The following is a 144,179-nucleotide window of genomic DNA, read 5'->3' as shown; positions in this document are numbered from 1 at the left end:
AGAACAATAGATACACTCATCACAACTTTGAAATCTCAGTATATTATACTGTAGGTCTCTGGTGATGCTGGAAGTTTTACTACGGGAAATAGTCTACCTGAATTTTGATTACAATGAAATTTCTTAATAACTTAGAGGTTCTCTGGTGTGGGAAATACTACATCAAAACCCTTAAAACCTCTTATTGTTCATTTTGCTGAAAAAGTGTACCAGGATTGCAGCATAATTAAAAAAAACACAAACACATGCACCCGCAGACACCTGAAAATTATAAAAACTTTTGGATCCTTGTCACAAAATTTAGACCTAACATGGCTCATTGTGACCATGTGGAAAAAGTATATTGCCTATCAGTAGCTAAGAAATTGTGGGATTACTTATAACAGGTGTGGGCATCTCAAAACCAAATATGAATAGAATCTGAGGAGGCAAGGCAGGGACAATATCTAAAATTACACCCAAAATGACCCATGCATGTTTTCAGTTTCTCCTCAACTACACAGCTTTTACTATTGTGGTGAATATTGTTTTTTACTTTGGCTGTCTATTTTCTGTGGTGAGGATAAAGTTCCCCTCACTCACATAACTTTAAAGTTTTCTAGAGTGAATTCTCGTTTTGAGATACTGAAATTAAAATACAAAGAACAAAATACATAAACTCAGGAACTCAAGAAGGCAAAAGGGAATACAGATATCTGAAGAATGAGACTCAACAACTGCAGTATGATGGGCAGGAATGACCAGAGAGCAGAAGAAGACCATGTGGCTAAGGGAAATATAAATGCTGTTATTAAGAAAAGTAAACAGACCTTTGCAGAAAACAGAAGCACCTGTATGAATATTAAGAGAACTATCAGAGACAAGCAAACAGGGCAAGTGTGATAGGTGTTAGGAACATACAAAAAAGTTGTACAAAGGAAACAAACAACAAAACAATGTCCAGGACAGGGAAGATGAGGGGACAAGATCTGGTATACTGTAGGAATAATTTGAAATAGGACTGAAAAGCCTAAGTTGAATCAAGGTACATAGAGTAGGTGGTGTCCTGAAGAAATTGAGATGCTTGGGGAACAGGCCATAACAAAATGAGTACATGAGACATGCAAAGTATTGGGTTTAAAAACATAACAAAACCATTCACCTGATATACAATACATGAGATACCCAGAATAGCCTCTGACTTCAAGAAGAAAGTAATAAGTTGTTCAAATAATTTATGGGACTACAGAAGAGTGATCTCAATAGCCGCCAATATTTCAACATGAGCGCACACTATCATTCACCAGGCTCAACTGCAGCAAGTAAACACTGTGTTAGGGAATTTAAAACCTATATTTGTGGGCAAATTCTGGAAAGATAACAAAAGCAACACATTATACACACTAGTGCAACACACAATCAAATATAACGACCAAACAATCAATTATTGACAATGTAATGTAAATGGATAGGCAAAAAAAATTCACATGCACTTGCAGAGGCTTAACTTTCGGAGCCAGTGGCTCCTTCTCCTGGCAGAAGGGTTGAAGGGGAAGGAAGAGTGGTGAAGGAAAAAAGACTTGAGAGGTTTAGGAAAAGGGGTACTTGTTCAGAAAAGTCTCCCAGAACCCCAGGTCAGAGGAGACTTACAGGATGGGATGTGAAGGGAAGATTGACTGTTGGGGACTGCAGTGGATAAGATTTGAAAGCCTGAGAGCTTAAAGGTGGAAGACAGGGTAATATGCAAGACAGAGATTACTACTGAAACACTGTGTATGAGTTAATAAGAGTAAAAACTGTCATTGTATGTAACAGGGGTAGGATGGGGATGGGAAAAATAGACATGGCTGAAAATGAGAGTTGTACAAAACTAAAATGGAGTGAAAGGAGGAGTAGGTACTGTGAAGAAATGCTGAGATGGAAGCAGTTAACATAAATTAAGACCAGGTAGTTGGCGAGAACAAGGGACATGTTGTTGCACCATTTCTCACCTGTGGAGTTCTGAGAAACTGGAGTCTGGGATAAAAATCAGATGACACCTGTGGTGAAACAGTCACCGAGGTAATGACTGTCTTGTAGAGCATTCTCTGCTACAGGACATTGCATGTTGCTGGTATACTGTCTATTTATGTCCTTTCACACTGATTAACGGTTGGGTGGTGCTGACATAAAAGGCCAAACAGTGTTTACATAACAGATGGTATATGACATGTGTCATTTCATAGGTGGCTCACCCTTTGATGGTACATGTTTTGCCAGTTACAGGGCTGGAATAGCTGGTTGTAGGAGGGTGTATAGGGCAAGTCTTGCAGTGGTGACAGTCACATGGATAGGAGCCGTAGGGTAGGGAGAAGAGTGCGGAAGGAGCATAGCGTCTGACGGGAATGTTGCGGAGATAGGGAGGGCAACAAAAAGCTATTCTATGTGTGGTGGGCAAATTCCCAGACAGAATGGATCTCATTTCAGGGTCTGATTATGGGAAATCATGGGTTCTGGGTGGGTGGGGGGCGTGGCTTTCCTGGAATCCATAAGCCTTCAGCCCCTGGTTTGCTTTTGATACATTGATGATGTCATTGGCATATGGACTCAGAGTGAAGCTGACCTGTTTAAATTTTTGGACTCTCTAAATACCTTCTCCCAATTAAATTTCACATAGTCCTACCCTGAGTCCTATTTCACTTTTCTTGATGTTGATCTAATCCTCACTTAAGACAATTTACACACTTCTGTCCACATTAAACGTAGTAACAAACTACATTACTTACATTTTGATGGTTGGCATCCTTTCAGTGTCAAATGTTTGCTCCCATACGGGCTTGGAATTTGAGACAATTGTATTTGTGTGGATGCAGACTCTTTATGGCAATACAACATTCTCATCACAGCCTTCACGGGACTTAATTATCCCAACAGCCTGGTTCAAAAACAGTTTTTCTGGACCATCACATCCAATCCTGGTACTACTGGTCCTGTCCACCTCCGTATTGTAGCGGTAGCATCACCGCCTACCACGCAGGGAGACTGGATTCGATTCCCAGCAGGGAATTTGGTGATGTGTGTCCATCAACATTTTCATCATCATTGACTCACAAGTTGCCAAAGTGGTGTCGACTAAGAAGGACTTGCAATATGGCAGCCGAACTCACCGAATGGGGCCTCCCGGCCAACAATGCCGTATGATCATTTCCATTTTCCACTACTGGTCCCTCCAAAACTCAACTTTGGAGCACACCACTTGTCACCCAGTATTATCCTGTTCTTGAATGTATTATTTTAAGCTACTTCAAAATTTTTAAGAGGGTAAAAACCTTTTCTTCTGACTATTTTTGGATATCATTTTTAAAGAAGATGCAGCATGTGCCTGCACAGGTAACATGTTAAAAAGCTTTATTCCCCATGTGTTTGTGCCCGCCACTTGTGTTTTTGTAAGTAAAGTAGCAGGCATGTCAATCTTTAATGTTCAGTGAGCATTATGGTTATAAATGGATTCCTTAAGGCTGTAACTTAAAATTTTTTACATAAAAGATGCAACTGTATATGCTGAGGTGATAAAGTCATGGGGTAGCTATACACAAATATACAGATGGTGGTAGTATCATGTACACAAGGTAGTACATTAGCAGGGCCATCATTTGTACTCATGTGAAAAGGTTTATACAATGGGAATTAACAGAGTTTGAATGTGGAATAGTAGTTGGAGCTTGATGCATGGACACTCCATTTAGGAAATAGTATGGGAATTGAACATTCTGAGACACACAGTGTCAAGAGTTTTCAGAGAATATCAAATTTCAGGCATTACATCTCACTAAAGAAAATGCAGTGGCTGATGCCCTTCACTTAATGACAGACCAGCAGTATTTGTATAGAGTTCTCAGTGCAAACAGACAAGCAAACTGGATGAAATAACCCCAGAAATCAATCCTGGATGTATGATGAATATACTCATTACAATATTGCAGCAGAATCTGGTATTTATTAGCTATGGTAGCAGACAACTGATGTGAGTGCCTCCGTTAACAGCACCACAGTGCCTGCAAAGTCTCTGCTGGGCTCGCGAGCCTATCAGTTAAAACCTAGGCAACAGGAGAACTGTGGTCTGGTCAGATGAGTCCTGGTTTGGGATCTCTGTTTGCCAGCAACAACAGCACAGAAATGAACATCAAGGAAAGATTTGCAGTGGGAATGTAATGCATGTATTCCCTCAGAGAGGCATTCAGCTCAAAATCAGTATAAACATATGCTAAGATGAGAATATGTAAAAGTGATATGCCCAGCAGTTGTGTACGGTTCAGAAACCTGTAGCACGACTAAATGGGCAAAGGAAAAACTACTAATATTTGAAATAAGAGTAATGAGGAAGACATGGATGTTAGATAAAGGAGATTGGAGAATAATGATGAATGACAAATCTTCAAGCAACAACCAACGATCCTACAGAAGGTTAAGAGCAGAAGAATCCAGTGGGCAGGCAATGTAGGGTAGTTGAAGGGAAACAAACACCAGACACACTGTGAGACAACCAAGGCTGTGCTGGATGGACAGCCTGGTGAATAACCCAGTAGTCCTAGGGACTGAAGACACCTGGAGGAACTGAGCACAGAACAAAGGAATGGAGGCAGTTTGTGGGAGCAACACATGGTCTGCAGGGTCTGTGACTGCTGGATATGTACGTATGTATATTAAGAGAGATGGGGCTATCAGTGTACATAATTATTTAAAATAAGAGATGCAAGATATTTTGGTTATAGATACTCCAGACATATCCCACTCTGATGACAGTGGGGAAAAAAGTGTAACAGGAACTCGGCAAGCTTTCCAAAAAGATACACAGTTTACTCAACAGTTAATTAATACATGAAAACTTGTCATATGTGTGTTCTGTATGACTGTTCCACATTATTTCTGAATCCAGATATACAACAATGACATTAAGAGATATACACTCATTGTCAACATTCAATATTTGTCTGGAGTATAGCCTCATACGGAAGTGAAACACAAATGACTGGCAGGGCAGACAATAGGAGAATAGGCTATTTAAATGTCATTTAGAAAAGAATTATGAAGGCTTGATAAATAGGCTGAGTAACTAATGAAGGAGTACTGTGTTGAATTGGGGACAAAAGCTTTGTGGCACAACTTGACTAGAAGACACGTCAGATTGTCAAGGACATGCCCTGAGGTGTCAAGCAATATTAAGTTTGGTACTGAAAGGAAGTGTAGAGGTTAAACAGTTGTACAAGGAGACCAATTCTTAGCAACACTAAGCAGACTCAAATGGATACAGCAGCAGTAGTAATGCAGAGATTAAGACTTGCAAAGGATAAGCTGAATAGTGCCAGTCTGGACAACAACCACCACAAACAAACAACATCCTACAGTCTGTTTTATGCCGTTACATGACTGGAATGGATGGCAATTCAAATAAATAAATGTAGAGTATGAAAAAGTGTCATATTAGGAACTCTACTATCATATAGAGGAATTTAGTAAGACACAGACAACTGATTTAACATTTTGACGAAGACATTTGCTCAGAGTGTGATACTGGACTGCCCCTGAAATCTTGCTTGGGGTGACAGACAGATACACAATGTAACGCAAAGTCTAGATTAGGTTGAATGGTGATAATTTTGTTGCTAGTTGATGAGGTCAATGAACATGAATTTCTAAGATTCTGGTAAAGGCCAACCTGGCGTGTAGGCTAATGTTTATGTTCACACAGTATATTAATGCTCTCTGATTCTAAAGAGTGTAAAGTCATCAAAAATGCCTCCTCTCCCCCACCCATCTGCTTAAGTGGAACCCTTGGTCTCCAAGATATGTATTCTCCTGCACTCTGGAGGAGGAGGAGATTAGTGTTTAACGTCCCGTCGACAACGAGGTCATTAGAGACGCAGCGCAAGCTCGGGTGAGGGAAGGATGGGGAAGGAAATCGGCCGTGCCCTTTCAAAGGAACCATCCCGGCATTTGCCTGAAGCGATCTAGGGAAATCACGGAAAACCTAAATCAGGATGGCCGGAGACGTGATTGAACCGTCGTCCTCCCGAATTCGAGTCCAGTGTGCACTCTGGAGGAATCAATGTTGATAGTAACTTGTGCTTCTACCACCATTTAAAGGAGTGCACACGTTGCCCACTTTCACCATTACATTTTTTGTCAACAAAGATTTTGCAGATGTCCAAAAGACATTTTGATCCTGCAGCCACTATGAATCAAGACACAAAGGAATTAAAGACGTTAGTTGTCAATGGACATTGATTTATATCAATGGAGCAAATTGAAAACTTGTGCCAGACAGATTCGAACCCAGCCCTCCAGCTTACTAGGCAGATATGCTGACCACTATGTCACCTGGACACAGTGGCCATCACACCCACATGGACTAACCTGGATCATTTATTGTTAGGCACAAATTCTCAACTTATACAACACACAGATGCACTGTCCTAGCTCATTAGTTCTCGAGGCCGACGTAGTGGTCAGCGCATCTGCCTAGTATGCTGGAGACCACGAGTTCGAATGCAGGGGACTTTGAATGCTGGTCCAGCTCAAATGATGTTCTTGCCTCATTTATATAAATTAATTCCTGCTGGCAATTAATGTATGTAATTACTATGTGAAAAGATTTTGCATTGCATTACATGTTTCATTATTTTGCGAAGATATTGGCAGATAAACCCTTCAACTTATTTTTTTGTTCTTACATAGTAAGATTCAGGTTTAATGTTTATGATCAAGCCCTTTAGATGTTTGGTTAATTAATTTGGTTAACAAAACATAGGTTGTAGTTGTGTAAACTGGACTCCTTTCAGTTGCCTGAAGCAGATCTGTTACTTTTTCCGTTTAAAGTCTCCCTATATTAGCACACACAGTTATTCTAAGATAAAAGTGGGGAAGGAAGATCAAATAAAGTGTCCCTTCTAAAATGATAAGCTATAGTACACAAAAAGATGGGTTGGAAAATGTTCGGTACACAGTTGTCCAATATGAAAAACAGTACAACAGAGGAAGCAGCAAAAACATGTAGACTTACAATTTTGGGTAAAAATTGGATGAGCTAATTTAGTATTGCCTTGCTATGGAAGTTTCCGAAATACGGAAGCGTCCGATCACGGCCGTCTGCTTTCACCCATGACGTCACAAATATGGCGGAAACTACCATAAACCACGATTCCAAAATGGCGCATATAAAGTCGTTAGGTACACATTATGAAGACGCAAATACATCGAAACACACACACACACACACACACACACACACACACGTTCCACAAGAAGCCTGAGGACACTAACGGGACAAGAGCGGAAATGGGGGTTTTTGGGTGGGGACAAACTAAATATAAACAAATTTAGACACCAGTCCCCATACAAAAACGCGAAACGACGAAAAAAACCGACATCACAAACCCCCCCAAATTCCACTAAACAAAATAATATCTGGAATCGGACACTTCCCTTGACCTATATAGCGTAACAGCAGTTCCCGATCCCATACATTTGGATCAAACACTTCCCTTGACCTATGTAGCTCAAGAACATCTCCCGATACGAATACCAACATTCACTTCCACACATTGCAATAAAACACTTCCCTCGACCCAACACACAACACAAACACTAAAAACAAAAAAATAAAAGGTTACCTCAAAAAAGTCCCGTCGCTACAAACTAGGTTGGCCACCACAATCACACACACCTGTACTTACCCCTATACTTTATGAACTCTGAACACACTAGTACAATCTCGCGCATGCCCAACCTAGACTTCTCGAATCAGGAACCGCGCCGTGTGGGGCGCCAAATGTCTTTTCGACAGCGCCACATATAACAGTCCCTGGTCCGAGACGCCGGAACTTTAGCGTAATTCATTTCTTCGCCACAAACGGAGCATTTCACAACCTCGACAATTAAACCGAAAGGCTTGAAAAACTTGATCAGTTGCAAAGGAGTGTTCCCCATCATTTCCCTCAGACGCGCACTGTTAATTTTATCCATCATATACATTCCTGAACAAGAACAACAACCGATTAATTTTACTAAAATTACCACACAACGTACAGCAAACAACACTAAATTAACCTTCACAGAAAACCGCAAAATCGTTAACCTGAACATACCACGAGAGGGCACAACAAACCACACCACGACGACATCTAGAAACACGCTACACGCACAAACCAAACTCCGCGCCGTCGTGACGTCACACACCGCAACACCCTTACGTCACGGGTCAAAGCCGACGCGCGGGATCGGACGCTTCTGTCGACCCGCAGGTCAAGAGAACTGTTTGATCCTAATTTATTCAGAAAGAAAGCCTGTAGGAATGTCTACCACAGGGCTCTTGTTTTCAGCAAAGGAGACAGAAATTCTATAATCTTCTGATTGGTGCTATACTACACTTAACCTGAAACTAGATTGTGTACTCTTATTTGATAGCAATTTCACATTTTATTTGGTACTACTATGATTATTTTTTGGAGGCTCCAATTTTAGCATTTATTTTCAGAACTCACGTTTTTTAAAAATAATTTTGATTATTTTTTTTAAGCGTAAAATTCAAAATGGTGATATAAAGTAAGTATCCTGTGCCTTTAAAAGTTGATTTTTACTACTTTATTTTTTTAAATAAAAAGAAATTGCGGGTCTGGTTTTCGGCACTTTCCCCTCTGTACCGTATATATATAGCACACCCACAAGAAAGTGACACAGGTCGAAAAACGCCATTTTTTAGTTTGTCACCGAAAAATACGTGTGGAGTGCCCAACATACACGAAAAATAATGGAATTTACTGCCAAGAAAGTTTACTTTAAACTTAAAGAAAACTTATATAATTTCAATATAAGTTTTATAATGTGCAAGACGACTTTCTCAAATATTGGATTTCTTGAGTTCTGTTCCTGGACTTGGCGGCATGCAATATATAGTAAAGTTGATGGGGGAGGGGAGTCCTCCAGAACTACTAACTTTACTGGTCATTCATTCAGTTAAGCATTCACGAATATCTTGTTTCCACAAATTCCACCTGAAGGAATGTGGAAAGACTTAAGTTAACTTTACAAAAGCTGGAAGTACGAACCAATGAAGGCTGCTTCTATAAAATATGAACCACAGCCAGAACTAATATTACTTAAAAACTTGAAAGAGGTTACTTACCTAAATGCCCATACAGTTTTCACCGGCAAATTTAACTCATTGAGTGCACTTGGTTTTAAAATTAAATCTTGCAGGACGACGTCTCCTAATAAAATATTGAACAACATGTAGGGGATTACAACACATAAAAAGAAAATACATACCGTACCTTATGGGAATTGTATAGCGGTAGGCAACAGAACTACGATTCACCCAATATTGCTATGCTCACCTCCAAATATTCCAATTTGCAACTGAGATTGGTCTAAATTTTCGACATAGTCTCCGAGAAAACGATTCAAAAGATCTGCTACGATGTTTTCTAAAACCATTCTCACATATCAACCACACAGCACTTTCAAAACTGACTTGCTAAATATGGGTTGGAGCAAGTTTACAGTTCGTAACAACGCGCGCATGAATGCCCGGGCGACACTGCCTGCTACAGAACCTGTTATCCGGGCACGCGAACCCGTCAGCACAGGACATGCGACAAAGTTTGTGGTTGGTTGGGACTAAGCGAAACTTCGACATTAGGATTTGTAAACACCGCCATGTCACCCAACCGACCTGCAGTCCTCTGCCGAAACCTACGACAGGCTGCGGCGCACACATCAGCAGGCAAAATGCGGTTCTGCACCTGTTAACTCGTAGCTGGGCACTCGCGTACTAACGAGAACTGGGAGCCGCTTTTATGGTGTCTTACTGGTTTCTTGTACCACAACGAAATACGCAACTTTGCAGTATGCTGTTGTTGATTTTAACATATAACCAAAAGATTTTCTTGACAGATCATCCGTAAAAGTGAGAAGATACCGTGATCCTACCCACGAAGCCATGCTCATTGGTCCACAAACAGCAGAATGCACAATGTCAAGTAGATCTTTTGTTCTTCTACCTGATGTTTTAGGAAAAGGTTGTCGAAACTGTTTACCTTTTATGCAGGGAATACACGGATCTAAATTGACGTTCGACCAGTTCAGTCCATCAGCCATTCTTGTAATAAATGTATGCTTACACGATTCAAATGTCCCAAACTTCGATGCCACAATTCATAACTGTCAATTTCTACAACATTTCCGTAATGATGCACTTCACCTAATCGATACATACCATTCATTTGAGTTGCAGCTGCTACTGGTGTTCCAGAAACAATTACATCACTTTTATTGTATACACCGCACTGGACATTGTCAAACAATACACACAATCCACGTCTTGTCACCTGACTAACTGATAGTAGGTTGTAAGCAAGGCTTGGAACACACGCAACATCGCCCTCTCCAATAGCCTGAAGATTGCTGTTACCTGGTACTGTGACTTTAGCAGCTGTGGGCGATTGGAAAGTGTTGAACGAGGCTCTCTGATCCGTCATGTGTCGTGAACACCCGGAATCCACAAACCAGCCGTCACTATGACGCGAAGATGCAGTTAAAGCCATTCACACAGTTTCGTTTTCAGTACTCACTGCATTCGCAGAATTTGAAAATTTATTTGGTTTCTTCTTTGGTCTACACTCATTCCCCTTATAACCAGGTTTCTGGCATTTATAACACTTAAAAGGCTTGATATTTCGCACGTCATGATGGATATTTCTCTTCTGGTGTTTACTGTCCTGCTTACTAGCTACCAGCGCCGAATCCGTGGTCTCATTTGTGGATGCAAACTGACGTTTCGTCGATTCTTGAATCAATCGCTGACTTACTAAATCACTAGCAATCTTGACACCCGAATTCTCAATTGCCATAATAAATAAATCGTGAAAGTTTCTCTGCAAAAAGAAAATACGACAACAACGCGTTGAACACACGCGAAAATTAGGTAACCTTGATTTATCAGTTTATTTCTTTGGTATGCAAAGTTCACTAATCCCTCCTGGGCCCATAACCTATTAGATACTGACTCTAATTAGTCCTCTGTGAGGTTATAAAGTTGACCTTTTAATCAAATACACAATACACCATATTGCCAGGAACACACATTTTTAGAGACTATTTATTCAGCAATGTTACATAGCAAAGATCAAAGAGAAAACATAAACTACCATACATATAACACATGAAAGAGTAAAATATGATTGTTCCCCCCTCCCACCCTAGCAGGGTGGCACACATTGCCACCCGCGCCGCCCCCGCCTCTCACAAGCACGCCACTAGTTCGTTTCTTTCGCCAGTCGACTCGACTGAAGCGAGTAGCTGTACTTTCCTACGTAGTACGCGCTTTCGCGACAACGTATTTTATACATTTCTGTCTGGCAGAGCTAACACATACCTACGAGAAAAGTCGCGGCCATTAAAGCGACCTCCATACGTTGTTCTCTGTTTTCTGCTACAGAGAACTTTTCGATACGTAGCGTTGTAAATACGGACTATTCGCCGAATAGGAAGGTAGTTTACATTCAGCAGGAGAAATATTAAGACAAGAATGAATAAGTAAAAAGTCCTAGTTGTAGCAAGTGCAAGTGTGAAGATTACTCAAGAGTGAGAGTTACCAGTTGATTTCTAAGTATTAGTAATAGTAATTCATAGAGACTCGTTAACAATATTTTCACTAATAATGTAACAATAGTTTCCCATACCTAACTCGTAATACGAGTCATAATTGGAAACTCGCCCTTATATTATGCGTTGTGTCGTAATGTACATATTGGCTTGTCGGTTTCACAGTAGGTATTTCTTTTCACACTACATAAAAGTCTGGAAGCAGACATTCTGGCAGCGAATGTTCTCCAAACAATCAGAGCCACATGTAGTGTCGCTGCCAGGTAGTCAGTTTGAAAGCTACAGTCGTTGCGATAACTTGGAAGTGATAAAAGTGAACAACTGCGATTACTGGCTATTACCATGGACTTCAATCAGTGTTCTGCTTAGTGATATTCTAAATACGCGGGGTGTGATCGTGTGTTTTAGTGCTAAGTCTACTAGCGTTGGATTTTTAGCGCGAATAGACTGTTTATTCGAGAATTAAACTTAGCATGCGACTTGATTATTTTTTATTACGGTAAAAGTAAAGGTAGCTGAAGATATCTTTAGCGCCCCCTTCTTGAGGTTTTTCTGTATCCGCCACTGGCCACGTCACGTCATTCAGATGCCGCAATAGGCCAACGAGAGAGGTTAGTTGACCCCCCCTGGATGCGGTATGGAGGAACATGGGTTCATTACACGGCTCTCATGGCTGTTGTAGACTACTTTTTTTAGACATGGGAGCCGCTACTACTCACGCAAGTAGTTCCTCAGTTGGTATCAAGTGGTGGGTGCAACTCGTTCCAGTCCTCTCACCCAGTAAAAATTTCGCGGAAGCAGAGCACTGAGAATTGAACACAGATCCTCCGCAAGAGAGTCCGATGCAATGACCCGTTTTTCTTTCTTTTTTTCATGTTTTTCATATTCTTACTTTCGATCCGTCTCTTTTTCGTTATGTCTTCAGCGGTTCTTTGAGATTGTCGAATGACACATTTCCAATTTCTCTCTATGAGAACCTCACTCAATGAATACCATAGCAGAATACTGAAATGACATTTCACAAAATCCAAAGTAGTTCTGGTCATATCTAAAGGCTGTTAGTGGCACCAAAGTTAGTGTCCAGTCCCTAGCCAATGACACAGGAACTGATATTGAGGGTAACAAAGCAAAAGCTGAAATGCTTAACTCCGATTTAAAATGTTCCTTTACAGAGGAAAACCCGCAATAATTCCTCCAATTTAATCCTCATACCACTGAAACGATGAATGAAATAAGCATTAGTCTCAGTGATGTTGAGAAACAGTTGAAATCGTTGAAATTGAACAAATCTCCGAGCACCAATGAAAACCCTGTCAGACTCCACGCTAACTATAATATGTTATAGATCACCTGAACAAAAAACCGTGCCCAGTTCTTGGAAAAAGGCACGGGTCAAACCCATCTACAAGAAGGGTAGTTGAAGCGATCCACAAAACTACCGTATATCCTTGACATCGATTTGTTGTAGAATCTTAAAACATATTCTGAGCTCAAACATAATGAGGTATCTCTAACAGAATGATGTCCTCAATGCCAACCAGCATGGGTTTCGAAGACATCGATCATGTGAAATAACTCGCACTTTTCTCACATGACATACTGAAATCTTTGGATCAAGGCGACCTGGTAGATGCAGTATTTCTTGGTTTCCGAAAAGCATTTGGCTCAGTACCACACAGGGGCGGTGGCAGCGGGGGAGGGGGTGGGCTATGAAGGCTATAGTCCCCCTCCCCATGGTGTATGATATCACGCTGGATAAAATGACTTCAGAAATCAGCGAATATATTACTCCAACAGATTCAATCATTTTCTTTAATAATTATGTAGCTATATAGGTTGCAATGTATTTCAAACACATTTTAACAAAAGAATAAGTGTGAAAAATAGCTTACTATCAAAACCAATAAATATCATTTAACTTAAAATAGGCGTCTTATTATTTACTAAAACACATTTTTTTACCCTGAACTCTAAAACAGTTACCAAAAACTACTTTAAGCAACACTAAATTTTACCAGTTTGCCAGTTGAGAACCCAAACTCTCCTTTTGTGAAGCGATATTCCAGTCTCCATCACCACCATCACAACCATTAGCCCCTCCCTTGACCGACTTCTAGAATCGCTCCTGGTACCGCATCTATGCTTCTTGTCAAAAGTACGATCATATGGGGTATCAAGAGACGCAGCATGCTATCTTGGATGGAGAGTCAAATGTCAAGTTCTCTTAAGATGTTTTTCTGTAGTACTGTGTAAAAGCTTGTCCTTAAAGCCTCTCTTTTATTATGTATAGAAAAATTTTTTATTGGGAATTCCAAAGAATTAACTTGAATTATCCTTAATATGTCATTTAGCCGGGATTTGTTAATGCTTAGCCTTTCAAGAATTTCCTTAGCTGATCTGAAATATTATCTTAGCCTATAGCCGAACAGATATTGTAATTTTGCTTAAGTAAGGCCTTCAACCATTACTTTAAATCCTGGTGTTTTAAAAGCAATCGTTTAAGCTTATTCTGGAAAGGTTACTTGGGCCCTCAGCTGAGAATTAATCTTTGTTGTTTTAAAGAGAAAACTGTGTATAGGTTTGAGGAATGAAGTTACGTGTGTTCTTGTATAACTAACAGTAATGGAACTTAGCCACTTTCCACAACCTGATTTGAGGGACAAATGAAAATTACCACCTTGTAATGCGAACACCCTGCTGTGACAAATCAAAGATTTACTACACTTTGGGAATAAAATTCTACGTTCTTATATGAACTTGTACGAACAATCTTTAAAACACTATAAAGTCTGAGTACATACCAATAGAAAAACAACTTGTCCTCTCCTGCTCGCCCCCCCATCCCACCCCCCTCTCGTGGACAACATGCTGCTGGTGGTGTGTCATTACCACCAAAAGCCCACTTGATGGACAAATAAAAATTGGAGCCTTGTAGTGCGATCACCCTGCTGTGAGAAAACAAAGATTTACTACACTTTGGAAATAAAATGCTTCATTCTTATATGAACTTGAAAGAACATTCTTTCAAACACTATAAATCCTGAGTACATACCAATAGAAGAACAACTTGTCCTCTCCTGCTCGCCCCCCCATCCCACCCCCCTCTCGTGGACAACATGCTGCTGGTGGTGTGTCATTTCCACCAAAAGCCCACTTGATGGGCAAATAAAAATTGCAGCCTTGTAGTGCGATCACCCTGCTGTGAGAAAACAAAGATTTACTACACTTTGGAAATGAAATGCTACATTCTTATATGAACTTGAAAGAACATTCTTTCAAACACTATAAAGCCTGAGTACATACCAATAGAAGAACAACTTGTCCTCTTACGCTGCCCCCCCCCCTCCCCCCCCCCCTCCACCACCCTACACCCTCTCGTGGACAACATGCTGCTGGTGGTGTGTCATTTCCACCAAAAGCCCACTTGATGGGCAAATAAAAATTGCAGCCTTGTAGTGCGATCACCCTGCTGTGAGAAAACAAAGATTTAATACACTTTGGAAATAAAATGCTACATTCTTATATGAACTTGAACGAACATTCTTTAAAACACTATAAAGCCTGAGTACATACCAATAGAACAACAACTTGTCCTCTTACGCTCGCCCCCTTCCATTCCCCCCCCCCCCCCCTCTTGTGGACAACATGCTGCTGGTGGTGTGTCATTTCCACCAAAAGACCACTTGATGGGCAAATAAAAATTGCAGCCTTGTAGTGCGATCACCCTGCTGTGAGAAAACAAAGATTTACTACACTTTGGAAATAAAATGCTACATTCTTATATGAACTTGAAAGAACATTCTTTCAAACACTATAAAGCCTGAGTACATACCAATAGAAAAACAACTTGTCCTCTCCTGCTCGCCCCCCCATCCCACCCCCCTCTCGTGAACAACATGATGCTGGTGGTGTGTCATTTCCACCAAAAGCCCACTTGATGGACAAATAAAAATCGCAGCCTTGTAGTGCGATCACCCTGCTGTGAGAAAACAAAGATTTACTACACTATGGAAATAAAATGCTACATTCTTATATGAACTTGAAAGAACATTCTTTCAAACACTATAAAGCCTGAGTACATACCAATAGAAAAACAACTTGTCCTCTCCTGCTCGCCCCCCCATCCCACCCCCCTCTCGTGGACAACATGCTGCTGGTGGTGTGTCGTTTCCACCAAAAGCCCACTTGGTGGACAAATAAAAATTGCAGACTTGTAGTGCGATCACCCTGCTGTGAGAAAACGAAGATTTACTACACTTTGGAAATAAAATGCTACATTCTTATATGAACTTGAAAGAACATTCTTTCAAACTCTATAAAGCCTGAGTACATACCTATAGAGAAACAACTCGTCCTCTCCTGCTTGGCCCCCCCATCCCAGCCCCCTCTCATGGGCAACATGCTGCTGGTGGTGTGTCATTTCCACCAAAAGCCCACTTGATGGACAAATAAAAATTCCAGCCTTGTAGTGCGATCACCCTGCTGTGAAAAAATAAAGATTTACTACACTTTGGAAATAAAATGCTACATTCTTATATGAACTTGAGAGAACATTCTATAAAACACTATAAAGCCTGAGTACATACCAACAGAAAAACAACTTGTCCTCTCATGCTCGCCCCCCCATCCCACCCCCCTCTCGTGGACAACATGATGCTGGTGGTGTGTCATTTCCACCAAAAACCCACTTCATGGACAAATAAAAATTGCAGCCTTGTAGTGCAATCACCCTGCTGTGAGAAAACAAAGATTTACTACACTTTGGAAATAAAATGCTACATTCTTATATGAATTTGAAAGAACATTCTTTCAAACACTATAAAGCCTGAGTACATACCAATAGAAAACAACTTGTCCTCTCCTACTCGCCCCCACATCCCACACCCCTCTCGTGGACAACATGCTGCTGGTTGTGTGTCATTTCCACCAAAAGCCCACTTGAAGGACAAATAAAATCTGCAGGCTTGTGGTGCGATCACCCTGCTGTGAGAAAACAAACATTTACTACACTTTGGAAATAAAATGCTACTTTCTTATATGAACTTGAAAGAACATTCTTTCAAACACTATAAAGCCTGAGTACATACCAATAGAAAAACAACTTGTCCTCTCCTGCTCACTCCCCCACCCCACCCCCCTCTCGTGGACAACATGATGCTGGTGGTGTGTCATTTCCACCAAAAGCCCACTTGATGGGCAAATAAAAATTGCAGGCTTGTAGTGCGATCACCCTGCTGCGAGAAAACAAAGATTTACTACACTTTGGAAATAAAATGCTTCATTCTTAAATGAACTTGAAAGAACATTCTTTCAAACACTATAAAGCCTGAGTACATTCCAATAGAAGAACAACTTGTCCTCTCCTGCTCGCCCACCCATCCCACCCCCCTCTCATGGACAACATGATGCTGGTGGTGTGTCATTTCCACCAAAAGCCCACTTGATCGACAAATAAAAATTGCAGCCTTGTAGTGCGATCACCCTGCTGTGAGAAAACAAAGATTTACTACACTTTGGAAATTAAATGCTACATTCTTCTATGAACTAGAAAGAACATTCCTTCAAACACTATAAAGCCTGAGTACATACCAATAGAAAAACAACTTGTCCTCTCTTGCTCGCCCCGCCATCCCACCCCCCTCTCGTCGGGAACATGATGCTGGTGGTGTGTCATTTCCACCAAAAGACCTCTTGATGGACAAATAAAAAGTGCTGCTTTGTAATGCGATCAGACTGCTGTGAGAAAACAAAGATTTACTACACTTTGGAAATAAAATGCTACATTCTTATATGAACTTGAAAGAACATTCTTTCAAACACTATAAAGCCTGAGTACATACCAATAGAAAAACAACTTGTCCTCTCCTGCTCGCCCCCCCATCCCACCCCCCTCTCGTGGACAACATGATGCTGGTGGTGTGTCATTTCCACCAAAACCCACTTGATGGACAAATAAAAATTGCAGCCTTGTGGTGCGATCACCCTGCTGTGGGAAAACAAAGATTTACTACACTTTGGAAACAAAATGCTACATTCTTATATGAACTTGAAAGAACATTCCTTCAAACACTATAAAGCCTGAGTACATGCCAACAGAAAAACAACTTGTCCTCTCATGCTCGCCCCCCCATCCCACCACCCTCTCGTGGACAACATGGTGCTGGTGGTGTGTCATTTCCACCAAAAACCCACTTGATGGACAAATAAAAATTGCAGCCTTGTAGTGCAATCACCCTGCTGTGAGAAAACAAAGATTTACTACACTTTGGAAATAAAATGCTACATTCTTATATAAACTTGAAAGAACATTCTTTCAAACACTACAAAGCCTGAGTACATACCAATAGAAAAACAACTTGTCATCTCCTGCTCGCCCCCCCATCCCACCCCCCTCTTGTGGACAACATGATGCTGGTGGTGTGTCATGTCCACCAAAAGCCCACTAATGGACAAATAAAAATTGCAGCCTTGTAGTGCGATCACCCTGCTGTGAGAAAACAAAGATTTACTACACTTTGGAAATAAAATACTACATTCTTATATGAATTAGAAAGAACATTCTTTCAAACACTATAAAGCCTGAGTACATACCAATAGAAAAACAACTTGTCCTCTCCTGCTAGCCCCCCCATCCCACCCCCCTCTCGTGGAGAACATGCTGCTGGTGGTGTGTCATTTCCATCAAAAGCCCACTTGATGGACAAATAAAAATTGCACCCTTGTAGTGCGATCACCCTGCTGTGAGAAAACAAAGATTTACTACACTTTGGAAATAAAATGCTACATTCTTATATGAACTTGAACGAACATTCATTAAAACACTATAAAGCCTGAGTACATACCAATAGAAGAACAACTTGTCATCTTACGCTCGCCCCCTTCCATTCCCCCCGCCCCCCCCCCTTCTTTTTGACAACATGCTGCTGGTGGAGTGTCATTTCCACCAAAAGACCACTTGATGGGCAAATAAAACTTGCAGCCTTGTAGTGCGATCACCCTGCTGTGAGAAAACAAAGATTTACTACACTTTGGAAATAAAATGCTACATTCTTATACGAACTTGAAAGAACATTCTTTCAAATACTATAAAGCCTGAGTACATACCAATAGAAAAACAACTTGTCCTCTCCTGCCTGCCCCCCATCCCACCCCCTTCTTGTGGACGACATGATGCTGGTGGTGTGTCATTTCCACCAAAAGCCCACTTGTTGGACAGATAAAAATTGAAGCCTTGTAGTGCGATCACCCTGCTGTGAGAAAACAAAGATTTACTACACTTTGGAAATAAAATGCTACATTCTTATATGAACTTGAAAGAACATTCTTTCAAACACTATAAAGCCTGAGTACATACCAATAGAAAAACAACTTGTCCTCTCCTGCTAGCCCCCCCATCCCACCCCCCTCTCGTGGAGAACATGCTGCTGGTGGTGTGTCATTTCCATCAAAAGCCCACTTGATGGACAAATAAAAATTGCACCCTTGTAGTGCGATCACCCTGCTGTGAGAAAACAAAGATTTACTACACTTTGGAAATAAATGCTACATTCTTATATGAACTTGAACGAACATTCATTAAAACACTATAAAGCCTGAGTACATACCAATAGAAGAACAACTTGTCATCTTACGCTCGCCCCCTTCCATTCCCCCGCCCCCCCCCCTTCTTTTTGACAACATGCTGCTGGTGGAGTGTCATTTCCACCAAAAGACCACTTGATGGGCAAATAAAACTTGCAGCCTTGTAGTGCGATCACCCTGCTGTGAGAAAACAAAGATTTACTACACTATGGAAATAAAATGCTACATTCTTATATGAACTTGAAAGAACATTCTTTGAAACACTATAAAGCCTGAGTACATACCAATAGAAAAACAACTTGTCCGCTCCTGCTCGCCCCCCCCATCCCACCCCCCTCTCGTGGACAACATGCTGCTGGTGGTGTGTCGTTTCCACCAAAAGCCCACTTGGTGGACAAATAAAAATTGCAGCCTTGTAGTGCGATCACCCTGCTGTGAGAAAACGAAGATTTACTACACTTAGAAAAAAAATGCTACATTCTTATATGAACTTGAAAGAACATTCTTTCAAACACTATAAAGCCTGAGTACATACCTATAGAGAAACAACTCGTCCTCTCCTGCTCGCCCCCCCATCCCAGCCCCCTCTCGTGGAACACATGCTGCTGGTGGTGTGTCATTTCCACCAAAAGCCCACTTGATGGACAAATAAAAATTGCAGCCTTGTAGTGCGATCACCCTGCTGTGAGAAAATAAAGATTTACTACACTTTGGAAATAAAATGCTACATTCTTATATGAACTTGAGAGAACATTCTTTCAAACACTATAAAGCTGGAGTATATGCCAACAGAAAAACAACTTGTCCTCTCATGCTCGCCCCCCCATCCCACCCCCCTCTCGTGGACAACATGATGCTGGTGGTGTGTCATTTCCACCAAAAACCCACTTGATGGACAAATAAAAATTGCAGCCTTGTAGTGCAATCACCCTGCTGTGAGAACACAAAGATTTACTACACTTTGGATATAAAATGCTACATTCTTATATAAACTTGAAAGAACATTCTTTCAAACACTATAAAGCCTGAGTACATACCAATAGAAAAACAACTTGTCCTCTCCTGCTCGCCCCCCCATCCCACCCCCCTCTTGTGGACAACATGATGCTGGTGGTGTGTCATTTCCACCAAAAGCCCACTTGATGGGCAAATAAAAATTGCAGCCTCTAGTGCGATCACACTGCTGCGAGAAAACAAAGATTTACTACACTTTGGAAATAAAATGCTACATTCTTAAATGAACTTGAAAGAATATTCTTTCAAACACTATAAAGCCTGAGTACATACCAATAGAAAAACAACTTGTCCTCTCCTGCTCGCCCACCCATCCCACCCCCCTCTCGTGGACAACATGCTGCTGGTGGTGTGTCATTTCCACCAAAAGCCCACTTGATGGACAAATAAAAATTGCAGCCTTGTAGTGCGATCACCCTGCTGTGAGAAAATAAAGATTTACTACACTTTGGAAATAAAATGTTACATTCTTATATGAACTTGAAAGAACATTCTTTCAAACACTATAAAGCCTGAGTACATACCAATAGAAAAACAACTTGTCCTCTCCTGCTCGCCCCCCCATCCCACCCCCCTCTCGTGATCAACATGATGCTGGTGGTGTCTCATTTCCACCAAAAGCCCACTTGATGGACAAATAAAATTTGCAGCTTTGTAGTGCGATAACCCTGCTGTGAGAAAACAAAGATTTACTACACTATGGAAATAAAATGCTACATTCTTATATGAACTTGAAAGAACATTCTTTCAAACACTATAAAGCCTGAGTACATACCAATAGAAAAACAACTTGACCTCTCCTGCTCGCCCCCCCATCCCACCCCCCTCTCGTGGACAACATGCTGCTGGTGCTGTGTCTTTTCCACCAAAAGCCCACTTGGTGGACAAATAAAAATTGCAGCCTTGTAGTGCTATCACCCTGCTGTGAGAAAACAAAGATTTACTACACTTTGGAAATAAAATGCTACATTCTTATATGAACTTGAAAGAACATTCTTTCAAACACTATAAATCCTGAGTACATACCTATTGAGAAACAACTCGTCCTCTCCTGCTCGCCCCCCCATCCCAGCCCCCTCTCGTGGACAACATGCTGCTGCTGGTGTGTCATTTCCACCAAAAGCCCACTTGATGGACAAATAAAAATTGCAGCCTTGTAGTGCGATCACCCTGCTGTGAGAAAATAAAGATTTACTACACTTTGGAAATAAAATCCTACATTCTTATATGAACTAGAGAGAACATTCTTTAAAACACTATAAAGCCTGAGTACATACCAATAGAAAAACAACTTGTCCTCTCCTGCTTGCCCCCCCATCCCACCCCCCTCTCGTGGACAACATGATGCTGGTGGTGTGTCATTTCCACCAAAACCCACTTGATGGACAAATAAAAATTGCAGCCTTGTAGTGCGATCACCCTGCTGTGAGAAAACAAACATTTACTACACTTTGGAAATAAAATGCTACTTTCTTATATGAACTTGAAAGAACATTCTTTCAAACACTATAAAGCCTGAGTACATACCAATAGAAAAACAACTTGCCCTCTCCTGCTCGCCCCCCCATCCCACCCCCCTCTTGTGGACAACATGATGCTGGTGGTGTGTCATTTCCACCAAAAGCCCACTAATGGACAAATAAAAATTGCAGCCTTGTAGTGCGATCACCCTGCTGTGAGAAAACAAACATTTACTACACTTTGGAAATAAAATGCTACTTTCTTATATGAACTTGAAAGAACATTCTTCAAACACTATAAAGCCTGAGTACATACCAATAGAAAAACAACTTGTCCTCTCCTGCTCGCTCCCCCACCCCTCCCCCCTCTCGTGGACAACATGTTGCTGGTGTGTGTCATTTCCACCAAAAGCCCACTTGATGGGCAAATAAAAATTGCAGCCTTGTAGTGCGATCACCCTGCTGCGAGAAAACAAAGATTTACTACACTTTGGAAATAAAATGCTACATTCTTAAATGAACTTGAAAGAACATTCTTTCAAACACTACAAAGCCTGAGTACATACCAATAGAAAAACAACTTGTCCTCTCTTGCTCGCCCCCCCATCCCCCCCCCTCTCGTCGGGAACATGATGCTGGTGATGTGTCATTTCCACCAAAAGCCCACTTGATGGACAAATAAAAATTGCAGCTTTGTAGTGGGATCAGACTGCTGTGAGAAAACAAAGATTTACTACACTTTGGAAATAAAATGCTACATTCTTATATGAACTTGAAAGAACATTCTTTGAAACACTATAAATCCTGAGTACATACCAATAGAAAAACAACTTCTCCTCTCCTGGTCGCCCCCCCATCCCACCCCCTCTCATGGACAACATGCTGCTGGTGGTGTGTCATTTCCACCAAAAGCCCACTTGATGGACAAATAAAAATTGCAGCCTTGTAGTGCCATCACCCTGCTGTGAGAAAACAAAGATTTACTTCACTTTGGATATAAAATGCTACATTCTTATATGAACTTGAAAGAACATTCTTTCAAACACTGTAAAGCCTGAGTACCTACCAATAGAAAAACAACTTGTCTTCTCCTGCTCGCCCCCCCATCCCACCCCCCTCTCGTGGACAACATGATGCTGGTGGTGTGTCATTTCCATCAAAACCCACTTGGTGGACAAATAAAAATTGCAGCCTTGTAGTGCGATCACCCTGCTGTGGGAAAACAAAGATTTACTACAGTTAGGAAATAAAATGCTACATTCTTATATAAACTTGAAAGAACATTCTTTCAAACACTATAAAGCCTGAGTACATACCAATGGAAAACCAACTTGTCCTCTCCTGCTCGCCCCCCCATCCCTCCCCACTCTTGTGGACAACATGATGCTGGTGGTGTGTCATTTCCACCAAAAGCCCACTAATGGACAAATAAAAATTGCAGCCTTGTAGTGCGATCACCCTGCTGTGAGAAAACAAAAATTTACTACACTTTGGAAATAAAAGACTACATTCTTATATGAATTAGAAAGAACATTCTTTCAAACACTATAAAGCCTGAGTACATACCAATAGAAAAACAACTTGTCCTCTCCTGCTCGCCCCCCCATCCCACCCCCCTCTCGTGGAGAACTTGCTGCTGGTGGTGTGTCATTTCCATCAAAAGCCCACTTGATGGACAAATAAAAATTGCAGCCTTGTAGTGCGATCACCCTGCTGTGAGAAAACAAAGATTTACTACACTTTGGAAATATAATGCTACATTCTTATATGAACTTGAAAGAACATTCTTTCAAACACTATAAAGCCTGAGTACATACCAATAGAAAACAACTTGTCCTCTCCTACTCGCCCCCCCCATCCCACACCCCTCTCGTGGACAACATGCTGCTGGTGGTGTGTCATTTCCACCAAAAGCCCACTTGATGGACAAATAAAAATTGCAGGCTTGTAGTGCGATCACCCTGCTGTGAGAAAACAAACATTTACTACACTTTGGAAACAAAATGCTACATTCTTATATGAACTTGAAAGAACATTCTTTCAAACACTATAAAGCCTGAGTACATACCAATAGAAAAACAACTTGTCCTCTCCTGCTCGCCCCCCCATCCCACCCCCCTCTCGTGATCAACATGATGCTGGTGGTGTCTCATTTCCACCAAAAGCCCACTTGATGGACAAATAAAATTTGCAGCTTTGTAGTGCGATCACCCTGCTGTGAGAAAACAAAGATTTACTACACTATGGAAATAAAATGCTACATTCTTATATGAACTTGAAAGAACATTCTTTCAAACACTATAAAGCCTGAGTACATACCTATAGAGAAACAACTCGTCCTCTCCTGCTCGCCCCCCCATCCCAGCCCCCTCTCGTGGACAACATGCTGCTGGTGGTGTGTCATTTCCACCAAAAGCCCACTTGATGGACAAATAAAAATTGCAGGCTTGTAGTGCGATCACCCTGCTGTGAGAAAACAAACATTTACTACACTTTGGAAACAAAATCCTACATTCTTATATGAACTAGAGAGAACATTCTTTAAAACACTATAAAGCCTGAGTACATACCAATAGAAAAACAACTTGTCCTCTCCTGCTCGCCCCCCCATCCCACCCCCCTCTCGTGGACAACATGATGCTGGTGGTGTGTCATTTCCACCAAAACCCACTTGATGGACAAATAAAAATTGCAGCCTTGTAGTGCGATCACCCTGCTGTGAGAAAACAAACATTTACTACACTTTGGAAATAAAATGCTACTTTCTTATATGAACTTGAAAGAACATTCTTTCAAACACTATAAAGCCTGAATACATACCAATAGAAAAACAACTTGCCCTCTCCTGCTCGCCCCCCCATCCCACCCCCCTCTTGTGGACAACATGATGCTGGTGATGTGTCATTTCCACCAAAAGCCCACTAATGGACAAATAAAAATTGCAGCCTTGTAGTGCGATCACCCTGCTGTGAGAAAACAAACATTTACTACACTTTGGAAATAGAATGCTACTTTCTTATATGAACTTGAAAGAACATTCTTTCAAACACTATAAAGCCTGAGTACATACCAATAGAAAAACAACTTGTCCTCTCCTGCTCGCTCCCCCACCCCACCCCCCTCTCGTGGACAACATGATGCTGGTGGTGTGTCATTTCCACCAAAAGCCCACTTGATGGGCAAATAAAAATTGCAGCCTTGTAGTGCGATCACCCTGCTGCGAGAAAACAAAGATTTACTACACTTTGGAAATAAAATGCTACATTCTTAAATGAACTTGAAAGAACATTCTTTCAAACACTATAAAGCCTGAGTACATACCAATAGAAAAACAACTTGTCCTCTCTTGCCTCGCCCCCCCATCCCACCCCCCTCTCGTCGGGAACATGATGCTGGTGATGTGTCATTTCCACCAAAAGCCCACTTGATGGACAAATAAAAATTGCAGCTTTGTAGTGGGATCAGACTGCTGTGAGAAAACAAAGATTTACTACACTTTGGAAATAAAATGCTACATTCTTATATGAACTTGAAAGAACATTCTTTCAAACACTATAAAGCCTGAGTACATACCAATAGAAAAACAACTTCTCCTCTCCTGGTCGCCCCCCCATCCCACCCCCTCTCATGGACAACATGCTGCTGGTGGTGTGTCATTTCCACCAAAAGCCCACTTGATGGACAAATAAAAATTGCAGCCTTGTAGTGCCATCACCCTGCTGTGAGAAAACAAAGATTTACTTCACTTTGGATATAAAATGCTACATTCTTATATGAACTTGAAAGAACATTCTTTCAAACACTATAAAGCCTGAGTACCTACCAATAGAAAAACAACTTGTCTTCTCCTGCTCGCCCCCCCATCCCACCCCCCTCTCGTGGACAACATGATGCTGGTGGTGTGTCATTTCCACCAAAACCCACTTGGTGGACAAATAAAAATTGCAGCCTTGTAGTGCGATCACCCTGCTGTGGGAAAACAAAGATTTACTACACTTTGGAAATAAAATGCTACATTCTTATATGAACTTGAAAGAACATTCTTTCAAACGCTATAAAGCCAGAGTACATGCCAACAGAAAAACAACTTGTCCTCTCATGCTCGCCCCCCCATCCCACCCCCCTCTCGTGGACAACATGATGCTGGTGGTGTGTCATTTCCACCAAAAACCCACTTGATGGACAAATAAAAATTGCAGCCTTGTAGTGCAATCACCCTGCTGTGAGAAAACAAAGATTTACTACACTTAGTAAATAAAATGCTACATTCTTATATAAACTTGAAAGAACATTCTTTCAAACACTACAAAGCCTGAGTACATACCAATGGAAAAACAACTTGTCCTCTCCTGCTCGCCCCCTCATCCCACCCCCCTCTTGTGGACAACATGATGCTGGTGGTGTGTCATTTCAAACAAAAGCCCACTAATGGACAAATAAAAATTGCAGCCTTGTAGTGCGATCACCCTGCTGTGAGAAAACAAAAATTTACTACACTTTGGAAATAAAAGACTACATTCTTATATGAATTAGAAAGAACATTCTTTCAAACACTATAAAGCCTGAGTACATACCAATAGAAAACAACTTGTCCTCTCCTACTCGCCCCCCCCCATCCCACACCCCTCTCGTGGACAACATGCTGCTGGTGGTGTGTCATTTCCACCAAAAGCCCACTTGATGGACAAATAAAAATTGCAGGCTTGTAGTGCGATCACCCTGCTGTGAGAAAACAAACATTTACTACACTTTGGAAACAAAATGCTACATTCTTATATGAACTTGAAAGAACATTCTTTCAAACACTATAAAGCCTGAGTACATACCAATAGAAAAACAACTTGTCCTCTTCTGCTCGCTCCCCCACCCCACCCCCCTCTCGTGGACAACATGATGCTGGTGGTGTGTCATTTCCACCAAAAGCCCACTTGATGGGGAAATAAAAATTGCAGCCTTGTAGTGCGATCACCCTGCTGCGAGAAAACAAAAATTTACTACACTTTGGAAATAAAATGCTACATTCTTAAATGAACTTGAAAGAACATTCTTTCAAACACTAAAAAGCCTGAGTACATACCAATAGAAGAACAACTTGTCCTCTCCTGCTCGCCCACCCATCCCACCCCCCTCTCGTGGACAACATGATGCTGGTGGTGTGTCATTTCCACCAAAAGCCCACTTGATCGACAAATAAAAATTGCAGCCTTGTAGTGCGATCACCCAGCTGTGAGAAAACAAAGATTTACTACACTTTGGAAATTAAATGCTACATTCTTCTATGAACTTGAAAGAACATTCTTTCAAACACTATAAAGCCTGAGTACATACCAATAGAAAAACAACTTGTCCTCTCTTGCTCCCACCCCATCCCACCCCCCTCTCGTGGGCAACATGATGCTGGTGGTGTGTCATTTACACCAAAAGCCCACTTGATGGACAAATAAAAATTGCAGCTTTGTAGTGTGATCAGACTGCTGTGAGAAAACAAAGATTTACTACACTAAGGAAATAAAATGCTACATTCTTAAATGAACTTGAAAGAACATTCTTTCAAACACTATAAAGCCTGAGTACATACCAATAGAAGAACAACTTGTCCTCTCCTGCTCGCCCACCCATCCCATCCCCCTCTCGTGGACAACATGATGCTGGTGGTGTGTCATTTCCACCAAAAGCCCACTTGATCGACAAATAAAAATTGCAGCCTTGTAGTGCGATCACCCTGCTGTGAGAAAACGAAGATTTACTACACTTTGGAAATTAAATGCTACATTCTTCTATGAACTTGAAAGAACATTCTTTCAAACACTATAAAGCCTGAGTACATACCAATAGAAAAACAACTTGTCCTCTCTTGCTCGCCCCCCCATCCCACCCCCCTCTCGTGGGCAACATGATGCAGGTGGTGTGTCATTTCCACCAAAAGCCCACTAGATGGACAAATAAAAATTGTAGCTTTGTAGTGCGATCAGACTGCTGTGAGAAAACAAAGATTTACTACACTTTGGAAATAAAATGCTACATTCTTAAATGAACTTGAAAGAACATTCTTTCAAACACTATAAAGCCGGAATACATACCAATAGAAAAACAACTTGTCATCTCCTACTCGCCCCCCCATCCCAACCCCCTCTCGTGGACAACATGCTGCTAGTGGTGTGTCGTTTCCGCCAAAAGCCCACTTGATGGACAAATAAAAATTGCAGTCTTGTGGTGCGATCACCCCACTGTGAGAAAACAAACATTTACTACACATTGGAAATAAAATGCTACATTCTTATATGAACTTGAAAGAACATTCTTTCAAACACTATAAAGCTTGAGGACATACCAATAGAAAAACAACTTGTCCTCTACCGCTAGCACCCCCCAACCCACCCCACTCTCATCGACAACATGATGCTGGTGGTGTGTCATTTCCACCAAAAGCCCACTTGATGGACAAATAAAATTTGCAGACTTGTAGTGCGATCACCCTGCTGTGAGAGAACAAAGATTTACTACACTTTAGAAATAAAATGCTACATTCTTATATGAACTTGAAAGAACATTCTTTAAAACACTATAAAGCCTGAGTACATACCAATAGATAAACATTTTGTCCTCTCCTGCTCGCCCCCCCATCCCACCCCCCTCTCGTGGACAACATGATGCTGGTGGTGTGTCATTTCCACCAAAAGCCCACCTGATCGACAAATAAAAATTGCAGCCTTGTAGTGCGATCACCCTGCTGTGAGAAAACAAACATTTACTACACTTTGGAAATAGAATGCTACTTTCTTATATGAACTTGAAAGAACATTCTTTCAAACACTATAAAGCCTGAGTACATACCAATAGAAAAACAACTTGTCCTCTCCTGCTCGCTCCCCCACCCCACCCCCCTCTCGTGGACAACATGATGCTGGTGGTGTGTCATTTCCACCAAAAGCCCACTTGATGGGCAAATAAAAATTGCAGCCTTGTAGTGCGATCACCCTGCTGCGAGAAAACAAAGATTTACTACACTTTGGAAATAAAATGCTACATTCTTAAATGAACTTGAAAGAACATTCTTTCAAACACTATAAAGCCTGAGTACATACCAATAGAAAAACAACTTGTCCTCTCTTGCCTCGCCCCCCCATCCCACCCCCCTCTCGTCGGGAACATGATGCTGGTGATGTGTCATTTCCACCAAAAGCCCACTTGATGGACAAATAAAAATTGCAGCTTTGTAGTGGGATCAGACTGCTGTGAGAAAACAAAGATTTACTACACTTTGGAAATAAAATGCTACATTCTTATATGAACTTGAAAGAACATTCTTTCAAACACTATAAAGCCTGAGTACATACCAATAGAAAAACAACTTCTCCTCTCCTGGTCGCCCCCCCATCCCACCCCCTCTCATGGACAACATGCTGCTGGTGGTGTGTCATTTCCACCAAAAGCCCACTTGATGGACAAATAAAAATTGCAGCCTTGTAGTGCCATCACCCTGCTGTGAGAAAACAAAGATTTACTTCACTTTGGATATAAAATGCTACATTCTTATATGAACTTGAAAGAACATTCTTTCAAACACTATAAAGCCTGAGTACCTACCAATAGAAAAACAACTTGTCTTCTCCTGCTCGCCCCCCCATCCCACCCCCCTCTCGTGGACAACATGATGCTGGTGGTGTGTCATTTCCACCAAAACCCACTTGGTGGACAAATAAAAATTGCAGCCTTGTAGTGCGATCACCCTGCTGTGGGAAAACAAAGATTTACTACACTTTGGAAATAAAATGCTACATTCTTATATGAACTTGAAAGAACATTCTTTCAAACGCTATAAAGCCAGAGTACATGCCAACAGAAAAACAACTTGTCCTCTCATGCTCGCCCCCCCATCCCACCCCCCTCTCGTGGACAACATGATGCTGGTGGTGTGTCATTTCCACCAAAAACCCACTTGATGGACAAATAAAAATTGCAGCCTTGTAGTGCAATCACCCTGCTGTGAGAAAACAAAGATTTACTACACTTAGGAAATAAAATGCTACATTCTTATATAAACTTGAAAGAACATTCTTTCAAACACTACAAAGCCTGAGTACATACCAATGGAAAAACAACTTGTCCTCTCCTGCTCGCCCCCTCATCCCACCCCCCTCTTGTGGACAACATGATGCTGGTGGTGTGTCATTTCCACAAAAAGCCCACTAATGGACAAATAAAAATTGCAGCCTTGTAGTGCGATCACCCTGCTGTGAGAAAACAAAAATTTACTACACTTTGGAAATAAAAGACTACATTCTTATATGAATTAGAAAGAACATTCTTTCAAACACTATAAAGCCTGAGTACATACCAATAGAAAACAACTTGTCCTCTCCTACTCGCCCCCCCCATCCCACACCCCTCTCGTGGACAACATGCTGCTGGTGGTGTGTCATTTCCACCAAAAGCCCACTTGATGGACAAATAAAAATTGCAGGCTTGTAGTGCGATCACCCTGCTGTGAGAAAACAAACATTTACTACACTTTGGAAACAAAATGCTACATTCTTATATGAACTTGAAAGAACATTCTTTCAAACACTATAAAGCCTGAGTACATACCAATAGAAAAACAACTTGTCCTCTTCTGCTCGCTCCCCCACCCCACCCCCCTCTCGTGGACAACATGATGCTGGTGGTGTGTCATTTCCACCAAAAGCCCACTTGATGGGGAAATAAAAATTGCAGCCTTGTAGTGCGATCACCCTGCTGCGAGAAAACAAAAATTTACTACACTTTGGAAATAAAATGCTACATTCTTAAATGAACTTGAAAGAACATTCTTTCAAACACTAAAAAGCCTGAGTACATACCAATAGAAGAACAACTTGTCCTCTCCTGCTCGCCCACCCATCCCACCCCCCTCTCGTGGACAACATGATGCTGGTGGTGTGTCATTTCCACCAAAAGCCCACTTGATCGACAAATAAAAATTGCAGCCTTGTAGTGCGATCACCCAGCTGTGAGAAAACAAAGATTTACTACACTTTGGAAATTAAATGCTACATTCTTATATGAACTTGAAAGAACATTCTTTCAAACACTATAAAGCCTGAGTACATACCAATAGAAAAACAACTTGTCCTCTCTTGCTCCCACCCCATCCCACCCCCCTCTCGTGGGCAACATGATGCTGGTGGTGTGTCATTTACACCAAAAGCCCACTTGATGGACAAATAAAAATTGCAGCTTTGTAGTGTGATCAGACTGCTGTGAGAAAACAAAGATTTACTACACTAAGGAAATAAAATGCTACATTCTTAAATGAACTTGAAAGAACATTCTTTCAAACACTATAAAGCCTGAGTACATACCAATAGAAGAACAACTTGTCCTCTCCTGCTCGCCCACCCATCCCATCCCCCTCTCGTGGACAACATGATGCTGGTGGTGTGTCATTTCCACCAAAAGCCCACTTGATCGACAAATAAAAATTGCAGCCTTGTAGTGCGATCACCCTGCTGTGAGAAAACAAAGATTTACTACACTTTGGAAATTAAATGCTACATTCTTCTATGAACTTGAAAGAACATTCTTTCAAACACTATAAAGCCTGAGTACATACCAATAGAAAAACAACTTGTCCTCTCTTGCTCGCCCCCCCATCCCACCCCCCTCTCGTGGGCAACATGATGCAGGTGGTGTGTCATTTCGACCAAAAGCCCACTAGATGGACAAATAAAAATTGTAGCTTTGTAGTGCGATCAGACTGCTGTGAGAAAACAAAGATTTACTACACTTTGGAAATAAAATGCTACATTCTTAAATGAACTTGAAAGAACATTCTTTCAAACACTATAAAGCCGGAATACATACCAATAGAAAAACAACTTGTCATCTCCTACTCGCCCCCCCATCCCAACCCCCTCTCGTGGACAACATGCTGCTAGTGGTGTGTCGTTTCTACCAAAAGCCCACTTGGTGGACAAATAAAAATTGCAGTCTTGTAGCGCGATCACCCTGCTGTGAGAAAACGAAGATTTACTACACTTTGGAAATAAAATACTACATTCTTATATGAACTTGAAGGAACATTCTTTCAAACACTATAAAGCCTGAGTACATACTTATAGAAAAACAACTTCTCCTCTCCTGCTCGCCCCCCCATCCCACCCTCCTCTCGTGGACAACATGCTGCTGGTGGTGTGTCATTTCCACCAAAAGCCCACTTGATGGACAAATAAAAATTGCAGTCTTGTGGTGCGATCACCCCACTGTGAGAAAACAAACATTTACTACACTTTGGAAATAAAATGCTACATTCTTATATGAACTTGAAAGAACATTCTTTCAAACACTATAAAGCTTGAGGACATACCAATAGAAAAACAACTTGTCCTCTACCGCTAGCACCCCCCATCCCACCCCACTCTCATCGACAACATGATGCTGGTGGTGTGTCATTTCCACCAAAAGCCCACTTGATGGACAAATAAAATTTGCAGACTTGTAGTGCGATCACCCTGCTGTGAGAGAACAAAGATTTACTACACTTTAGAAATAAAATGCTACATTCTTATATGAACTTGAAAGAACATTCTTTAAAACACTATAAAGCCTGAGTACATACCAATAGATAAACATTTTGTCCTCTCCTGCTCGCCCCCCCATCCCACCCCCCTCTCGTGGACAACATGATGCTGGTGGTGTGTCATTTCCACCAAAAGCCCACCTGATCGACAAATAAAAATTGCAGCCTTGTAGTGCGATCACCCTGCTGTGAGAAAACAAAGATTTACTACACTTTGGAAATTAAATGCTACATTCTTCTATGAACTTGAAAAAACATTCTTTCAAACACTATAAAGCATGAGTACATACCAATAGAAAAACAACTTGTCCTCTCTTGCTCGCCCCCCCATCCCACCCCCCTCTCGTGGGCAATATGATGCTGGTGGTGTGTCATTTCCACCAAAAGCCCACTTGATGGACAAATAAAAATTGCAGCTTTGTAGTGCGATCAGACTGCTGTGAGAAAACAATGATTTACTACACTTTGGAAATAAAATGCTACATTCTTAAATGAACTTGAAAGAACAATCTTTCAAACACTATAAAGCCTGAGTACATACCAATAGAAGAACAACTTGTCGTCTCCTGCTCACCCACCCATCCCACCCCCCTCTCGTGGACAACATGATGCTGGTGGTGTGTCATTTCCACCAAAAGCCCACTTGATCGACAAATACAAATTGCAGCCTTGTAGTGCGATCACCCTGCTGTGAGAAAACAAAGATTTACTACACTTTGGAAATTAAATGCTACATTCTTCTAAGAACTTGAAAGAACATTCTTTCAAACACTATAAAGCCTGAGTACATACCAATAGAAAAACAACTTGTCCTCTCTTGCTCGCCCCCCCATCCCACCCCCCTCTCGTGGGCAACATGATGCAGGTGGTGTGTCATTTCCACCAAAAGGCCACTTGATGGACAAATAAAAATTGCAGCTTTGTAGTGCGATCAGACTGCTGTGAGAAAACAAAGATTTACTACACTTTGGAAATAAAATGCTACATTCTTCTATGAACTTGAAAGAACATTCTTTCAAACACTATAAAGCCAGAGTACATACCAATAGAAAAACAACTTGTCCTCTCTTGCTCCCCCCCATCCCACCCCCCTCTCGTGGGCAACATGATGCTGGTGGTGTGTCATTTCCACCAAAAGCCCACTTGATGGACAAATAAAAATTGCAGCTTTGTATTGCGATCAGACTGTTGTGAGAAAACAAAGGTTTACAACACTTTGGAAATAAAATGCTACATTCTTAAATGAACTTGAAAGAACGTTCTTTCAAACACTATAAAGCCTGAGTACATACCAATAGAAGAACAACTTGTCCTCTCCTGCTCGCCCACCCATCCCACCCCCCTCTCGTGGACAACATGATGCTGGTGGTGTGTCATTTCCACCAAAAGCCCACTTGATCGACAAATAAAGATTGCAGCCTTGTAGTGCGATCACCCTGCTGTGAGAAAACAAAGATTTACTACACTTTGGAAATTAAATGCTACATTCTTCTAAGAACTTGAAAGAACATTCTTTCAAACACTATAAAGCCTGAGTACATACCAATAGAAAAACAACTTGTCCTCTCTTGCTCGCCCCCCCATCCCACCCCCCTCTCGCGGGCAACATGATGCAGGTGGTGTGTCATTTCCACCAAAAGCCCACTTGATGGACAAATAAAGATTGCAGCTTTGTAGTGCGATCCGACTGCTGTGAGAGAACAAAGATTTACTACACTTTGGAAATAAAATGCTACATTCTTATATGAACTTGAAAGAACATTCTTTCAAACACTATAAAGCCTGAGTACATACCAATAGAAAAACAACTTGTCCTCTCCTGCTCGCCCCCCCCCTCCCACCCGCCTCTCGTGGACAACATGCTGCTGGTGGTGTGTCATTTCCACCAAAAGCCCACTTGATGGACAAATAAAAATTGCAGCCTTGTAGTGCCATCACACTGCTGTGAGAAAACAAAGATTTACTTCACTTTGGAAATAAAATGCAACATTCTTATATGAACTTGAAAGAACATTCTTTCAAACACTATAAACCCGGAATACATACCAATAGAAAAACAACTTGTCATCTCCTGCTCGCCCCCCCATGCCAACCCCCTCTCGTGGACAACATGCTGCTGGTGGAGTGTTGTTTCCACCAAAAGCCCACTTGGTGGACAAATAAAAATTGCAGCCTTGTAGCGCGATCACCCTGCTGTGAGAAAACGAAGATTTACTACACTTTGGAAATAAAATACTACATTCTTATATGAACTTGAAAGAACATTCTTTCAAACACTATAAAGCCTGAGTACATACCTATAGAAAAACAACTTCTCCTCTCCTGCTCGCCCCCCCATCCCACCCTCCTCTCGTGGACAACATGCTGCTGGTGGTGTGTCATTTCCACCAAAAGCCCACTTGATGGACAAATAAAAATTGCAGCCTTGTAGTGCGATCACCCCGCTGTGAGAAAACAAACATTTACTACACTTTGGAAATAAAATGCTACATTCTTATATGAACTTGAAAGAACATTCTTTCAAACACTATAAAGCTTGAGGACATACCAATAGAAAAACAACTTGTCCTCTCCTGCTAGCACCCCCCATCCCACCCCACTCTCATCGACAACATGATGCTGGTGGTGTGTCATTTCCACCAAAAGCCCACTTGATGGACAAATAAAAATTGCAGCCTTGTAGTGCGATCACCCTGCTGTGAGAAAACAAAGATTTACTACACTTTAGAAATAAAATGCTACATTCTTATATGAACTTGAAAGAACATTCTTTAAAACACTATAAAGCCTGAGTACATACCAATAGATAAACAACTTGTCCTCTCCTGCTCGCCCCCCCATCCCACCCCCCTCTCGTGGACAACATGATGCTGGTGGTGTGTCATTTCCACCATAAGCCCACTTGATGGACAAACAAAAATTGCAGCGTTGTAGTGCGATCACCCTGCTGTGGGAAAACAAGGATTTACTACACTTTGGAAATAAAATGCTACATTCTTATATGAACTTGAGAGAACATTCTTTCAAACATTATAATGCCTGAGTACATACCAACAAAAAAACAACTTGTCCTCTCATGCTCGCCCCCCCATCCCACCCCCCTCTCGTGGACAACATGATGCTGGTGGTGTGTCATTTCCACCAAAAGCCCACTTGATGGACAAATAAAAATTGCAGCCTTGTAGTGCGATCACCCTGCTGTAAGAAAACAAAGATTTACTACACTTTGGAAATAAGATGCTACATTCTTATATGAACTTGAAAGAACATTCTTTCAAACACTATAAAGCCTGAGTCCATACCAATAGAAAAACAACTTGTCCTCTCCTGCTTGCCCCCCCATCCCACCCCCCTCTCGTGGACAACATGCTGCTGGTGGTGGGTCATTTCCACCAAAAGCCCACTTGATGGACAAGTAAACATTGCAGCCTTATAGTGCGATCACCCTGCTGTGAGAAAACAAAGATTTACTACACTTTGGAAATAAAATGCTACATTCTTATATGAACTTGAAAGAACAATCTTTCAAACACTATAAAGCCTGAGTACATACCAATAGAAAAACAACTTGTCCTCTCCTGCTCGCCCCCCCATCCCACCCCCCTCTCGTGGACAACATGATGCTGGTTGTGTGTCATTTCCACCAAAAGCCCACTTGAAGGACAAATAACAACTGCAGCCTTGTAGTGCGATCACCCTGCTGTGAGAAAACAAAGATTTACTACACTTTGGAAATAAAATGCTACATTCTTATATGAAATTGAAAGAACATTCTTTCAAACACTATAAAGCCTGAGTACATACCAATAGAAATCAACTTGTCCTCTCCTGCTCGCCCCCCCCATCCAACCCCCCTCTCGTGGACAACATGATGCTGGTGGTGTGTCATTTCCACCAAAAGCCCACTTGATGGACAAATAAAAGTTGCAGCCTTGTAGTGCGATCACCCTGCTGTGAGAAAGCAAAGATTTACTACACTTTGGAAATAAAATGTTACATTCTCATATGAACTTGAAAGAACATTCTTTCAAACACTATAAAGCCTGAGTACATACCAATAGAAAAACAACTTGTCCTCTCCTGCTCGCCCCCCCATCCCACCCCCCCTCTCGTGGACAACATGATGCTGGTTGTGTGTCATTTCCACCAAAAGCCCACTTGAAGGACAAATAAGAATTGCAGCCTTGTAGTGCGATCACACTGCTGTGAGAAAACAAAGATTTACTACACTTTGGAAATAAAATGCAAATTTCTTATATGAACTTGGAAGAACATTCTTTCAAACACTATAAAGCCTGAGTACATACCAATAGGAAAACATCTTGTCCTCTCCTGCTCGCCCCCCCATCCCACCCCCCTCTCGTGGACAACATGCTGCTGGTGGGGTGTCATTTCCACCAAAAGCCGACTTGATGGACAAATAAAAATTGCAGCCTTGTAGTACGATCACCCTGCTGTGAGAAAGCAAAGATTTACTACACTTTGGAAATAAAATGCTACATTCTTATATGAACTTGAAAGAGCATTCTTTCAAACACTATAAAGCCTGAGTACATACCAATGGAAGGACAACTTGTTCTCTCCTGCCCGCCCCCCCATACCACCCCCCACTCGTGGACAACATGCTGCTGGTGGTGTGTCATTTCCACAAAAAGCCCACTTGATGGGCAAATAAAAATTGCAGCCTTGTAGTGTGATCACCCTGCTGTGAGAAAGCAAAGATTTCCTACACTTTGGAAATAAAATGCTACATTCTTATATGAACTTGAAAGAACATTCTTTCAAACACAATAAAGCCTGAGTACATACCAATAGAAGAACAACTTGTCCTCTCCTGCTCACCCCCCCATCCCACCCCCCTCTCATGGACAACATGCTGCTGGTGGTAAGTCATTTCCACCAAGAGCCCACTTGATGGGCAAATAAAAATTGCAGCCTTGTAGTGCGATCACCCTGCTGTGAGAAAACAAAGATTTACTACACTTTGGAAATAAAATGCTACATTCTTATATGAACTTGAAAGAACGTTCTTTCAAACACTATATAGCTTGAGTACATACCAATAGAACAACAACTTGTCCTCTCCTGCTGGCCCCCCCATCCCACCCCCCCTCTCGTGGACAACATGATGCTGGTTGTGTGTCATTTCCACCAAAAGCCCACTTGAAGGACAAATAACAACTGAAGCCTTGTAGTGCGATTACCCTGCTGTGAGAAAACAAAGTTTACTACACTTTGGAAATAAAATGCTACATTCTTATATGAACTTGAAAGAACATTCTTTCAAACACTATAAAGCCTGGGTACATACCAATAGAAAACTACTTGTCCTCTCCAGCTCGCCCTCCCTTCCCACCCCCGCTCTCGTGGACAACATGCGGCTGGTTGTGTGTCATTTCCACCCAAAGCCCACTTGATGGACAAATAAAACTTGCAGCCTTGTAGTGCGATCACCCTGCTGTGAGAAAACAAACATTTACTACACTTTGGAAATAAAATGCTACATTCTTATATGAACTTGAAAGAACATTCTTTCAAACACTATAAAGCCCGAATACATACCAATAGAAAAACAACTTGTCCTCTCCTGCTCGCCCCCCCATCCCACCCCCCTCTCGTGAACAACATGATGCTGGTTGTGTGTCATTTTTATTAAAAGCCCACTTGAAGGACAAATAAGAATTGCAGCCTTGTAGTGCGATCACCCTGCTGTGAGAAAACAAACATTTACTACACTTTGGAAATAAAATGCTACATTCTTATATGAACTTGAAAGAACATTCTTTCAAACACTATAAAGCCTAAGTACATACCAATAGAAAAGCAACTTGTCGTCTCCTGCTCGCCCCCCCATCCCACCCCCCTCTCGTGGACAACATGATGCTGGTGGTGTGTCATTTCCACCAAAAGCCCACTTGATGGACAAATAAAAATTGCAGCTTTGTAGTGCGATCAGACTGCTGTGAGAAAACAAAGATTTACTACACTTTGGAAATAAAATGCTACATTCTTATATGAACTTGAAAGAAGATTCTTTCAAACACTATAAAGCCGGAATACATACCAATAGAAAAACAACTTGTCATCTCCTGCTCGCCCCCCCATCCCAACCCCCTCTCATGGACAACATGCTGCTGGTGGTGTGTCGTTTCCACCAAAAGCCCACTTGGTGGACAAATAAAAATTGCAGCCTTGTAGCGCGATCACCCTGCTGTGAGAAAACGAAGATTTACTACACTTTGGAAATCAAATACTACATTCTTCTAAGAACTTGAAAGAACATTCTTTCAAACACTATAAAGCCTGAGTACATACCAATAGAAAAACAACTTGTCCTCTCTTGCTCGCCCCCCCATCCCACCCCCCTCTCGCGGGCAACATGATGCAGGTGGTGTGTCATTTCCACCAAAAGCCCACTTGATGGACAAATAAAGATTGCAGCTGTGTAGTGCGATCAGACTGCTGTGAGAGAACAAAGATTTACTACACTTTGGAAATAAAATGCTACATTCTTATATGAACTTGAAAGAACATTCTTTCAAACACTATAAAGCCTGAGTACATACCAATAGAGAAACAACTTGTCATCTCCTGCTCGCCCCCCCATGCCAACCCCCTCTCGTGGACAACATGCTGCTGGTGGTGTGTCGTTTCCACCAAAAGCCCACTTGGTGGACAAATAAAAATTGCAGCCTTGTAGCGCGATCACCCTGCTGTGAGAAAACGAAGATTTACTACACTTTGGAAATAAAATACTACATTCTTATATGAACTTGAAAGAACATTCTTTCAAACACTATAAAGCCTGAGTACATACCTATAGAAAAACAACTTCTCCTCTCCTGCTCGCCCCCCCATCCCACCCTCCTCTCGTGGACAACATGCTGCTGGTGGTGTGTCATTTCCACCAAAAGCCCACTTGATGGACAAATAAAAATTGCAGCCTTGTAGTGCGATCACCCCGCTGTGAGAAAACAAACATTTACTACACTTTGGAAATAAAATGCTACATTCTTATATGAACTTGAAAGAACATTCTTTCAAACACTATAAAGCTTGAGGACATACCAATAGAAAAACAACTTGTCCTCTCCTGCTAGCACCCCCCATCCCACCCCACTCTCATCGACAACATGATGCTGGTGGTGTGTCATTTCCACCAAAAGCCCACTTGATGGACAAATAAAAATTGCAGCCTTGTAGTGCGATCACCCTGCTGTGAGAAAACAAAGATTTACTACACTTTAGAAATAAAATGCTACATTCTTATATGAACTTGAAAGAACATTCTTTAAAACACTATAAAGCCTGAGTACATACCAATAGATAAACAACTTGTCCTCTCCTGCTCGCCCCCCCATCCCACCCCCCTCTCGTGGACAACATGATGCTGGTGGTGTGTCATTTCCACCATAAGCCCACTTGATGGACAAACAAAAATTGCAGCCTTGTAGTGCGATCACCCTGCTGTGGGAAAACAAGGATTTACTACACTTTGGAAATAAAATGCTACATTCTTATATGAAATTGAAAGAACATTCTTTCAAACACTATAAAGCCTGAGTACATACCAATAGAAATCAACTTGTCCTCTCCTGCTCGCCCCCCCCATCCAACCCCCTTCTCGTGGACAACATGATGCTGGTGGTGTGTCATTTCCACCAAAAGCCCACTTGATGGACAAATAAAAGTTGCAGCCTTGTAGTGCGATCACCCTGCTGTGAGAAAGCAAAGATTTACTACACTTTGGAAATAAAATGCTACATTCTCATATGAACTTGAAAGAACATTCTTTCAAACACTATAAAGCCTGAGTACATACCAATAGAAGAACAACTTGTCCTCTCCTTCTCGCCCCCCCATCCCACCCCCCTCTCGTGGACAACATGCTGCTGGTGGTGTGTCATCTCCACCAAAAGCCCACTTGATGGGCAAATAATAATTGCAGCCTTGTAGTGCGATCACCTTGCTGTGAGAAATCAATGATTTACTACACTTTGGAAATAAAATGCTACATTCTTATATGAACTTGAAAGAACATTCTTTCAAACACTATAAAGCCTGAGTACATACCAATAGAAAAACAACTTGTCCTCTCCTGCTCGCGCCCCCATCCCACCCCCCCTCTCGTGGACAACATGATGCTGGTTGTGTGTCATTTCCACCAAAAGCCCACTTGAAGGACAAATAAGAATTGCAGCCTTGTAGTGCGATCACCCTGCTGTGAGAAAACAAAGATTTACTACACTTTGGAAATAAAATGCAAATTTCTTATATGAACTTGGAAGAACATTCTTTCAAACACTATAAAGCCTGAGTACATACCAATAGGAAAACATCTTGTCCTCTCCTGCTCGCCCCCCCATCCCACCCCCCTCTCGTGGACAACATGCTGCTGGTGGTGTGTCATTTCCACCAAAAGCCCACTTGATGGACAGATAAAAATTGCAGCCTTGTAGTGCGATCACCCTGCTGTGAGAAAACGAAGATTTACTACACTTTGGAAATCAAATACTACATTCTTATATGAACTTGAAAGAACATTCTTTCAAACACTATAAAGCCTGAGTACATACCTATAGAAAAACAACTTCTCCTCTCCTGCTCGCCCCCCCATCCCACCCTCCTCTCGTGGACAACATGCTGCTGGTGGTGTGTCATTTCCACCAAAAGCCCACTTGATGGACAGATAAAAATTGCAGCCTTGTAGTGCGATCACCCCGCAGTGAGAAAACAAACATTTACTACACTTTGGAAATAAAAAGCTACATTCTTATATGAACTTGAAAGAACATTCTTTCAAACACTATAAAGCTTGAGGACATACCAATTGAAAAACAACTTGTCCTCTCCTGCTAGCACCCCCCATCCCACCCCACTCTGATCGACAACATGATGCTGGTGGTGTGCCATTTCCACCAAAAGCCCACTTGATGGACAAATAAAAATTGCAGCCTTGTAGTGCGATCACCCTGCTGTGAGAAAACAAAGATTTACTACACTTTAGAAATAAAATGCTACATTCTTATATGAACTTGAAAGAACATTCTTTAAAACACTATAAAGCCTGAGTACATACCAATAGATAAACAACTTGTCCTCTCCTGCTCGCCCCCCCATCCCACCCCCCTCTCGTGGACAACATGATGCTGGTGGTGTGTCATTTCCACCAAAAGCCCACTTGATGGACAAATAAAAATTGCAGCCTTGTAGTGCGATCACCCTGCCGTGGGAAAACAAAGATTTACTACACTTTTGAAATAAAATGCTACATTCTTATATGAACTTGAAAGAACATTCTTTCAAACACTATAATGCCCGAGTACATACCAACAGAAAAACAACTTGTCCTCTCATGCTCGCCCCCCCATCCCACCCCCCTCTCGTGGACAACATGATGCTGTTGGTGTGTCATTTCCACCAAAAACCCACTTGATGGACAAATAAAAATTGCAGCCTTGTAGTGCGATCACCCTGCTGTGAGAAAACAAAGATTTACTACACTTTGGAAATAAAATGCTACATTCTTATATAAACTTGAAAGAACATTCTTTCAAACACTATAAAGCATGAGTACATACCAATAGAAAAACAACTTGTCCTCTCCTGCTCGCCCCCCCATCCCACCCCCCTCTCGTGGACAACATGATGCTGGTGGTGTGTCATTTCCACCAAAAGCCCAATTGATGGACAAATAAAAATTGCAGCCTTGTAGTGCGATCACCCTGCTGTGAGGAATCAAAGATTTACTACACTTTGGTAATAAGATGCTACATTCTTATATGAACTTGAAAGAACATTCTTTCAAACACTATAAAGCCTTAGTACATACCAATAGAAAAACAACTTGTCCTCTCCTGCTCGCCCCCCCATCCCACCCCCCTCTCGTGGACAACATGCTGCTGGTGGTGGGTCATTTCCACCAAAAGCCCACTTGATGGACAAGTAAACATTGCAGCCTTGTAGTGCGATCACCCTGCTGTGAGAAAACAAAGATTTACTACACTTTGGAAATAAAATGCTACATTCTTATATGAACTTGAAAGAACAATCTTTCAAACACTATAAAGCCTGAGTACATACCAATAGAAAAACAACTTGTCCTCTCCTGCTCGCCCCCCCATCCCACCCCCCTCTCGTGGACAACATGATGCTGGTTGTGTGTCATTTCCACCAAAAGCCCACTTGAAGGACAAATAACAACTGCAGCCTTGTAGTGCGATCACCCTGCTGTGAGAAAACAAAGATTTACTACACTTTGGAAATAAAATGCTACATTCTTATATGAACTTGAAAGAACATTCTTTCAAACACTATAAAGCCTGAGTACATACCAATAGATAAACAACTTGTCCCCTCCTGCTCGCCCCCCCATCCCACCCCCCTCTCGTGGACAACATGATGCTGGTGGTGTGTCATTTCCACCAAAAGCCCACTTGATGGACAAATAAAAATTGCAGCCTTGTAGTGCGATCACCCTGCTGTGGGAAACAAAGATTTACTACACTTTGGAAATAAAATGCTACATTCTTATATGAACTTGAAAGAACATTCTTTCAAACACTATAATGCCTGAGTACATACCAACAGAAAAACAACTTGTCCTCTCATGCTCGCCCCCCCATCCCACCCCCCTCTCGTGGACAACATGATGCTGGTGGTGTGTCATTTCCACCAAAAACCCACTTGATGGACAAATAAAAATTGCAGCCTTGTAGTGCGATCACCCTGCTGTGAGAAAACAAATATTTACTACACTTTGGAAATTAAATGCTACATTCTTATATAAACTTGAAAGAACATTCTTTCAAACACTATAAAGCCTGAGTACATACCAATAGAAAAACAACTTGTCCTCTCCTGCTCGCTCCCCCATCCCACCCCGCTCTCGTGGACAACATGATGCCGGTGGTGTGTCATTTCCACCAAAAGCCCACTTGATGGACAAATAAAAATTGCAGCCTTGTAGTGCGATTACCCTGCTGCGAGAAAACAAAGATTTACTACACTTTGGAAATAAGATGCTAAATTCTTATATGAACTTGAAAGAACATTCTTTCAAACACTATAAAGCCTGAGTACATACCAATAGAAAAACAACTTGTCCTCTCCTGCTCGCCCCCCCCATCCCACCCCCCTCTCGTGGACAACATGCTGCTGGTGGTGGGTCATTTCCACCAAAAGCCCACTTGATGGACAAGTAAACATTGCAGCCTTGTAGTGCGATCACCCTGCTGTGAGAAAACAAAGATTTACTACTCTTTGGAAATAAAATGCTACATTCTTATATGAACTTGAAAGAACTATCTTTCAAACACTATAAAACCTGAGTACATACCAATAGAAAAACAACTTGTCCTCTCCTGCTCGCCCCACCATCCCACCCCCCTCTCGTGGACAACATGATGCTGGTTGTGTGTCATTTCCACCAAAAGCCCACTTGAAGGACAAATAACAACTGCAGCCTTGTAGTGCGATCACCCTGCTGTGAGAAAACAAAGATTTTCTACACTTTGGAAATAAAATGCTACATTCTTATATGAACTTGAAAGAACATTCTTTCAAACACTATAAAGCCTGAGTACATACCAATAGAAAAACAACTTGTCCTCTCCTGCTCGCCCCCCCATCCCACCCCCCTCTCGTGGACAACATGATGCTGGTGGTGTGTCATTTCCACCAAAAGCCCACTTGATGGACAAATAAAAGTTGCAGCCTTGTAGTGCGATCACCCTGCTGTGAGAAAACAAAGTTTACTACACTTTGGTAATAAAATGCCACATTCTTATATGAACTTGAAAGAACATTCTTTAAAACACTATAAAGCCTGAGTACATACCAATAGATAAACAACTTGTCCTCTCCTGCTCGCCCCCCCATCCCACCCCCCTCTCGTGGACAACATGATGCTGGTGGTGTGTCATTTCCACCAAAAGCCCACTTGATGGACAAATAAAAATTGCAGCCTTGTAGTGCGATCACCCTGCTGTGGGAAACAAAGGTTTACTACACTTTGGAAATAAAATGCTACATTCTTATATGAACTTGAAAGAACATTCTTTCAAACACTATAAAGCCTGAGTACATACCAACAGAAAAACAACTTGTCCTCTCATGCTCGCCCCCCCATCCCACCCCCCTCTCGTGGAAAACATGATGCTGGTGGTGTGTCATTTCCACCAAAAACCCATTTGATGGACAAATAAAAATTGCAGCCTTGTAGTGCGATCACCCTGCTGTGAGAAAAAGAAGATTTACTACACTTTGGAAATAAAATGCTACATTCTTATATAAACTTGAAAGAACATTCTTTCAAACACTATAAAGCCTTAGTACATACCAGTAGAAAAACAACTTGTCCTCTCCTGCTCGCCCCCCCATCCCACCCCCCTCTCGTGGACAACATGATGCTGGTGGTGTGTCATTTCCACCAAAAGCCCACTTGATGGACAAATAAAAATTGCAGCCTTGTAGTGCGATCACCCTGCTGTGAGAAAACAAAGATTTACTACACTTTGGAAATAAGATGCTACATTCTTATATGAACTTGAAAGAACATTCTTTCAAACACTATAAAGCCTGAGTACATACCAATAGAAAAACAACTTGTCCTCTCCTGCTCGCCCCCCCATCCCACCCCCCTCTCGTGGACAACATGCTGCTGGTGGTGGGTCATTTCCACCAAAAGCCTACTTGATGGACAAGTAAAAATTGCAGCCTTGTAGTGCGATCACCCTGCTGTGAGAAAACAAAGATCTACTACACTTTGGAAATAAAATGCTACATTCTTATATGAACTTGAAAGAACAATCTTTCAAACACTATAAAGCCTGAGTACATACCAATAGAAAAACAACTTGTCCTCTCCTGCTCGCCCCCCCATCCCACCCCCCTCTCGTGGACAACATGATGCTGGTTGTGTGTCATTTCCACCAAAAGCCCACTTGAAGGACAAATAACAACTGCAGCCTTGTAGTGCGATCACCCTGCTGTGAGAAAACAAAGATTTACTACACTTTGGAAATAAAATGCTACATTCTTATATGAACTTGAAAGAACATTCTTTCAAACACTATAAAGCCTGAGTACATACCAATAGAAAAACAACTTGTCCTCTCCTGCTCGCCCCCCCCATCCCACCCCCCTCTCGTGGACAACATGATGCTGGTGGTGTGTCATTTCCACCAAAAGCCCACTTGATGGACAAATAAAAATTGCAGCCTTGTAGTGCGATCACCCTGCTGAGTGAAAACAAAGATTTACAACACGTTGGAAATAAAATGCTAATTTCTTATATGAACTTGTAAGAACATTCTTTCAAACAATATAAAGCCTGAGTACATACCAATAGAAAAAGAACTTGTAAACTCCTGCTCGCCCCCCCATCCCACCTCCCTCTCGTGGACAACATGATGCTGGTGGTGTGTCATTTCCACCAAAAGCCCACTTGATGGACAAATAAAAATTGCAGCCTTGTAGTGCGATCACCCTGCTGTGAGAAAACAAAGATTTACTACACTTTGGAAATAAAATGCTACATTCTTATACGAACTTGAAAGAACATTCTTTCAAACACTGCAAAGCCTGAGTACATACCAATAGGAGAACAACTTGTCCTCTCCTGCTCGCCCCCCCATCCCACCCCCCCTCTCGTGGACAACATGCTGCTGGTGGTGTGTCATTTCCACCCAAACCCCACTTCATGGGCAAATAAAAATTGCAGCCTTGTAGTGCGATCACCCTGGTGTGAGAAAACAAACATTTACTACACTTTGGAAATAAAATGCTACATTCTTATATGAACTTGAACGAACTTTCTTAAAACACTATACAGACTGAGGACATACCAATAGAAGAACAACTTGTCCTCTCCTGCCCGCCCCCCATACCACCCCCCTCATGTGGACAACATGCTGCTGGTGGTGTGTCATTTCCACCAAAAGCCCACTTGATGGGCAAATAAAAATTGCAGCCTTGTAGTGCGATCACCCTGCTGCGAGAAAACAAAGATTTACTACACTTTGGAAATAAAATGCTACATTCTTATATGAACTTGAAAGAACATTCTTTCAAACACTATAAAGCCTGAGTACATACCAATAGAAAAACAACTTGTCCTCTCCTGCTCGCCCCCCCATCCCAGCCCCCTGTCGTGGACAACATGATGCTGGTTGTGTGTCATTTCCACCAAAAGCCCACTTGAAGGACAAATAAGAATTGCAGCCTTGTAGTGCGATCACCCTGCTGTGAGAAAACAAAGATTTACTACACTTTGGAAATAAAATGCTAATTTCTTATATGAACTTGGAAGAACATTCTTTCAAACACTATAAAGCCTGAGTACATACCAATAGAAAAACAACTTGTCCTCTCCTGCTCGCCCCCCAATCCCACCCCCCTCTCGTGGACAACATGCTGCTGGTGGGGTGTCATTTCCACCAAAAGCCGACTTGATGGACAAATAAAAATTGCAGCCTTGTAGTGCGATCACCCTGCAGTGAGAACGCAAAGATTTACTACACTTTGGAAATAAAATGCTACATTCTTATATGAACTTGAAAGAACATTCTTTCAAACACTATAAAGCCTGAGTACATACCAATAGAAGAACAACTTGTACTCACCTGCTAGCCCCCCCATCCCAGCCCCCTCTCGTGGACAACTTGCTGCTGGTGGTGTGTCATTTCCACCAAAAGCCCACTTGATGGGCAAATAAAAATATCAGCCTTGTAGTGCGATCACCCTGCTGTGAGAAAGCAAAGATTTACCACACTTTGGAAATAAAATGCTACATTCTTAAATGAACTTGAAAGAACATTCTTTCAAACACTATAAAGCCTGAATACATACCAATAGAAGAACAACTTGTCCTCTCCTGCTCGCCCCTGCATCCCACCCCCCTCTCGTGTACAACATGCTGCTGGTGGTGTGTCATTTCCACCAAAAGCCCACTTGATGGGCAAATAAAAATCGCAGCCTTGTAGTGCGATCACCCTGCTGTGAGAAAACAATGATTTACTACACTTTGGAAATAAAATGCTACATTCTTATATGAACTTGAAAGAACATTCTTTCAAACACTATAAAGCCTGAGTACATACCAATAGAAGGACAACTTGTTCTCTCCTGCCCGCCCCCCCATACAACCCCCCACTCGTGGACAACATGCTGCTGGTGGTGTGTCATTTCCACAAAAAGCCCACTTGATGGCCAAATAAAAATTGCAGCCTTGTAGTGTGATCACCCTGCTGTGAGAAAGCAAAGATTTCCTACACTTTGGAAATAAAATGCTACATTCTTATACACTCCTGGAAATTGAAATAAGAACACCGTGAATTCATTGTCCCAGGAAGGGGAAATTTTATTGACACATTCCTGGGGTCAGATACATCACATGATCACACTGACAGAACCACGGGCACATAGACACAGGCAACAGAGCATGCACAATGTCGGCACTAGTACAGTGTATATCCACCTTTCGCAGCAATGCAGCCTGCTATTCTCCCATGGAGACGATCGTAGAGATGCTGGATGTAGTCCTGTGGAACGGCTTGCCATGCCATTTCCACTTGGTGCCTCAGTTGGACCAGCGTTCGTGCTGGACGTGCAGACCGCGTGAGACGACGCTTCATCCAATCCCAAACATGCTCAATGGGGGACAGATCCGGAGATCTTGCTGGCCAGGGTAGTTGACTTACACCTTCTAGAGCACGTTGGTTGGCACGGGATACATGCGGACGTGCATTGTCCTGTTGGAACAGCAAGTTCCCTTGCCGGTCTAGGAATGGTAGAACGATGGGTTCGATGACGGTTTGGATGTACCGTGCACTATTCAGTGTCCCCTCGACGATCACCAGTGGTGTACGGCCAGTGTAGGAGATCGCTCCCCACACCATGATGCCGGGTGTTGGCCCTGTGTGCCTCGGTCGTATGCAGTCCTGATTGTGGCGCTCACCTGCACGGCGCCAAACACGCATACGACCATCATTGGCACCAAGGCAGAAGCGACTCTCATCGCTGTAGACGACACGTCTCCATTCGTCCCTCCATTCACGCCTGTCGCGACACCACTGGAGGCGGGCTGCACGATGTTGGGGCGTGAGCGGAAGACGGCCTAACGGTGTGCGGGACCGTAGCCCAGCTTCATGGAGACGGTTGCAAATGGTCCTCGCCGATACCCCAGGAGCAACAGTGTCCCTAATTTGCTGGGAAGTGGCGGTGCGGTCCCCTACGGCACTGCGTAGGATCCTACGGTCTTGGCGTGCATCCGTGCGTCGCAGCGGTCCGGTCCCAGGTCGACGGGCACGTGCACCTTCCGCCGACCACTGGCGACAACATCGATGTACTGTGGAGACCTCACGCACCACGTGTTGAGCAATTCGGCGGTACGTCCACCCGGCCTCCCGCATGCCCACTATACGCCCTCGCTCAAAGTCCGTCAATTGCACATAGGGTTCACGTCCACGCTGTCGCGGCATGCTACCAGTGTTAAAGACTGCGATGGAGCTCCGTATGCCACGGCAAACTGGCTGACACTGACGGCGGCGGTGCACAAATGCTGCGCAGCTAGCGCCATTCGACGGCCAACACCGCGGTTCCTGGTGTGTCCGCTGTGCCGTGCGTGTGATCATTGCTTGTACAGCCCTCTCGCAGTGTCCGGAGTAAGTATGGTGGGTCTGACACACCGGTGTCAATGTGTTCTTTTTTCCATTTCCAGGAGTGTATGAACTTGAAAGAACATTCTTTCAAACACTATAAAGCCTGAGTACATACCAATAGAAGAACAACTTGTCCTCTCCTGCTCACCCCCCCATCCCACCCCCCTCTCATGGACAACATGCTGCTGGTGGTAAGTCATTTCCACCAAGAGCCCACTTGATGGGCAAATAAAAATTGCAGCCTTGAAGTGCGATCACCCTGCTGTGAGAAAACAAAGATTTACTACACTTTGGAAACAAAATGCTACATTCTTATATGAACTTGAAAGAACGTTCTTTCAAACACTATATAGCTTGAGTACATACCAATAGAACAACAACTTGTCCTCTCCTGCTCGCCCCCCCATCCCACCCCCCCTCTCGTGGACAACATGATGCTGGTTGTGTGTCATTTCCACCAAAAGCCCACTTGAAGGACAAATAACAACTGCAGCCTTGTAGTGCGATTACCCTGCTGTGAGAAAACAAAGATTTACTACACTTTGGAAATAAAATGCTACATTCTTATATGAACTTGAAAGAACACTCTTTCAAACATTATAACGCCTGAGTACTTACCAATAGAAAAACAACTTGTCCTCTCCTGCTCGCCCCCCCCATCCCACCCCCCTCTCGTGGACAACATGATGCTGGTGGTGTGTCATTTCCACCAAAAGCCCACTAGAAGGACAAATAAGAATTGCAGCATTGTAGTGCGATCACCCTGCTGTGAGAAAACAAAGATTTACTACACTTTGGAAATAAAATGCTACATTCTTATATGAACTTGAAAGAACATTCTTTCAAACACTATAAAGCCGAAGTACATACCAATAGAAAAGCAACTTGTCGTCTCCTGCTCGCCCCCCCATCCCACCCCCCTCTCGTGGACAACATGATGCTGGTGGTGTGTCATTTCCACCAAAAGCCCACTTGATGGACAAATAAAAATTGCAGCCTTGTAGTGCGATCACCCTGTTGAGAGAAAACAAAGATTTACAACACGTTGGAAATAAAATGCTAATTTCTTATATGAACTTGGAAGAACATTCTTTCAAACACTATAAAGCCTGAGTACATACCAATAGAAAAACAACTTCTCCTCTCCTGCTCGCCCCCCCATCCCACCCCCCTCTCGTGGACAACATGATGCTGGTGGTGTGTCATTTCCACCAAAAGCCCACTTGATGGACAAATAAAAATTGCAGCCTTGTAGTGCGATCACCCTGCTGTGAGAAAACAAAGATTTACTACACTTTGGAAATAAAATGCTACATTCTTATATGAACTTGAAAGAACATTCTTTCAAACACTATAAAGCCGAAGTACATACCAATAGAAAAGCAACTTGTCGTCTCCTGCTCGCCCCCCCATCCCACCCCCCTCTCGTGGACAACATGATGCTGGTGGTGTGTCATTTCCACCAAAAGCCCACTTGATGGACAAATAAAAATTGCAGCCTTGTAGTGCGATCACCCTGTTGAGAGAAAACAAAGATTTACAACACGTTGGAAATAAAATGCTAATTTCTTATATGAACTTGGAAGAACATTCTTTCAAACACTATAAAGCCTGAGTACATACCAATAGAAAAACAACTTGTCCTCTCCTGCTCACCCCCCCATCCCACCCCCCTCTCGTGGACAACATGATGCTGGTGGTGTGTCATTTCCACCAAAAGCCCACTTGATGGACAAATAAAAATTGCAGCCTTGTAGTGCGATCACCCTGCTGTGAGAAAACAAAGATTTACTACACCTTGGAAATAAAATGCTACATTCTTATACGAACTTGAAAGAACATTCTTTCAAATACAGCAAAGCCTGAGTACATACCAATAGAAGAACAACTTGTCCTCTCCTGCTCGCCCCCCCATCCCACCCCCCCTCTCGTGGACAACACGCTGCTGGTGGTGTGTCATTTCCACAGAAACCCCACTTCATGGGCAAATAAAAATTGCAGCCTTGTAGTGCGATCACCCTGGTGTGAGAAAACAAACATTTACTGCACTTTGGAAATAAAATGCTACATTCTTATATGAACTTGAACGAACTTTCTTTAAAACACTATAAAGCCTGAGGACATACGAATAGAAGAACAACTTGTCCTCTCCTGCCCGCCCCCCATCCCACCCCCCTTGTGGACAACATGCTGCTGGTGGTGTGTCATTTCCACCAAAAGCCCACTTGTTGGGCAAATAAAAATTGCAGCCTTGTAGTGCGATCACCCTGCTGTGAGAAACCAAAGATTTCCTACACTTTGGAAATAAAATGCTACATTCTTATATGAACTTGAAAGAACATACTTTCAAAAACTATAAAGCCTGAGTACATACCAATAGAAGAACAACTTGTACTCACCTGCTCGCCCCCATATCACACCCCCCTCCCGTGGACAACATTCTGCTGGTGGTGTGTCATTTCCACCAAAAGCCCACTTGATGGGCAAATAAAAATTGCAGCCTTGTAGTGCGATCACCCTGCTGTGAGAAAGCAAAGATTTACTACACTTTGGAAATAAAATGCTACATTCTCATATGAACTTGAAAGAACATTCTTTCAAACACTATAAAGCCTGAGTACATACCAATAGAAGAACAACTTGTCGTCTCCTGCTAGCCCCCCCATGCCACCCCCCTCTCTTGGACAACATGCTGCTGGTGGTGCGTCATTTCCACCAAAAGCCCACTTGATGGGCAAATAAAAATTGCAGCCTTGTAGTGCGATCACACTGCTGTGAGAAAACAAAGATTTACTACACTTTGGAAATAAAATGCTAATTTCTTATATGAACTTGGAAGAACATTCTTTCAAACACTATAAAGCCTGAGTACATACCAATAGAAAAACAACTTGTCCTCTCTTGCTCGCCCCCCCATCCCACCCCCCTCTCGTGGACAACATGATGCTGGTGGTGTGTCATTTCCACCAAAAGCCGACTTGATTGACAAATAAAAATTGCAGCCTTGTAGTGCGATCACCCTGCTGTGAGAAAACAAAGATTTACTACACTTTGGAAATAAAATGCTAATTTCTTATATGAACTTGGAAGAACATTCTTTCAAACACTATAAAGCCTGAGTACATACCAATAGAAAAACAACTTGTCCCCTCTTGCTCGCCCCCCCATCCCACCCCCCTCTCGTGGACAACATTCTGCTGGTGGTGTGTCATTTCCACCAAAAGCCCACTTGATGGGCAAATAAAAATTGCAGCCTTGTAGTGCGATCACCCTGCTGTGAGAAAGCAAAGATTTACTACACTTTGGAAATAAAATGCTACATTCTTAAATGAACTTGAAAGAACATTCTTTCAAACTCTATAAAGCCTGAATACATACCAATTGAAGAACAACTTGTCCTCTCCTGCTCGCCCCCCCCATCCCACCCCCCTCTCGTGTACAACATGCTGCTGGTGGTGTGTCATTTCCACCAAAAGCCCACTTGATGGGCAAATAAAAATCGCAGCCTTGTACTGCGATCACCCTGCTGTGAGAAAACAATGATTTACTACTCTTTGGAAATAAAATGCTACATTCTTATATGAACTTGAAAGAACATTCTTTCAAACACTATAAAGCCTGAGTACATACCAATAGAAGGACAACTTGTTCTCTCCTGCCCGCCCCCCATACCACCCCCCACTCGTGGACAACATGCTGCTGGTGGTGTGTCATTTCCACAAAAAGCCCACTTGATGGGCAAATAAAAATTGCAGCCTTGTAGTGTGATCACCCTGCTGTGAGAAAGCAAAGATTTCCTACACTTTGGAAATAAAATGCAACATTCTTATATGAACTTGAAAGAACGTTCTTTCAAACACAATATAGCTTGAGTACATACCAATAGAACAACAACTTGTCCTCTCCTGCTCGCCCCCCCATCCCACCCCCCCCTCTCGTGGACATCATGCTGCTGGTGGTGTGTCATTTCCAACCAAAAGCCCACTTGATGGATGAAAAAATATTGCAGCCTTGTAGTGCGATCACCCTGCTGTGAGAAAACAAAGATTTACTACACTTTGGAAATAAAATGCTACATTCTTATTTGAACTTGAAAGAACATTCTTTCAAACACTATAAAGACTGAGTACATACCAATAGAAGAACAACTTGTCCTCTCCTGCCCGCCCCCCCATCCCACCCCACTCTCGTGGACAGCATGCTGCTGGTGGTGTGTCATTTCCACCAAAAGCCCACTTGATGGGCAAATAAAAATTGCAGCCTTGTAGTACGATCACGCTTCTGTGAGAATACAAAGATTTACTACACTTTGGAAATAAAATGCTACATTGTTATATGAACTAGAAAGAACATTCTTTCAAACACTATAAAGCCTGAGTACATACCAATAGAAAAACAAATTGTCCTCTCCTGCTCGCCCCCCCCATCCCACCCTCTTCTGGTGGACAACATGCTGCCGGTGGTAAGTCATTTCCACCAAAAGCCCACTTGAGGGGCAAATAAAAATTGCAGCTTTGTAGTGCGATCACCCTGCTGTGAGAAAACAAAGATTTACTACACTTTGGAAATAAAATGCTACATTCTTATATGAACTTGAAGGAACATTACTTTAAACACTATAAAGCCTGAGTACATACCAATAGAAGAACAACTTTTTCCCTCCTGCCCGCCCCCCCCATTCCCACCCCCCTCTCGTGGACAATATGCTGCTGGTGGTGTGTCATTTCCACCAAAAGCCCACTTGATGGGCAAATAAAAATTGCAGCTTTGTAGTGCGATCACCCTGCTGTGAGAAAGCAAAAATTTACTACACTTTGGATATAAAATGCTACATTCTTATATGAACTTGAAAAAACATTCTTTCAAACACTATAAAGCCGGAGTACATACCAATTGAAGAACAACTTGTCCTCTCCTGCCCGCCCCCCCATCCCACCCCCCTCTCGTGAACAGCATGCTGCTGGTGGTGTGTCATATCCACCAAAACCCCACCTGATGGGCAAATAAAAATTGCAGGCTTGTAGTAGGATCACCCTTCTGTGAGAATACAAAGACTTACTACACTTCGGAAATAAAATGCTACATTCTTATATGAACTTGAAAGAACATTCTTTCAAACACTATAAAGCCTGAGTACATACCAATAGAAGAACAACTTGTCCTCTTACGCTGCCCCCCCCCCCCCCACCCTTCCCCACACCGCCCTCTCGTGGACAACATGCTGCTGGTGGTGTGTCACTTCCAGCAAAAGCCGACTTGATGGGCAAATAAAAATTGCAGACTTGCAGTGCGATCACCCTGCTGTGAGAAAACAAAGATTTACTACACTTTGGAAATATAATGCTACATTCTTATATGAATTTGAAAGAACATTCTTTCAAACATTATAAAGCCTGAGTACATAGCAATAGAAGAACAAATTGTCCTCTCCTTCCCGCCCCCCCATCCCACCCCCCTCTCGTGGACAGCATGCTGCTGGTGGTGTGTCATTTCCACCAAAATCCCACAAATGGGCAAATAAAAATTGCAGCCTTGTAGTGCGATCGTCCTGCTGTGAAAAAACAAAGATTTTTTACACCTTGGAAATAAAATGCTACATTCTTATATGAACTTGAAAGAACATTCTTTCAAACACTATAAACATGAGTACATACCAATAGAAGAACATCTTGTCCTCTCCTGCCCGCCCCCCCATCCCACCCCCCTCTCGTGGACAACATGCTGCTGGTGGTGTGTCATTTCCGCCAAAAGCCCACTTGATGGGCAAATAAAAATTGCAGCCTTGTAGTGCGATCACCCTGCTGTGAGAAAACAAAGATTTACTACACTTTGGAAATAAAATGCTACATTCTTATATGAACTTGAAAGAACATTCTTTCAGACACTATAAAGCCTGAGTACATACCATTAGAAGAACAACTTGTCCTCTCATGCCCGCCCCCCCATCCCACCCCCCTCTCGTGGACAACATGCTGTGGTGGTGTGTCATTTCCACCAAAAGCCCACTAATGGGCAAATGAAAATTGCAGCCTTGTAGTGCGTTCGTCCTGCTGTGAAAAAAAAAGATTTACTACACTTACGAAATGAAAAGCTACATTCTTATATGAACTTGAAAGAACATTCTTTCAAACACTATAAACATGAGTACATACCAATAGAAGAACAACTTGTCCTCTCCTGCCCGCCCCCCCTCCCACCCCCCTCTCGTGGACAACATTCTGCTGGCGGTGTGTCATTTCCACCAAAAGCCCACTTGACTGGCAAATAAAAATTGCAGCCTTGTAGTGCGATCCCGCGCTGTGAGAAAACAAAGATTTACTACACTTTGGAAATAAAATACTACATTCTTATATGAACTTGAAAGAACATTCCTTCAAACACTATAAAGCCTGAGTACATACCAATAGAAGAACAACTTGTCCTCTCCTGCCCGCCCCCCCATCCCTTACCCCCCTCGTGGACAACATGCTGTGGTGGTGTGTCATTTCCACCAAAAGCCCACTTGATGGGCAAATAAAAATTGCAGCCTAGTAGGGCGATCACCCTTCTGTGAGAATACAAATATTTACTACACTTTGGAAATAAAATGCGACATTCTTATATGAACTTTAAAGAACATTCTTTCAAACACTATAAAGCCTGAGTACATACCAATAGATGAACAACTTGTCCTCTCCTGCCCGCCCCCCCATCCCACCCCCCTCTCGTGGACAGCATGCTGCTGGTGGTGTATCGTTTCCACCAAAAGACCGCTTGATGGGCAAATAAAAATTGCAGCCTTGTAGTGCGATCACACTTCTGTGAGAATACAAAGATTTACTACACTTTGGAAATAAAATGCTACATTCTTATATGAACTTGAAAGAACATTCTTTCAAACACTATAAATCCTGAGTACATACCAAAAGAAGAACAACTTGTCCTCTCCTGCCCGCCCCCCCATCCCACCCCCCTCTCGTGGACAGCAAGCTCTGGTGGTGTGTCATTTCCACCAAAAGCCCACTTGATGTGCAAATAAAAATTGAAGCCTTGTAGTGCAATCACCCTGCTGTGAGACAACAAAGATTTACTACACTTTGGAAATAAAATGCTACATTCTTATATGAACTTGAAAGAACATTCCTTCAAACACTATAAAGCCTGAGTACATACCAATAGAAGAACAACTTGTCCTCTCCTGCCCGCCGCCCCATGCCATACCACCCTCGTGGACAACATGCTGCTGGTGGTGTGTCATTTCCACCAAAAGCCCACTTGATGGGCAAATAAAAATTGCAGCCTTGTAGTGCGATCACCCTGCTGTGAGAAAACAAAGATTTACTACACTTTGGAAATAAAATGCGACATTCTTATATGAACTTGAAAGAACATTCTTTCAAACACTATAAACATGAGTACATACCAATAGAAGAACAAATTGTCCTCTCCTGCCCGCCCCCCCATCCCACCCCCCTCTCGTGGACAGCATGCTGCTGGTGGTGTGTTATTTCCACCAAAAGCCCACTTGATGAGCAAAGAAAAATTGCAGCCTTGTAGTGCGATCACCCTGCTGTCAGAGAGCAAAGATTTACTACACTTTGGAAATAAAATGTTACATTCATATATGAACTTGAAAGAACATTCTTTCGAACACTATAAAGCCTGAGTACATACCAATAACAGAACAACTTGTCCTCTCCTGCCCGCCCCCCCCATCCCACCTCCCTCTCGTGGACAACATGCTGCTGGTGGTGTGTCATTTCCGCCAAAAACCCACTTGATGGGCGAATAAAAATTGCAGCCTTGTAGTGCGATCACCCTGCTGTGAGAAAACAAAGATTTACTACACTTTGGAAATAAAATGCTACATTATAATATGAACTTGAAGGAACATTACTTTAAACACTATAAAGCCTGAGTACATACCAATAGAAGAACAATTTTTTCCCTCCTGCCCGCCCCCCCATTCCCACCCCCCTCTCGTGGACAATATGCTGCTGGTGGTGTATCATTTCCACCAAAAGCCCACTTGATGGGCAAATAAAAATTGCAGCCTTGTAGTGCGATCACCCTGCTGTGAGAAAGCAAAAATTTACTACACTTTGGATATAAAATGCTACATTCTTATATGAACTCGAAAAAACATTCTTTCAAACACTATAAAGCCTGAGTACGTACCAATAGAAGGACAACTTGTCCTCTCCTGCCCGCCCCCCCCATCCCACCCCCCTCTCGTGAACAGCATGCTGCTGGTGGTGTGTCATATCCACCATAAGCCCACCTGATGGGCAAATAAAAATTGCAGCCTTGCAGTGCGATCACCCTGCTGTGAGAAAACAAAGATTTACTACACTTTGGAAATATAATGCTACATTCTTATATGAACTTGAAAGAACATTCTTTCAAACACTATAAAGCCTGAGTACATAGCAATAGAAGAACAACTTGTCCTCTCCTGCCCGCCCCCCCATCCCACCCCGCTCTCGTGGACAGCATTCTGCTGGTGGTGTGTCATTTCCACCAAAAGCCCACTTGATGGGCAAATAAAAATTGCAGCCTTGTAGTGCGAACACCCTTCTGTGAGAATACAAAGATTTACTACATTTTGGAAATAAAATGCTACATTCTTATATGAACTGGAAAGAACATTCTTTCAAACACTATAAAGCCTGAGTACATACCAATAGAAGAACATCTTGTCCTCTCCTGCTCGCCCCCCCCATCCACCCCTCTCTCGTGTACAACATGCTGCCGGTGGTGCGTCATTTCCTTAAAAAACCCCACTTGATGGGCAAATAAAAATTGCAGCCTTGTAGTGCAATCACCCTGGTGTGAGAAAGCAATGATTTACTACAGTTTGGAAATAAAATGCTACATTCTTATATGAACTTGAAAGAACATTCTTTCAAATACTATAAAGCCTGAGTACATACCAATAGAAGAACAACTTGTCCTCTCCTGCTCGCCCCCCCATCCCACCCCCCTCTCGTGGACAACATGCTGCTGGTGGTGTGACATTTCCACCAAAAGCCCACTTGATGGGCAAATAAAAATTGCAGCCTTGTAGTGCGATCACCCTGCTGTGAGAAAACAAAGATTTTCTACACTTTGGAAATAAAATGCTACATTCTTATATGAACTTGAAAGAACATTCTTTCAAACACTATAAACATGAGTACATACCTACAGAAGAACATCTTGTCCTCTCCTGCCCGCCCCCCCATCCCACCCCCCTCTCGTGGACAACATGCTGCTGGTGGTGTGACATTTCCACCAAAAGCCCACTTGATGGGCAAATAAAAATTGCAGCCTTGTAGTGCGATCACCCTGCTGTGAGAAAACAAAGATTTACTACACTTTGGAAATAAAATGCTACATTCTTATATGAACTTGAAAGAACATTCTTTCAAACACAATAAAGCCTGAGTACATACCAATAGAAGAACAACTTGTCCTCTCCTGCCCGCCCCCCCATCCCACCCCCCTCTCGTGGACGGCATGCTGCTGGTGGTGTGTTATTTCCACCAAAAGCACACTTGATGGGCAAATAAAAATTGCAGCCTTGTAGTGCGATCACCCTCCTGTGAGAAAACAAAGATTTACTACACTTTGGAAATAAAATGCTACATTCTTATATGAACTTGGAAGAACATTCTTTCAAACACTATAAACATGAGTACATACCAATAGAAGACCAAATTGTCCTCTCCTTCCCGCCCCCCCATCCCACCCCCCTGTCGTGGACAGCATCCTGCTGGTGGTGTGTCATTTCCACCAAAAGCCCACTTGATGAGCAAATAAAAATTGCACCCTTGTAGTGCGATCACCCTGCTGTCAGAAAGCAAAGTTTTACTACACTTTGGAAATAAAATGTTACATTCATATATGAACTTGAAAGAACATTCTTTCAAACACTATAAAGCCTGAGTACATACCAATAGAAGAACATCTTGTCTTCTCCTGGTCACCCCCCCACCCCACCCCTCTCTCGTGGACAACATGCTGCTGGTGGTGTGTCATTTCCACTAAAAGCCCACTTGATGGGCAAATAAAAATTGCAGCCTTGTAGTGCGATCACCCTGCTGTGAGAATACAAACATTTACTACACTTTGGAAATAAAATGCTACACTCATATATGAACTTGAAAGAACATTCTTTCAAACACTATAAAGCCTGAGTACATACCAGTAGAAGAACAACTTGTCCTCTCCTGCCCGCCCCCCCATCCCACCCCTCTCTCGTGGACAACATGCTGCTGGTGGTGTGTCATTTCCACCAAAAACCCACTTGATGGGCAAATAAAAATTGCAGCCTTGTAGTGCGATCACCCTGCTGTGAGAAAACAAAGATTTACCACACTTTGGAAATAAAATGCTACATTCTTATATGAACTTGAAATTACATTACTTTAAACTCTATAAAGCCTGAGTACATACCAGTAGAAGAACAACTTTTTCCCTCCTGCACGCCCCCCCCATCCCACCCCCCTCTCGTGGACAACATGCTGCTGGTGGTGTGTCATATCCACCAAAAGCCCACTTGATGGGCAAATAAAAATTGCAGCCTAGTAGGGCGATCACCCTGCTGTGAGAAAACAAAGATTTACTACACTTTGGAAATAAAATGCTACATTCTTATATGAACTTGAAAGAACATTCTTTCAAACACTATAAAGCCTGTGTACATACCGATAGAAGAACAACTTGTCCTCTCATGCCCGCCCCCCCATCCCACCCCCCTCTCGTGGACAGCATGCTGCTGGTGGTGTGTCATTTCCACCAAAAGCCCACTTGATGGGGAAATAAAAATTGCAGCCTTGTAGTGCAATCACCCTGCTGTGAGAAAACAAAGATTTACTACACTTTGGAAATAAAATGCTACATTCTTATATGAACTTGAAAGAACATTCCTTCAAACACTATAAAGCCTGAGTACATACCAATAGAAGAACAACTTGTCCTCTCCTGCCCGCCCCCCCATCCCTTACCCCCCTCGTGGACAACATGCTGTGGTGGTGTGTCATTTCCACCAAAAGCCCACTTGATGGGCAAATAAAAATTGCAGCCTAGTAGGGCGATCACCCGTCTGTGAGAATACAAATATTTACTACACTTTGGAAATAAAATGCGACATTCTTATATGAACTTTAAAGAACATTCTTTCAAACACTATAAAGGCTGAGTACATACCAATAGATGAACAACTTGTCCTCTCCTGCCCGCCCCCCCATCCCACCCCCCTCTCGTGGACAGCATGCTGCTGGTGGTGTATCATTTCCACCAAAAGCCCACTTGATGGGCAAATAAAAATTGCAGCCTTGTAGTGCGATCACACTTCTGTGAGAGTACAAAGATTTACTACACTTTGGAAATAAAATGCTACATTCTTATATGAACTTGAAAGAACATTCTTTCAAACACTATAAATCCTGAGTACATACCAAAAGAAGAACAACTTGTCCTCTCCTGCCCGCCCCCCCATCCCACCCCCCTCTCGTGGACAGCAAGCTCTGGTGGTGTGTCATTTCCACCAAAAGCCCACTTGATGTGCAAATAAAAATTGAAGCCTTGTAGTGCAATCACCCTGCTGTGAGACAACAAAGATTTACTACACTTTGGAAATAAAATGCTACATTCTTATATGAACTTGAAAGAACATTCCTTCAAACACTATAAAGCCTGAGTACATACCAATAGAAGAACAACTTGTCCTCTCCTGCCCGCCCCCCCATCCCATACCCCCCTCGTGGACAACATGCTGCTGGTGGTGTGTCATTTCCACCAAAAGCCCACTTGATGGGCAAATAAAAATTGCAGCCTTGTAGTGCGATCACCCTTCTGTGAGAATACAAAGATTTACTACACTTTGGAAATAAAATGCGACATTCTTATATGAACTTTAAAGAACATTCTTTCAAACACTATAAAGCCTGAGTACATACCAATAGATGAACAACTTTTCCTCTCCTGCCCGCCCCCCCATCCCACCCCCCTCTTGTGGACAGCATGCTGCTGGTGGTGTGTCATTTCCACCAAAAGCTTACTTGATGGGCAAATAAAAATTGCAGCCTTGTAGTGTGATCACCCTTCTGTGAGAATACAAAGATTTACTACACTTTGGAAATAAAATGCTACATTCTTATATGAACTTGAAAGAACATTCTTTCAAACACTATAAAGCCTGAGTACATACCAATAGAAGAACAGCTTGTCCTCTCCTGCCCGCCCCCCCATCCCACCCCCCTCTCGTGGACAGCATGCTGCTGGTGGTGTGTCATTTCCACCAAAAGCCCACTAATGGGCAAATAAAAATTGCAGCCTTGTAGTGCGTACGTCCTGCTGTGAAAAAACAAAGATTTACTACACTTTGCAAATAAAATGCTACATTCTTATATGAACTTGAAAGAACATTCTTTCAAACACTATAAACATGAGCACATACCAATAGAAGAACAACTTGTCCTCTCCTGCCCGCCCCCCATTACACCCCCCTCTCGTGGACAACATGCTGCTGGCGGTGTGTCATTTCCACCAAAAGCCCACTTGATTTGCAAATAAAAATTGCAGCCTTGTAGTGCCATCGCCCTGCTGTGAGAAAACAAAGATTTACTACATTTTGGAAATAAAATGCTACATTCTCATATGAACTTGAAAGAACATTCCTTCAAACACTATAAAGCCTGAGTACATATCAATAGAAGAACAACTTGTCCTCTCCTGCCCGCCCCCCCATCCCATACCACCCTCGTGGACAACATGCTGTGGTGGTGTGTCATTTCCACCAAAAGCCCACTTGATGGGCAAATAAAAATTGCAGCCTTGTAGTGCGATCACCCTTCTGTGAGAATACAAAGATTTACTACACATTGGAAATAAAATGCTACATTCTTATATGAACTTGAAAGAACATTCTTTCAAACACTATAAAGCCTGAGTACATACCAATAGAAGAACAACTTGTCCTCTCCTGCCCGCCCCCCCATCCCAACCCACTCTCGTGGACAGCATGCTGCTGGTGGTGTGTCATTTCCACCAAAAGCCCACTAATGGGCAAATAAAAATTGCAGCCTTGTAGTGCGTTCGTCCTGCTGTGAAAAAACAAAGATTTACTACAGTTTGGAAGTAAAATGCTACATTCTTATATGAACTTGAAAGAACATTCTTTCAAACACAATAAGCATGAGTACATACCAATAGAGGAACAACTTGTCTTCTCCTGCCCGCCCCCCATCCGACCCCCCTCTCGTGGACAACATGCTGCTGGCGGTGTGTCATTTCCACCAAAAGCCCACATGATGAGCAAATAAAAATTGCAGCCTTGTAGTGCGATCACCCTGCTGTGAGAAAACAAAGATTTACTACACTTTGGAAATAAAATGCTATATTCTTATATGAACTTGAAAGAACATTCCTTCAAACACTATAAAGCCTGAGTACATACCAATAGAAGAACAACTTGTCCTCTCCTGCTCGCCTCCCCATCCCATACCCATCTCGTGGACAACATGATGTGGTGGTGTGTCATTTCCACCAAAAGCCCACTTGATGGGCAAATAAAAATTGCAGCCTTGTAGTGCGATCACCCTTCTGTGAGAATACAAAGATTTACTACACTTTGGAAATAAAATGCGACATTCTTATATGAACTTTAAAGAACATTCTTTCAAACACTATAAAGTCTGAGTACATACCAATAGATGAGCAACTTGTCCTCTCCTGCCCGCCCCCCCATTCCCACCCCCCTCTCGTGGACAACATGCTGCTGGTGGTGTGTCATTTCCAACAAAAGCCCACTTGATGGGCAAATAAAAATTGCAGGCTTGTAGTGCGATCACCGTGCTGTGAGAAAAAAAAGATTTACTACACTTTGGAAATAAAATGCTATATTCTTATATGAACTTGAAAGAACATTCCTTCAAACACTATAAAGCCTGAGTACATACCAATAGAAGAACAACTTGTCCTCTCCTGCTCGCCCCCCCATCCCATACCCATCTCGTGGACAACATGCTGTGGTGGTGTGTCATTTCCACCAAAAGCCCACTTGATGGGCAAATAAAAATTGCAGCCTTGCAGTGCGATTACCCTGCTGTGAGAAAACAAAGATTTACTACACTTTGGAAATAAAATGCTATATTCTTATATGAACTTGAAAGAACATTCCTTCAAACACTATAAAGCCTGAGTACATACCAATAGAAGAACAACTTGTCCTCTCCTGCCCGCCCCCCCAATCCCATACCCCCCTCGTGGACAACATGCTGCTGCTGGTGTGTCATTTCCACCAAAAGCCCACTTGATGGGCAAATAAAAATTGCAGCCTTGTAGTGCTATCACCCTGCTGTGGGATAGCAAAGATTTACTAAACTTTGGAAATAAAATGCTACATTCTTATATGAACTTGAAAGAACATTCTTTCAAACACTATAAAGCCTGAGTACATACCAAAAAAAGAACAACTTGTCCTCTCCTGCCCGCCCCCCCATCCCACCCCTCTCTCGTGGACAGCATGCTGCTGGTGGTGTGTCATTTCCACCAAAAGCCCACTTGATGGGCAAATAAAAATTGCAGCCTTGTAGTGCGATCACCCTGCTGTAAGAAAACAAAGATTTACTACACTTTGGAAATAAAATGCTACATTCTTATATGAACTAGAAAGAACATTCTTTCAAACACTATAAAGCCTGAGTACATACCAATAGAAGAACAACTTGTCCTCTCCTGCCCGCCCCCCCCCCCCCCCATACCATACCCCCCTCGTGGACAACATGCTGCTGGTGGTGTGTCATTTCCACCAAAAGCCCACTCGATGGGCAAATAAAAATTGCAGCCTTGTAGTGCAATCACCCTGCTGTGAGAAAACAAAGATTTACTACACTTTGGAAATAAAATGCTATATTCTTATATGAACTTGAAAGAACATTCCTTCAAACACTATAAAGCCTGAGTACATACCAATAGAAGAACAACTTGTCCTCCCCTGCTCGCCCCCCCATCCCACCCCCTTCTCGTGGACAACATGCTGCTGGTGGTGTGTCATTTCCACTTAAAGCCCACAGGATGGGCAAATAAAAATTCCAGCCTTGTAGGGCGATCACCCTGCTGTGAGAAAACAAAGATTTACTACACTTTGGAAATATAATGCTACAATCTTAAATGATCTTTAAAGAGCATTCTTTCAAACACTATAAAGCCTGAGTACATACCAATAGGAGGACAACTTGTCCTCTCCTGCTCGCCCCCCTATCAAACCCCCCTCTCGTGGACAACATGCTGCTGGTGGTGTGTCATATCCACCAAAAGCCCACTTGATGGGCAAATAAAAATTACAGCCTTGTTGTGCGATCACCCTGCTGTGAGAAAACAAAGATTTACTACACTTTGGAAATAAAATGCTACATTCTAGTATGAACTTGAAAGAACATTCTTTCAAACACTATAAATCCTGAGTATATACCAATAGAAGAACAACTTGTCTTCTCCTGCTCGCCCCCCCATCCCACCCCCCTCTCGTGGACAACATGCTGCTGGTGGTGTGTCATTTCCACCAAAAGCCCACTTGATGGGCAAATAAAAATTGCGGCCTTGTAGTGCGATCACCCTGCTCTGAGAAAACAAAGATTTACTACACTTTGGAAATAAAATGCTACAGTCTTATATGAACTTGAAGGAACATTCTCTCAAACACTATAAAACCTGAGTACATACCAATAGAAGAACAACTTGTCCGCTTACGCTGGCCCCCCCTTCCCACCCGCCACTCGTGGACAACATGCTGCTGGTGGTGTGTCATTTCCACCAAAACCCCACTTGATGGGCAAATTAAAATTGCAGCCTTGTTGTGCGATCACCCTCCTGTGAGGAAACAAAGATTTACTTCACTTTGGAAATAAAATGCTACATTTTTATATGAACTTGAAAGAACTTTCTTTCAAACACTATAAAGCCTGAGTACATACCAATAGAAGAACAACTTGTCCTCTCCTGCTCGCCCCCCCATATCGACCACCTCTCGTGGACAACATGCTGGTGGTGGTGTGTCATTTCCACCAAAAGCCCACTTGAGGGGCAAATAAAAATTGCAGCCTTGTAGTGCGATCACCCTGCTGTGAGAAAACAAAGATTTACTACACTTTGGAAATAAAATGCTACATTCTTATATGAACTTGAAAGAACATTCTTTCAAACACTATAAACCTGAGTACATACCAATAGAAGAACAACTTGTCCTCTTACGCTCGCCCCCGCATCCCACCCCCCTCTAAGGGACAACATGCTGCTGGTGGTGTGTCATTTCTACCAAAAGCCCACTTGATGGGCAAATAAAAATTGCAGCCTTGTAGTGCGATCACCCTGCTGTGAGAAAACAAAGATTTACTACACTTTGGAAATAAAATGCTACATTCTTATATGAACTTGAAAGAACATTCTTTCAAACACTATAAAGCCTGAGTACATACCTATAGAAGAACAACTTGTCCTCTCCTGCTTGCCCCCCCATCCCACCCCCTCTCGTGGACAAGATGCTGCTGGTGGTGTGTCATTTCCACCAAAAGCCCACTTGATGGGCAAATAAAAATTGCAGCCTTGTAGTGTGATCACCCTGCTGTGAGAAAACAAAGATTTACTACACTTTGGAAATAAAATGCTACATTCTTATATGAACTTGAAAGAACATTCTTTCAAACACTATAAAGCCTGAGTACATACCAATGGAAGAACAACTTGTCCTCTCCTGCTCGCCCCCCCAACCCACCCCCCTCTCGTGGACAACATGCTGCTGGTGGTGTGTCATTTCCACCAAAAGCCCACTTGATGGGAAAAAAAAAATATGCAGCCTTGTAGTGCGACCACCCTGCTGTGAGAAAACAAAGATTTACTACACTTTGGAAATATAATGCTACAATCTTAAATGATCTTGAAAGAACATTCTTTCAAACACTATAAAGCCTGAGTACATACCAATAGGAGAACAACTTGTCCTCTCCTGCTCGCCCCCCTATCAAACCCCCCTCTCGTGGACAACATGCTGCTGGTGGTGTGTCATATCCACCAAAAGCCCACTTGATGGGCAAATAAAAATTACAGCCTTGTTGTGTGATCACCCTGCTGTGAGAAAACAAAGTTTTACTACACTTTGGAAATAAAATGCTACATTCTAATATTGACTTGAAAGAACATTCTTTCAAACACTATAAATCCTGAGTATATACCAATAGAAGAACAACTTGTACTCTCCTGCTCGCCCCCCCATCCCACCCCCCTCTCGTGGAAAACATACTGCTGGCGGTGTGTCATTTCCACCAAAAGCCCACTTGATGGGCAAATAAAAATTGCAGCCTTGTAGTGCGATCACCCTGCTCTGAGAAAACAAAGATTTACTACACTTTGGAAATAAAATGCTACAGTCTTATATGAACTTGAAAGAACATTCTTAAAAACACTATAAAGCCTGAGTACATATCAATAGAAAAACAACTTGTCCTCTTACGCTCGCCCCCCCATCCCACCCCCCTCTAGTGGACAACATGCTGCTGGTGGGTTGTCATTTCTACCAAAACCCACTTGATGGGCAAATAAAAATTGCAGGCTTGTTGTGCGATCACCCTGCTGTGAGAAAACAAAGATTTATTACACTTTGGAAATAAAATGCTACATTCTTATATGAACTTGAAAGAACATTCTTTCAAACACTATAAAGCCTGAGTACATACCAATAGAAGAACAACTTGTCCTCTCCTGCTCGCCCACCCATCCCACCCCCCTCTCGTGGACAACATGCTACTGGTGGTGTGTCATTTCCACCAAAAGCCCACTTGATGGGCAAATAAAAATTGCAGCCTTGTAGTGTGATCACCCTGCTGTGAGAACACAAAGATTTACTACACTTTGGAAACAAAATGCTACATTCTTATATGAACTTGAAAGAACATTCTTTCAAACACTATAAAGCCTGAGTACATGGAAAAAGTTCAAGGCAATCGTAAAATGCGTTTTAGACAGGTACGTGCCGAGTAAAACTGTGAGGGACGGGAAAAACCCACCGTGGTACAACAACAAAGTTAGGAAACTACTGCGAAAGCAAAGAGAGCTCCACTCCAAGTTTAAACGCAGCCAAAACCTCTCAGACAAACAGAAGCTAAACGATGTCAAAGTTAGTGTAAGGAGGGCTATGCGTGAAGCGTTCATTGAATTCGAAAGTAAAATTCTATGTACCGACTTGACAGAAAATCCTAGGAAGTTCTGGTCTTACGTTAAATCAGTAAGTGGCTCGAAACAGCATATCCAGACACTACGGGATGATGATGGCATTGAAACAGAGGATGACTCGCGTAAAGCTGAAATACTAAACACCTTTTTCCAAAGCTGTTTCACAGAGGAAGACCGCACTGCAGTTCCTTCTCTAAATCCTCGCACAAACGAAAAAATGGCTGACATCGAAATAAGTGTCCAAGGAATAGAAAAAAAAAAAAAAGATCCAAAGAAGAGCGGCGCGTTTCGTCACTGGGTTATTTGGTAACCGTGATAGCGTTACGGAGATGTTTAATAAACTCAAGTGGCAGACTCTGCAAGAGAGGCGCTCTGCATCGCGGTGTAGCTTGCTCGCCAGGTTTCGAGAGGGTGCGTTTCTGGATGAGGTATCGAATATATTGCTTCCCCCTACTTATACTTCCCGAGGAGATCACGAATGTAAAATTAGAGAGATTAGAGCGCGCACGGAGGCTTTCAGACAGTCGTTCTTCCCGCGAACCATACGCGACTGGAACAGGAAAGGGAGGTAATGACAGTGGCACGTAAAGTGCCCTCCGCCACACACCGTTGGGTGGCTTGCGGAGTATCAATGTAGATGTAGATGTAGATACCAACAGAAGAACAACTTGTCCTCTCCTGCTTGCCCCCCCATCCCACCCCCCTCTCGTGGGCAACATGCTGCTTGTGGTGTGTCATTTCCACCAGAAGCCCACTTGATGGGAAATAAAAATTGCAGCCTTGTAGTGCGATCACCCTGCTGTGAGAAAACAAAGATTTACTACGCTTTCGAAATAAAATGTTACATTCTTATATGAACTTGAAAGAACATTCTTTCAAACACTATAAAGCCTGAGTACATACCAATAGAAGAACAACTTGTCCTCTCCTGCTCGCCCCACCATCCCACCCCCCTCTCTTGGACAACATGCTGCTGGTGGTGTGGCATTTCCACCAAAAGCCCACTTGTTGGGCAAATAAAATTTGCAGCCTTGTAGTGCGATCACCCTGCTGTGAGAAAACAAAGATGTATTACACTTTGGAAATAAAATGCTACATTCTTATATGAACTTGAAAGAACATTCTTTCAAACACTATAAATCCTGAGTACATACCAATAGAAGAACAACTTGTCCCCTCCAGCTCGCCCCCCCATCCCATCCCCCTCTCATGGACAACATGCTGCTGGTGGTGTGTCATTTCCACCAAAAGCCCACTTGATGGGCAAATAAATATTGCAGCCTTGTAGTGTGATCACCCTGCTGTGAGAAAACAAAGATTTACTACGCTTTGGAAATAAAATGCAACATTCTTATATGAACTTGAAAGAACATTCTTTCAAACACTATAAAGCCTGAGTACATACCAATAGAAGAACAACTTGTCCTCTCCTGCTCGCCCCCCCAACCCACCCCCCTCTCGTGGACAACATGCTGCTGGTGGTGTGTCATTTCCACCAAAAGCCCACTTGATGGGCAAAAAAAAAATATGCAGCCTTGTAGTGCGATCACCCTGCTGTGAGAAAACAAAGATTTACTACACTTTGGAAATAAAATGCTACATTCTTATATGAACTTGAAAGAACATTCTTTCAAACACTATAAAGCCTGAGTACATACCTATAGAAGAACAACTTGTCCTCTCCTGCTTGCCCCCCCATCCCACCCCCTCTCGTGGACAAGATGCTGCTGGTGGTGTGTCATTTCCACCAAAAGCCCACTTGATGGGCAAATAAAAATTGCAGCCTTGTAGTGTGATCACCCTGCTGTGAGAAAAGAAAGATTTACTACACTTTGGAAATAAAATGCTACATTCTTATATGAACTTGAAAGAACATTCTTTCAAACACTATAAAGCCTGAGTACATACCAATGGAAGAACAACTTGTCCTCTCCTGCTCGCCCCCCCAACCCACCCCCCTCTCGTGGACAACATGCTGCTGGTGGTGTGTCATTTCCACCAAAAGCCCACTTGATGGGAAAAAAAAAAAATATGCAGCCTTGTAGTGCGACCACCCTGCTGTGAGAAAACAAAGATTTACTACACTTTGGAAATATAATGCTACAATCTTAAATGATCTTGAAAGAACATTCTTTCAAACACTATAAAGCCTGAGTACATACCAATAGGAGAACAACTTGTCCTCTCCTGCTCGCCCCCCTATCAAACCCCCCTCTCGTGGACAACATGCTGCTGGTGGTGTGTCATATCCACCAAAAGCCCACTTGATGGGCAAATAAAAATTACAGCCTTGTTGTGTGATCACCCTGCTGTGAGAAAACAAAGTTTTACTACACTTTGGAAATAAAATGCTACATTCTAATATTGACTTGAAAGAACATTCTTTCAAACACTATAAATCCTGAGTATATACCAATAGAAGAACAACTTGTACTCTCCTGCTCGCCCCCCCATCCCACCCCCCTCTCGTGGAAAACATACTGCTGGCGGTGTGTCATTTCCACCAAAAGCCCACTTGATGGGCAAATAAAAATTGCAGCCTTGTAGTGCGATCACCCTGCTCTGAGAAAACAAAGATTTACTACACTTTGGAAATAAAATGCTACAGTCTTATATGAACTTGAAAGAACATTCTTTCAAACACTATAAAGCCTGAGTACATACCAATAGGAGAACAACTTGTCCTCTCCTGCTCGCCCCCCTATCAAACCCCCCTCTCGTGGACAACATGCTGCTGGTGGTGTGTCATATCCACCAAAAGCCCACTTGATGGGCAAATAAAAATTACAGCCTTGTTGTGTGATCACCCTGCTGTGAGAAAACAAAGATATACTACACTTTGGAAATAAAATGCTACATTCTAATATTAACTTGAAAGAACATTCTTTCAAACACTATAAATCCTGAGTATATACCAATAGAAGAACAACTTGTACTCTCCTGCTCGCCCCCCCATCCCACCCCCCTCTCGTGGAAAACATACTGCTGGCGGTGTGTCATTTCCACCAAAAGCCCACTTGATGGGCAAATAAAAATTGCAGCCTTGTAGTGCGATCACCCTGCTCTGAGAAAACAAAGATTTACTACACTTTGGAAATAAAATGCTACAGTCTTATATGAACTTGAAAGAACATTCTTAAAAACACTATAAAGTCTGAGTACATATCAATAGAAAAACAACTTGTCCTCTTACGCTCGCCCCCCCATCCCACCCCCCTCTAGTGGACAACATGCTGCTGGTGGGTTGTCATTTCTACCAAAACCCACTTGATGGGCAAATAAAAATTGCAGCCTTGTTGTGCGATCACCCTGCTGTGAGAAAACAAAGATTTATTACACTTTGGAAATAAAATGCTACATTCTTATATGAACTTGAAAGAACATTCTTTCAAACACTATAAAGCCTGAGTACATACCAATAGAAGAACAACTTGTCCTCTCCTGCTCGCCCACCCATCCCACCCCCCTCTCGTGGACAACATGCTACTGGTGGTGTGTCATTTCCACCAAAAGCCCACTTGATGGGCAAATAAAAATTGCAGCCTTGTAGTGTGATCACCCTGCTGTGAGAACACAAAGATTTACTACACTTTGGAAACAAAATGCTACATTCTTATATGAACTTGAAAGAACATTCTTTCAAACACTATAAAGCCTGAGTACATACCAACAGAAGAACAACTTGTCCTCTCCTGCTTGCCCCCCCATCCCAACCCCCCTCTCGTGGGCAACATGCTGCTTGTGGTGTGTCATTTCCACCAGAAGCCCACTTGATGGGAAATAAAAATTGCAGCCTTGTAGTGCGATCACCCTGCTGTGAGAAAACAAAGATTTACTACGCTTTCGAAATAAAATGTTACATTCTTATATGAACTTGAAAGAACATTCTTTCAAACACTATAAAGCCTGAGTACATACCAATAGAAGAACAACTTGTCCTCTCCTGCTCGCCCCACCATCCCACCCCCCTCTCGTGGACAACATGCTGCTGGTGGTGTGGCATTTCCACCAAAAGCCCACTTGTTGGGCAAATAAAATTTGCAGCCTTGTAGTGCGATCACCCTGCTGTGAGAAAACAAAGATGTATTACACTTTGGAAATAAAATGCTACATTCTTATATGAACTTGAAAGAACATTCTTTCAAACACTATAAATCCTGAGTACATACCAATAGAAGAACAACTTGTCCCCTCCTGCTCGCCCCCCCATCCCATCCCCCTCTCATGGACAACATGCTGCTGGTGGTGTGTCATTTCCACCAAAAGCCCACTTGATGGGCAAATAAATATTGCAGCCTTGTAGTGTGATCACCCTGCTGTGAGAAAACAAAGATTTACTACGCTTTGGAAATAAAATGCAACATTCTTATATGAACTTGAAAGAACATTCTTTCAAACACTATAAAGCCTGAGTACATACCAATAGAAGAACAACTTGTCCTCTCCTGCTCGCCCCCCCAACCCACCCCCCTCTCGTGGACAACATGCTGCTGGTGGTGTGTCATTTCCACCAAAAGCCCACTTGATGGGCAAAAAAAAATATGCAGCCTTGTAGTGCGATCACCCTGCTGTGAGAAAACAAAGATTTACTACACTTTGGAAATAAAATGCTACATTCTTATATGAACTTGAAAGAACATTCTTTAAAACAGGATAAAGCCTGAGTACATACCAATAGAAGAACAACTTCTCCTCTCCTGCTCGCATCCCCATCCCACCCCCCTCTCGTGGACAACATGCTGCTGGTAGTGTGTCATTTCCACCAAAGGCCCACTTGATGGGCAAATAAAAATTGCAGGCATGTAGTGCGATCACCCTGCAGTGAGAAAACAAAGATATACTACACTTTGGAAATAAAATGCTACATTCTTATATGAACTTGAAAGAACATTCATTCAAACACTATAAAGCCTGAGTACATACCAATAGAAGAACAACTTGTCCTCTCCTGCTCGCTCCCCCATCCCACCCCCCTCTCGTGGACAACATGCTGCTGGTGGTGTGTCATTTCCACCAAAAGCCCACTTGATGGGCAAATAAAAATTGCAGCCTAGTAGTGCCATCACCCTGCTGTGAGAAAACAAAGAGTTACTACACTTTGGAAATAAAATGGTACATACTTATATGAACTTGAAAGAACATTCTTTCAAACACTATAAAGCCTGAGTACATACCAATAAGAGAACAACTTGTCCTCTCCTGCTCGCCCCCCTATCAAACCCCCCTCTCGTGGACAACATGCTGCTGGTGGTGTGTCATATCCACCAAAACCCCACTTGATGGGCAAATAAAAATTACAGCCTTGTTGTGCGATCACCCTGCTGTGAGAAAACAAAGATTTACTACACTTTGGAAATAAAATGCTACATTCTAATGTGAACTTGGAGGAACATTCTTTCAAACACTATAAATCCTGAGTATATACCAATAGAAGAACAACTTGGCCTCTCCTGCTCGCCCCCCCCATCCCACCCCCCTCTCGTGGACAACATGCTGCTGGTGGTGTGTCATTTCCACCAAAAGCCCACTTGATGGGCAAATAAAGATTGCAGCCTTGTAGTGCGATCACCCTGCTCTGAGAGAACAAAGATTTACTACACTTTGGAAATAAAATGCTACAGTCTTATATGAACTTGAAAGAACGTTCTTTCAAACACTATAAAGCCTGAGTACATACCAATAGAAGAACAACTTGTCCTCTTACGCTCGCCCCCCCATCCCACCCCCCACTCGTGGACTACATGCTGCTGGTGGTGTGTCATTTCCACCAAAACGGCACTTGATGGGCAAATAAAAATTGCAGCCTTGTTGTGCGATCACCCTCCTGTGAGGAAACAAAGATTTACTTCACTTTGGAAATAAAATGCAACATTCTTATATGAACTTGATAGAACTATCTTTCAAACACTATAAAGCCTGAGTGCATACCAATAGAAGAACAACTTGTCCCCTCCTGCACGCCCCCCCCATCCCACCCCCCTCTGGTGGGCAACATGCTGCTGGTGGTGTGGCTTTTCCACCAAAAGCCCACTTGATGGGCAAATAAAATTTGCGGCCTTGTAGTGCGATCACCCTGCTGTAAGAAAACAAAGATTTACTACACCTTGGAAATAAAATGCTACATTCTTATATGAACTTGAAAGAACATTCTTTCAAACACTATAAAGCCTGAGTGCATACCAATAGAAGAAGAACTTGTCCTCTCCTGCTCGCCCCCATCCCACCCCCCTCTCGTTGAAAACATGCTGCTGGTGGTGTGACATTTCCACCAAAAGCCCACTTGATGGGCAAAAAAAAAATTGCAGCCTTAAAGTGCGATCACCCTGCTGTGAGAAAACAAAGGTTTACTACACTTTGGAAATAAAATGCTACATTCTTTTATAAACTTGAAAGAACATTCTTTCAAACACTATAAAGCCTGAGTACATACCAATAGAAGAACAACTTGTCCTCTCCTGCTCGCCCCCCAATCCCACCCCCCTCTCATGGACAACATGCTGCTTGTTGTGTGTCATTTCCACCAAAAGCCCACTTGATGGGCAAATAAAAATTGCAGCCTTGTAGTGTGATCACCCTGCTGTGAGAAAACAAAGATTTACTACACTTTGTAATTAAAATGCTACATTCTTATATGAACTTGAAAGAACATCGTTTCAAACACTATAAAGCCTGAGTACGTACCAATAGAAGAACAACTTGTCCTCTCCTGCTCGCCCTCCGATCCCACCCCCCTCTCGTGGACAACATGCTGCTGGTGGCGTGTCATTTCCACCAAAAGCCCACTTGATGGGCAAATAAAAATTGCAGCCTTGTAGTGCGATCACCCTGCTGTGAGAAAACAAAGATTTACTACACTTTGGATATAAAATGCTACATTCTTATATGAACTTGAAAGAACATGCTTTCAAACACTATAAAGCCGGAGTACATACCAACAGAAGAACAACTTGTCCTCTCCTGCTCACCCCCCCATCCCACCCCCTCTCGTGGACAACATTCTGCTGGTGGTGTGTCATTTCCACCAAAAGCCCACTTGATGGGCAAATAAAATTTGCAGCCTTGTAGTGTGATCACCCTGCTGTGAGAAAACAAAGATTTACTACACTTTGTAATTGAAATGCTACATTCTTATATGAACTTGAAAGAACATCGTTTCAAACACTATAAAGCCTGAGTACCTACCAATAGAAGAACAACTTGTCCTCTCCTGCTCGCCCTCCCATCCCAGCCCCCTCTCGTGGACAACATGCTGCTGGTGGTGTGTCATTTCCACCAAAAGCCCACTTGATGGGCAAAAAAAAATATGCAGCCTTGTAGTGCGATCACCCTGCTGTGAGAAAACAAAGATTTACTACACTTTGGAAATAAAATGCTACATTCTTATATGAACTTGAAAGAACATTCTTTAAAACAGGATAAAGCCTGAGTACATACCAATAGAAGAACAACTTCTCCTCTCCTGCTCGCATCCCCATCCCACCCCCCTCTCGTGGACAACATGCTGCTGGTAGTGTGTCATTTCCACCAAAGGCCCACTTGATGGGCAAATAAAAATTGCAGGCATGTAGTGCGATCACCCTGCAGTGAGAAAACAAAGATATACTACACTTTGGAAATAAAATGCTACATTCTTATATGAACTTGAAAGAACATTCATTCAAACACTATAAAGCCTGAGTACATACCAATAGAAGAACAACTTGTCCTCTCCTGCTCGCTCCCCCATCCCACCCCCCTCTCGTGGACAACATGCTGCTGGTGGTGTGTCATTTCCACCAAAAGCCCACTTGATGGGCAAATAAAAATTGCAGCCTAGTAGTGCCATCACCCTGCTGTGAGAAAACAAAGAGTTACTACACTTTGGAAATAAAATGGTACATACTTATATGAACTTGAAAGAACATTCTTTCAAACACTATAAAGCCTGAGTACATACCAATAAGAGAACAACTTGTCCTCTCCTGCTCGCCCCCCTATCAAACCCCCCTCTCGTGGACAACATGCTGCTGGTGGTGTGTCATATCCACCAAAACCCCACTTGATGGGCAAATAAAAATTACAGCCTTGTTGTGCGATCACCCTGCTGTGAGAAAACAAAGATTTACTACACTTTGGAAATAAAATGCTACATTCTAATGTGAACTTGGAGGAACATTCTTTCAAACACTATAAATCCTGAGTATATACCAATAGAAGAACAACTTGGCCTCTCCTGCTCGCCCCCCCCATCCCACCCCGCTCTCGTGGACAACATGCTGCTGGTGGTGTGTCATTTCCACCAAAAGCCCACTTGATGGGCAAATAAAGATTGCAGCCTTGTAGTGCGATCACCCTGCTCTGAGAGAACAAAGATTTACTACACTTTGGAAATAAAATGCTACAGTCTTATATGAACTTGAAAGAACGTTCTTTCAAACACTATAAAGCCTGAGTACATACCAATAGAAGAACAACTTGTCCTCTTACGCTCGCCCCCCCATCCCACCCCCCACTCGTGGACTACATGCTGCTGGTGGTGTGTCATTTCCACCAAAACGGCACTTGATGGGCAAATAAAAATTGCAGCCTTGTTGTGCGATCACCCTCCTGTGAGGAAACATAGATTTACTTCACTTTGGAAATAAAATGCAACATTCTTATATGAACTTGATAGAACTATCTTTCAAACACTATAAAGCCTGAGTGCATACCAATAGAAGAACAACTTGTCCCCTCCTGCACGCCCCCCCCATCCCACCCCCCTCTGGTGGGCAACATGCTGCTGGTGGTGTGGCTTTTCCACCAAAAGCCCACTTGATGGGCAAATAAAATTTGCGGCCTTGTAGTGCGATCACCCTGCTGTGAGAAAACAAAGATTTACTACACCTTGGAAATAAAATGCTACATTCTTATATGAACTTGAAAGAACATTCTTTCAAACACTATAAAGCCTGAGTGCATACCAATAGAAGAAGAACTTGTCCTCTCCTGCTCGCCCCCATCCCACCCCCCTCTCGTTGAAAACATGCTGCTGGTGGTGTGACATTTCCACCAAAAGCCCACTTGATGGGCAAAAAAAAAATTGCAGCCTTAAAGTGCGATCACCCTGCTGTGAGAAAACAAAGGTTTACTACACTTTGGAAATAAAATGCTACATTCTTATATAAACTTGAAAGAACATTCTTTCAAACACTATAAAGCCTGAGTACATACCAATAGAAGAACAACTTGTCCTCTCCTGCTCGCCCCCCAATCCCACCCCCCTCTCATGGACAACATGCTGCTGGTTGTGTGTCATTTCCACCAAAAGCCCACTTGATGGGCAAATAAAAATTGCAGCCTTGTAGTGTGATCACCCTGCTGTGAGAAAACAAAGATTTACTACACTTTGTAATTAAAATGCTACATTCTTATATGAACTTGAAAGAACATCGTTTCAAACACTATAAAGCCTGAGTACGTACCAATAGAAGAACAACTTGTCCTCTCCTGCTCGCCCTCCGATCCCACCCCCCTCTCGTGGACAACATGCTGCTGGTGGCGTGTCATTTCCACCAAAAGCCCACTTGATGGGCAAATAAAAATTGCAGCTTTGTAGTGCGATCACCCTGCTGTGAGAAAACAAAGATTTACTACACTTTGGATATAAAATGCTACATTCTTATATGAACTTGAAAGAACATGCTTTCAAACACTATAAAGCCGGAGTACATACCAACAGAAGAACAACTTGTCCTCTCCTGCTCACCCCCCCCATCCCACCCCCTCTCGTGGACAACATTCTGCTGGTGGTGTGTCATTTCCACCAAAAGCCCACTTGATGGGCAAATAAAATTTGCAGCCTTGTAGTGTGATCACCCTGCTGTGAGAAAACAAAGATTTACTACACTTTGTAATTGAAATGCTACATTCTTATATGAACTTGAAAGAACATCGTTTCAAACACTATAAAGCCTGAGTACGTACCAATAGAAGAACAACTTGTCCTCTCCTGCTCGCCCTCCCATCCCACCCCCCTCTCGTGGACAACATGCTGCTGGTGGTGTGTCATTTCCACCAAAAGCCCACTTGATGGGCAAATAAAAATTGCAGCCTTGTAGTGCGATCACCCTGCTGTAAGAAAACAAAGATTTACTACACTTTGGAAATAAAATGCTAGATTCTTATATGAACTTGAAAGAACATCCTTTCAAACACTATAAGGCCTGAGTACATACCAATAGAAGAACAACTTTTCCTCTCTTGCTCGCCCCCCCATCCCACCCCCCTCTCGTGGGCAACATTCTGCTGGTGGTGTGTCATTTCCACCAAAAGCCCACTTGATGGGCAAATAAAAATTGCAGCCTTGTAGTGCGATCACCCTGCTGTGAGAAAACAAAGATTTACTACTCTTTGGAAATAAAATGCTACATTCTTATATGAACTTGAAAGAACATGCTTTCAAACACTATAAAGCCTGAGTACATACCAACAGAAGAACAACTTGTCCTCTCCTGCTCACCCCCCCATCCCACCCCCTCTCGTGGACAACATTCCGCTGGTGGTGTGTCACTTCCACCAAAAGCCCACTTGATGGGCAAATAAAATTTGCAGCCTTGTAGTGTGATCACCCTGCTGGGAGAAAATAAAGATTTACTACACTTTGTAATTGAAATGCTACATTCTTATATGAACTTGAAAGAACATCGTTTCAAACACTATAAAGCCTGAGTACGTACCAATAGAAGAACAACTTGTCCTCTCCTGCTCGCCCTCCCATCCCACCCCCCTCTCGTGGACAACATGCTGCTGGTGGTGTGTCATTTCCACCAAAAGCCCACTTGATGGGCAAATAAAAATTGCAGCCTTGTAGTGCGATCACCCTGCTGTGAGAAAACAAAGATTTACTACACTTTGGAAATAAAATGCTACATTCTTATATGAACTTGAAAGAACATCCTTTCAAACACTATAAGGCCTGAGTACATACCAATAGATGAACAATTTGTCCTCTCCTGCTCGCCCCCCCATCCCACCCCCCTCTCGTGGGCAACATGCTGCTGGTGGCGTGTCATTTCCACCAAAAGCCCACTTGATGGGCAAAAAAAAATTGCAGCCTTGTAGTGCGATCACCCTGCTGTGAGAAAACAAAGATTTACTACACTTTGGAAATAAAATGCTACATTCTTATATGAACTTGAAAGAACATTCTTTCAAACACTATAAAGCCTGAGTACATACCAATAGTAGAACAACTTGTTCTCTTACGCTCGCCCCCACTATCCCACCCCCCTCTCGTGGGCAACATGCTGCTGGTGGTGTGTCATTTCCACCAAAAGCCCACTTGATGGGCAAATAAAAATTGCAGCCTTGTAGCGCGATCACCCTGCTGTGAGAAAACAAAAATTTACTACACTTTGGATATAAAATGCTACATTCTTATATAAACTTGAAAGAACATTCTTTCAAACACTATAAAGCCTGAGTACATACCAATAGAAGAACAACTTGTCCTCTCCTGCTCGCCCCCCAATCCCACCCCCCTCTCATGGACAACATGCTGCTGGTTGTGTGTCATTTCCACCAAAAGCCCACTTGATGGGCAAATAAAAATTGCAGCCTTGTAGTGTGATCACCCTGCTGTGAGAAAACAAAGATTTACTACACTTTGTAATTAAAATGCTACATTCTTATATGAACTTGAAAGAACATCGTTTCAAACACTATAAAGCCTGAGTACGTACCAATAGAAGAACAACTTGTCCTCTCCTGCTCGCCCTCCCATCCCACCCCCCTCTCGTGGACAACATGCTGCTGGTGGTGTGTCATTTCCACGAAAAGCCCACTTGATGGGCAAATAAAAATTGCAGCCTTGTAGTGCGATCACCCTGCTGTGAGAAAACAAAGATTTACCACACTTTGGAAATAAAATGCTACATTCTTATATGAACTTGAAAGAACATGCTTTCAAACACTATAAAGCCTGAGTACATACCAACAGAAGAACAACTTGTCCTCTCCTGCTCACACCCCCATCCCACCCCCTCTCGTGGACAACATTCTGCTGGTGGTGTGTCATTTCCACCAAAAGCCCACTTCATGGGCAAATAAAATTTGCAGCCTTGTAGTGTGATCACCCTGCTGTGAGAAAACAAAGATTTACTACACATTGTAATTGAAATGCTACATTCTTATATGAACTTGAAAGAACATCGTTTCAAACACTATAAAGCCCGAGTACGTACCAATAGAAGAACAACTTGTCCTCTCCTGCTCGCCCTCCCATCCCACCCCCCTCTCGTGGACAACATGCTGCTGGTGGTGTGTCATTTCCACCAAAAGCCCACTTGATGGGCAAATAAAAATTGCAGCCTTGTAGTGCGATCACCCTGCTGTGAGAAAACAAAGATTTACTACACTTTGGAAATAAAATGCTAGATTCTTATATGAACTTGAAAGAACATCCTTTCAAACACTATAAGGCCTGAGTACATACCAATAGAAGAACAACTTTTCCTCTCTTGCTCGCCCCCCCATCCCACCCCCCTCTCGTGGGCAACATTCTGCTGGTGGTGTGTCATTTCCACCAAAAGCCCACTTGATGGGCAAATAAAAATTGCAGCCTTGTAGTGCGATCACCCTGCTGTGAGAAAACAAAGATTTACTACACTTTGGAAATAAAATGCTACATTCTTATATGAACTTGAAAGAACATGCTTTCAAACACTATAAAGCCTGAGTACATACCAACAGAAGAACAACTTGTCCTCTCCTGCTCACCCCACCATCCCACCCCCTCTCGTGGACAACATTCTGCTGGTGGTGTGTCATTTCCACCAAAAGCCCACTTGATGGGCAAATAAAATTTGCAGCCTTGTAGTGTGATCACCCTGCTGTGAGAAAACAAAGATTTACTACACTTTGTAATTGAAATGCTACATTCTTATATGAACTTGAAAGAACATCGTTTCAAACACTATAAAGCCTGAGTACGTACCAATAGAGGAACAACTTGTCCTCTCCTGCTCGCCCTCCCATCCCACCCCCCTCTCGTGGACAACATGCTGCTGGTGGTGTGTCATTTCCACCAAAAGCCCACTTGATGGGCAAATAAAAATTGCAGCCTTGTAGTGCAATCACCCTGCTGTGAGAAAACAAAGATTTACTACACTTTGGAAATAAAATGCTACATTCTTATATGAACTTGAAAGAACATCCTTTCAAACACTATAAGGCCTGAGTACATACCAATAGATGAACAATTTGTCCTCTCCTGCTCGCCCCCCCATCCCACCCCCCTCTCGTGGGCAACATGCTGCTGGTGGCGTGTCATTTCCACCAAAAGCCCACTTGATGGGCAAAAAAAAATTGCAGCCTTGTAGTGCGATCACCCTGCTGTGAGAAAACAAAGATTTACTACACTTTGGAAATAAAATGCTACATTCTTATATGAACTTTAAAGAACATTCTTTCAAACACTATAAAGCCTGAGTACATACCAATAGAAGAACAACTTGTTCTCTTACGCTCGCACCCACTATCCCACCCCCCTCTCGTGGGCAACATGCTGCTGGTGGTGTGTCATTTCCACCAAAAGCCCACTTGATGGGCAAATAAAAATTGCAGCCTTGTAGTGCGATCACCCTGCTGTGAGAAAACAAAGATTTACTACACTTTGGAAATAAAATGCTACATTCTTATATAAACTTGAAAGAACATTCTTTCAAACACTATAAAGCCTGAGTACATACCAATAGAAGAACAACTTGTCCTCTCCTGCTCGCCCCCCAATCCCACCCCCCTCTCATGGACAACATGCTGCTGGTTGTGTGTCATTTCCACCAAAAGCCCACATGATGGGCAAATAAAAATTGCAGCCTTGTAGTGTGATCACCCTGCTGTGAGAAAACAAAGATTTACTACACTTTGTAATTAAAATGCTACATTCTTATATGAACTTGAAAGAACATCGTTTCAAACACTATAAAGCCTGAGTACGTACCAATAGAAGAACAACTTGTCCTCTCCTGCTCGCCCTCCCATCCCACCCCCCTCTCGTGGACAACATGCTGCTGGTGGTGTGTCATTTCCACGAAAAGCCCACTTGATGGGCAAATAAAAATTGCAGCCTTGTAGTGCGATCACCCTGCTGTGAGAAAACAAAGATTTACTACACTTTGGAAATAAAATGCTACATTCTTATATGAACTTGAAAGAACATGCTTTCAAACACTATAAAGCCTGAGTACATACCAACAGAAGAACAACTTGTCCTCTCCTGCTCACCCCCCCATCCCACACCCTCTCGTGGACAACATTCTGCTGGTGGTGTGTCATTTCCACCAAAAGCCCACTTGATGGGCAAATAAAATTTGCAGCCTTGTAGTGTGATCACCCTGCTGTGAGAAAACAAAGATTTACTACACTTTGTAATTGAAATGCTACATTCTTATATGAACTTGAAAGAACATCGTTTCAATCACTATAAAGCCCGAGTACGTACCAATAGAAGAACAACTTGTCCTCTCCTGCTCGCCCTCCCATCCCACCCCCCTCTCGTGGACAACATGCTGGTGGTGGTGTGTCATTTCCACCAAAAGCCCACTTGATGGGCAAATAAAAATTGCAGCCTTGTAGTGCGATCACCCTGCTGTGAGAAAACAAAGATTTACTACACTTTGGAAATAAAATGCTAGATTCTTATATGAACTTGAAAGAACATCCTTTCAACCACTATAAGGCCTGAGTACATACCAATAGAAGAACAACTTGTCCTCTACTGCTCGCCCCCCCATCCCACCCCCCTCTCGTGGGCAACATTCTGCTGGTGGTGTGTCATTTCCACCAAAAGCCCACTTGATGGGCAAATAAAAATTGCAGCCTTGTAGTGCGATCACCCTGCTGTGAGAAAACAAAGATTTACTACACTTTGGAAATAAAATGCTACATTCTTATATGAACTTGAAAGAACATGCTTTCAAACACTATAAAGCCGGAATACATACCAATAGAAAAACAACTTGTCATCTCCTACTCGCCCCCCCATCCCAACCCCCTCTCGTGGACAACATTCTGCTGGTGGTGTGTCATTTCCACCAAAAGCCCACTTGATGAGCAAATAAAATTTGCAGCCTTGTAGTGTGATCACCCTGCTGTGAGAAAACAAAGATTTACTACACTTTGTAATTGAAATGCTACATTCTTATATGAACTTGAAAGAACATCGTTTCAAACACTATAAAGCCTGAGTACGTACCAATAGAAGAACAACTTGTCCTCTCCTGCTCGCCCTCCCATCCCACCCCCCTCTCGTGGACAACATGCTGCTGGTGGTGTGTCATTTCCCCAAAAGCCCACTTGATGGGCAAATAAAAATTGCAGCCTTGTAGTGCGATCACCCTGCTGTGAGAAAACAAAGATTTACTACACTTTGGAAATAAAATGCTACATTCTTATATGAACTTGAAAGAACATCCTTTCAAACACTATAAGGCCTGAGTACATACCAATAGAAGAACAACTTGTCCTCTCCTGCTCGCCCCCCCATCCCACCCCCCTCTCGTGGGCAACATGCTGCTGGTGGTGTGTCATTTCCACCAAAAGCCCACTTGATGGGCAAAAAAAAATTGCAGCCTTGTAGTGCGATCACCCTGCTGTGAGAAAACAAAGATTTACTACACCTTGGAAATAAAATGCTACATTCTTATATGAACTTGAAAGAACATTCTTTCAAACACTATAAAGCATGAGTGCATACCAATAGAAGAACAACTTGTCCTCTCCTGCTCGCCCCCATCCCACCCCCCTCTCGTTGAAAACATGCTGCTGGTGGTGTGACATTTCCACCAAAAGCCCACTTGATGGGCAAAAAAAAAATTGCAGCCTTAAAGTGCGATCACCCTGCTGTGAGAAAACAAAGGTTTACTACACTTTGGAAATAAAATGCTACATTCTTATATTAACTTGAAAGAACATTCTTTCAAACACTATAAAGCCTGAGTACATACCAATAGAAGAACAACTTGTCCTCTCCTGCTCGCCCCCCAATCCCACCCCCCTCTCATGGACAACATGCTGCTGGTTGTGTGTCATTTCCACCAAAAGCCCACTTGATGGGCAAATAAAAATTGCAGCCTTGTAGTGTGATCATCCTGCTGTGAGAAAACAAAGATTTACTACACTTTGTAATTAAAATGCTACATTCTTATATGAACTTGAAAGAACATCGTTTCAAACACTATAAAGCCTGAGTACGTACCAATAGAAGAACAACTTGTCCTCTCCTGCTCGCCCTCCCATCCCACCCCCCTCTCGTGGACAACATGCTGCTGGTGGTGTGTCATTTCCACCAAAAGCCCACTTGATGGGCAAATAAAAATTGCAGCCTTGTAGTGCGATCACCCTGCTGTGAGAAAAAAAGATTTACTACACTTTGGAAATAAAATGCTACATTCTTATATGAACTTGAAAGAACATGCTTTCAAACACTATAAAGCCTGAGTACATACCAACAGAAGAACAACTTGTCCTCTCCTGCTCACCCCCCCATCCCACCCCCTCTCGTGGACAACATTCTGCTATTGGTGTGTCATTTCCACCAAAAGCCCACTTGATGGGCAAATAAAATTTGCAGCCTTGTAGTGTGATCACCCTGCTGTGAGAAAACAAAGATTTACTACACTTTGTAATTGAAATGCTACATTCTTATATGAACTTGAAAGAACATCGTTTCAAACACTATAAAGCCTGAGTACGTACCAATAGAAGAACAACTTGTCCTCTCCTGCTCGCCCTCCCATCCCACCCCACTCTCGTGGACAACATGCTGCTGGTGGTGTGTCATTTCCACCAAAAGCCCACTTGATGGGCAAATAAAAATTGCAGCCTTGTAGTGCGATCACCCTGTTGTGAGAAAACAAAGATTTACTACACTTTGGAAATAAAATGCTAGATTCTTATATGAACTTGAAAGAACATCCTTTCAAACACTATAAGGCCTGAGTACATACCAATAGAAGAACAACTTTTCCTCTCTTGCTCGCCCCCCCATCCCTCCCCCCTCTCGTGGGCAACATTCTGCTGGTGGTGTGTCATTTCCACCAAAAGCCCACTTGATGGGCAAATAAAAATTGCAGCCTTGTAGTGTGATCACCCTGCTGTGAGAAAACAAAGATTTACTACACTTTGGAAATAAAATGCTACATTCTTATATGAACTTGAAAGAACATGCTTTCAAACACTATAAAGCCTGAGTACATACCAACAGAAGAACAACTTGTCCTCTCCTGCTCACCCCCCCATCCCACCCCCTCTCGTGGACAACATTCTGCTGGTGGTGTGTCATTTCCACCAAAAGCCCACTTGATGGGCAAATAAAATTTGCAGCCTTGTATTGTGATCACCCTGCTGAGAGAAAACAAAGATTTACTACACTTTGTAATTGAAATGCTACATTCTTATATGAACTTGAAAGAACATCGTTTCAAACACTATTAAGCCTGAGTACGTACCAATAGAAGAACAACTTGTCCTCTCCTGCTCGCCCTCCCATCCCACCCCCCTCTCGTGGACAACATGCTGCTGGTGGTGTGTCATTTCCACCAAAAGCCCACTTGATGGGCAAATAAAAATTGCAGCCTTGTAGTGCGATCACCCTGCTGTGAGAAAACAAAGATTTACTACACTTTGGAAATAAAATGCTACATTCTTATATGAACTTGAAAGAACATCCTTTCAAACACTATAAGGCCTGAGTACATACCAATAGATGAACAATTTGTCCTCTCCTGCTCGCCCCCCCATCCCACCCCCCTCTCGTGGGCAACATGCTGCTGGTGGTGTGTCATTTCCACCAAAAGCCCACTTGATGGGCAAATAAAAATTGCAGCCTTGTAGTGCGATCACCCTGCTGTGAGAAAACAAAGATTTACTACACTTTGTAATTGAAATGCTACATTCTTATATGAACTTGAAAGAACATCGTTTCAAACACTATAAAGCCCGAGTACGTACCAATAGAAGAACAACTTGTCCTCTCCTGCTCGCCCTCCCATCCCACCCCCCTCTCGTGGACAACATGCTGGTGGTGGTGTGTCATTTCCACCAAAAGCCCACTTGATGGGCAAATAAAAATTGCAGCCTTGTAGTGCGATCACCCTGCTGTGAGAAAACAAAGATTTACAACACTTTGGAAATAAAATGCTAGATTCTTATATGAACTTGAAAGAACATTCTTTCAAACACTATAAAGCCTGAGTACATAACAGTAGAAGAACAACTTGTCCTCTCCTGCTCGCCCCCCCATCCCACCCCCCTCTCGTGGGCATCATGCTGCTGGTGGTGTGTCATTTCCACCAAAAGCCCACTTGATGGGCAAATAAAAATTGCAGCCTTGTAGTGCGATCACCCTGCTGTCAGAAAACAAAGATTTACTACACTTTGGAAATAAAATGCTACATTCTTATATGAACTTGAAAGAACATTCTTTCAAACACTATAAAGCCTGAGTACATACCAATAGAAGAACAACTTGTTCTCTTACGCTCGCCCCCACTATCCCACCCCCCTCTCGTGGGCAACATGCTGCTGGTGGTGTGTCATTTCCACCAAAAGCCCACTTGATGGGCAAATAAAAATTGCAGCCTTGTAGTGCGATCACCCTGCTGTGAGAAAACAAAGATTTACTACACTTTGAACATAAAATGCTACATTCTTTTATAAACTTGAAAGAACATTCTTTCAAACACTATAAAGCCTGAGTACATACCAATAGAAGAACAACTTGTCCTCTCCTGCTCGCCCCCCTCCATCCCACCCTCCTCTCGTGGGCATCATGCTGGTGGTGGTGTGTCATTTCCACCAAAAGCCAACTTGATGGGCAAATAAAAATTGCAGCCTTGTAGTGCGATCACCCTGCTGTGAGAAAACAAAGTTTTGCTACACTTTGGAAATAAAATGCTACATTCTTATATGAACTTGAAAGAACATTCTTTCAAACACTATAATGCCTGAGTACATAAGAGTAGAAGAACAACTTGTCCTCTCCTGCTCGCCCCCCCATCCCACCCCCCTCTCGTGGGCATCATGCTGCTGGTGGTGTGTCATTTCCACCAAAAGCCCACTTGATGGGCAAATAAAAATTGCAGCCTTGTAGTGCGATCACCCTGCTGTGAGAAAACAAAGATTTACTACACTTTGGAAATAAAATGCTACATTCTTATATGAACTTGAAAGAACATTCTTTCAAACACTATAAAGCCTGAGTACATACCAATAGAAGAACAACTTGTTCTCTTACGCTCGCCCCCACTATCCCACCCCCCTCTCGTGGGCAACATGCTGCTGGTGGTGTGTCATTTCCACCAAAAGCCCACTTGATGGGCAAATAAAAATTGCAGCCTTGTAGTGCGATCACCCTGCTGTGAGAAAGCAAAGATTTACTACACTTTGGACATAAAATGCTACATTCTTTTATAAACTTGAAAGAACATTCTTTCAAACACTATAAAGCCTGAGTACATACCAATAGAAGAACAACTTGTCCTCTCCTGCTCGCCCCCCCCATCCCACCCTCCTCTCGTGGACAACATGCTGCTGGTGGTTTGTCATTTCCACCAAAAGCCAACTTGATGGGCAAATAAAAATTGCAGCCTTGTAGTGCGATCACCCTGCTGTGAGAAAACAAAGTTTTGCTACACTTTGGAAATAAAATGCTACATTCTTATATGAACTTGAAAGAACATTCTTTCAAACACTATAATGCCTGAGTACATACCAATAGTAGAACAACTTGTCTTCTCCTGCTCGCCCCCCCATCCCACCCCCCTCTGGTGGGCAACATGCTCCTGGTCGTGTGTCATTTCCACCAAAAGCCCACTTGATGGGCAAATAAAAATTGCGGCCTTGTAGTGCAATCACCCTGCTGTGAGAAAACAAAGATTTACTACACTTTGGAAATAAAATGCTACATTCTTATATGAACTTGAAAGAACATTCTTTCAAACACTATAAAGCCTGAGTGCATACCAATAGAAGAACAACTTGTGTTCTCTTGCTCGCCCCCCATCTCCCCCCCTCTCGTGGACAACATGCTGCTGGTGGTGTGTCATTTCCACCAAAAGCCCACTTGATGGGCAAAAAAAAAATTCCAGCCTTGTAGTGCGATCACCCTGCTGTGACAGAACAAAGATTTACTACACTTTGGAAATAAAATGCTACATTATTATATGAACTTGTAAGAACATTCTTTCAAATACTATAAAGCCTGAGTACATACCAATAGAAGAACATCTTGTCCACTTACACTCGCCCCCCCCGTCCCACCCCCCTCTCGTGGACAACATGCTGCTGGTGGTGTGTCATTTCCACCAAAAGGCCACTTGATGGGCAAATAAAAATTGCAGCCTTGTAGTGCGATCACCCTGCTGTGAGAAAACAAAGATTTACTACACTTTGGAAATAAAATGCTACATTCTTGTATGAACTTGAAAGAACATTCTTTCAAACACAATAAAGCCTGAGTACATACCAATAGAAGAACAACTTGTCCTCTCCTGCTCGCCCCCCCATCCCAACCCACTCTCGTGGGCATCATGCTGCTGGTGGTGTGTCATTTCCACCAAAAGCCCACTTGATGGGCAAATAAAAATTGCAGCCTTGTAGTGCGATCACCCTGCTGTGAGAAAACAAAGATTTACCACACTTTGGAAATAAAATGCTACATTCTTATATGAACTTGAAAGAACATGCTTTCAAACACTATAAAGCCTGAGTACATACCAACAGAAGAAGAACTTGTCCTCTCCTGCTCACCCCCCCCATCCCACCCCCTCTCGTGGACAACATTCTGCTGGTGGTGTGTCATTTCCACCAAAAGCCCACTTGATGGGCAAATAAAATTTGCAGCCTTGTAGTGTGATCACCCTGCTGTGAGAAAACAAAGATCTACTACACTTTGTAATTGAAATGCTACATTCTTATATGAACTTGAAAGAACATCCTTTCAAACACTATAAGGCCTGAGTACATACCAATAGAAGAACAACTTGTCCTCTGCTGCTCGCCCCCCCATCCCACCCCCCTTCTCGTGGGCAACATGCTGCTGGTGGTGTGTCATTTCCACCAAAAGCCCACTTGATGGGCAAAAAAAAATTGCAGCCTTGTAGTGCGATCACCCTGCTGTGAGAAAACAAAGATTTACTATACTTTGGAAATAAAATGCTACATACTTATATGAACTCGAAAGAACATTCTTTCAAATACTATAAAGCCTGAGTACATACCAATAGAAGAACAACTTGTCCTCTCCTGCTCGCCCCCCCCATCCCACCCTCCTCTCGTGGACAACATGCTGCTGGTGGTTTGTCATTTCCACCAAAAGCCAACTTGATTGGCAAATAAAAATTGCAGCCTTGTAGTGCGATCACCCTGCTGTGAGAAAACAAAGTTTTGCTACACTTTGGAAATAAAATGCTACATTCTTATATGAACTTGAAAGAACATTCTTTCAAACACTATAATGCCTGAGTACATACCAATAGAAGAACAACTTGTCCTCTCCTGCTCGCCCCCGCATCCCACCCCCCTCTGGTGGGCAACATGCTGCTGGTCGTGTGTCATTTCCACCAAAAGCCCACTTGATGGGCAAATAAAAATTGCGGCGTTGTAGTGCAATCACCCTGCTGTGAGAAAACAATGATTTACTACACTTTGGAAATAAAATGCTACATTCTTATATGAACTTGAAAGAACATTCTTTCAAACACTATAAAGCCTGAGTGCATACCAATAGAAGAACAACTTGTCCTCTCTTGCTCGCCCCCCATCTCACCCCCCTCTCGTGGACAACATGCTGCTGGTGGTGTGTCATTTCCACCAAAAGCCCACTTGATGGGCAAAAAAAAAATTCCAGCCTTGTAGTGCGAACACCCTGCTGTGACAGAACAAAGATTTACTACACTTTGGAAATAAAATGCTACATTCTTATATGAACTTGAAAGAACATTCTTTCAAACACTATAAAGCCTGAGTACATACCAATAGAAGAACAACTTGTCCTCTCCTGCTCGCCCCCCCATCCCACCCCCCTCTGGTGGGCAACATGCTGCTGGTCGTGTGTTATTTCCACCAAAAGCCCACTTGATGGGCAAATAAAAATTGCGGCCTTGTAGTGCAATCACCCTGCTGTGAGAAAACAAAGATTTACTACACTTTGGAAATAAAATGCTACATTCTTATATGAACTTGAAAGAACATTCTTTCAAACACTATAAAGCCTGAGTACATACCAATAGAAGAACAACTTGTCCACTTACACTCGCCCCCCCCATCTCACCCCCCTCTCGTGGACAACATGCTGCTGGTGGTGTGTCATTTCCACCAAAAGCCCACTTGATGGGCAAAAAAAAAATTCCAGCCTTGTAGTGCGAACACCCTGCTGTGACAGAACAAAGATTTACTACACTTTGGAAATAAAATGCTACATTCTTATATGAACTTGAAAGAACATTCTTTCAAACACTATAAAGCCTGAGTACATACCAATAGAAGAACAACTTGTCCTCTCCTGCTCGCCCCCCCATCCCACCCCCCTCTGGTGGGCAACATGCTGCTGGTCGTGTGTCATTTCCACCAAAAGCCCACTTGATGGGCAAATAAAAATTGCAGCCTTGTAGTGCGATCACCCTGCTGTGAGAAAACAAAGATTTACTACACTTTGGAAATAAAATGCTACATTCTTATATGAACTTGAGAGAACATTCTTTCAAACACTATAAAGCCTGAGTACATACCAATAGAAGAACAACTTGTTCTCTTACGCTCGCCCCTCCCGTCCCACCCCCCTCTCGTGGACAACATGCTGCTGGTGGTGTGTCATTTCCACCAAAAGCCCACTTGATGGGCAAATAAAAATTGCAGCCTTGTAGTGCGATCACCCTGCTGTGAGAAAACAAAGATTTACTACACTTTGGAAATAAAATGCTACATTCTTATATGAACTTGAGAGAACATTCTTTCAAACACTATAAAGCCTGAGTACATACCAATAGAAGAACAACTTGTTCTCTTACGCTCGCCCCCACTATCCCACCCCCCTCTCGTGGGCAACATGCTGCTGGTGGTGTGTCATTTCCACCAAAAGCCCACTTGATGGGCAAATAAAAATTGCAGCCTTGTAGTGCGATCACTCTGCTGTGAGAAAACAAAGATTTACTACACTTTGGAAATAAAATGCTGCTTTCTTATATGAACTTGAAAGAACATTGTTTCAAACACTATAAAGCCTGAGTACATACCAATAGAAGAACAACTTGTTCTCTTACGCTCGCCCCCACCATCCCACCCCCCTCTCGTGGACAACATGCTGCTGGTGGTGTGTCATTTCCACCAAAAGCCCACTTGATGGGCAAATAAAAATTGCAGCCTTGTAGTGTGATCACCCTCTTGTGAGAAAACAAAGATTTACTGTACTTTGTAATTAAAATGCTACATTCTTATATGTACTTGAAAGAACATTCTTTCAAACACTATAAAGCCTGAGTACATACCAATAGAAGAACAACTTGTCCTCTCCTGTTCGCCCCCCCATCCCACCCCCCTCTCGTGGACAACATGCTGCTGGTGGTGTGTCATTTCCACCAAAAGCCCACTTGATGGGCAAATAAAAATTGCAGGCATGTAGTGCGATCACCCTGCAGTGAGAAAACAAAGATATACTACACTTTGGAAATAAAATGCTACATTCTTATATGTACTTGAAAGAACATCCTTTCAAACACTATAAGGCCTGAGTACATACCAATAGAAGAACAACTTGTCCTCTCCTGCTCGCCCCCCCATCCCACCCCCCTCTCGTGGACAACATGCTGCTGGTGGTGTGTCATTTCCACCAAAAGCCCACTTGATGGGCAAATAAAATTTGCTGCCTTGTAGTGTGATCACCCTGCTGTGAGAAAACAAAGATTTACTACACTTTGTAATTGAAATGCTACATTCTTATATGAACTTGAAAGAACATCGTTTCAAACACTATAAAGCCTGAGTACGTACCAATAGAAGAACAACTTGTCCTCTCCTGCTCGCCCTCCCATCCCTCCCCCCTCTCGTGGACAACATGCTGCTGGTGGTGTGTCATTTCCACCAAAAGCCCACTTGATGGGCAAATAAAAATTGCAGCCTTGTAGTGCGATCACCCTGCTGTGAGAAAACAAAGATTTACTACACTTTGGAAATAAAATGCTAGATTCTCATATGAACTTGAAAGAACATCCTTTCAAACACTATAAGGCCTGAGTACATACCAATAGAAGAACAACTTGTCCTCTCCTGCTCGCCCCCCCATCCCACCCCCCTCTCGTGGGCAACATTCTGCTGGTGGTGTGTCATTTCCACCAAAAGCCCACTCGATGGGCAAATAAAAATTGCAGCCTTGTAGTGCGATCACCCTGCTGTGAGAAAACAAAGATTTACTACACTTTGGAAATAAAATGCTACATTCTTATATGAACTTGAAAGAACATGCTTTCAAACACTATAAAGCCTGAGTACATACCAACAGAAGAACACCTTGTCCTCTCCTGCTCACCCCCCCATCCCACCCCCTCTCGTGGACAACATTCTGCTTGTGGTGTGTCATTTCCACCAAAAGCCCAATTGATGAGCAAATAAAATTTGCAGCCTTGTAGTGTGATCACCCTGCTGTGAGAAAACAAAGATTTACTACACTTTGTAATTGAAATGCTACATTCTTATATGAACTTGAAAGAACATCGTTTCAAACACTATAAAGCCTGAGTACGTACCAGTAGAAGAACAACTTGTCCTCTCCTGCTCGCCCTCCCATCCTACCCCCCTCTCGTGGACAACATGCTGCTGGTGGTGTGTCATTTCCACCAAAAGCCCACTTGATGGGCAAATAAAAATTGCAGCCTTGTAGTGCGATCACCCTGCTGTGAGAAAACAAAGATTTACTACACTTTGGAAATAAAATGCTACATTCTTATATGAACTTGAAAGAACATCCTTTCAAACACTATAAGGCCTGAGTACATACCAATAGAAGAACAACTTGTCCTCTCCTGCTCGCCCCCCCATCCCACCCCCCTCTCGTGGGCAACATGCTGCTGGTGGTGTGTCATTTCCACCAAAAGCCCACTTGATGGGCAAAAAAAAATTGCAGCCTTGTAGTGCGATCACCCTGCTGTGAGAAAACAAAGATTTACTACACTTTGGAAATAAAATGCTACATACTTATATGAACTCGAAAGAACATTCTTTCAAACACTATAAAGCCTGAGTACATACCAATAGAAGAACAACTTGTCCTCTCCTGCTCCCCCCCCCATCCCACCCCCCTCTCGTGGACAACATGCTGCTGGTGGTGTGTCATTTCCACCAAAAGCCCACTTGATGGGCAAAAAAAAAATTGCAGCCTTGTAGTGTGATCACCCTTCTGTGACAGAACAAAGATTTACTACACTTTGGAAATAAAATGCTACATTCTAATATGAACTTGGAGGAACATTCTTTCAAACACTATAAATCCTGAGTATATACCAATAGAAGAACAACTTGGCCTCTCCTGCTCCCCCCCCCCCCCATCCCACCCCCCTCTCGTGGACAACATGCTGCTGGTGGTGTGTCATTTCCACCAAAACGGCACTTGATGGGCAAATAAAAATTGCAGCCTTGTTGTGCGATCACCCTCCTGTGAGGAAACAAAGATTTACTTCACTTTGGAAATAAAATGCAACATTCTTATATGAACTTGATAGAACTATCTTTCAAACACTATAAAGCCTGAGTGCATCCCAATAGAAGAACAACTTGTCCTCTCCTGCACGCCCCCCCCATCCCACCCCCCTCTGGTGGGAAACATGCTGCTGGTGGTGTGGCATTTCCACCAAAAGCCCACTTGATGGGCAAATAAAATTTGCGGCCTTGTAGTGCGATCACCCTGCTGTGAGAAAACAAAGATTTACTACACCTTGGAAATAAAATGCTACTTTCTTATATGAACTTGAAAGAACATTCTTTCAAACACTATAAAGCCTGAGTGCATACCAATAGAAGAACAACTTGTCCTCTCCTGCTCGCCACCCCATCCCACCCCCCTCTCGTGGACAACATGCTGCTGGTGGTGTGTCATTTCCACCAAAAGCCCACTTGATGGGCAAATAAAAATTGCAGCCTTGTAGTGCGATCACCCTGCTGTGAGAAAACAAAGATTTACTACACTTTGGAAATAAAATGCTACATTCTTATATGAACTTGAAAGAACATTCTTTCAAACACTATAAAGCCTGAGCACATACCAGTAGAGGAACAACTTGTCCTCTCCTGCTCGCCCCCCAATCCCACCCCCCTCTCGTGGACAACATGCTGCTGGTGGTGTGTCATTTCCACCAAAAGCCCACTTGATGGGCAAAAAAAAATTGCAGGCTTGTAGTGCGATCACCCTGCTGTGAGAAAACAAAGACTTACTACACTTTGGAAATAAAATGCTACATTCTTATATGAACTTGAAAGAACATTCTTTCAAACACTATAAAGCCTGAGTACATACCAATAGAAGAACAACTTGTTCTCTTACGCTCGCCCCCACTATCCCACCCCCCTCTCGTGGGCAACATGCTGCTGGTGGTGTGTCATTTCCACCAAAAGCCCACTTGATGGGCAAATAAAATTTGCTGCCTTGTAGTGTGATCACCCTGCTGTGAGAAAACAAAGATTTACTACACTTTGTAATTGAAATGCTACATTCTTATATGAACTTGAAAGAACATCGTTTCAAACACTATAAAGCCTGAGTACGTACCAATAGAAGAACAACTTGTCCTCTCCTGCTCGCCCTCCCATCCCTCCCCCCTCTCGTGGACAACATGCTGCTGGTGGTGTGTCATTTCCACCAAAAGCCCACTTGATGGGCAAATAAAAATTGCAGCCTTGTAGTGCGATCACCCTGCTGTGAGAAAACAAAGATTTACTACACTTTGGAAATAAAATGCTAGATTCTCATATGAACTTGAAAGAACATCCTTTCAAACACTATAAGGCCTGAGTACAAACCAATAGAAGAACAACTTGTCCTCTCCTGCTCGCCCCCCCATCCCACCCCCCTCTCGTGGGCAACATTCTGCTGGTGGTGTGTCATTTCCACCAAAAGCCCACTCGATGGGCAAATAAAAATTGCAGCCTTGTAGTGCGATCACCCTGCTGTGAGAAAACAAAGATTTACTACACTTTGGAAATAAAATGCTACATTCTTATATGAACTTGAAAGAACATGCTTTCAAACACTATAAAGCCTGAGTACATACCAACAGAAGAACACCTTGTCCTCTCCTGCTCACCCCCCCATCCCACCCCCTCTCGTGGACAACATTCTGCTTGTGGTGTGTCATTTCCACCAAAAGCCCAATTGATGAGCAAATAAAATTTGCAGCCTTGTAGTGTGATCACCCTGCTGTGAGAAAACAAAGATTTACTACACTTTGTAATTGAAATGCTACATTCTTATATGAACTTGAAAGAACATCGTTTCAAACACTATAAAGCCTGAGTACGTACCAGTAGAAGAACAACTTGTCCTCTCCTGCTCGCCCTCCCATCCTACCCCCCTCTCGTGGACAACATGCTGCTGGTGGTGTGTCGTTTCCACCAAAAGCCCACTTGATGGGCAAATAAAAATTGCAGCCTTGTAGTGCGATCACCCTGCTGTGAGAAAACAAAGATTTACTACACTTTGGAAATAAAATGCTACATTCTTATATGAACTTGAAAGAACATCCTTTCAAACACTATAAGGCCTGAGTACATACCAATAGAAGAACAACTCGTCCTCTCCTGCTCGCCCCCCCATCCCACCCCCCTCTCGTGGGCAACATGCTGCTGGTGGTGTGTCATTTCCACCAAAAGCCCACTTGATGGGCAAAAAAAAATTGCAGCCTTGTAGTGCGATCACCCTGCTGTGAGAAAACAAAGATTTACTACACTTTGGAAATAAAATGCTACATACTTATATGAACTCGAAAGAACATTCTTTCAAACACTATAAAGCCTGAGTACATACCAATAGAAGAACAACTTGTCCTCTCCTGCTCCCCCCCCCATCCCACCCCCCTCTCGTGGACAACATGCTGCTGGTGGTGTGTCATTTCCACCAAAAGCCCACTTGATGGGCAAAAAAAAAAATTGCAGCCTTGTAGTGTGATCACCCTTCTGTGACAGAACAAAGATTTACTACACTTTGGAAATAAAATGCTACATTCTAATATGAACTTGGAGGAACATTCTTTCAAACACTATAAATCCTGAGTATATACCAATAGAAGAACAACTTGGCCTCTCCTGCTCCCCCCCCCCCCCCATCCCACCCCCCTCTCGTGGACAACATGCTGCTGGTGGTGTGTCATTTCCACCAAAACGGCACTTGATGGGCAAATAAAAATTGCAGCCTTGTTGTGCGATCACCCTCCTGTGAGGAAACAAAGATTTACTTCACTTTGGAAATAAAATGCAACATTCTTATATGAACTTGATAGAACTATCTTTCAAACACTATAAAGCCTGAGTGCATCCCAATAGAAGAACAACTTGTCCTCTCCTGCACGCCCCCCCCATCCCACCCCCCTCTGGTGGGAAACATGCTGCTGGTGGTGTGGCATTTCCACCAAAAGCCCACTTGATGGGCAAATAAAATTTGCGGCCTTGTAGTGCGATCACCCTGCTGTGAGAAAACAAAGATTTACTACACCTTGGAAATAAAATGCTACTTTCTTATATGAACTTGAAAGAACATTCTTTCAAACACTATAAAGCCTGAGTGCATACCAATAGAAGAACAACTTGTCCTCTCCTGCTTGCCCCCATCCCACCACCCTCTCGTTGAAAACATGCTGCTGGTGGTGTGACATTTCCACCGAAAGCCCACTTGATGGGCAAAAAAAAAATTGCAGCCTTAAAGTGCGATCACCCTGCTGTGAGAAAACAAAGGTTTACTACACTTTGGATATAAAATGCAACATTCTTATATGAACTTGAAAGAACATTCTTTCAAACACTATAAAGCCTGAGTGCATACCAATAGAAGAACAACTTGTCCTCTCCAGCTCGCCACCCCATCCCACCCCCCTCTCGTGGACAACATGCTGCTGGTGGTGTGTCATTTCCACCAAAAGCCCACTTGATGGGCAAATAAAAATTGCAGCCTTGTAGTGCGATCACCCTGCTGTGAGAAAACAAAGATTTACTACACTTTGGAAATAAAATGCTACATTCTTATATGAACTTGAAAGAACATTCTTTCAAACACTATAAAGCCTGAGCACATACCAGTAGAGGAACAACTTGTCCTCTCCTGCTCGCCCCCCAATCCCACCCCCCTCTCGTGGACAACATGCTGCTGGTGGTGTGTCATTTCCACCAAAAGCCCACTTGATGGGCAAAAAAAAATTGCAGCCTTGTAGTGCGATCACCCTGCTGTGAGAAAACAAAGACTTACTACACTTTGGAAATAAAATGCTACATTCTTATATGAACTTGAAAGAACATTCTTTCAAACACTATAAAGCCTGAGCACATACCAATAGAAGAACAACTTGTTCTCTTACGCTCGCCCCCACTATCCCACCCCCCTCTCGTGGGCAACATGCTGCTGGTGGTGTGTCATTTCCACCAAAAGCCCACTTGATGGGCAAATAAAAATTGCAGCCTTGTAGTGCGATCACCCTGCTGTGAGAATACAGAGATTTACTACACTTTGGAAATAAAATGCTACATTCTTATATAAACTTGAAAGAACATTCTTTCAAACACTATAAAGCCTGAGTACATACCAATAGAAGAACAATTTGTCCTCTCCTGCTCGCCCCCCCATCCCACCCCCCTCTCGTGGGCAACATGCTGCTGGTGGTGTGTCATTTCCACCAAAAGCCCACTTGATGGGCAAAAAAAAATTGCAGCCTTGTAGTGCGATCACCCTGCTGTGAGAAAACAAAGATTTACTACACTTTGGAAATAAAATGCTACATTCTTATATGAACTTGAAAGAACATTCTTTCAAACACTATAAAGCCAGAGTACATACCAATAGAAGAACAACTTGTCCTCTCCTGCTCGCCCCCCAATCCCACCCCCCTCTCATGGACAACATGCTGCTGGTTGTGTGTCATTTCCACCAAAAGCCCACTTGATGGGCAATAAAAAATTGCAGCCTTGTAGTGTGATCACCCTGCTGTGAGAAAACAAAGATTTACTACACTTTGTAATTAAAATGCTACATTCTTATATGAACTTGAAAGAACATCGTTTCAAACACTATAAAGCCTGAGTACGTACCAATAGAAGAACAACTTGTCCTCTCTTGCTCGCCCCCCCATCCCACCCCCCTCCGGTCGGCAACATGCTGCTGGTGGTGTGTCGTTTCCACCAAAAGCCCACTTGATGGGCAAATAAAAATTGCGGCCTTGTAGTGCGATCACTCTGCTGTGAGAAAACAAAGATTTACTACACTTTGGAAATAAAATGCTACATTCTTATATGAACTTGAAAGAACATTCTTTCAAACACTATAAAGCCTGAGTGCATACCAATAGAAGAACAACTTGTGCCCTCCTGCTCGCCCCCACCCCACCCCCCTCTCGTGGACAACATGCTGCTGGTGGTGTGTCATTTCCACCAAAAGCCCACTTGATGGGCAAAAAAAAAATTGCAGCCTTGTAGTGTGATCACCCTTCTGTGACAGAACAAAGATTTACTACACTTTGGAAATAAAATGCTACATTCTTATATGAACTTGAAAGAACATTCTTTCAAACACTATAAAGCCTGAGTACTTACCAATAGAAGAACAACTTGTCCTCTCCTGCTCGCCCCCCCATCCCACCCCCTCTCGTGGACAACATTCTGCTGGTGGTGTGTCATTTCCACCAAAAGCCCACTTGATGGGCAAGTAAAATTTGCAGCCTTGTAGTGTGATCACCCTGCTGTGAGAAAACAAAGATTTACTACACTTTGTAATTGAAATGCTACATTCTTATATGAACATGAAAGAACATCCTTTCAAACACTATAAAGCCTAGGTACATACCAATAGAAGAACAACTTGTCCTCTCCTGCTCGCCCCCCCCATCCCACCCTCCTCTCGTGGACAACATTCTGCTGGTTGTGTGTCATTTCCACCAAAAGCCCACTTGATGGGCAAATAAAATTTGCAGCCTTGTAGTGTGATCACCCTGCTGTGAGAAAACAAAGATTTACTACACTTTGTAATTGAAATGCTACATTCTTATATGAACTTGAAAGAACATCGTTTCAAACTCTATAAAGCCTGAGTACGTACCAATAGAAGAACAACTTGTCCTCTCCTGCTCGCCCTCCCATGCCACCCCCCTCTCGTGGACAACATGCTGCTGGTGGTGTGTCATTTCCACCAAAAGCCCACTTGATGGGCAAATAAAAATTGCAGCCTTGTAGTACGATCACCCTGCTGTGAGAAAACAAAGATTTACTACACTTTGGAAATAAAATGCTAGATTCTTATACGAACTTGAAAGAACATCCTTTCAAACACTATAAGGCCTGAGTACATACCAATAGAAGAACAACTTTTCCTCTCTTGCTCGCACCCCCATCCCACCCCCCTCTCGTGGGCAACATTCTGCTGGTGGTGTGTCATTTCCACCAAAAGCCCACTTGATGGGCAAATAAAAATTGCAGCCTTGTAGTGCGATCACCCTGCTGTGAGAAAACAAAGATTTACTACACTTTGGAAATAAAATGCTACATTCTTATATGAACTTGAAAGAACATGCTTTCAAACACTATAAAGCCTGAGTACATACCAACAGAAGAACAACTTGTCCTCTCCTGCTCACCCCCCCATCCCACCCCCTCTCGTGGACAACATTCTGCTGGTGGTGTGTCATTTCCACCAAAAGCCCACTTGATGGGCAAATAAAATTTGCAGCCTTGTAGTGTGATCACCCTGCTGTGAGAAAACAAAGATTTACTACACTTTGTAATTGAAATGCTACATTCTTATATGAACTTGAAAGAACATCGTTTCAAACACTATAAAGCCTGAGTACGTACCAATAGAAGAACAACTTGTCCTCTCCTGCTCGCCCTCCCATCCCACCCCCCTCTCGTGGACAACATGCTGCTGGTGGTGTGTCATTTCCACCAAAAGCCCACTTGATGGGCAAATAAAAATTGCAGCCTTGTAGTGCGATCACCCTGCTGTGAGAAAACAAAGATTTACTACACTTTGGAAATAAAATGCTACATTCTTATATGAACTTGAAAGAACATCCTTTCAAACACTATAAGGCCTGAGTACATACCAATAGAAGAACAATTTGTCCTCTCCTGCTCGCCCCCCCATCCCACCCCCCTCTCGTGGGCAACACGCTGCTGGTGGTGTGTCATTTCCACCAAAAGCCCACTTGATGGGCAAAAAAAAATTGCAGCCTTGTAGTGCGATCACCCTGCTGTGAGAAAACAAAGATTTACTACACTTTGGAAATAAAATGCTACATTCTTATATGAACTTGAAAGAACATTCTTTCAAACACTATAAAGCCTGAGTACATACCAATAGAAGAACAACTTGTCCTCTCCTGCTCGCCCCCCAATCCCACCCCCCTCTCATGGACAACATGCTGCTGGTTGTGTGTCATTTCCACCAAAAGCCAACTTGATGGGCAAATAAAAATTGCAGCCTTGTAGTGTGATCACCCTGCTGTGAGAAAACAAAGATTTACTTCACTTTGTAATTAAAATGCTACATTCTTATATGAACTTGAAAGAACATCGTTTCAAACACTATAAAGCCTGAGTACGTACCAATAGAAGAACAACTTGTCCTCTCCTGCTCGCCCTCCCATCCCACCCCCCTCTCGTGGACAACATGCTGCTGGTGGTGTGTCATTTCCACGAAAAGCCCACTTGATGGGCAAATAAAAATTGCAGCCTTGTAGTGCGATCACCCTGCTGTGAGAAAACAAAGATTTACTACACTTTGGAAATAAAATGCTACATTCTTATATGAACTTGAAAGAACATGCTTTCAAACACTATAAAGCCTGAGTACATACCAACAGAAGAACAACTTGTCCTCTCCTGCTCACCCCCCCATCCCACCCCCTCTCGTGGACAACATTCTGCTGGTGGTGTGTCATTTCCACCAAAAGCCCACTTGATGGGCAAATAAAATTTGCAGCCTTGTAGTGTGATCACCCTGCTGTGAGAAAACAAAGATTTACTACACTTTGTAATTGAAATGCTACATTCTTATATGAACTTGAAAGAACATCGTTTCAAACACTATAAAGCCCGAGTACGTACCAATAGAAGAACAACTTGTCCTCTCCTGCTCGCCCTCACATCCCACCCCCCTCTGGTGGACAACATGCTGGTGGTGGTGTGTCATTTCCACCAAAAGCCCACTTGATGGGCAAATAAAAATTGCAGCCTTGTAGTGCGATCACCCTGCTGTGAGAAAACAAAGATTTACTACACTTTGGAAATAAAATGCTAAATTCTTATATGAACTTGAAAAAACATCCTTTCAAACATTATAAGGCCTGAGTACATACCAATAGAAGAACAACTTGTCCTCTCCTGCTCGCCCCCCCATCCCACCCCCCTCTCGTGGGCAACATTCTGCTGGTGGTGTGTCATTTCCACCAAAAGCCCACTTGATGGGCAAATAAAAATTGCAGCCTTGTAGTGCGATCACCCTGCTGTGAGAAAACAAAGATTTACAACACTTTGGAAATAAGATGCTACATTCTTATATGAACTTGAAAGAACATCCTTTCAAACACTATAAGGCCTGAGTACATACCAATAGAAGAACAACTTGTCCTCTCCTGCTCGCCCCCCCATCCCACCCCCCTCTCGTGGGCAACATGCTGCTGGTGGTGTGTCATTTCCACCAAAAGCCCACTTGATGGGCAAAAAAAAATTGCAGCCTTGTAGTGCGATCACCCTGCTGTGAGAAAACAAAGATTTACTACACTTTGGAAATAAAATGCTACATACTTATATGAACTCGAAAGAACATTCTTTCAAACACTATAAAGCCTGAGTACATACCAATAGAAGAACAACTTGTCCTCTCCTGCTCCCCCCCCAATCCCACCCCCCTCTCGTGGACAACATGCTGCTGGTGGTGTGTCATTTCCACCAAAAGCCCACTTGATGGGCAAATAAAAATTGCAGCCTTGTAGTGCGATCACCCTGCTGTGAGAAAACAAAGTCTTGCTACACTTCGGAAATAAAATGCTACATTCTTATATGAACTTGAAAGAACATTCTTTCAAACACTATAAAGCCTGAGTACATACCAATAGAAGAACAACTTGTCCTCTCCTGCTCGCCCCCCCATCCCACCCCCCTCCGGTCGGCAACATGCTGCTGGTGGTGTGTCATTTCCACCAAAAGCCCACTTGATGGGCAAATAAAAATTGCGGCCTTGTAGTGCGATCACTCTGCTGTGAGAAAGCAAAGATTTACTACACTTTGGAAATAAAATGCTACATTCTTATATGAACTTGAAAGAACATTCTTTCAAACACTATAAAGACTGAGTGCATACCAATAGAAGAACAACTTGTGCTCTCCTGCTCGCCCCCCACCCCACCCCCCTCTCGTGGACAACATGCTGCTGGTGGTGTGTCATTTCCACCAAAAACCCACTTGATGGGCAAAAAAAAAATTGCAGCCTTGTAGTGTGATCACCCTTCTGTGACAGAACAAAGATTTACTACACTTTGGAAATAAAATGCTACATTCTTATATGAACTTGAAAGAACATTCTTTCAAACACTATAAAGCCTGAGTACATACCAATAGAAGAACAACTTGTCCTCTCCTGCTCGCCCCCCCATCCCACCCCCTCTCGTGGACAACATTCTGCTGGTGGTGTGTCATTTCCACCAAAAGCCCACTTGATGGGCAAATAACAATTGCGGCCTTGTAGTGCAATCACCCTGCTGTGAGAAAACAAAGATTTACTACACTTTGGAAATAAAATGCTACATTCTTATATGAACTTGAAAGAACATTCTTTCAAACACTATAAAGCCTGAGTGCATACCAATAGAAGAACAACTCGTCCTCTCTTGCTCGCCCCCCATCTCACCCCCCTCTTGTGGACAACATGCTGCTGGTGGTGTGTCATTTCCACCAAAAGCCCACTTGATGACCAAAAAAAAAATTCCAGCCTTGTAGTGCGATCACCCTGCTGTGACAGAACAAAGATTTACTACACTTTGGAAATAAAATGCTACATTCTTATATGAACTTGAAAGAACATTCTTTCAAACACTATAAAGCCTGAGTACATACCAATAGAAGAACAACTTGTCCACTTACACTCGCCCCCCCCCCCCCCCCCGTCCAACCACCCTCTCGTGGACAACATGCTGCTGGTGGTGTGTCATTTCCACCAAAAGCCCACTTGATGGGCAAATAAAAATTGCAGCCTTGTAGTGCGATCACCCTGCTGTGAGAAAACACAGATTTACTACACTTTGGAAATAAAATGCTACATTCTTATATGAACTTGAAAGAACATTCTTTCAAACACAATAAAGCCTGAGTACATACCAATAGAAGAACAACTTGTCCTCTCCTGCTCGCCCCCCCCCCCCCATCCCACCCTCCTCTCGTGGGCATCATGCTGCTGGTGGTGTGTCATTTCCACCAAAAGCCCACTTGATGGGCAAATAAGAATTGCAGCCTTGTAGTGCGATCACCCTGCTGTGAGAAAACAAAGATTTACTACACTTTGGAAATAAAATGCTACATTCTTATATGAACTTGAAAGAACATTCTTTCAAACACTATAAAGCCTGAGTACATACCAATAGAAGAACAACTTGTTCTCTTACGCTTGCCCCCACTATCCCACCCCCCTCTCGTGGGCAACATGCTGCTGGTGGTGTGTCATTTCCACCAAAAGCCCACTTGATGGGCAAATAAAAATTGCAGCCTTGTAGTGCGATCACCCTGCTGTGAGAAAACAAAGATTTACTACACTTTGGACATAAAATGCTACATTCTTTTATAAACTTGAAAGAACATTCTTTCAAACACTATAAAGCCTGAGTACATACCAATAGAAGAACAACTTGTCCTCTCCTACTCGCCCCCCCCATCCCACCCTCCTCTCGTGGACAACATGCTGCTGGTGGTTTGTCATTTCCACCAAAAGCCAACTTGATGGGCAAATAAAAATTGCAGCCTTGTAGTGCGATCACCCTGCTGTGAGAAAACAAAGTTTTGCTACACTTTGGAAATAAAATGCTACATTCTTATATGAACTTGAAAGAACATTCTTTCAAACACTATAATGCCTGAGTACATACCAATAGAAGAACAACTTGTCCTCTCCTGCTCGCCCCCCCATCCCACCCTCCTCTGGTGGGCAACATGCTCCTGGTCGAGTGTCATTTCCACCAAAAGCCCACTTGATGGGCAAATAAAAATTGCGGCCTTGTAGTGCAATCACCCTGCTGTGAGAAAACAAAGATTTACTACACTTTGGAAATAAATGCTACATTCTTATATGAACTTGAAAGAACATTCTTTCAAACACTATAAAGCCTGAGTGCATACCAATAGAAGAACAACTTGTGTTCTCTTGCTCGCCCCCCATCTCACCCCCCTCTCGTGGACAACATGCTGCTGGTGGTGTGTCATTTCCACCAAAAGCCCACTTGATGGGCAAAAAAAAAATTCCAGCCTTGTAGTGCGATCACCCTGCTGTGACAGAACAAAGATTTACTACACTTTGGAAATAAAATGCTACATTCTTATATGAACTTGAAAGAACATTCTTTCAAACACTATAAAGCCTGAGTACATACCAATAGAAGAACAACTTGTTCACTTACACTCGCCCCCCCCCGTCCCACCCCCCTCTCGTGGACAACATGCTGCTGGTGGTGTGTCATTTCCACCAAAAGCCCACTTGATGGGCAAATAAAAATTGCAGCCTTGTAGTGCGATCACCCTGCTGTGAGAAAACAAAGATTTACTACACTTTGGAAATAAAATGCTACATTCTTGTATGAACTTGAAAGAACATTCTTTCAAACACAATAAAGCCTGAGTACATACCAATAGAAGAACAACTTGTCCTCTCCTGCTCGCCCCCCCATCCCAACCCCCTGTCGTGGGCATCATGCTGCTGGTGGTGTGTCATTTCCACCAAAAGCCCACTTGATGGGCAAATAAAAATTGCAGCCTTGTAGTGCGATCACCCTGCTGTGAGAAAACAAAGATTTACTACACTTTGGAAATAAAATGCTACATTATTATATGAACTTGAAAGAACATTCTTTCAAACACTATAAAGCCTGAGTACGTACCAATAGAAGAACAACTTGTTCTCTTACGCTCGCCCCCACTATCCCACCCCCCTCTCGTGGGCAACATGCTGCTGGTGGTGTTTCATTTCCACCAAAAGCCCACTTGATGGGCAAATAAAAATTGCAGCCTTGTAGTGCGATCACCCTGCTGTGAGAAAACAAAGATTTACTACACTTTGGAAATAAAATGCTACATTCTTATATGAACTTGAAAGAACATTCTTTCAAACACTATAAAGCCTGAGTACATACCAATAGAAGAACAACTTGTCCACTTACACTCGCCCCCCCCCCCGTCCCACCCCCCTCTCGTGGACAACATGCTGCTGGTGGTGTGTCATTTCCACCAAAAGCCCACTTGATGGGCAAATAAAAATTGCAGCCTTGTAGTGCGATCACCCTGCTGTGAGAAAACAAAGATTTACCACACTTTGGAAATAAAATGCTACATTCTTATATGAACTTGAAAGAACATGCTTTCAAACACTATAAAGCCTGAGTACATACCAACAGAAGAACAACTTGTCCTCTCCTGCTCACCCCCCCCATCCCACCCCCTCTCGTGGACAACATTCTGCTGGTGGTGTGTCATTTCCACCAAAAGCCCACTTGATGGGCAAATAAAATTTGCAGCCTTGTAGTGTGATCACCTTGCTGTGAGAAAACAAAGATCTACTACACTTTGTAATTGAAATGCTACATTCTTATATGAACTTGAAAGAACATCCTTTCAAACACTGTAAGTCCTGAGTACATACCAATAGAAGAACAACTTGTCCTCTGCTGCTCGCCCCCCCATCCCACCCCCCTCTCGTGGGCAACATGCTGCTGGTGGTGTGTCATTTCCACCGAAAGCCCACTAGATGGGCAAAAAAAAATTGCAGCCTTGTAGTGCGATCACCCTGCTGTGAGAAAACAAAGATTTACTATACTTTGGAAATAAAATGCTACATACTTATATGAACTCGAAAGAACATTCTTTCAAACACTATAAAGCCTGAGTACATACCAATAGAAGAACAACTTGTCCTCTCCTGCTCGCCCCCCCCATCCCACCCTCCTCTCGTGGACAACATGCTGCTGGTGGTTTGCCATTTCCACCAAAAGCCAACTTGATGGGCAAATAAAAATTGCAGCCTTGTAGTGCGATCACCCTGCTGTGAGAAAACAAAGTTTTGCTACACTTTGGAAATAAAATGCTACATTCTTATATGAACTTGAAAGAACATTCTTTCAAACACTATAATGCCTGAGTACATACCAATAGAAGAACAACTTGTCCTCTCCTGCTCGCCCCCCCATCCCACCCCCCTCTGGTGGGCAACATGCTGCTGGTCGTGTGTCATTTCCACCAAAAGCCCACTTGATGGGCAAATAAAAATTGCGGCCTTGTAGTGCAATCACCCTGCTGTGAGAAAACAAAGATTTACTACACTTTGGAAATAAAATGCTACATTCTTATATGAACTTGAAAGAACATTCTTTCAAACACTATAAAGCCTGAGTGCATACCAATAGAAGAACAACTTGTCCTCTCTTGCTCGCCCCCCATCTCACCCCCCTCTCGTGGACAACATGCTGCTGGTGGTGTGTCATTTCCACCAAAAGCCCACTTGATGGGCAAAAAAAAAATTCCAGCCTTGTAGTGCGAACACCCTGCTGTGACAGAACAAAGATTTACTACACTTTGGAAATAAAATGCTACATTCTTATATGAACTTGAAAGAACATTCTTTCAACACTATAAAGCTTGAGTACGTACTAATAGAAGAACAACTTGTCCTGTCCTGCTCGCCCTCCCATCCCACCCCCCTCTCGTGGACAACATGCTGCTGGTGGTGTGTCATTTCCACAAAAGCCCACTTGATGGGCAAATAAAAATTGCAGCCTTGTAGTGTGATCACCCTGCTGTGAGAAAACAAAGATTTACTGTACTTTGTAATTAAAATGCTACATTCTTATATGTACTTGAAAGAACATTCTTTCAAACACTATAAAGCCTGAGTACATACCAATAGAAGAACAACTTGTCCTCTCCTGCTCGCCCCCCCCATCCCACCCCCCTCTCGTGGACAACATGCTGCTGGTGGTGTGTCATTTCCACCAAAAGCCCACTTGATGGGCAAATAAAAATTGCAGGCATGTAGTGCGATCACCCTGCAGTGAGAAAACAAAGATATACTACACTTTGGAAATAAAATGCTACATTCTTATATGTACTTGAAAGAACATCCTTTCAAACACTATAAGGCCTGAGTACATACCAATAGAAGAACAACTTGTCCTCTCCTGCTCGCCCCCCCATCCCACCCCCCTCTCGTGGACACCATGCTGCTGGTGGTGTGTCATTTCCACCAAAAGCCCACTTGATGGGCAAATAAAATTTGCTGCCTTGTAGTGTGATCACCCTGCTGTGAGAAAACAAAGATTTACTACACTTTGTAATTGAAATGCTACATTCTTATATGAACTTGAAAGAACATCGTTTCAAACACTATAAAGCCTGAGTACGTACCAATAGAAGAACAACTTGTCCTGTCCTGCTCGCCCTCCCATCCCACCCCCCTCTCGTGGACAACATGCTGCTGGTGGTGTGTCATTTCCACCAAAAGCCCACTTGATGGGCAAATAAAAATTGCAGCCTTGTAGTGCGATCACCCTGCTGTGAGAAAACAAAGATTTACTACACTTTGGAAATAAAATGCTAGATTCTTATATGAACTTGAAAGAACATCCTTTCAAACACTATAAGGCCTGAGTACATACCAATAGAAGAACAACTTGTCCTCTCCTGCTCGCCCCCCCATCCCACCCCCCTCTCGTGGGCAACATTCTGCTGGTGGTGTGTCATTTCCACCAAAAGCCCACTTGATGGGCAAATAAAAATTGCAGCCTTGTAGTGCGATCACCCTGCTGTGAGAAAACAAAGTTTTGCTACACTTTGGAAATAAAATGCTACATTCTTATATGAACTTGAAAGAACATTCTTTCAAACACTATAAAGCCTGAGTACATACCAATAGAAGGACAACTTGTCCTCTCCTGCTCGCCCCCCCATCCCACCCCCCTCCGGTCGGCAACATGCTGCTGGTGGTGTGTCATTTCCACCAAAAGCCCACTTGATGGGCAAATAAAAATTGCGGCCTTGTAGTGCGATCACCCTGCTGTGAGAAAACAAAGATTTACTACACTTTGGAAATAAAATGCTACATTCTTATATGAACTTGAAAGAACGTTCTTTCAAACACTATAAAGCCTGAGTGCATACCAATAGAAGAACAACTTGTGCTCTCCTGCTCGCCCCCCATCCCACCCCCCTCTCGTGGACAACATGCTGCTGGTGGTGTGTCATTTCCACCAAAAGCCCACTTGATGGGCAAAAAAAAAATTGCAGCCTTGTAGTGTGATCACCCTTCTGTGACAGAACAAAGATTTACTACACTTTGGAAATAAAATGCTACATTCTTATATGAACTTGAAAGAACATTCTTTCAAACACTATAAAGCCTGAGTACATACCAATAGAAGAACAACTTGTCCTCTCCTGCTCGCCCCCCATCCCACCCCCTCTCGTGGACAACATTCTGCTGGTGGTGTGTCATTTCCACCAAAAGCCCAGTCGATGGGCAAGTAAAATTTGCAGCCTTGTAGTGTGATCACCCTGCTGTGAGAAAACAAAGATTTACTACACTTTGTAATTGAAGTGCTACATTCTTATATGAACTTGAAAGAACATCCTTTCCAACACTATAAAGCCTGGGTACATACCAATAGAAGAACAACTTGTCCTCTCCTGCTCGCCCCCCCATCCCACCCCCCTCTGGTGGGCAACATGCTGCTGGTGGTGTGTCATTTCCACCAAAAGCCCACTTGATGGGCAAATAAAAATTGCGGCCTTGTAGTGCAATCACCCTGCTGTGAGAAAACAAAGATTTACTACACTTTGGAAATAAAATGCTACATTCTTATATGAACTTGAAAGAACATTCTTTCCAACACTATAAAGCCTGGGTACATACCAATAGAAGAACAACTTGTCCTCTCCTGCTCGCCCCCCCATCCCACCCCCCTCTCATGGACAACATGCTGCTGGTGGTGTGTCATTTCCACCAAAAGCCCACTTGATGGGCAAAAAAAAAATTGCAGCCTTGTAGTGTGATCACCCTTCTGTGACAGAACAAAGATTTACTACACTTTGGAAATAAAATGCTACATTCTGATATGAACTTGAAAGAACATTCTTTCAAACACTATAAAGCCTGAGTACATACCAATAGAAGAACAACTTGTCCTCTCCTGCTCGCCCCCCCATCCCACCCCCTCTCGTGGACAACATTCTGCTGGTGGTGTGTCATTTCCACGAAAAGCCCACTTGATGGGCAAATAAAAATTGCAGCCTTGTAGTGTGATCACCCTGCTGTGAGAAAACAATGATTTACTGTACTTTGTAATTAAAATGCTACATTCTTATATGTACTTGAAAGAACATCCTTTCAAACACTATAAAGCCTGAGTACATACCAATAGAGAAAAACTTGTCCTCTCCTGCTCGCCCCCCCCCATTCCACCCCCCTCTCGTGGACAACATGCTGCTGGTGGTGTGTCATTTCCACCAAAAGCCCACTTGATGGGCAAAAAAAAAATTGCAGCCTTGTAGTGCGATCACCCTGCTGTGACAGAACAAAGATTTACTACACTTTGGAAATAAAATGCTACATTCATGTATTATCTTGAAAGAACATTCTTTCAAACACTAAAAAGCCTGAGTACATACCAATAGAAGAACAACTTGTCCTCTTACACTCGCCGCCCCCCCCCCCCCCCCCCCCCCCCCGTCCAACCCCTATCTCGTGGCTCGTGGACAACATGCTGCTGGTGGTGTGTCATTTCCACCAAAGGATCACTTGATGGGCAAATAAAAATTGCAGCCTTGTAGTGTGATCACCCTGCTGTGAGAAAACAAAGATTTACTACTATTTGGAAATAAAATGCTACATTCTTATATGAACTTGGAAGAACATTCTTTCAAACACAATAAAGTCTGAGTACATACCAATAGAAGAACAACTTGTCCTCTCCTGCTCGCCCCCCCATCCCACCCCCCTCTCGTGGGCATCATGCTGCTGGTGGTGTGTCATTTCCACCAAAAGCCCACTTGATGGGCAAATAAAAATTGCAGCCTTGTAGTGCGATCACCCTGCTGTGAGAAAACAAAGATTTACTGTACTTTGTAATTAAAATGCTACATTCTTATATGTACTTGAAAGAACATCCTTTCAAACACTATAAAGCCTGAGTACATACCAATAGAAGAACAACTTGTCCTCTCCTGCTCGCCCCCCCATCCCACCCCCCTCTCGTGGACAACATGCTGCTGGTGGTGTGTCATTTCCACCAAAAGCCCACTTGATGGGCAAAAAAGAATTGCAGCCTTGTAGTGCAATCACCCTGCTGTGAGAAAACAAAAATTTACTACACTTTGGAAATAAAATGCTACATTCTCATATGAACTTGAAAGAACATTCTTTAAAAACTATAAAGCCTGAGTACATACCAATAGAAGAACAACTTGTCCTCTTACGCTCGCCCTCCCATCCCACCCCCCTCTCGTGGAGAACTTGCTGCTGGTGGTGTGTCATTTCCACCAAAAGCCCACTTGATGGGCAAATAAAAATTGCAGACTTGTAGTGCGATCACCCTGCTGTGAGAAAACAAAGATTTACTACACTTTGGAAATAAAATGCTACATTCTTTTATGAACTTGAAAGAACATCCTTTCAAATACTATAAAGCTAGAGTACATATCAATAGAAGAACAACTTGTCCTCTCCTGCTCGCCCCCCCATCCCACCCCCCTCTCGTGGACAACATGCTGCTGGTGGTGTGTCATTTCCACCAAAAGCCCAGTTGATGGGCAAAAAAAAATTGCAGCCTTGTAGTGCGATCACCCTGCTGTGAGAAAATAAAGATTTACTACACTTTAGAAATAAAATGCTACATTCTCATATGAACTTGAAAGAACATTCTTTCAAACACTATAAAGCCTGAATTCATACCAATAGAAGAACAACTTGTCCTCTCCTGCTCGCCCCCCCATCCCACCCCCCTCTCATGGACAACATGCTGCTGGTGGTGTGTCATTTCCACCGAAAGCCCACTTGATGGGCAAATAAAAATTGCAGCCTTGTAGTGCGATCACCCTGCTGTGAGAAAACAAAGATTTATTACACTTTGGAAATAAAATGCTACATTCTTATATGAACTTGAAAGAACATTCTTTCAAATACTATAAAGCCTGAGTACATACCAATAGAAGAACAACTTATCCTCTCCTGTTCGCCCCCACATCCAACCCCCCTCTCGTGGACAACATGCTGCTGCTGGTGTGTCATTTCCACCAAAAGCCCACTTGATGGGCAAATAAAAACTGCAGCCTTGTAGTGTGATCACCCTACTGTGAGAAAACAAAGATTTACTACACGTTGTAATTAAAATGCTACATTCTTATATGAACTTGAAAGAACATCCTTTCAAACACTAGAAGCCTGAGTACATACCAATAGAAGAACAACTTGTCCTCTCCTGTTCGCCCCCCCATCCCACCCCCCTCTCGTGGGCAACATGCTGCTGGTGGTGTGTCATTTCCACCAAAAGCCCACTTGATGGGAAAAAAAAATTGCAGCCTTGTAGTGCGATCACCCTGCTGTGAGAAAACAAAAATTTACTACACTTTGGAAATAAAATGCTACATTCTCATATGAACTTGAAAGAACAAACTTTCAAACACTATAAATCTTGAGTACATACCAATAGAAGAACAACTTGTCCTCTCCTGCTCGCCCCCCCCATCCCACCCCCCTCTCGTGGGCAACATTCTGCTGGTGGTGTGTCATTTCCACCAAAAGCCCACTTGATGGGCAAATAAAAATTGCAGCCTTGTAGTGCGATCACCCTGCTGTGAGAAAACAAAGTTTTGCTACACTTTGGAAATAAAATGCTACATTCTTATATGAACTTGAAAGAACATTCTTTCAAACACTATAAAGCCTGAGTACATACCAATAGAAGAACAACTTGTCTTCTCCTGCTCGCCCCCCCATCCCACCCCCCTCCGGTCGGCAACATGCTGCTGGTGGTGTGTCATTTCCACCAAAAGCCCACTTGATGGGCAAATAAAAATTGCGGCCTTGTAGTGCGATCACCCTGCTGTGAGAAAACAAAGATTTACTACACTTTGGAAATAAAATGCTACATTCTTATATGAACTTGAAAGAACGTTCTTTCAAACACTATAAAGCCTGAGTGCATACCAATAGAAGAACAACTTGTGCTCTCCTGCTCGCCCCCCATCCCACCCCCCTCTCGTGGACAACATGCTGCTGGTGGTGTGTCATTTCCACCAAAAGCCCACTTGATGGGCAAAAAAAAAATTGCAGCCTTGTAGTGTGATCACCCTTCTGTGACAGAACAAAGATTTACTACACTTTGGAAATAAAATGCTACATTCTTATATGAACTTGAAAGAACATTCTTTCAAACACTATAAAGCCTGAGTACATACCAATAGAAGAACAACTTGTCCTCTCCTGCTCGCCCCCCATCCCACCCCCTCTCGTGGACAACATTCTGCTGGTGGTGTGTCATTTCCACCAAAAGCCCACTCGATGGGCAAGTAAAATTTGCAGCCTTGTAGTGTGATCACCCTGCTGTGAGAAAACAAAGATTTACTACACTTTGTAATTGAAGTGCTACATTCTTATATGAACTTGAAAGAACATCCTTTCCAACACTATAAAGCCTGGGTACATACCAATAGAAGAACAACTTGTCCTCTCCTGCTCGCCCCCCCATCCCACCCCCCTCTGGTGGGCAACATGCTGCTGGTGGTGTGTCATTTCCACCAAAAGCCCACTTGATGGGCAAATAAAAATTGCGGCCTTGTAGTGCAATCACCCTGCTGTGAGAAAACAAAGATTTACTACACTTTGGAAATAAAATGCTACATTCTTATATGAACTTGAAAGAACATTCTTTCCAACACTATAAAGCCTGGGTACATACCAATAGAAGAACAACTTGTCCTCTCCTGCTCGCCCCCCCATCCCACCCCCCTCTCATGGACAACATGCTGCTGGTGGTGTGTCATTTCCACCAAAAGCCCACTTGATGGGCAAAAAAAAAATTGCAGCCTTGTAGTGTGATCACCCTTCTGTGACAGAACAAAGATTTACTACACTTTGGAAATAAAATGCTACATTCTTATATGAACTTGAAAGAACATTCTTTCAAACACTATAAAGCCTGAGTACATACCAATAGAAGAACAACTTGTCCTCTCCTGCTCGCCCCCCCATCCCACCCCCTCTCGTGGACAACATTCTGCTGGTGGTGTGTCATTTCCACGAAAAGCCCACTTGATGGGCAAATAAAAATTGCAGCCTTGTAGTGTGATCACCCTGCTGTGAGAAAACAATGATTTACTGTACTTTGTAATTAAAATGCTACATTCTTATATGTACTTGAAAGAACATCCTTTCAAACACTATAAAGCCTGAGTACATACCAATAGAGAAAAACTTGTCCTCTCCTGCTCGCCCCCCCCCATTCCACCCCCCTCTCGTGGACAACATGCTGCTGGTGGTGTGTCATTTCCACCAAAAGCCCACTTGATGGGCAAAAAAAAAATTGCAGCCTTGTAGTGCGATCACCCTGCTGTGACAGAACAAAGATTTACTACACTTTGGAAATAAAATGCTACATTCATGTATTATCTTGAAAGAACATTCTTTCAAACACTAAAAAGCCTGAGTACATACCAATAGAAGAACAACTTGTCCTCTTACACTCGCCGCCCCCCCCCCCCCCCCCCCCCCCGTCCAACCCCTATCTCGTGGCTCGTGGACAACATGCTGCTGGTGGTGTGTCATTTCCACCAAAGGATCACTTGATGGGCAAATAAAAATTGCAGCCTTGTAGTGTGATCACCCTGCTGTGAGAAAACAAAGATTTACTACTATTTGGAAATAAAATGCTACATTCTTATATGAACTTGGAAGAACATTCTTTCAAACACAATAAAGTCTGAGTACATACCAATAGAAGAACAACTTGTCCTCTCCTGCTCGCCCCCCCATCCCACCCCCCTCTCGTGGGCATCATGCTGCTGGTGGTGTGTCATTTCCACCAAAAGCCCACTTGATGGGCAAATAAAAATTGCAGCCTTGTAGTGCGATCACCCTGCTGTGAGAAAACAAAGATTTACTGTACTTTGTAATTAAAATGCTACATTCTTATATGTACTTGAAAGAACATCCTTTCAAACACTATAAAGCCTGAGTACATACCAATAGAAGAACAACTTGTCCTCTCCTGCTCGCCCCCCCATCCCACCCCCCTCTCGTGGACAACATGCTGCTGGTGGTGTGTCATTTCCACCAAAAGCCCACTTGATGGGCAAAAAAGAATTGCAGCCTTGTAGTGCAATCACCCTGCTGTGAGAAAACAAAAATTTACTACACTTTGGAAATAAAATGCTACATTCTCATATGAACTTGAAAGAACATTCTTTAAAAACTATAAAGCCTGAGTACATACCAATAGAAGAACAACTTGTCCTCTTACGCTCGCCCTCCCATCCCACCCCCCTCTCGTGGAGAACTTGCTGCTGGTGGTGTGTCATTTCCACCAAAAGCCCACTTGATGGGCAAATAAAAATTGCAGACTTGTAGTGCGATCACCCTGCTGTGAGAAAACAAAGATTTACTACACTTTGGAAATAAAATGCTACATTCTTTTATGAACTTGAAAGAACATCCTTTCAAATACTATAAAGCTAGAGTACATATCAATAGAAGAACAACTTGTCCTCTCCTGCTCGCCCCCCCATCCCACCCCCCTCTCGTGGACAACATGCTGCTGGTGGTGTGTCATTTCCACCAAAAGCCCAGTTGATGGGCAAAAAAAAATTGCAGCCTTGTAGTGCGATCACCCTGCTGTGAGAAAATAAAGATTTACTACACTTTAGAAATAAAATGCTACATTCTCATATGAACTTGAAAGAACATTCTTTCAAACACTATAAAGCCTGAATTCATACCAATAGAAGAACAACTTGTCCTCTCCTGCTCGCCCCCCCATCCCACCCCCCTCTCATGGACAACATGCTGCTGGTGGTGTGTCATTTCCACCGAAAGCCCACTTGATGGGCAAATAAAAATTGCAGCCTTGTAGTGCGATCACCCTGCTGTGAGAAAACAAAGATTTATTACACTTTGGAAATAAAATGCTACATTCTTATATGAACTTGAAAGAACATTCTTTCAAATACTATAAAGCCTGAGTACATACCAATAGAAGAACAACTTATCCTCTCCTGTTCGCCCCCACATCCAACCCCCCTCTCGTGGACAACATGCTGCTGCTGGTGTGTCATTTCCACCAAAAGCCCACTTGATGGGCAAATAAAAACTGCAGCCTTGTAGTGTGATCACCCTACTGTGAGAAAACAAAGATTTACTACACGTTGTAATTAAAATGCTACATTCTTATATGAACTTGAAAGAACATCCTTTCAAACACTAGAAGCCTGAGTACATACCAATAGAAGAACAACTTGTCCTCTCCTGTTCGCCCCCCCATCCCACCCCCCTCTCGTGGGCAACATGCTGCTGGTGGTGTGTCATTTCCACCAAAAGCCCACTTGATGGGAAAAAAAAATTGCAGCCTTGTAGTGCGATCACCCTGCTGTGAGAAAACAAAAATTTACTACACTTTGGAAATAAAATGCTACATTCTCATATGAACTTGAAAGAACAAACTTTCAAACACTATAAATCTTGAGTACATACCAATAGAAGAACAACTTGTCCTCTCCTGCTCGCCCCCCCATCCCACCCCCCTCTTGTGGACAACATGCTGCTGGTGGTGTGTCATTTCCACCAAAAGCCCACTTGATGGGCAAATAAAAATTGCAGCCTTGTAGTGCGATCACCCTGCTGTGAGAAAACAAAGATTTGCTACACTTTGGAAATAAAATGCTACATTCTTATATGAACTTGAAAGAACATTCTTTCAAACACTATAAAGCCTGAGTACATAACAATAGAAGAACAACTTGTCCTTTCCTGCTCGCCCCATCCATCCCACCCCCATCTAGTGGACAACATGCTCCTGGTAGTGTGTCATTTCCACCAAAAGCCCACTTGATGGGCAAATAAAAATTGCAGCCTTGTAGTGCGATCACCCTGCTGTGAGAAAACAAAGATTTACTACACTTTGGAAATAAAATGCTACATTCTTATATGAACTTGAACGAACATTCTTTCAAACACTATAAAGCCTGAGTACATACCAATAGAAAAACAACTTGTCCTCTCCTGCTGGCCCCCCCCCCTCCCACCCACCTCTCGTGGACAAAATGCTGCTGGTGGTGTGTCATTTCCACCAAAAGCCCACTTGATGGGCAAATAAAAATTGCAGCCTTGTAGTGCGATCACCCTGCTGTGAGAAAACAAAGATTTACTACACTTTGGAAATAAAACGCTACATTCTTATATGAACTTGAAAGAACATTCTTTCAAACACTATAAAGCCTGAGTACATACCAATAGAAGAACAACTTGTCCTCTCCTGCTCGCCCCTCAATCCCACCCCCCTCTCGTGGACAACATGCTGCTGGTGGTGTGTCATTTCCACCAAAAGCCCACTTGATGGGCAAATAAAAATTGCAGCCTTGTAGTGTGATCACCCTGCTGTGAGAAAACAAAGATTTACTGTACTTTGTAATTAAAATGCTACATTCTTATATGTACTTGAAAGAACATCCTTTCAAACACTATAAAGCCTGAGTACATACCAATAGAAGAACAACTTGTCCTCTCCTGCTCGCCCCCCCATCCCACCCCCCTCTCGTGGACAACATGCTGCTGGTGGTGTGTCATTTCCACCAAAAGCCCACTTGATGGGCAAAAAAGAATTGCAGCCTTGTAGTGCGATCACCCTGCTGTGAGAAAACAAAAATTTACTACACTTTGGAAATAAAATGCTACATTCTCATATGAACTTGAAAGAACATCCTTTAAAAACTATAAAGCCTGAGTACATACCAATAGAAGAACAACTTGCCCTCTTACGCTCGCCCTCCCATCCCACCCCCCTCTCGTGGAGAACTTGCTGCTGGTGGTGTGTCATTTCCACCAAAAGCCCACTTGATGGGCAAATAAAAATTGCAGACTTGTAGTGCGATCACCCTGCTGTGAGAAAACAAAGATTTACTACACTTTGGAAATAAAATGCTACATTCTTTTATGAACTTGAAAGAACATCCTTTCAAATACTATAAAGCTAGAGTACATATCAATAGAAGAACAACTTGTCCTCTCCTGCTCGCCCCCCCATCCCACCCCCCTCTCGTGGACAACATGCTGCTGGTGGTGTGTCATTTCCACCAAAAGCCCACTTGATGGGCAAAAAAAAATTGCAGCCTTGTAGTGCGATCACCCTGCTGTGAGAAAATAAAGATTTACTACACTTTAGAAATAAAATGCTACATTCTCATATGAACTTGAAAGAACATTCTTTCAAACACTATAAAGCCTGAATTCATACCAATAGAAGAACAACTTGTCCTCTCCTGCTCGCCCCCCCATCCCACCCCCCTCTCATGGACAACATGCTGCTGGTGGTGTGTCATTTCCACCGAAAGCCCACTTGATGGGCAAATAAAAATTGCAGCCTTGTAGTGCGATCACCCTGCTGTGAGAAAACAAAGATTTACTACACTTTGGAAATAAAATGCTACATTCTTATATGAACTTGAAAGAACATTCTTTCAAATACTATAAAGCCTGAGTACATACCAATAGAAGAACAACTTATCCTCTCCTGTTCGCCCCCACATCCCACCCCCCTCTCGTGGACAACATGCTGCTGCTGGTGTGTCATTTCCACCAAAAGCCCACTTGATGGGCAAATAAAACTGCAGCCTTGTAGTGTGATCACCCTGCTGTGAGAAAACAAAGATTTACTACACGTTGTAATTAAAATGCTACATTCTTATATGAACTTGAAAGAACATCCTTTCAAACACTATAAAGCCTGAGTACATACCAATAGAAGAACAACTTGTCCTCTCCTGTTCGCCCCCCCATCCCACCCCCCTCTTGTGAGCAACATGCTGCTGGTGGTGTGTCATTTCCACCAAAAGCCCACTTGATGGAAAAAAAAATTGCAGCCTTGTAGTGCGATCACCCTGCTGTGAGAAAACAAAAATTTACTACACTTTGGAAATAAAATGCTACATTCTCATATGAACTTGAAAGAACATTCTTTCAAACACTATAAATCTTGAGTACATACCAATAGAAGAACAACTTGTCCTCTCCTGCTCGCCCCCCCATCCCACCCCCCTCTTGTGGACAACATGCTGCTGGTGGTGTGTCATTTCCACCAAAAGCCCACTTGATGGGCAAATAAAAATTGCAGCCTTGTAGTGCGATCACCCTGCTGTGAGAAAACAAAGATTTACTACACTTTGGAAATAAAATGCTACATTCTTATATGAACTTGAAAGAACATTCTTTCAAACACTATAAAGCCTGAGTACATAACAATAGAAGAACAACTTGTCCTCTCCTGCTCGCCCCCCCCATCCCACCCCCCTCTAGTGGACAACATGCTGCTGGTGGTGTGTCATTTCCACCAAAAGCCCACTTGATGGGCAAATAAAAATTGCAGCCTTGTAGTGCGATCACCCTGCTGTGAGAAAACAAAGATTTACTACACTTTGGAAATAAAATGCTACATTCTTATATGAACTTGAAAGAACATTCTTTCAAACACTATAAAGCCTGAGTACATACCAATAGAAAAACAACTTGTCCTCTCCTGCTGGCCCCCCCCCTCCCACCCCCCTCTCGTGGACAAAATGCTGCTGACGGTGTGTCATTTCAGCCAAAAGCCCACTTGATGGGCAAATAAAAATTGCAGCCTTGTAATGCGATCACCCTGCTGTGAGAAAACAAAGATTTACTACACTTTGGAAATAAAATGCTACATTCTTATATGAACCTGAAAGAACCTACTTTCAAACACTATAAAGACTGAGTACATACCAATAGAAGAACAACTTGTCCTCTCCTGCTCGCCCCCCCCCCCCCCCCCCATCCCATCCCCCTCTCGTGGGCAACATGTTGCTGGTGGTGTGTCATTTCCACCAAAAGCCCACTTGATGGGCAAATAAAAATTGCGGCCTTGTAGTGCGATCACCCTGCTGTGAGAAAACAAAGATTTACTACACTTTGGAAATAAAATGCTACATTCTTATATGAACTTGAAAGAACATCCTTTCAAATACTATAAAGCCTGAGTACATATCAATAGAAGAACAAATGTCCTCTCCTGCTCGCCCCCCCCATTCCACCCCCCTCTCGTGGACAACATGCTGCTGGTGGTGTGTCATTTCCACCAAAGGATCACTTGATGGGCAAATAAAAATTGCAGCCTTGTAGTGTGATCACCCTGCTGTGAGAAAACAAAGATTTACTACTATTTGGAAATAAAATGCTACATTCTTATATGAACTTGAAAGAACATTCTTTCAAACACAATAAAGTCTGAGTACATACCAATAGAAGAACAACTTGTCCTCTCCTGCTCGCCCCCCCATCCCACCCCCCTCTCGTGGGCATCATGCTGCTGGTGGTGTGTCATTTCCACCAAAAGCCCACTTGATGGGCAAATAAAAATTGCAGCCTTGTAGTGCGATCACCCTGCTGTGAGAAAACAAAGATTTACTACACTTTGGAAATAAAATGCTGCTTTCTTATAGGAACTTGAAAGAACCTTCTTTCAAACACTATAAAGCCTGAGTACATACCAATAGAAGAACAACTTGTTCTCTTACGCTCGCCCCCACCATCCCACCCCCCTCTCGTGGACAACATGCTGCTGGTGGTGTGTCATTTCCACCAAAAACTCACTTGATGGGCAAATAAAAATTGCAGCCTTGTAGTGTGATCACCCTGCTGTGAGAAAACAAAGATTTACTACACTTTGGAAATAAAATGCTACATTCTTATAGGAACTTGAAAGAACCTTCTTTCAAACACTATAAAGCCTGAGTACATACAAATAGAAGAACAACTTGTCCTCTCCTGCTCGCGCCTCAATCCCACCCCCCTCTCGTGGACAACATGCTGCTGGTGGTGTGTCATTTCCACCAAAAGCCCACTTGATGGGCAAATAAAAATTGCAACCTTGTAGTGTGATCACCCTGCTGTGAGAAAACAAAGATTTACTGTACTTTGTAATTAAAATGCTACATTCTTATATGTACTTGAAAGAACATCCTTTCAAACACTATAAAGCCTGAGTACATACCAATAGAAGAACAACTTGTCCTCTTACGCTCGCCCTCCCATCCCACCCCCCTCTCGTGGAGAACTTGCTGCTGGTGGTGTGTCATTTCCACCAAAAGCCCACTTGATGGGCAAATAAAAATTGCAGACTTGTAGTGCGATCACCCTGCTGTGAGAAAACAAAGATTTACTACACTTTGGAAATAAAATGCTACATTTTTTTATGAACTTGAAAGAACATCCTTTCAAATACTATAAAGCTAGAGTACATATCAATAGAAGAACAACTTGTCCTCTCCTGCTCGCCCCCCCATCCCACCCCCCTCTCGTGGACAACATGCTGCTGGTGGTGTGTCATTTCCACCAAAAGCCCACTTGATGGGCAAAAAAAAATTGCAGCCTTGTAGTGCGATCACCCTGCTGTGAGAAAATAAAGATTTACTACACTTTAGAAATAAAATGCTACATTCTCATATGAACTTGAAAGAACATTCTTTCAAACACTATAAAGCCTGAATTCATACCAATAGAAGAACAACTTGTCCTCTCCTGCTCGCCCCCCCCATCACACCCCCCTCTCATGGACAACATGCTGCTGGTGGTGTGTCATTTCCACCGAAAGCCCACTTGATGGGCAAATAAAAATTGCAGCCTTGTAGTGCGATCACCCTGCTGTGAGAAAACAAAGATTTACTACACTTTGGAAATAAAATGCTACATTCTTATATGAACTTGAAAGAACATTCTTTCAAATACTATAAAGCCTGAGTACATACCAATAGAAGAACAACTTATCCTCTCCTGTTCGCCCCCACATCCCACCCCCCTCTCGTGGACAACATGCTGCTGCTGGTGTGTCATTTCCACCAAAAGCCCACTTGATGGGCAAATAAAAACTGCAGCCGTGTAGTGTGATCACCCTGCTGTGAGAAAACAAAGATTTACTACACATCGTAATTTAAATGCTACATTCTTATATGAACTTGAAAGAACATCCTTTCAAACACTATAAAGCCTGAGTACATACCAATAGAAGAACAACTTGTCCTCTCCTGCTCGCCCCCCCATCCCACCCCCCTCTCGTGGGCAACATGCTGCTGGTGGTGTGTCATTTCCACCAAAAGCCCACTTGATGGGAAAAAAAAATTGCAGCCTTGTAGTGCGATAACCCTGCTGTGAGAAAACAAAAATTTACTACACTTTGGAAATAAAATGCTACATTCTCATATGAACTTGAAAGAACATTCTTTCAAACACTATAAATCTTGAGTACATACCAATAGAAGAACAACTTGTCCTCTCCTGCTCGCCCCCCCATCCCACCCCCCTCTTGTGGACAACATGCTGCTGGTGGTGTGTCATTTCCACCAAAAGCCCACTTGATGGGCAAATAAAAATTGCAGCCTTGTAGTGCGATCACCCTGCTGTGAGAAAACAAAGATTTACTACACTTTGGAAATAAAATGCTACATTCTTATATGAACTTGAAAGAACATTCTTTCAAACACTATAAAGCCTGAGTACATAACAATAGAAGAACAACTTGTCCTCTCCTGCTCGCCCCCCCCATCCCACCCCCCTCTAGTGGACAACATGCTGCTGGTGGTGTGTCATTTCCACCAAAAGCCCACTTGATGGGCAAATAAAAATTGCAGCCTTGTAGTGCGATCACCCTGCTGTGAGAAAACAAAGATTTACTACACTTTGGAAATAAAATGCTACATTCTTATATGAACTTGAAAGAACATTCTTTCAAACACTATAAAGCCTGAGTACATACCAATAGAAAAACAACTTGTCCTCTCCTGCTGGCCCCCCCCCTCCCACCCCCCTCTCGTGGACAAAATGCTGCTGACGGTGTGTCATTTCAGCCAAAAGCCCACTTGATGGGCATATAAAAATTGCAGCCTTGTAATGCGATCACCCTGCTGTGAGAAAACAAAGATTTACTACACTTTGGAAATAAAATGCTACATTCTTATATGAACCTGAAAGAACATACTTTCAAACACTATAAAGACTGAGTACATACCAATAGAACAACAACTTGTCCTCTCCTGCTCGCCCCCCCATCCCACCCCCCTCTCGTGGACAACATGCTGCTGGTGGTGTGTCATATCCACCAAAAGCCCACTTGATGGGCAAAAAAAAAATTGCAGCCTTGTAGTGCGATCACCCTGCAGTGAGAAAACAAAGATTTACTACACTTTGGAAATAAAATGCTACATTCTTATATGAACTTGAAAGAACATTCTCTCAAACACAATAAAGCCTGAGTACATACCAATAGAAGAACAACTTGTCCTCTTACGCTCGCCCCCCCGTCCCACCCCCCTCTCGTGAACAACATGCTGCTGGTGGTGTGTCATTTCCACCAAAAGCCCACTTGATGGGCAAATAAAAATTGCAGCCTTGTAGTGTGATCACCCTGCTGTGAGAAAACAAAGAATTACTACACTTTGGAAATAAAATGCTACATTCTTATATGAACTTGAAAGAACATTCTTTCAAACACTATAAAGCCTGAGTACATAACAATAGAAGAACAACTTGTCCTCTTATGCTCGCCCCCCCCCCCCCCCCCCGTCCCATCCCCCTCTCGTGGACAACATGCTGCTGGTGATGTGTCATTTCCACCAAAAGCCCACTTGATGGGGAAATAAAAATTGCAGCCTTGTAGTGCGATCACCCTGCTGCGAGAAAACAAAGATTTACTACACTTTGGAAATATAATGCTACATTCTTATATGAACTTGAAAGAAGATTCTTTCAAACACAATAAAGCCTGAGTACATACCAATAGAAGAACAACTTGTCCTCTTACGCTCGCCCCCCTGTCCCACCCCACTCTCGTGGACCACATGCTGCTGGTGGTGTGTCATTTCCACCAAAAGCCCACTTAATGGGCAAATAAAAATTGCAGCCTTGTAGTGCGACCACCCTGCTGTGACAAAACAAAGATTTACTACACTTTGGAAATAAAATGCTACATTCTTATATGAACTTGGAAGAACATTCTTTCAAACACTATAAAGCCTGAGTACATACCAATAGAAGAACAACTTGTCCTCTCCTGCTCGCCCCCCCATCCCACCCCCCTCTTGTGGGCAACATGCTGCTGGTGGTGTGTCATTTCCACAAAAAGCCCACTTGATGGGCAAATAAAAATTGCAGCCTTGTAGTGCGATCACCCTGCTGTGAGAAAACAAAGATTTACTACACTTTGGAAATAAAATGCTACATTCTTATATGAACTTGAAAGAACCTTCTTTCAAACACTATAAACCCTGAGTACATACCAATAGAAGAACAACTTGTCCTCTCCTGCTCGCCCCCCCATCCCACCCCCCTCTCCTGGGCATCATGCTGCTGGTGGTGTGTCATTTCCACCAAAAGCCCACTTGATGGGCAAAAAAGAATTGCAGCCTTGTAGTGCGATCACCCTGCTGTGAGAAAACAAAAATTTACCACACTTTGGAAAAAAAATGCTACATTCTCATATGAACTTGAAAGAACATTCTTTCAAACACTATAAAGTCTAAGTACATACCAATAGGAGAACATCTTATCCTCTTACGCTCGCCCTCCCATCCCACCCCCCTCTCGTGGAGAACTTGCTGCTGGTGGTGTGTCATTTCCACCAAAAGCCCACTTGATGGGCAAATAAAAATTGCAGCCTTGTAGTGCGATCACCCTGCTGTGAGAAAACAAAGATTTACTACACTTTGGAAATAAAATGCTACATTCTTATATGAACTTGAAGGAACATTCTTTCAAACACTATAAAGCCTGAGTACATACCAATAGAAGAACAACTTTTTCTCTTACGCTCGCCCCCACCATCCCACCCCCCTCTCGTGGACAACATGCTGCTGGTGGTGTGTCATTTCCACCTTAAAGCCCACTTGATGGGCAAATAAAAATTGCAGCCTTGTAGTGCGATCACCCTGCTGTGAGAAAACAAAGATTTACTACACTTTGGAAATAAAATGCTACATTCTTATATGAACTTGAAAGAACCTTCTTTCAAACACTATAAACCCTGAGTACATACCAATAGAAGAACAACTTGTCCTCTCCTGCTCGCCCCCCCATCCCACCCCCCTCTCCTGGGCATCATGCTGCTGGTGGTGTGTCATTTCCACCAAAAGCCCACTTGATGGGCAAAAAAGAATTGCAGCCTTGTAGTGCGATCACCCTGCTGTGAGAAAACAAAAATTTACCACACTTTGGAAAAAAAATGCTACATTCTCATATGAACTTGAAAGAACATTCTTTCAAACACTATAAAGCCTAAGTACATACCAATAGGAGAATAATCTTATCCTCTTACGCTCACCCTCCCATCCCACCCCCCTCTCGTGGAGAACTTGCTGCTGGTGGTGTGTCATTTCCACCAAAAGCCCACTTGATGGGCAAATAAAAACTGCAGCCTTGTAGTGCGATCACCCTGCTGTGAGAAAACAAAGATTTACTACACTTTGGAAATAAAATGCTACATTATTATATGAACTTGAAAGAACATCCTTTCAAACACTAAAAAGCCTGAGTACATATCAATAGAAGAACAACTTGTCCTCTCCTGCTCGCATCCCCATCCCACCCCCCTCTCGTGGATAACATGCTGATGGTGGTGTGTCATTTCCACCAAAAGCCCACTTGATGGGCAAAAAAAAATTGCAGCCTTGTAGTGCGATCACCCTGCTGTGAGAAAACTAATATTTTCTACACTTTAGAAATAAAATGCTACATTCTCATATGAACTTGAAAGAACATTCTTTCAAACACTATAAAGCCTGAGTTCATACCAATAGAAAAACAACTTGTCCTCTCCTGCTCGCCCTCCCAACCCACCCCCCTCACGTGGACAACATGCTGCTGCTGGTGTGTCATTTCCACCGAAAGCCCACTTGATGGGCAAATAAAAATTGCAGCCTTTTAGTGCGATCACCCTGCTGTGAGAAAACAAAGATTTACTACACTTTGGAAATAAAATGCTACATTCTTATATGAACTTGAAAGAACATTCTTTCAAACACTATAAAGCTTGAGTACATACCAATAGAAGAACAACTTGTCCTCTCCTGCTCGCCCCCCCATCCCACCCCCCTCTTGTGGACAACATGCTGCTGATGGTGTGTCATTTCCACCAAAAGCCCACTTGATGGGCAAATAAAAATTGCAGCCTTGTAGTGCGATCACCCTGTTGTGAGAAAACAAAAATTTACTACACTTTGGAAATAAAATGCTACATTCTTATATGAACTTGTAGGAACATTCTTTCAAACACAAAAAGCCTGAGTACATACCAATAGAAGAACAACTTGTCCTCTCCTGCCGCCCCCCGATCCCACCTCCCTATCGTGGACACCATGCTGCTGGTGGTGTGTCATTTCCACCAAAAGCCCACTTGATGGGCAAATAAAAATTGCAGCCTTGTAGTGCGATCACCCTGCTGTGAGAAAACTAAGATTTACTACACTTTGGAAATAAAATGCTACATTCTTATATGAACTTGAAAGAACATTCTTTCAAACACTATAAAGCCTTAGTACATACCAATAGAAGAACTACTTGTCCTCTCCTGCTCGCCGCCCCATCCCACTACCCTCTCGTGGACAAGATGCTGCTGGTGGTGTGTCATTTCCACCAAAAGCCCACATGATGGGCAAATAAAAATTGCGGCCTTGTAGTGCGATCACCCTGCTGTGAGAAAACAAAGATTTACTACACTTTGGAAATAAAAAGCTACACTCTTATATGAACTTGAGAGAACATTCTTTCAATCACTATAAAGCCTGAGTACATACCAATAGAAGAACAACTTGTCCTCTCCTGCTCGCCCCCACATCCCACCCCCCTCTCGTGGACAACATGCTGCTGGTGGTGTGTCATTTCCGCCAAAAGCCCACTTGATGGGCAAAAAAAAATTGCAGCCTCGTAGTGCGATCACCCTGCTGTGAGAAAACAAAGATTAACTACACTTTGGAAATAAAATGCTACATTCTTATATGAACTTGAACGAACTTTCTTTCAAACACTATAAGTCCTCAGCACATACTAATAGAAGAACAACTTGTCCTCTTATGCTCGCCCCCCCATCCCACACCCCTCTCGTGGACAACATGCAGCTGGTGGTGTGTCATTTCCACCAAAAGCCCACTTGATGGGCAAATAAAAATTGCAGCCTTGTAGTGCGATCACCCTGCTGTGAAGAAACAAAGATTTACTAGACTTTGGAAATAAAATGCTACATTCTTATATAAACTTGAAAGAACATTCTTTCAAACACTATAAATCCTGAGTACATACCAATAGAAGAACAACATATCCTCTCCTGCTCGCCCCCCCCCATCCCACCCCCCTCTCGTGGACAACATGCTGCTGGTGGTGTGTCATTTCCACCGAAAGCCCACTTGATGAGCAAATAAAGATTGCAGCCTTGTAATGTGATCACCCCGCTGTGAGAAAACAGAGATTTACTACACTTTGGAAATAAAATGCTACATTCTTATATGAACTTGAAAGAACATTCTTTCAAACACTATAAATCCTGAGTACATACCAATAGATGAACAACTTGTACTCTCCTGCTCGCCCCCCCATCGCACCCCCCTCTCATGGACAACAAGTTGCTGGTGGTGTGTCATTTGCACCAAAAGCCCACTTGACGGGAAAAAATAATTGCAGCCTTGTAGTGCGATCACCCTGCTGTGAGAAAACAAATATTTACTACACTTTGGAAATAAAATGCTACATTCTCATATGAACTTGAAGGAACATTCTTTCAAACACTATAAAGCCTGAGTACATACCAATAGAAGAACAACTTGTCCTCTTACGCTCGCCCCCCCATCCCACCCCCCTCTCGTGGACAACTTGCTGCTGGTGGTGTGTCATTTCCACCAAAAGCCCACTTGATGGGCAAATAAAAATTGGAGCCTTGTAGTGTGATCACCCTGCTGTGAGAAAACAAAGATTTACTACACTTTGTAATTAAAATGCTACATTCTTATATGAACTTGAAAATACATCCTTTCAAACAGTATAAAGCCTGAGTACATACCAATAGAAGAACAACTTGTCCTCTCCTGCTCGCCCCCCCCATCCCACCCCCCTCTCGAGGACAACATGCTGCTGGTGGTGTGTCACTTCCACCAAAAGCCCACTTGATGGTCAAGAAAAAATTGCAGCCTTGTAGTGCGATTACCCTGCTGTGAGAAAACAAAGATTTACTACACTTTGGAAATAAAATGCTACATTCTTATATAATCCTGAAAGAACATACTTTGAAACACTATAAAGCCTGAGTACATACCAATAGAAGAACAACTTGTCCTCTCTTGCTCGCCCCACCCCCATCCCACCCCCCTCTCGTGGGCAACATGCTGGTGGTGGCGTGTCATTTCCACCAAAAGCCCACTTGATGGGCAAATAAAAATTGCGGCCTTGTAGTGCGATCACCCTGCTGTGAGAAAACAAAAATTTACTACACTTTGGAAATAAAATGCTACATTCTTATATGAACTTGAAAGAACATTCTTTCAAACACAAAAAGCCTGAGTACATACCAATAGAAGAACAACTTATCCTCTCCTGCTCGCCCCCCCATCCCAGCCCCCTCTCGTGGACAACATGCTGCTGGTGGTGTGTCATATCCACCAAAAGCCCACTTGATGGGCAAAAAAAAATTGCAGCCTTGTAGTGCGATCACCCTGCTGTGAGAAAACAAAGATTTACTACACTTTGGAAATAAAATGCTACATTCTTATATGAACTTGAAAGAACATTCTCTCAAACACTATAAAGCCTGAGTACATACCAATAGAAGAACAACTTGTCCTCTTACGCTTGCCCCCCCGTACCACCCCCCTCTCGTGGACAACATGCTGCTGGTGGTGTGTCATTTCCACCAAAAGCCCACTTGATGGGCAAATAAAAATTGCAGCCTTGTAGTGCGATCACCCTGCTGTGAGAAAACAAAGAATTACTATACTTTGGAAATAAAATGCTACATTCTTATAAGAACTTGAAAGAACATTCTTTCAAACACTATAAATCCTGAGTACATAACAATAGGAGAACAACTTGTCCTCTCCTGCCGCCCCCCTATCCCACCCCCCTATCGTGGACACCATGCTGCTGGTGGTGTGTCATTTCCACCAAAAGCCCACTTGATGGGCAAATAAAAATTGCAGCCTTGTAGTGCGATCACCCTGCTGTGAGAAAACTAAGATTTACTACACTTTGGAAATAAAATGCTACATTCTTATATCAACTTGAAAGAACATTCTTTCAAACACTATAAAGCCTTAGTACATACCAATAGAAGAACTACTTGTCCTCTCCTGCTCGCCGCCCCATCCCACTACCCTCTCGTGGACAAGATGCTGCTGGTGGTGTGTCATTTCCACCAAAAGCCCACTTGATGGGCAAATAAAAATTGCGGCATTGTAGTGCGATCACCCTGCTGTGAGAAAACAAAGATTTACTACACTTTGGAAATAAAATGCTACACTCTTATATGAACTTGAGAGAACATTCTTTCAAGCACTATAAAGCCTGAGTACATACCAATAGAAGAACAACTTGTCCTCTCCTGCTCGCCCCCATATCCCACCCCCCTCTCGTGGACAACATGCTGCTGGTGGTGTGTCATTTCCACCAAAACCCACTTGATGGGCAAAAAAAAATTGCAGCCTCGTAGTGCGATCACCCTGCTGTGAGAAAACAAAGATTAACTACACTTTGGAAATAAAATGCTACATTCTTATATGAACTTGAACGAACTTTCTTTCAAACACTATAAATCCTGAGCACATACTAATAGAAGAACAACTTGTCCTCTTACGCTCGCCCCCCCATCCCACACCCCTCTCGTGGACAACATGCAGCTGGTGGTGTGTCATTTCCACCAAAAGCCCACTTGATGGGCAAATAAAAATTGCAGCCTTGTAGTGCGATCACCCTGCTGTGAAGAAACAAAGATTTACTAGGCTTTGGAAATAAAATGCTACATTCTTATATGAACTTGAAAGAACATTCTTTCAAACACTATAAATCCTGAGTACATACGAATAGATGAACAACTTGTCCTCTCCTGCTCGCCCCCCCCCCCCCCATCCCACCCCACTCTCGTGGACAACATGCTGCTGGTGGTGTGTCATTTCCACCGAAAGCCCACTTGATGAGCAAATAAAGATTGCAGCCTTGTAATGTGATCACCCCGCTGTGAGAAAACAAAGATTTACTACACTTTGGAAATAAAATGCTACATTCTTATATGAACTTGAAAGAACATTCTTTCAAACACTATAAATCCTGAGTACATACCAATAGAAGAACAACTTGTCCTCTCCTGCTCGCCCCCCCATCGCACCCCACTCTCATGGACAACATGTTGCTGGTGGTGTGTCATTTGCACCAAAAGCCTACTTGATGGGCAAATGAAAATTGCAGCCTTGTAGTGTGATCACCCTGCTGTGAGAAAACAAAGATTTACTACACTTTGGAAATAAAATGCTACATTCTTATATGAACTTGAAAGAACATTCTTTCAAACACTATAAATCCTGAGTACATACGAATAGATGAACAACTTGTCCTCTCCTGCTCGCCCCCCCATCGCACCCCCCTCTCATGGACAACAAGTTGCTGGTGGTGTGTCATTTGCACCAAAAGCCCACTTGATGGGAAAAAATAATTGCAGCCTTGTAGTGCGATCACCCTGCTGTGAGAAAACAAATATTTACTACACTTTGGAAATAAAATGCTACATTCTCATATGAACTTGAAGGAACATTCTTTCAAACACTATAAAGACTGAGTACATACCAATAGAAGAACAACTTGTTCTCTTACGCTCGCCCCCCCCCATCCCACCCCCCTCTCGTGGACAACTTGCTGCTGGTGGTGTGTCATTTCCACCAAAAGCCCACTTGATGGGCAAATAAAAATTGGAGCCTTGTAGTGTGATCACCCTGCTGTGAGAAAACAAAGATTTACTACACTTTGTAATTAAAGTGCTACATTCTTATATGAACTTGAAAGAACATCCTTTCAAACAGTATAAAGCCTGAGTACATACCAATAGAAGAACAACTTGTCCTCTCCTGCTCGCCCCCCCCATCCCACCCCCCTCTCGTGGGCAACATGCTGCTGATGGTGTGTCATTTCCACCAAAAGCCCACTTGATGGTAAAGAAAAAATTGCAGTCTTGTAGTGCTATCACCCTGCTGTGAGAAACAAAAATTTATTACACTTTGGAAATAAAATGTTACATTCTCATATGAACTTGAAAGAACATTCTTTCAAACACTATAAAGCCTGAGTACATACCAATAGAAGAACAACTTGTCCTCTCCTGCACGCCCCCCCATCCCACCCCCCTCTTGTGGACAACATGCTGCTGGTGGTGTGTCATTTCCACCAAAAGCCCACTTGATGGGCAAATAAAAATTGCAGACTTGTAGTGCGATCACCCTGCTGTGAGAAAACAAAGATTTACTACACTTTGGAAATAAAATGCTACATTCTTATATGAACTTGAAAGAACATCCTTTCAAATACTATAAAGCTAGAGTACATATCAATAGAAGAACAACTTGTCCTCTCCTGCTCGCCCCCCCATCCCACCCCCCTCTCGTGGACAACATGCTGCTGGTGGTGTGTCATTTCCACCAAAAGCCCACTTGATGGGCAAAAAAAAATTGCAGCCTTGTAGTGCGATCACCCTGCTGTGAGAAAATAAAGATTTACTACACTTTGGAAATGAAATGCTACATTCTTATATGAACCTGAAAGAACATACTTTCAAACACTATAAAGACTGAGTACATACCAATAGAAGAACAACTTGTTCTCTTACGCTCGCCCCCACCATCCCACCCCCCTCTCGTGGACAACTTGCTGCTGGTGGTGTGTCATTTCCACCTTAAAGCCCACTTGATGGGCAAATAAAAATTGCAGCCTTGTAGTGCGATCACCCTGCTGTGAGAAAACAAAGATTTACTACACTTTGGAAATAAAATGCTACATTCTTATATGAACTTGAAAGAACCTTCTTTCAAACACTATAAAGCCTGAGTACATACCAATAGAAGAACAACTTGTCCTCTCCTGCTCGCCCCCCCATCCCACCCCCCTCTCGTGGGCATCATGCTGCTGGTGGTGTGTCATTTCCACCAAAAGCCCACTTGATGGGCAAAAAAGAATTGCAGCCTTGTAGTGCGATCACCCTGCTGTGAGAAAACAAAGATTTACTACACTTTGGAAATAAAATGCTACATTCTTATATGAACTTGAAAGAACATTCTTTCAAACACTATAAAGCCTGAGTACATACCAATAGAAGAACAACTTGTCCTCTCCTGCTCGCCCCCCCATCCCACCCCCCTCTCGTGGACAACATGCTGCTGGTGGTGTGTCATTTCCACCTTAAAGCCCACTTAATGGGCAAATAAAAATTGCAGCCTTGTAGTGCGACCACCCTGCTGTGACAAAACAAAGATTTACTACACTTTGGAAATAAAATGCTACATTCTTATATGAACTTGGAAGAACATTCTTTCAAACACTATAAAGCCTGAGTACATACCAATAGAAGAACAACTTGTCCTCTCCTGCTCGCCCCCCCATCCCACCCCCCTCTCGTGGGCAACATGCTGCTGGTGGTGTGTCATTTCCACCAAAAGCCCACTTGATGGGCAAATAAAAATTGCAGCCTTGTAGTGCGATCACCCTGCTGTGAGAAAACAAAGATTTACTACACTTTGGAAATAAAATGCTACATTCTTATATGAACTTGAAGGAACATTCTTTCAAACACTATAAAGCCTGAGTACATACCAATAGAAGAACAACTTGTTCTCTTACGCTCGCCCCCACCATCCCACCCCCCTCTCGTGGACAACATGCTGCTGGTGGTGTGTCATTTCCACCTTAAAGCCCACTTGATGGGCAAATAAAAATTGCAGCCTTGTAGTGCGATCACCCTGCTGTGAGAAAACAAAGATTTAGTACACTTTGGAAATAAAATGCTACATTCTTATATGAACTTGAAAGAACATCCTTTCAAACACTAAAAAGCCTGAGTACATATCAATAGAAGAACAACTTGTCCTCTCCTGCTCGCATCCCCATCCCACCCCCATCTCGTGGACAACATGCTGCTGGTGGTGTGTCATTTCCACCAAAAGCCCACTTGATGGGCAAAAAAAAATTGCAGCCTTGTAGTGCGATCACCCTGCTGTGAGAAAACAAAGATTTACTACACTTTAGAAATAAAATGCTACATTCTCATATGAACTTGAAAGAACATTCTTTCAAACTCTATAAAGCCTGAGTTCATACCAATAGAAAAACAACTTGTCCTCTCCTGCTCGCCCCCCCAACCCACCCCCCTCACGTGGAAAACATGCTGCTGGTGGTGTGTCATTTCCACCGAAAGCCCACTTGATGGGCAAATAAAAATTGCAGCCTTGTAGTGCGATCACCCTGCTGTGAGAAAACAAAAATTTACTACACTTTGGAAATAAAATGCTACATTCTTATATGAACTTGAAAGAACATTCTTTCAAACACTATAAAGCCTGAGTACATACCAATAGAAGTACAACTTGTCCTCTCCTGCTCGCCCCCCTATCCCACCCCCCTCTTGTGGACAACATGCTGCTGGTGGTGTGTCATTTCCACCAAAAGCCCACTTGATGGGCAAATAAAAATTGCAGCCTTGTAGTGCGGTCACCCTGCTGTGAGAAAACAAAGATTTACTACACTTTGGAAATAAAATGCTACATTCTTATATGAACTTGAAAGAACATTCTTTCAAACACTATAAAGCCTGAGTACATACCAATAGAAGAACAACTTGTCCTCTCCTGCTCGCCCCCCCATCCCACCCCCTTCTCGTTGACAACATGCTGCTGGTGGTGTGTCATATCCACCAAAAGCCCACTTGATGGGCAAAAAAAAATTGCAGCCTTGTAGTGCGATCACCCTGCTGTGAGAAAAGAAAGATTTACTACACTTTGGAAATAAAATGCTACATTCTTATATGAACTTGAAAGAACATTCTCTCAAACACAATAAAGCCTGAGTACATACCAATAGAAGAACAACTTGTCCTACTACGCTCGCCCCCCCCGTCCCACCCCCCTCTCATGGACAACATGTTGCTGGTGGAGTGTCATTTCCACCAAAAGCCCACTTGATGGGCAAATAAAAATTGCAGCCTTGTAGTGCGATCACCCTGCTGTGAGAAAACAAAGATTTACTACACTTTGGAAATAAAATGCTACATTCTTATATGATTTTGAAAGAACATTCCTTCAAACACTATAAAGCCTGAGTACATACCAATAGAAGAACAACTTGTCCTCTCCTGCTCGCCCCCCCATCCCACCCCCCTCTCGTGGACAACATGCTGCTGGTGGTGTGTCATTTCCACCAAAAGCCCACTTGATGGGCAAATAAAAATTGCAGCCTTGTAGTGCGATCACCCTGCTGCGAGAAAACAAAGATTTACTACACTTTGGAAATAAACTGCTACATTCTTATATGAACTTGAAAGAACATTCTTTCAAACACAATAAAGCCTGAGTACATACCAATAGAAGAACAACTTGTCCTCATACGCTCGCCCCCCCGTCTCACCCCCCCGTCGTGGACAACATGCTGCTGGTGGTGTGTCATTTCCACCAAAAGCCCACTTGATGGGCAAATAAAAATTGCAGCCTTGTAGTGCGATCACCCTGCTGTGAGAAAACAAAGATTTACTACACTTTGGAAATAAAATGCTACATTCTTATATGAACTTGAAAGAACATTCTTTGAAACACTATAAAGCCTGAGTACATACCAGTAGAAGAGCAACTTGTCTTCTCCTGCTCGCCCCCCCATCCCACCCCCCTCTCGTGGACAACATGCTGCTGGTGGTGTGTCATTTCCACCAAAAGCCCACTTGATGGGCAAATAAAAATTGCAGCCTTGTAGTGAGATCACCCTGCTGTGAGAAAACAAATATTTACTACACTTTGGAAATAAAATGCTACATTCTCATATGAACTTGAAGGAACATTCTTTCAAACACTATAAAGCCTGAGTACATACCAATAGAAGAACAACTTGTCCTCTTACGCTCGCCCCCCCATCCCACCCCCCTCTCGTGGACAACTTGCTGCTGGTGGTGTGTCATTTCCACCAAAAGCCCACTTGATGGGCAAATAAAAATTGGAGCCTTGTAGTGTGATCACCCTGCTGTGAGAAAACAAAGATTTACTACACTTTGTAATTAAAATGCTACATTCTTATATGAACTTGAAAGAACATCCTTTCAAACAGTATAAAGCCTGAGTACATACCAATAGAAGAACAACTTGTCCTCTCCTGCTCGCCCCCCACATCCCACCCCCCTCTCGTGGGCAACATGCTGCTGGTGGTGTGTCATTTCCACCAAACGCCCACTTGATGGTCAAGAAAAAATTGCAGCCTTGTAGTGCTATCACCCTGCTGTGAGAAACAAAAATTTAATACACTTTGGAAATAAAATGCTACATTCTCATATGAACTTGAAAGAACATTCTTTCAAACACTATAAAGCCTGAGTACATACCAATAGAAGAACAACTTGTCCTCTCCTGCTCGCCCCCCCCATCCCACCCCCCTCTTGTGGACAACATGCTGCTGGTGGTGTGTCATTTCCACCAAAAGCCCACTTGATGGGCAAATAAAAACTGCAGCCTTGTAGTGCGATCAACCTGCTGTGAGAAAACAAAGATTTAGTACACTTTGGAAATAAAATGCTACATTCTTATATGAACTTGAAAGAACATTCTTTCAAACACTATAAGGCCTGAGTACATACCAATAGAAGAACAACTTGTCCTCTCCTGCTCGCCCACACATCCCACCCCCCTCTTGTGGACAACATGCTGCTGGTGGTGTGTCATTTCCACCAAAAGCCCACTTGATGGGCAAATAAAAATTGCAGCCTTGTAGTGCCATCACCCTGCTAAGAGAAAACAAAGATTTACTACACTTTGGTAAAAAAAATGCTACATTCTTATATGAACTTGAAAGAACATTCTTTCAAACACTATAAAGCCTGAGTACATACCAATAGAAAAACAACTTGTCCTCTCCTGCTCGCCCCCCCATCCCACCCCCCTCTCGTGGACAACATGCTGCTGGTGGTGTGTCACTTCCACCAAAAGCCCACTTGATGGTCAAGAAAAAATTGCAGCCTTGTAGTGCGATTACCCTGCTGTGAGAAAACAAAAATTTACTACACTTTGGAAATAAAATGCTACATTCTTATATAATCCTGAAAGAACATACTTTGAAACACTATAAAGCCTGAGTACATACCAATAGAAGAACAACTTGTCCTCTCTTGCTCGCCCCCCCCCATCCCACCCCCCTCTCTTGGGCAACATGCTGGTGGTGGCGTGTCATTTCCACCAAAAGCCCACTTGATGGGCAAATAAAAATTGCGGCCTTGTAGTGCGATCACCCTGCTGTGAGAAAACAAAAATTTACTACACTTTAAGAAATAAAATGCTACATTCTTATATGAACTTGAAAGAACATTCTTTCAAACACAAAAAGCCTGAGTACATACCAATAGAAGAACAACTTGTCCTCTCCTGCTCGCCCCCCCATCCCACCCCCCTCTCGTGGACAACATGCTGCTGGTGGTGTGTCATATCCACCAAAAGCCCACTTGATACGCAAAAAAAAATTGCAGCCTTGTAGTGCGATCACCCTGCTGTGAGAAAACAAAGATTTACTACACTTTGGAAATAAAATGCTACATTCTTATATGAACTTGAAAGAACATTCTTTCAAACACAATAAAGCCTGAGTACATACCAATAGAAGAACAACTTGTCCTCTTACGCTCGCCCCCCCGTCTCACCCCCCCGTCGTGGACAACATGCTGCTGGTGGTGTGTCATTTCCACCAAAAGCCCACTTGATGGGCAAATAAGAATTGCAGCCTTGTAGTGCGATCACCCTGCTGTGAGAAAACAAAGATTTACTACACTTTGGAAATAAAATGCTACATTCTTATATGAACTTGAAAGAACATTCTTTCAAACACTATAAAGCCTGAGTACATACCAGTAGAAGAACAACTTGTCTTCTCCTGCTCGCCCCCCCCATCCCACCCCCCTCTCGTGGACAACATGCTGCTGGTGGTGTGTCATTTCCACCAAAAGGCCACTTGATGGGCAAATAATAATTGCAGCCTTGTAGTGAGATCACCCTGCTGTGAGAAAACAAAGATTTACTACACTTTGGAAATAAAATGCTACATTCTTATATGAACTTGGAAGAACATTCTTTGAAACACTATAAAGCCTGAGTACATACCAATAGAAGAACAACTTGTCCTCTCCTGCTCGCCCCCCCATCCCACCCCCCTCTCGTGGGCAACATGCTGCTGGTGGTGTGTCATTTCCACCAAAAGCCCACTTGATGGGGAAAAATAATTGCAGCCTTGTAGTGCGATCACCCTGCTGTGAGAAAACAAATATTTACTACACTTTGGAAATAAAATGCTACATTCTCATATGAACTTGAAGGAACATTCTTTCAAACACTATAAAGCCTGAGTACATACCAATAGAAGAACAACTTTGTCCTCTTACGCTCGCCCCCCCATCCCACCCCCCTCTCGTGGACAACTTGCTGCTGGTGGTGTGTCATTTCCACCAAAAGCCCACTTGATGGGCAAATAAAAATTGGAGCCTTGTAGTGTGATCACCCTGCTGTGAGAAAACAAAGATTTACTACACTTTGTAATCAAAATGCTACATTCTTATATGAACTTGAAAGAACATCCTTTCAAACAGTATAGAGCCTGAGTACAAACCAATAGAAGAACTACTTGTCCTCTCCTGCTCGCCCCCCCCCATCCCACCCCCCTCTCGTGGGCAACATGCTGCTGGTGGTGTGTCATTTCCACCAAAAGCCCACTTGATGGTCAAGAAAAAATTGCAGCCTTGTAGTGCTATCACCCTGCTGTGAGAAACAAAAATTTAATACACTTTGGAAATAAAATGCTACATTCTCATATGAACTTGAAAGAACATTCTTTCAAACACTATAAAGCCTGAGTACATACCAATAGAAGAACAACTTGTCCTCTCCTGCTCGCCCCCCCCATCCCACCCCCCTCTTGTGGACAACATGCTGCTGGTGGTGTGTCATTTCCACCAAAAGCCCACTTGATGGGCAAATAAAAATTGCAGCCTTGTAGTGCGATCAACCTGCTGTGAGAAAACAAAGATTTAGTACACTTTGGAAATAAAATGCTACATTCTTATATGAACTTGAAAGAACATTCTTTCAAACACTATAAGGCCTGAGTACATACCAATAGAAGAACAACTTGTCCTCTCCTGCTCGCCCACACATCCCACCCCCCTCTTGTGGACAACATGCTGCTGGTGGTGTGTCATTTCCACCAAAAGCCCACTTGATGGGCAAATAAAAATTGCAGCCTTGTAGTGCCATCACCCTGCTAAGAGAAAACAAAGATTTACTACACTTTGGTAAAAAAATGCTACATTCTTATATGAACTTGAAAGAACATTCTTTCAAACACTATAAAGCCTGAGTACATACCAATAGAAAAACAACTTGTCCTCTCCTGCTCGCCCCCCCATCCCACCCCCCTCTCGTGGACAACATGCTGCTGGTGGTGTGTCACTTCCACCAAAAGCCCACTTGATGGTCAAGAAAAAATTGCAGCCTTGTAGTGCGATTACCCTGCTGTGAGAAAACAAAAATTTACTACACTTTGGAAATAAAATGCTACATTCTTATATAATCCTGAAAGAACATACTTTGAAACAGTATAAAGCCTGAGTACATACCAATAGAAGAACAACTTGTCCTCTCTTGCTCGCCCCCCCCACCCCACCCCCCTCTCGTGGGCAACATGCTGGTGGTGGCGTGTCATTTCCACCAAAAGCCCACTTGATGGGCAAATAAAAATTGCGGCCTTGTAGTGCGATCACCCTGCTGTGAGAAAACAAAAATTTACTACACTTTGGAAATAAAATGCTACATTCTTATATGAACTTGAAAGAACATTCTTTCAAACACAAAAAGCCTGAGTACATACCAATAGAAGAACAACTTGTCCTCTCCTGCTCGCCCCCCATCCCACCCCCCTCTCGTGGACAACATGCTGCTGGTGGTGCGTCATATCCACCAAATGCCCACTTGATAGGCAAAAAAAAATTGCAGCCTTGTAGTGCGATCACACTGCTGTGAGAAAACAAAGATTTACTACACTTTGGAAATAAAATGCTACTTTCTTATATGATTTTGAAAGAACATTCTCTCAAACACTATAAAGCCTGAGTACATACCAATAGAAGAACAACTTGTCCTCTTACGCTTGCCCCCCCGTACCACCACCCTCTCGTGGACAACATGCTGCTGGTGGTGTGTCATTTCCACCAAAAGCCCACTTGATGGGCAAATAAAAATTGCAGCCTTGTAGTGCGATCACCCTGCTGTGAGAAAACAAAGAATTACTATACTTTGGAAATAAAATGCTACATTCTTATATGAACTTGAAAGAACATTCTTTCAAACACTATAAATCCTGAGTACATACCAATAGAAAAACAACTTGTCCTCTCCTGCTCGCCCCCCCATCGCACCCCCCTCTCATGGACAACATGTTGCTGGTGGTGTGTCATTTGCACCAAAAGCCTACTTGATGGGCAAATGAAAATTGCAGCCTTGTAGTGTGATCACCCTGCTGTGAGAAAACAAAGATTTACTACACTTTGGAAATAAAATGCTACATTCTTATATGAACTTGAACGAACTTTCTTTCAAACACTATAAATCCTAAACACATACTAATAGAAGAACAACTTGTCCTCTTATGCTCGCCCCCCCATCCCACCCCCCTCTCATGGACAACATGTTGCTGGTGGTGTGTCATTTGCACCAAAAGCCCACTTGATGGGAAAAAATAATTGCTGCCTTGTAGTGCGATCACCCTGCTGTGAGAAAACAAATATTTACTACACTTTGGAAATAAAATGCTACATTCTCATATGAAGTTGAAGGAACATTCTTTCAAACACTATTAAGCCTGAGTACATACCAATAGAAGAACAACTTGTCCTCTTACGCTCGCCCCCCCATCCCACCCCCCTCTCGTGGACAACTTGCTGCTGGTGGTGTGTCATTTCCACCAAAAGCCCACTTGATGGGCAAATAAAAATTGGAGCCTTGTAGTGTGATCACCCTGCTGTGAGAAAACAAAGATTTACTACACTTTGTAATCAAAATGCTACATTCTTATATGAACTTGAAAGAACATCCTTTCAAACAGTATAAAGCCTGAGTACATACCAATAGAAGAACTACTTGTCCTCTCCTGCTCGCCCCCCCCCATCCCACCCCCCCTCTCGTGGGCAACATGCTGCTGGTGGTGTGTCATTTCCACCAAAAGCCCACTTGATGGTCAAGAAAAAATTGCAGCCTTGTAGTGCTATCACCCTGCTGTGAGAAACAAAAATTTAATACACTTTGGAAATAAAATGCTACATTCTCATATGAACTTGAAAGAACATTCTTTCAAACACTATAAAGCCTGAGTACATACCAATAGAAGAACAACTTGTCCTCTCCTGCTCGCCCCCCCCATCCCACCCCCCTCTTGTGGACAACATGCTGCTGGTGGTGTGTCATTTCCACCAAAAGCCCACTTGATGGGCAAATAAAAATTGCAGCCTTGTAGTGCGATCAACCTGCTGTGAGAAAACAAAGATTTAGTACACTTTGGAAATAAAATGCTACATTCTTATATGAACTTGAAAGAACATTCTTTCAAACACTATAAGGCCTGAGTACATACCAATAGAAGAACAACTTGTCCTCTCCTGCTCGCCCACACATCCCACCCCCCTCTTGTGGACAACATGCTGCTGGTGGTGTGTCATTTCCACCAAAAGCCCACTTGATGGGCAAATAAAAATTGCAGCCTTGTAGTGCCATCACCCTGCTAAGAGAAAACAAAGATTTACTACACTTTGGTAAAAAAATGCTACATTCTTATATGAACTTGAAAAAACATTCTTTCAAACACTATAAAGCCTGAGTACATACCAATAGAAAAACAACTTGTCCTCTCCTGCTCGCCCCCCCATCCCACCCCCCTCTCGTGGACAACATGCTGCTGGTGGTGTGTCACTTCCACCAAAAGCCCACTTGATGGTCAAGAAAAAATTGCAGCCTTGTAGTGCGATTACCCTGCTGTGAGAAAACAAAAATTTACTACACTTTGGAAATAAAATGCTACATTCTTATATAATCCTGAAAGAACATACTTTGAAACAGTATAAAGCCTGAGTACATACCAATAGAAGAACAACTTGTCCTCTCTTGCTCGCCCCCCCCACCCCACCCCCCTCTCGTGGGCAACATGCTAGTGGTGGCGTGTCATTTCCACGAAAAGCCCACTTGATGGGCAAATAAAAATTGCGGCCTTGTAGTGCGATCACCCTGCTGTGAGAAAACAAAAATTTACTACACTTTGGAAATAAAATGCTACATTCTTATATGAACTTGAAAGAACATTCTTTCAAACACAAAAAGCCTGAGTACATACCAATAGAAGAACAACTTGTCCTCTCCTGCTCGCCCCCCATCCCACCCCCCTCTCGTGGACAACATGCTGCTGGTGGTGTGTCATATCCACCAAATGCCCACTTGATAGGCAAAAAAAAATTGCAGCCTTGTAGTGCGATCACACTGCTGTGAGAAAACAAAGATTTACTACACTTTGGAAATAAAATGCTACTTTCTTATATGATTTTGAAAGAACATTCTCTCAAACACTATAAAGCCTGAGTACATACCAATAGAAGAACAACTTGTCCTCTTACGCTTGCCCCCCCGTACCACCACCCTCTCGTGGACAACATGCTGCTGGTGGTGTGTCATTTCCACCAAAAGCCCACTTGATGGGCAAATAAAAATTGCAGCCTTGTAGTGCGATCACCCTGCTGTGAGAAAACAAAGAATTACTATACTTTGGAAATAAAATGCTACATTCTTATATGAACTTGAAAGAACATTCTTTCAAACACTATAAATCCTGAGTACATACCAATAGAAAAACAACTTGTCCTCTCCTGCTCGCCCCCCCATCGCACCCCCCTCTCATGGACAACATGTTGCTGGTGGTGTGTCATTTGCACCAAAAGCCTACTTAATGGGCAAATGAAAATTGCAGCCTTGTAGTGTGATCACCCTGCTGTGAGAAAACAAAGATTTACTACACTTTGGAAATAAAATGCTACATTCTTATATGAACTTGAACGAACTTTCTTTCAAACACTATAAATCCTGAGCACATACTAATAGAAGAACAACTTGTCCTCTTATGCTCGCCCCCCCATCCCACACCCCTCTCGTGGACAACATACAGATGGTGGTGTGTCATTTCCACCAAAAGCCCACTTGATGGGCAAATAAAAATTGCAGCCTTGTAGTGCGATCACCCTGCTGTGAAGAAACAAAGATTTACTAGACTTTGGAAATAAAATGCTACATTCTTATATGAACTTGAAAGAACATTCTTTCAAACACTATAAATCCTGAGTACATACCAATAGAAAAACAACTTGTCCTCTCCTGCTCGCCCCCCCATCGCACCCCCCTCTCATGGACAACATGTTGCTGGTGGTGTGTCATTTGCACCAAAAGCCTACTTGATGGGCAAATGAAAATTGCAGCCTTGTAGTGTGATCACCCTGCTGTGAGAAAACAAAGATTTACTACACTTTGGAAATAAAATGCTACATTCTTATATGAACTTGAAAGAACATTCTTTCAAACACTATAAATCCTGAGTACATACCAATAGATGAACAACTTGTCCTCTCCTGCTCGCCCCCCCCATCTCACCCCCCTCTCATGGACAACATGTTGCTGGTGGTGTGTCATTTGCACCAAAAGCCCACTTGATGGGAAAAAATAATTGCAGCCTTGTAGTGCGATCACCCTGCTGTGAGAAAACAAATATTTACTACACTTTGGAAATAAAATGCTACATTCTCATATGAAGTTGAAGGAACATTCTTTCAAACACTATTAAGCCTGAGTACATACCAATAGAAGAACAACTTGTCCTCTTACGCTCGCCCCCCCATCCCACCCCCCTCTCGTGGACAACTTGCTGGTGGTGGTGTGTCATTTCCACCAAAAGCCCACTTGATGGGCAAATAAAAATTGGAGCCTTGTAGTGTGATCACCCTGCTGTGAGAAAACAAAGATTTACTACACCTTGTAATTAAAATGCTACATTCTTATATGAACTTGAAAGAACATCCTTTCAAACAGTATAAAGCCTGAGTACATACCAATAGAAGAACAACTTGTCCTCTCCTGCTCGCCCCCCCCCATCCCACCCCCCCTCTCATGGACAACATGCAGCTGGTGGTGTGTCACTTCCACCAAAAGCCCACTTGATGGTCAAGGAAAAATTGCAGCCTTGTAGTGCGATCACCCTGCTGTGAGAAAACAAAGATTTACTACACTTTGGAAATAAAATGCTACATTCTTATATAATCCTGAAAGAACATACTTTGAAACACTATAAAGCCTGAGTACATACCAATAGAAGAACAACTTGTCCTCTCCTGCTCGCCCCCCCCATCCCACCCCCCTCTCGTGGGCAACATGCTGGTGGTGGTGTGTCATTTCCACCAAAAGCCCACTTGATGGGCAAATAAAAATTGCGGCCTTGTAGTGCGATCACCCTGCTGTGAGAAAACAAAGATTTACTACACTTTGGAAATAAAATGCTACATTCATATATGAACTTGAAAGAACATTCTTTCAAACACAAAAACCCTGAGTACATACCAATAGAAGAACAACTTGTCCTCTCCTGCTCGCCCCCCCATCCCACCCCCCTCTCGTGGACAACATGCTGCTGGTGGTGTATCATATCCACCAAAAGCCCACTTGATGGGCAAAAAAAAATTGCAGCCTTGTAGTGCGATCACCCTGCTGTGAGAAAACAAAGATTTACTACACTTTGGAAATAAAATGCTACATTCTTATATGAACTTGAAAGAACATTCTCTCAAACACTATAAAGCCTGAGTACATACCAATAGAAGAACAACTTGTCCTCTTACGCTTGCCCCCCCATACCACCCCCCTCTCGTGGACAACATGCTGCTGGTGGTGTGTCATTTCCACCAAAAGCCCACTTGATGGGCAAATAAAAATTGCAGCCTTGTAGTGCGATCACCCTGCTGTGAGAAAACAAAGATTTACTACACTTTGGAAATAAAATGCTACATTCTTATATGAACTTGAAAGAACATTCTTTCAAACACTATAAATCCTGAGTACATAACAGTAGGAGAACAACTTCTCCTCTCCTGCCGCCCCCCATCCCACCTCCCTCTCGTGGGCAACATGCTGGTGGTGGTGTATCATTTCCACCAAAAGCCCACTTGATGGGCAAATAAAAATTGCGGCCTTGTAGTGCGATCACCCTGCTGTGAGAAAACAAAGATTTACTACACTTTGGAAATAAAATGCTACATTCTTATATGAACTTGAAAGAACATTCTTTCAAACACAAAAACCCTGAGTACATACCAATAGAAGAACAACCTGTCCTCTCCTGCTCGCCCCCCCATCCCACCCCCCTCTCGTGGACAACATGCTGCTGGTGGTGTATCATATCCACCAAAAGCCCACTTGATGGGCAAAAAAAAATTGCAGCCTTGTAGTGCGATCACCCTGCTGTGATAAAACAAAGATTTACTACACTTTGGAAATAAAATGCTACATTCTTATATGAACTTGAAAGAACATTCTCTCAAACACTATAAAGCCTGAGTACATACCAATAGAAGAACAACTTTTCCTTTTACGCTCGCCCCCCCATACCACCCCCCTCTCGTGGACAACATGCTGCTGGTGGTGGGTCATTTCCACCAAAAGCCCACTTGATGGGCAAATAAAAATTGCAGCCTTGTAGTGCGATCACCCTGCTGTGAGAAAACAAAGATTTACTACACTTTGGAAATAAAATGCTACATTCTTATATGAACTTGAAAGAACATTCTTTCAAACACTATAAATCCTGAGTACATAACAGTAGGAGAACAACTTGTCCTCTCCTGCCGCCCCCCCATCCCACCCCCCTATCGTGGACAACATGCTGCTGGTGGTGTGTCATTTCCACCAAAAGCCCACTTGATGGGCAAATAAAAATTGCAGCCTTCTAGTGCGATCACCCTGCTGTGAGAAAACAAAGATTTACTACACTTTGGAAATAAAATGCTACATTCTTATATGAACTTGAAAGAACATTCTTTCAAACACTATAAAGCTTGAGTACAT

This window comes from Schistocerca piceifrons, chromosome 10, assembly GCF_021461385.2.
Source record: "Schistocerca piceifrons isolate TAMUIC-IGC-003096 chromosome 10, iqSchPice1.1, whole genome shotgun sequence".
NCBI lineage: Eukaryota > Metazoa > Arthropoda > Insecta > Orthoptera > Acrididae > Schistocerca > Schistocerca piceifrons.
The sequence above is the reverse complement of the archived record's forward strand: the minus strand, read 5'-3'. Positions refer to the sequence as shown.